Source organism: Panicum virgatum, chromosome 1K (assembly GCF_016808335.1).
Source record: "Panicum virgatum strain AP13 chromosome 1K, P.virgatum_v5, whole genome shotgun sequence".
Taxonomy (NCBI): domain Eukaryota; kingdom Viridiplantae; phylum Streptophyta; class Magnoliopsida; order Poales; family Poaceae; genus Panicum; species Panicum virgatum.
The window spans coordinates 212,635-356,813 of NC_053136.1; the positions used below are offsets into that span (position 1 = coordinate 212,635).

The following is a 144,179-nucleotide window of genomic DNA, read 5'->3' on the forward strand; positions in this document are numbered from 1 at the left end:
CAATTCCAGCACACGCCGCGGCTTATGAAGACGCAGGGCGTGCCACCTGACCTACACCCGACCAGGAAGGTATGGACGTGCTTGCGATGGTCTGCCTGCATACACAAACACATGCAAATATAAGTCCGAGCCGTGGTCGGCTCCCCGGGACGACTCTTGCATCGGCTTTAAAGAGCCGATCGAGTCCCGGTGTCAGATTGGATCTGTTTGCATCCGGATATTGATGAATAAACCAAATAACTATAAAGCTGCTTCAATTAAATCTAGCTAATCTAATCTACGACGATAAAAGCTTCACTGCTAGATCGGAACATCCTACACGTGATTGGGCCTAATGAACGTAACAGATAACTAAACCTTAAACAGAACAGAGGCCTAAGAACAAGCTAAAGCCGATTCCCGGATCAATTCCCTATCAAGACTAAGGCAAAGCATCTAATACGTCACCGGATCATCCAACCCGTTTGCAAGGCCTAACCTAGCAGGTATTATGCCAACTCTTAGATACAAGAGCAAACCGTAACAGATTAGATCTACTAAATGGAAAAGAAGCAGGGTGTTGTTTCTATACAACTAACTCTACACAACAAGAATTAGCATAAGATTGAAACGTGACTACATAGAAACAACATGATATTCGTAGATGATAAGCAATAAAGCACGATGAATCTACTAAAAGCCATGCTATGAACATCAGGATAACTAGTACTACTCGCCATCAAAAACACTTCAGTACGAGTAATACCAAGGTAAAAGCAAGAACAACGATGCCCTGATCGCAAGAAGCGATCAGGGCAGCATGGCGCTTACTTGGATGAAACCCTAAGATTAGGGGTGGCGATGCGCTGAGAGTTGTTGTTTGCGAGACGTGATGACGTTCTTTTCTATGAATAACATAGGGTACATATTTATAGTCCGGAGGCTTGGGAAACAATCTAATATTATCTTGTCCCGATCAGACTCTATCTCTAATCTTGAACTAAATCTAAAGATACATGGCCCATGTGACCCAAATGCTCATGCTGGAGCCGATTTACAAGCCTTCTTAATCTTCTGCTTTAAGCCCAACTTGCTTTCGGCCCATAAATTAATAACACATGCCCCCCTGGTTTTGGCAATGATAATTCCAAAACCACTCCGTCGCTTCATCTTCCCGTTAATGCTCATTAAAACACACTGCAACCACCAAGGAAGACGCAACATCTCTGCAACTGGCTCCTCGTAGAATGTGAAACTGCCGATCCGTCTTCCATCCTTTTACTATTTAATCTCACCCCGAATCGGCTCTTCTTCACAGCAAACTCTTCTTCCTCCAAAGCCAAGTAGCACAGAAAACCCCAATCCTCCAGTAACTAGTAGCCATGGCGATCTCTTCTTCCTCTAGCTCCAACTCCTTCGGAGACTCTTCCTCCTCCTCTTCTCCTTCTTCTTCTTCCATCTCCGCTTCTTCCATCGACTCCATTCCGGAGAGCCGAGAGCCAACTCCCGAGTCGGACCCGACAACAGTGTACGAGGCGCTGGCTCCTCTACATTGGGATGTAGAGGAGTTCGACTTCGGGACCGTCTCCGAGGAGGACGAGCCCGAGACCGAGGGGGAAGACCTCCGGCTCCTGTTCCAGGAGGAGTCAGAGAGTACCAGTGATGACAAGTTCTCCTGGGATGGAGTCGACTCCTCCTCGGAAGAGGAGATCGACTCCTCCTCCGGCGACGACGAGCCGATGGGCGGGAAGCCCTTCCGGTTCCTCGGGTCCTCCGAGGAGGACAGCGAGGAAGAGAGCGGCGGCGGCGGCGGCTGGAGCGACAACGGCGACGGCGGTAGCAACGCCTTCGACGGCGCCAGCGACGACGACGATGATGACGACGACAGCGACGGGGGGGATGCGCTGGCCCGAAGCCCCAAGCATCGTAGGTACTAGATACCTACGAGCAGTAGGTGTAGGTGGTAGAGTAGAAGTAAGACTGTAAAGCCGAAGGATTAATTCCTTTGTAAAAATCAGCCTTTTCCTTTTAACGAAGTTAATTTCCTTCAATCGCTGCATGTCTGATTTATTTTCCAAAAAGCCGATGGCAATGCATCAGGCTTCTATAAATATCTAAGAGCCGACGAAATTCAAACTAGAAGCAACCCGCACAAGAGTAGAGTATCACTTCCACCTTGAACCGAACTCGAAAGAAACACTCAAATCCGAGCGTAATTCGAAAACCCAGCTCTACAAATTCGAGCAAGAGCTTCTCCAAGCATCCGGAATTCGAATCAGAGCCCACAGGAACCAAACCCTAAGTCAACAAATTTGAACCATGGCGGACTCTGTAGCTCAAACAACAAATTATGTAATTGATGATGCGGCAATCTGCGGCCTGAAGGTAACATCCAGCCCAATCCTTTTAACTTTCTTCAGCTTATTAAGCCTCTGAACAAATTAAACTCTGAAACCTGACACCATATGCATACTTCTGAATTTCTGAACTTCAGATGTCAGACATTCTTCTGCCGCATCCTTCCAATCCAAAATCTTTCTGTCTTGGCCCACAAGCTTACGAAAACCCCATAGATTTGATCTCTTGTGAAGCAAATAGGATCCCTTTCGTAAGCCAAAGCATTGATTTGAACCTTTGGGCCGACTGCTTAAGAGCCTGGCCTAATCTCCCTGAGAGGTGGATTACATGGTACAGCAGAGTAGCAAAAGCTTACATGCCCTTGTGGCAGGAATTGAACATGGCCGATGCACTTAGCCTATCATTATCACCTCTTCACAAAGATGAAAATCTTCTGAAAACCATCGGCTATTTTTGGTCTGATGCCCTGAACTGTTTCCTCTTCGGCCACGATCCCATGACCCCTACTCTGCTAGATGTCACCATGATCACTGGCCTAGACATTGGATCTCCCAATCCTGCTACCCACAAAATGGCAGAAGTCCCCTTTAAACTTTCTTCCAAGGCAAACTGCACAAACTGGGGCACTTACATGAACCAGCATATGAAAATAAAAGGTCCAGTGACTGAAAAGGAACACACAGCCTTCTTAAATCTTTGGTTAGAACACTTCATCTTCTGTGGTCCTTCTTTAGCTCCAACTAAGAATTACCTCCCTTTGGCCTATCACCTGGCCCATGGCAATCGCACCGGCCTAGGTAAACTTTTCCTTGGAGAAACCTATAGATATCTCCATTTGATGACATCTAACTTGCTTAACCAAAAGAAACTGAGAACTGGAGGCCCTTGGTGGTTCATTCAGTTGTGGGCACAACTGTACTTTCAGCACCAGATCCCAAACTTCCAAGGCCTGACCAAGAATTCTTTTCCTGATGAGAGTGGCAAACCAATTAGATGTACTAGTTATGGCCAAGCTTTATTTAGTCTTCCTGGCAGTAAACTGAACCTGACAGATGCAGCAAAATGGTTCAGAGTCTTCTACAAAGGTCCAGACAACCCACTCTATTTTCCATTCACTAAATCTGAATCCTTTGAGAATCCAACTGCCTTTAGACTGGACAGTTTTGCCGATGACGACAGCACTCGGCATCTATATTCCCTGATGATTCGACCTAGTTTCCTCTCTGTTGGCATGAGCACTTCCAATAGAATTATCAAACCAGGCTATGAAACCTATCAACCAGTCATAGCAGCTCGGCAATTTGGCTTAGGACAAGTTTCTCCCCACTTCCATATTCACCACTTGGTGGAGAGTAGAGCCGATCTGCCTGATGGTCTCACCAACTCAAGATGCTACAGCATGTTTGACAACTTCCTCATTCCCATACCAGCCGATCTGTCCTTCACTTCCTCATCAATCGGCTTTAACATTTGGTGGGACATGTGGAAAACTCACATTTTCAGAAGAGCTTTAGGCCCTCTACTGCAGAAAATTGATTCTGAATATGTAATCCCCGAGGAAGAGGTACTGAATCTGTGCACTTTATCCTTTCTGAGTCATCTATCCCTTTCTCTTGGCTAATCCTTATTCACTTTGCTTACAACAACAAGATGGTCTAGAACCAGTAGCCAATAACGGGGAACCATTCCACTTTCTTCCAACTGCTCCTGATGTCCTCTTTTGCAAGGGATCTCCATCAATAAAGAAAGTAATAATGGCTGCTTTGCCAGACTTACTCCAGTTGGCTTCTAAGCGAAGACAAACCTCTGCAAGTGCTGCCCCCCGAATCCCAACTAAGAAAAGGAAGATAATCACGAGGCGAGTCATTAAGAAATCAGCACAAGCTTCCCCGAGTCCATCAGAGTCTAACACCAACCAGGTAACTTATTTTTCCGAAACCTCTTCTTTATTGCGTACATATGCACTCTGGTTGACTGTAATTTTATTTCCAGGACGCAACTGAAGACATCCTTGATACTAGTAGCCCAGTACAACACGAAATCATCGTTCATGAAGCTGACGCTGGAGCAACTGAAACTTCCAATACTCTGACGGATGTGCATGACGAACAGACTGACATAGTTGAAGCCCCTGTTGTCATCTCCAATCCAACTGGATCGGCTACACTTGAACCGATCATCACTCCTTGTTCAGAACAGGTAACTTTATGAGCCAATTCTGAACCAGCCGATAGCTTTGTTGACGTTCACTAACGCCCCCGATTTGTATACCGCAAGCGCACGGTTCGTGGTAGCTTTTCCCTTAGAGTATTCCCCCAAGGTTTATCAATCCGTGGATCGACAATGAACTTACTAGGGTTTTCTATATAATCTAACGGATCTATCCTAACATGAAGCATTAATTGCATATAAAAGGTGAACCTTTGATAGATATGAGTGATGTACGAAGGTTGATCTCATCCATGAACATCGGTAAGGATAAAGCATGACCGAAGGCATGACTAAACCTATCACACGCATTCTAGTTGTAGTTCTAGCTAAACGAGTAAGCTCAACATGCATCTCATCCAAAGCCTCTTTAAATCAAAACCTCCAATCCGATCCCTCGATACCCAACCTACTCTGTGGAGACGGCCTGTCACGACGCCCCCCATTTCAACGGGATACCCTGAAGCAAGTCGAACCCCCTTTGGGTAGATCCGGTATGAACTCCTAGCCACCATAGCTACAAGAACACCCCATGCAATCTATCTCGAGAATAGATCTAGGAATAAGCGCACCCAAAGCAAGAACAAAATCGAAAGAGGAGAGACATGATCGCTAAATAGATCGGATGACATGAAGACATTACTCACATAATAGATTCGTTTGGATCGCCACCACCGCGTATACACCATTGACGACTCCAACTAGCTCATGAACTCCACCATGACACAACCATGCAGGGAGGCCATGGCGGCTAGGGATGGCCTAAGCCATCTCCTAGACAACTTCGAAGACTTGCGGCGGCCGTCGTCTCCCTCCGGTCTTGGCCCTAGGTTTTCGTCGAGTTCTGGGTGGATGGATGCTTCGAGTTGAATAAGGTGCGAGCTATTTATAAGCCGAGGAAGTCACCGGTCGAAAGGGAAGGCAAACCGCCTCAGAAAAGGGCTGGGCCGGCCGGCCCCATGGGCCTAGGCCGGCCGGCCTACCCCTTTTCGGGATCGCCTCGGTCTCATCTTTGGCGTGTAGACTCCTCGCATCTTCTAGAGTTTCTGTCCTTCACGATTGCACCCCTTTAGACGTCGTTATCTTCGAGATTTCTTCGAGGAGAAGGATAGGATGGAAAATCCTTCCTTAAATATCTCTTTGCTTTGCTTGGCCCTGAAGTATCTCGATCTTATCTTGTGGGCTTTGTCTTTTGGGCTTCATTGGAGGGTGGATGTGCATGAATGTGCTTCGAATCAACATGGGCTTTGGTCCTTCCTTTGGCTTTGGCCTTCGTCTTTCTCCGTGTTAGCGCTCGATCACGGGGCTCATCATTTCATGCTCCAAAATAGGCCAAAAACCTGCAAAAACGAAGTTCCTCCAAAATATATGTGCATATGTGAAAATGACCAATAATTAGGCCGGGGTTAGGATGGTTAGTGATTTTGATATTGAATTCATGCCATTATCAAGGATAAACAAGGGATAAAACGAATACTTAAGGAGCGCCAACATTCCCCCCATGCTTAAACCTTGCTCATCCTCGAGTAAGTCCAGGAGCTTTGCTTATAAAGAAATTAGCGTTGCCCCTCAATGTCCTCTCTGCACTTAGTCATACATAACAAGACATATTGCTCTCTCAAGTATTTAGCATTTAAGTTCATGTTGTGACCGGCTACTTTTTCATTATGGAAGATAGACTAGCAATTAAAGAACAAGCCACAATAATAAATAAATGCAATGCTCTCAAACTTAAGCGAACTTCAAACCTTTACCTTGTTTCATCGTGAAGAGTTTTCAAAAGAATGCATATCAAACATAAGTGAGGTTCTCTTGCAAAAGATCATGGAAATACTCATCTCATCAAGTCGCTCAAGCCTACATTAGATTGTTTTCAACCTATTCTACTCATATATAAAAGTGGAAGGCTTATGTGGAGCTTGGTAGGTAAAAACAATCCTAGCAAAACATTATATCTGAAATATTGTCAAACTAAGAGAGAGATCTATTGGATTTACTGAGACTAGTCAAAAAGGCCATTGGAAAATAATGTTGGAGAGGAAGAAAGATGAAACACACATTTAGATAGGTGGACATGTGCAAGTGGCAAATGGATGATCCCGAGACACAAATGAAGTTCTCGTTATCGGATTGCACATGGTTGGAAGATTTGAGTATGGAATAATTCTTCAAAGTAACTTGGAAAATTAATGAAACCAAAAAGAACTAAGGAGCATTTTATTCTTCTCTTTTTTTTTCTTTTCTCCCCTTTTTTCCATTTTTCTTTTTTTTTCTTTCTTTTTGCTCCTTAGAACTTTTGATAACATAGAATACTTACCCAGCCATCCCCCCATGCTTGAACGAATGCTCGTCCTCGAGTATGAATAGTGGGAGAACCAACTAGCTAGGGTAAGTATATCAAATTCACCTTCTTCTTCGTAAAACCGCTTGAAGGTGTGTTCCAGGATCAAAACCTTTCCCTCCCGCATACTGTCACTACACGAGGATAATCGGTAACGAACAACAAGAACACGATAGTTGATGTACTCTAGGTAAACCATGCAAGAGCAAAGCAAACCCAAAGCCAAGTCGCGATTCTATTAGGCATCAAAGTATCTCCGGGGAGCCTTGTCTCCCAAAACTTTTCTTTATATGGTGCCCTTGATTCTTTTGATTCCGTCGAAATGATAATCCATACTCAAATTGGGTTGTGGTCAAGGAGGTAATCACAAAAAGATATTTTTGGTTTAGGGTGGATATCCAGCGAGGTTTGCAAAATTCCCGAAGTGGAAACTCACAATGCATGGATAGATAGGCTAGCAGAAAGAAGGTTACACAAAAAAAACGGAATGACCAGCTTCTTAGTCTCATACCAAAGAAATCAATCTTAATCCAACTCATCAAAATATAAGTTTGCAATCTAAAGGTTTTATCATGAAATAATATGTATGTATAGGCTTTGGTAGGTAGAACTTTGCAAGAGATTCACAAATGTAGATAGCATAGGAATTAAGTTTTCAAATTAAACAATCACAAGGTGTAAGGTCATCGGTAGACTTAAATCAAAGAGCAACATAGAATATGTGGATTTAGAATTTAGTCATTTAACCTCCACAAATAAAAGAGCCGGTATTTAATCATTTTAATTCCATTTAATTGAGAGCAAATGGTCAAGTCATATACAACATAGCGTAGGTAAAACAAAGCAGCAACTTCCATCATTTTTCCATAAGCATAAGGCATTGCCAAAATGTATCAATGTGGTGAGCACAAAGTGATGGTGATCCTACACTTATTGAAAACAAAAACAAAACTAGGTTGTACTCCTAGTAGCCATGTTATTGTAGGGAGAGATATACAAAGGTTGCATCTATGGTTGAAGGCATATATGTACAAGCATTTAGAAAAAGAGAGAGTTGAGGAAGAATTACCGTCCTTCTCGATGCTCGTAATGAAGTGTAGCGTGGCCTCCCCCATACTTAAGCATTGTGCTAAGCATGGAAGAAGAATCATGAGCATCTTGTGGCAACTGTGATTCTCTTACTCCATGAGATCTTTCTTCCTTGTCCACGAAATCCTCCCCCATGCTTAGCATGATGCTAGGCGTGGAAGGAGAAGATGGACCATCTTGAAATTCTTGAAGTTCTTCCCTCATGTGTATGAATATCAGCTTCAATATGTCTTCACCTTTGTTGCCTCAATTTCCTTCAACTTCTTCTTGTACTAAGTCATTGTCCCAATCATTGCTTCACATCATCGTCGCCACCTTCAATTCCTCGTTGTCTCATTGCTGCCTCATCTTCACGAATTTTTCTTTCATTTTCCATAACAGAACCTGTACTGAAACATTGCTCCATTGTGAAGTGCACGAATTTTCCTTTCCAACAAGTCCTTATTCGCCCAAAATTGATTCCGAACAAGAGAGTTGTGTCCATTTTATCCCAGCGCTGCAATCTGTCCTGACGAATTTCAGAACGCGCAACGTCCAATGTTCTTGCTACATCTCCTTGTACGGGTCTTCAAATTCATTGATCTTGAATGCGTTGGAATGAAAATTTGATGGAGCTTCTGAATATCAACTTTTTGCTTCTTGTACAGCTCTGAACATGTTCTCAAATTGATGAAAACAGCTGCATCCTTCTCGGGTTTCGACGATGTTAACGATCTTGATTGAAATTCTTTTGTTCTTGAACTCATGGGAGCGCTTCTTCATGCCTGCAAAACATTTTAAACACACACTACCCCCGGGGTGATGGTCGGGAGTAGAAACAAATGCCAACAAACCTACAATTCCTAAGATCTCAAATTGTGTCATAGCTAGCTTAGCGAGAAAAATAAAAACCTAGTGAGTGTACGTGTGTGCTAGTGTAAATGCAAATGAGAGGAAGGTATATAAACAAAGACAATGTTTACACCTAGTTCTAAACACCATGTTTACAACTAGGTTGCCTAACTTCTCCATAGCCACAAAGACTTATTTAACAAAGGTCAAAACACCATGTCTATCCCAAGATCAATAGGCCTTCATAGCACAAGAAAAAAAAATAAAGCGCATTGCAAAGCTTATAAACCAACCAAATGCAACCTCATAGCTTGGTAACTAAATGATGATGGTCTTCAATCATGTCTAAACACCATGTTTACACAAGATTGCAAAAAGGAAAATGCTCACGTGAAGCATTAACATGGATATGAAAGCTTTCATCAATAAAATTGAGACCAAGCTAGCAAAATGAGTGCATGAACAATGGAATGGACGCAAAGTGCAAATGCAAAGTTAGTAAAAACAAGTGTTAGCAAGGTTGAAAGGACCTTTCGATGTTGTTCCGCAGATAGTTTATTCAAAAACAATTGCAATGAGTGACAAAAAGCCTTCGCGACACTTCATAAGAAGTGAGGCTTTTATCAATGAAAAAGGTTATTTATCGAAAAAGGATCAAGCAACCAAGCTAACAAGGTTTTAGAAGTAGGTTTATGGGTTTCCTATATTTTTGGCTTAAAACAAAAATTTTGAAGAGAGAGAGTGTTGGGTATAGAAATTCTATCTAAGGTGGTTTAAAAAAAACTAGAGAGAAACAAAAGTTAGATTTTTTTTTGAATGAAAAACATAACCTATGGTTTTAGGATTGCTCTATGAGTGGTTTTCCTAAGGGTTTTAGGATCTCAAAAGCGAGGCTAGTCAATGTTTTTAGAAAAGGTTTTTTTTAAATGCAACATGCAATGCAATGCAAGGGTGAGACGAGCAACATGGTATGCAATGCAACACGGGGTGGGTGAACAAAATGATATGACATGATGAGGTGGTCTAAAACAAAACAAAAAGTTAGCCTAAGTTAACTAGCCACAAGTTTAGAATCAAAGGGTGGTGCAATGCTTCATAAATCTCTCTAAAAGGGACACAAAGAAAAAGACTCTAAACACTAATAGGCACACAAAAAGGTCTACAAGTTTCCCAAGATCAAATAACAAAGTGCTCCCTCAATAACATTTAGAATGAACAACATGAAGTTGTGGTTTTTATTAGAGCAATGGTACAATGTTACTTGATATTCCGATTAAAGAGTGCAATGTAGACGGTCATATTAATATATATATAATAAATGATCGGGTTGCCTCCCGCAAAGCGCTTCATTTAGAGTCATAGAGCTCGACTTTCTTACATACCTTCTCATTGATGCGAAGCCATGGTCCTTCATGCAAGAGGTGAAGGTGTTCCATGCAGCTCTTATTCCACTTCCCATGTTGGACATGATCAATCACGCTTAATGGAAAACTTGCCCAATCGTCTCTCACATCATGGTCACCTCCTTCTTTGTTATCCTTTGTCGCTATGTTTCTTTTCACGGATTTTCCTCTCTGTCCAGATTGGGAATTGCGCCAAACAATTGATCCAATGCAAGGTGCATGAAATCTTCTTTCCAACAAGTCTTCATTTGCCCAAAACACATTCCAATTGAGGGAGTTATGCCCCTTTTTCCCCGTCACTGCAATCTGCCCCGTGCTGATTTCAGCACGTGCATCTCCGATGTTTGAGACATAGCTCCTCCCGTGGGTCTTCAATTGTATCGATCATGGATGCGTTGAACCGAGGACTTGATGGAGATCTTGAATATTCAACTTTCTTGGATTGTAAACTTCTGGACTTGTGCACAAAATTGATGAGGCTTAGCGACGTCCGTTCTTGAAACTTGAAGATGTTGATGATGGTGTTTAAAATTTTGGGCACGGTTTCCCTCCTCATCGTTTAAGTTTCATGTCCTGCATGGTTAGTGAAATTCCGGGTTTCTCCCGACATGTGCTCTTTTAGGGTCATGAGCTTGACCAAGCGCAAAGCAAGATCGAGATTTGCAATTATTTGTAAACATATGCAACATAATCACATCCTCAATTAAATTTCATCAACAAGGCATGGTGTAATTAAATGGGGCATGTGTTTCTTGCATAGTGCGGAGCTCATTATTAGGCAAAGGTTCTTTAAGCATGAAATCAACCTTCTCAAGAAACTCTAGCCTATCATCATGAAAAGAACAAGGCATAGAATTTAAACTTTCATTCCGACTATTGGTTCGAGCATGAGATTATCAACAAAACCAATAGAAGCTTGAGAATTCACTGTATACCTTAGCCTCGGAGCTTTTTCATACTCATTAGAGTCGTGGTGCTTTGTGCGAGATGTCATCTTGATGCACTCTTCGTGGTCCGTCGTGGTTTGCTTCTCACGTCTCCATGTGTTGAATGTTGCGCTCTTGTAATCCGTCGTGGTTTGTTTGCAACATCTTCGTTTGCCGAAGGTCGACCGCTTGTGCCTTCATTTGCCAATGTCATTGGGGTTCTTCCTCTGCTCCAAGCCTCTGAATTTTATCATGTATGCTAGATGAAAACATCGCCCAAGCTCCTCTTCATTGTTGTCATCGTCATCATCTCTATCTTGTTCTCATCGCATTGCTCCTGCCTCTTCTTCGTGGAATCTCTCCTGTATACTCAACAGAACATATACCAAAATATAGCTCTATTGAAAAGTTTATGAAATTACCTTTCCAACAAGTGGTCATTCGCTTTAAACGGAGTCCAAACGAGGGAGTTATACCCGTTTCACTTTTGGCGCTGCGTGCTGTCTAGAAATTTCCAGAGTGCACAACCTTCAATGTTTTGGCCATACCCGATTGTAGGAATCTCCGATTGACTTGGTTCTTAATTCATTGGAATCGGAACTTCGTGGAGCTTTTGAATATCCAAAAATATACTGCAATTTTCTTCTGAGGTCAAGCAGAATATTGATGAGAACAGTATCTTCTTGTGAATTCATCCGAAGATGTCAATGATCTCAATCATGTGGTCTTTGGAGCGTCTTGTCGTGCGTCCTTGGCTTCAAGGTCATCACCATTGATTTACCAGCACATAGCATGGCTTCAATGATGTGTCTTCTCCATTGTTCTTGCTTTAACCAAGGTGTCGGGATTAGTGGAGGCTCCCGTGCTTTGTGTTGATGATCTGAGCGGTTTTCTTCCTTGATAGCATCACTCGACTAGAAGTATATCGAGCATCCCACTGGAGAAGATAGGTGGTGTCATGATTCTTCTAATCTTGTTGCCTCCAGCTTTGGTCAACTTCAAATCATCATCTTTTGTGCACTCGGCCTTCCAATCATCCTTTGACATCGTCATCACTTTCTCCGTTGTTTGCTGCTGCACCTTTCTTCGTTGAACTGATCCTTTGTCCAGTGCAGAACATGTACCAAACTCCAAGCTCATTGTGAAGTGTATCAAATCATGTTTCCAACAAGTGGTCATTTACCCAAATTAGACCTCAGATGAAAAAGTTATGCTTGTTTTACTCCGGCGCTACGCTTCGTCCCGAGAGATTTCAGAACGCGCAGCGTTGAAAAATCTTTCCATAACTCTTCACACCGATCTCCAAAATTAACGATTTTTGATGCGTTGGAAAGAAGACTTGACGGAACTTCATAATAATCTATTATTTCCTCATGGCACATATCTGATCTTGGACGAAAAACTCATCACAACAGCGACACTTCATAGATGATGATGATCCAATCGCACGATTTTCTTTTCGGACATGCTTCATACCTATTGCTTGAGCAAACAAATCTTCCCAAAAACATTAGTCTTTAAAATCAATTGACACGGCGGCATACCTTATTTATCATCTTTTGCTTTAGGGAGTGGGGACTCGATAGCGGATGCTGGGCCACTAACAAAAGTTAGCACCTACCACTAAAGAGCGAAACTTGATGTTATTCACATCTTGTCGAAGTGGATCTAGGGTTTTTGATGTTGATGTCGAGAACTCCTCGATCGTCTTGTTGTCGATTGTCGAAGTTTGTTGGAGCGGGTTGTGGACTTCTCGAAGCCCAAGTTTGGTGTCTAGCTTTTTCCACCTGCTTTCAAGGACACAAACAAGAAAACAAGGGTATATGCAATAATAAAATATAGGGTTAGCCCAAAAAATTAGATAGATCGCCCTAGGGTTCGAGTTGCCGATCCCTGGCAACGGCGCCAGAAAAGCTTGTTGACGTTCACTAACGCCCCCGATTTGTATACCGCAAGCGCACGGTTCGTGGTAGCTTTTCCCTTAGAGTATTCCCCCAAGGTTTATCAATCCGTGGATCGACAATGAACTTACTAGGGTTTTCTATCTAATCTAACGGATCTATCCTAACATGAAGCATTAATTGCATATAAAAGGTGAACCTTTGATAGATATGAGTGCGGTACGAAGGTTGATCTCATCCATGAACATCAGTAAGGATAAAGCATGACCGAAGGCATGACTAAACCTATCACATGCATTCTAGTTGTAGTTCTAGCTAAACGAGTAAGCTCAACATGCATCTCATCCAAAGCCTCTTTAAATCAAAACCTCCAATCCGATCCCTCGATACCCAACCTACTCTGTGGAGACGGCCTGTCACGACGCCCCCCTTTTCAACGGGATACCCTGAAGCAAGTCGAACCCCCTTTGGGTAGATCCGGTATGAACTCCTAGCCACCATAGCTACAAGAACACCCCATGCAATCTATCTCGAGAATAGATCTAGGAATAAGCGCACCCAAAGCAAGAACGAAATCGAAAGAGGAGAGACATGATCACTAAATAGATCGGATGACATGAAGACATTACTCACATAATAGATTCGTTTGGATCGCCACCACCGCGTATACACCATTGACGACTCCAACTAGCTCATGAACTCCACCATGACACAACCACGCAGGGAGGCCATGGCGGCTAGGGATGGCCTAAGCCATCTCCTAGACAACTTCGAAGACTTGCGGCGGCCGTCGTCTCCCTCCGGTCTTGGCCCTAGGTTTTTGTCGAGTTCGGGGTGGATGGATGCTTCGAGTTGAATAAGGTGCGAGCTATTTATAAGCCGAGGAAGCCACCGGTCGAAGGGGAAGGCAAACCGCCTCAGAAAAGGGCTGGGCCGGCCCGCCCCATGGGCCTAGGCCGGCCGGCCTACCCCTTTTTGGGATCGCCTCGGTCTCATCTTTGGCGTGTAGACTCCTCACATCTTCTAGAGTTTCTGTCCTTCACGATTGCACCCCTTTAGACGTCGTTATCTTCGAGATTTCTTCGAGGAGAAGGATAGGATGGAAAATCCTTCCTTAAATATCTCTTTGCTTTGCTTGGCCCTGAAGTATCTCGATCTCATCTTGTGGGCTTTGTCTTTTGGGCTTCATTGGAGGGTGGATGTGCATGAATGTGCTTCGAATCAACATGGGCTTTGGTCCTTCCTTTGGGCTTTGGCCTTCGTCTTTCTCCGTGTTAGCGCTCGATCACGGGCCTCGTCATTTCATGCTCCAAAATAGGCCAAAAACCTGCAAAAATGAAGTTCCTCCAAAATATATGTGCATATGTGAAAATGACCAATAATTAGGCCGGGGTTAGGACGGTTAGTGATTTTGATATTGAATTCATGCCATTATCAAGGATAAACAAGGGATAAAACGGATACTTAAGGAGCGCCAACAAGCTTCATAAATGCACCTTGCTCTAACTTCAGATATGTCCACAGGGCTTTGACATTTCAGGTTTGCTTTACTTTGACCCGGCATCAATGGGTCTGACTGCCCCTGGAGCAAAAACACCATCTTTGCAGCAATCGGCTAACTTGGCAAATCAGCTTCATCTCACCAAGGATCTACTATCTGCTCCGATCACTGCTTTGGTTGATGATTCCAGCAAGATAAAAGAAATTCTCGAGCAGATAGAATCCCAGCTTCCAGAATCACTTCGAATCAAACTTTGGCCAGCCGGCCATCTTCCTTTCTTTCGGGCGGAGGTGATGGCAGCACAATAGAGGATAGAACTACGTCATTCTCAAATCCCTCTGAAAGCCGACATCACTCAGAAGTGCAAGCTACTCAACCAAAAGAAAGCAACTCTGGATGCTAAATTTGATATCTCCGAGAGCACAAGACGACTCAACCTCTTGGAAAAGGAACTGATGGAACTTGAAGAAAAGGTCCGCAATACCCAAAGACTAATCCAAGAGGAGAAAGCTTCGATCGCAAACTCCAAGCAGGAAGCCCAAGAAATGACTGAACAAATACAGGCAGAGTTTGCAGAGATAAGCACCTTGAGTCGACAGGTAATATCAGGCGATGACAAGGACGACGAAGAAATCAGTGCAAGAGCTGATGTTGTACGTGCAGAAGCCATCCATGCCATAGAAGGATTCCTGAACTAGTAGAACTATTCAGAAAACATTTGATGTTGCCTGTTAAACCTGAAACTTGTACTCATTTAAAACACCTTAAGTCGATGGTTATACATCGGCTATCTTGCTTCTCATATGTATTTTACTAGCCAACTCAACGTGTTGGCCACTCATTCAATTTTTTTTACCGGCCAACTCAACGTGTTGGCCTATCTCTTTCTTTTTTTTTACCGGCCAACTCAACGTGTTGGTCTATCTCTTTTTTTCTATTTCTTTTTTACCGGCCAACTCAACGTGTTGGCCTTTCATGATTTTTTTTTACTGGCCAACTCAACGTGTTGGCCTATTACACTGCAGCCAGATGGATCTCATCGGCTCTTGTTACTCACTTTCCCACATGCTCGGGAAATACTTCTTGAGGTGTTGGCCATTGACAGCAACAGGAAACTTGACGCCGTCCAATTCCTCGAGCATGTATGCATTCCCAGGCAAAACCTGATCAATCTTGTACGGCCCGTGCCAAGTTGGAGACCATTTGCCATATTTTCTATCTTTGGTTCCCAATGGTAACACAGCCTCCCAAACCAAGTCTCCAACCTGGAAATTCTTTGGCTTGACCTTCTTGTTGTACGCACGAGCAACTTTAGCCTTGTTTTCCTTAATCTTCTCCAATGACCAAAGTCTTAGCTCTGTCAGGTCCTCCACATTGTCATTCATCAAGGCTGCATACTGTTCAGTTGTCAGATCGTTCTGGAACTCGACACGCCTTGATCCAGCCGTGATTTCCCATGGCAACATAGCATCTTGGCTGTAGACTAAATGGTACAGCGATGTCTTGGTGGACCCGTGACATGAAATACGATACGCCCACAAAGCTTCTGACAAAACCTCATGCCAGCGCCTAGGATATTCATCGATCTTCCTCTTGATCAGCTTAATCAGGCTCTGGTTGGTTGCTTCAGCTTGTCCATTAGCTTGGGCATAGTATGGAGATGATCTGATCAGCTTAATCCCCATGTCATCGGCGAATTTCCTGAATTTCTCTGATATAAAGACCGATCCTCCATCAGTTGTAATAGTTTGAGGAATCCCAAATCTGTGAATGACGTGCTCTTTAACAAAGCTGATCACATCTCTTGACGCTACTGGCCTCATGGGCACTGCCTCTACCCACTTTGTGAAATAATCTGTAGCAGCTAAGACCCACTAGTGACCCTTGCTAGATGACGGGTTGATCTGACCAATCATGTCCATGGCCCAACCTCTGAATGGCCACGGTTTGATGATAGGATTCATTACCGATGCTGGCACTATCTGAATTTTGCCAAACCTCTGACATGCCTGACATCCCTTGTAATATTTGAAGCAATCTTCAAGCATAGTGGGCCAGTAATAACCCGATTGCCTAATCAGCCACTTCATCTTATGACCCGATTGATGAGTACCGCAGGTTCCCTCGTGAACCTCATGCAAGAGCCGATTTGACTCTAAAGGTCCCAGACATTTAAGCAGTAGTCCTTCCAAGGTTCTGTAAAACATATCAGCCCCTATCAGAACATACTTCATAGCCTTGAGTCTTATCCTCCTTGGTGCCCCCCGAGCCGAATCCTTCAAGTAATTGAAGATATCGGCTCTCCAGTCTCAAGGTTCTAGAAACTGAACCTCTACGTCGACCCCATAGGCCGTTTCCTTTTACCCGGACGCCATCTGTGCCAAATCATTGGCTTCATTGTTCAGAGTCCTGCGTATCCAGTGGAAATTGATGTACCTGAATTGTGACATCAACTCACGGCACTGCATCCATATCGGAAAAAGAGCCTCGCTCTCACATCTATATTCTTCCGTGAACTGAGAAATCACCAGCTTCGAGTCTCCAAATATTTCCACCGCTTCTGCACCAGCTTCGAGGAGCAGTTCCATCCCTTTGCGAACGGCTTCATATTTCACCAAATTATTGGTACATGGGGCAGTCATCCTGATGGAAAAAGAGTAAGTCACCCCTCGAGGCGACACCAACAGAATTCCAACACCGCACCCATCATCACAAGCCGATCCATCAAAAAACATAGCCCAAGCACGAATAAATAGTGCAGCAATATCAGTGCTGATCCTGTCTGCAACAAGATCCGCCAGTGCCTGTCCTTTGACTACTTTTGCAGGCTGATATCGAATATCGAACTCTGACAATGCAAACATCCATTTTCCAAGCCGGCCTTTCAGAACAGGAGCCGACAGCATGTGCTTTATGACATCCGATTTGCATATGACAATTGTTTCCGCCGAGAGCAAAATATGACGAAGCTTTGTACACGTAAAGAATAAGCAAAGGCAAAGCTTCTCGATTTCAGGATACCTGGTCTCGGCGTCCAACATGCATCTGCTGAGGTAGAAAACCACCCTCTCCTAGCCGTCGTGCTTCTGGATTAACACCGAAGCAATGGAAGTGTCACCCACGGATAGGTACACATAGAACGGCCTATATTGCTGAGGAGGAACCAACACTGGAGGCTTTGACAAATATTCTTTGATTTCATCGAAAGCTTGCCGCTGTTCTGCCCCCCAGCGAAACTCATCATCGGATTTGATCTTCACTAAACCCATGAACGGTTCGAAGAACCCAGACAGATTAGAAATAAATCGTCTGACAAAGTTAATTTTACCGATGAGCTTCTGCAACTCTTTCTTCGTAGTAGGTGGCTTCATCGTTTTTACCGCCTCTTGACTCTTCAGGCCGATCTCGATTCCCCGTTCATGCACCAGGAATCCCTAAAATTGACTGGCCGATGCGCCAAAGGCACATTTCTTTGGGTTCATTTTGAGCCCAAACTTCCGAGTCCGCTCCAGGACCTGACGCAAATCTTCCAAGTGCCCCCCAGCCGATGCGGACTTGACCACGACATCATCAATGTAAATCTCTACCAACTTGCCGATGAGATCATGGAAAATGTAATTCATGGCACATTGATATGTTGCACCGGCATTTTTCAATCCAAAGGTCATGACCAAGTATTCGAACAACCCGACTGCACCTGGTACTCTGAACGCGGTCTTGTGTACATCCTCTGGGGCCATAAAAATCTGATTGTAGCCGGCATTATCGTCCATAAAGCTCATCTTCTTATGGCCAGCTACCGCGTTGATCAATGTTTCTGCAACAGGCATCGGATACTCATCTTTTGGCATTGCCCTGTTGAGGTCTCTGAAATCCACGCAGACTCGCCATCGGCCATCTTTCTTTTGTACAGGGACCACACTGGAGATCCACTCCGTATACCGACATGGCCTGATGAACCCTGCATCCTGCATCTTTTGAACCTCCTTAACCTCCTCTAGGACTTCGGCCTTCATCTGCCGTGCTGGTTGCTGAAACGGCCGAAATCCCCTCTTGTGCGGGAGCCGATGCTCGACGATATTTCTATCTAGACCAGGCATCTCAGTATAATCCCATGCAAAACAGTCCCGGTACTCCTTCAACAGTGCTATCATTTGTTCACGCAAGATCGGGTCTAACTTTTTGCTGATAAATGTCGGTCGCGGCTTATCCCCGGGACCGATATCGACTTTCTCTAAATCGTCAGCAGACGTAAACCCGTAACCTAACTTGCCACCGTCTGAAAGATCGACATCGACAGCAAACACAGGGAGATGACAAGAAAAAATTTCTGGCCAACCGCACGGGCTGGCCGTTCCCACATTTCCGTTATTATCCAGAACTGAGTGCTCAGCAAAGGCCATTGTTTGTACATAATGTAACAATTGAGACCCCAAGTACATATTACTCATTTTTTGGGGCCGGTCGCTGGGACCGGCCTCTTTAACCTTGCTGGATTCCGTAGCTTGCCAGGATGTGTCTACTCTGTGAGGCCAGTGGATAACACCAGCCTCAGTCCGTTTTTTGTCACTTCGATCCGATCACAATCTTCCAGCGCGATCCCTGAGATCGGCTCTTGCCCTTTCGCATCCCAGGCATTCATGTTTGCAAGCGAAACCTCACTGGAATCATCTGCACGGACCACTTCCACTTCATCGCCGTCCCACTGGACCAAACACTGGTGCATCGTGGAAGGAACGCAACAATTTGCGTGAATCCAATCCCTCCCAAGCAGCACTGTGTATGTACTCTTACTGTTGACGATGAAGAATGATGTTGGAACGGTCTTGTGGCCGACTGTCAACTCCACATTGAGGACACCCTGTGCCTCCGACGGCTGACCGTTGAAATCATTGAGCATGACATTGGTCTTGATGAGATCAGCAGTAGAACGACCCAATCGGCGCAGCACTGAGTATGGCATCAGGTTGACTGCGGCGCCAGTATCGACCATCATCCTATTTACAGGCTTGCCATCAATGAAGCCCTTGAGATACAATCCATTCAGGTGCTTGTAGCTTTTCTCCTTGGGCTTCTCGAAGATGATCGGCTGTGGGCCGAGATCCAGCTGCGCGATGGCCAATTCCTCCGGCTGAGGTGCCCGAAACTCTGACGGGAGCACGAACACCATGTTCACATCAGCCGATGGCTTGTCATCGGCTCTTGGCTGCTTGGGGCACCACTCCCTCCATGGAGGACACCTCTCCACCCTTTGCGGGCGCCTGACTTGCTCCACGAGATCCGGACGCGCTTTCCTCAGCACGTCCAGATACTTTGCTTCCGCCTCTTCGAGATTGCGTAGGCGCTACACTCTGCGCTTCTGTGATCAGCTGAGCCAGTCAGGACACCATCGTGGGCGATGGTACTTGTCTTCCTCTTCTGGCTCGAGATCATCCCTGGGTGGCCGCCTCACACGGTCATTGTGACGTGTTCTAGGCCCCAAGCGCTGGAACACCGATGTCTCGCCTTGCTGGCATTCCCGAGGCCTGCACTCCAAGCAATCATCTATAGTAGACAATCGGCTCATGCTGGAGTTCCAACAGTACCTGAAGAACGGGCAATGCCAGTGATCTCGTATAGCCTGGCGTCTCCCCAGCGTCCTCCGTGTGCGGTGCTCCTACTCCTCTTCTTCTGATTCGTATCGACGGCGCAACTTGTACTAGTACTGGTACTTTTCCAGAAGACGATTAGAAGCTGGGAGCTGATTGCGGATGTGACACACTTGCTCTTCAGTCACATGTTGCTGCTCCAGCTCGTGTTCATCATGCGGCCGTTTGCCAGAAACGGCCTCCTTCCTCTGCTCGACACGGCGGCGCATGGGCCCCGCCATGTTGATCTGGAATGCCAAGTTCTGGCCCTCGGATCCGAAATCTGACAGCTCCACCACGTTAGCTTGTGGGAAGGGTTGACTGTCCACTTTCATCGTGTGTTGAGCCAGAATTAATCGGCCTTGCTCGATAGCCGATTGGATCTGCCGACGTAGCTCTTTGCAGTCATTTGTGGCATGGGTGAACGAGTGGTGCCACTAGCAGTACAGCCTCCCCTGCAATTCTTGTGTCGTTGGTAGCTTGTGACTCTCCGGGAGCTTCAACTGCTTTTCCTTGAGCAGTAAATCGAATATCTACTCTGCCTTGGCCACATCAAAGTCAAAGCCCTTCACAAGCCCCTTCTGTTTGACCCATTTGCACGGGACGGGGTTTGCCCCCCGAGTCCACTCTGCCACGGCCACTTCTTGTTCCCCGCCAGAATCATCGGAATCATCTGCCTGGGCCATGTTTACATGGCGCTTGAATTTTTCCTGGTACAGGTCCAGATGATAGTGCTCATATGCTGTAAGCTTCTGCACCATGTGTGCCAGCGAGGAAAATTCCAACTGAAAAGCCAGATCCTTAATCGGCTTAGCGAGTCCCAGAACAGCCAAATCAACTGCCTCCTTCTCTGTGATGCATGACAAGTAGCAACGGTTCTTGACTTCTCTGAAGCGCTGTACATACTCTGAGACAGTTTCCCCTCGCTTCTGCCTGACTTGAGTGAGGTCGGCAATCCCAACTTCAGTAGCCTCTAAATGATACTGGGTGTGAAACTGATCTTCCAGCTACCTCCAAGTCCGGATCGAATCTGGAGGCAGTGATGTGTACCATCCAAAAGCTGAACCTGTGAGAGACTGGGAGAAGAAACGGACCCTCAGAGGATCCGATACTGAGATCATCCCAAGCTGCATTAAGTATCGGCTCACGTGCTCAATAGAGCTGGCTCCTTCTGATCCACTAAATTTGGTGAACTCTGGAAGCCAATACTTGGGTGGCAACGGGATCAAATCATAGTCACTTGGATACGGCTTGGAATAGCCGATCGCCTTTCTCTTGGGCAGGATACCAAATTGGTCCCTTAGTATAGCACTGACCTGCTCCACACTAAGAACTCCTGGGGCCGATGGCTCAGCACTCGGCCCGGTAGTGTACTTTGCCAGCCATGCTTGCTTCTCTGTGTCTGCTCCTGAAGCTGTTGTACCCACTAGCTGCCCCGTGCGTGTTGCGCTGATGTTGTCAGGTATGTACACGCACGTGTAGCCGTGTGGGATCTCCTTGGGCGGCTCGTTCAAGAACTGTCCTTCCCCAGGGTCACCGCCAATCTTGTAGACAACGTAGATCGGCGAGCTTTGCTGTCCTGCTGCGAGTGAGTAGGACATTGGCGGCCTAGATTGCAATGCAGCCTCCCCCCTGTGACTCCCCAAGATTGGTCCTGACGGGGAGTACTGGTTCTTGATCACCTCCTGGACAACGCGATGTGCCATGCGCTCGAGCTCGTTCACCAGGCTCTCTGAATGCCGATGAAGTGCGTGAGCCATCATGTAGTTCATCTCTTGGCGTAGGGCCCTGGTGCGCTCCTCTGAAGGCACAGACAGATCAACGTTGTCAAGAGTGCCCTCTGGTGAGAATGCCTTCCACCTGATGCCATGGTTGCGGGTCCTCTCAAAAGAGCCGATGAGATCGACTTCAAACTGAGCTTTGACCTCATCATATTTTTGCTTGTGCTCTGGAGTCAGCTCTTCATATGTGACAGGTTTGGCGACCGGCGGAACCGGTGCTTGGTCCTGAACTCCTGTCATCTCTGCGGCGGGCATTGTTGTTGATGAAGGTCCCACCGGGTGTGCCAGAATGTGTTGTCGGTCAAAACCCACCGGCGAGTAGCGACAGGCAACACGAAGAGCCGGGAGGTCGCCGGGGCGATGGCAGGCACTGCTCCCTCGTCAACGGCCCGCAATTCCAGCACACGCCGCGGCTTATGAAGACGCAGGGCGTGCTACCTGACCTATACCCGATCAGGAAGGTACGGACGTGCTTGCGATGGTCTGCCTGCATACACAAACACATGCAAATATAAGTCCGAGCCGTGGTTGGCTCCCCGGGATGACTCTTGCATCGGCTTTAAAGAGCCGATCGAGTCCCGGTGTCGGATTGGATCTGTTTGCATCCGGATATTGATGAATAAACCAAATAACTATAAAGCTGCTTCAATTAAATCTAGCTAATCTAATCTACGACGATAAAAGCTTCACTGCTAGATCGGAACATCCTACACGTGATTGGGCCTAATGAACGTAACAGATAACCAAACCTTAAACAGAACAGAGGCCTAAGAACAAGCTAAAGCCGATTCCCGGATAAATTCCCTATCAAGACTAAGGCAAAGCATCTAATATGTCACCGGATCATCCAACCCGTTTGCAAGGCCTAACCTAGTAGATATTATGACAACTCTTAGATACAAGAGCAAACTATAACAGATTAGATCTACTAAACGGAAAAGAAGCAGGGTGTTGTTTCTATACAACTAACTCTACACAACAAGAATTAGCATAAGATTGAAACGTGACTGCATAGAAACAACATGATATTCGTAGATGATAAGCAATAAAGCACGATGAATCTACTAAAAGCCATGCTACGAACATCAGGATAACTAGTACTACTCGCCATAAAAAATGCTTCAGTACGAGTAATACCAAGGTAAAAGCAAGAACAACGCTGCCCTGATCGCAAGAAGCGATCAGGGCAGCATGGCGCTTACTTGGATGAAACCCTAAGATTAGGGGTGGTGATACGCCGAGAGTTGTTGTTTGCGAGACGTGATGACATTCTTTTCTATGAATAACATAGGGTACATATTTATAGTCCGGAGACTTGGGAAACAATCTAATCCTATCTTGTCCCGATCGGACTCTATCTCTAATCTTGAACTAAATCTAAAGATACATGGCCCATGTGGCCCAAATGCTCACGCAGGAGTCGATTTACAAGCCTTCTTAATCTTCTGCTTTAAGCCCAACTTGCTTTCGGCCCATAAATTAACCCTGTGTTAATTTATGGCGATAACAGACGGGGTCCCTTCCAGGCGAGCGTTCGTTGGATCTTCGTCGGGCTCCCCGGCGAAACCGGTCTGACCGGCCTACGAAACCGGTCTGACCGGCCTACGAAACCGGTCTGACTGGATCTCGCAGAGGCGCTGCAAAGATCCCTCTCCGAGGTGCACGTGACGTGCTCGTGTGACAGCACGTTTTAGCGTCAACACCAAGGCTGAATATATAGTCACTAGGCCACAGTCCAAGACTTAGATTTTGCAGCTTAAATGTAGAATTAAGCATATTCGGCTTTGCTAGCCAGCTGAGCTTAATGTAGAATTCAGCATAACTGCCCTGATGACTGGCTATTTTAAACCCTATCCCATCCACAGCTAGAACTTGACTATCTCCGAAAATTTAAGTAAATGTGTCGCAACCGGAAATGGGCGACTACCAAACTACTCGATTGCTCGTGTCTCGCGTGTTGGATCGGAATGGTCTAGCACACAATGACTCGAGGGATTTAGACTGGTTCAGGCCCGAAATGCCCTACGTAGACTTTGTATAGTATGTGAGAAATATCGATGTTCCAACTATCTACTGATTCCCTCATCCCTCAGAACATGAGGAACCGTGTACTTGTTATTTATCAGAGAACATTTATTGATTGTCACAGAGAAGCACATTCCAGAGCTGTGTGTGTTATATTAATATTTCTCTATGTTTATGTGTCAAATGCAGTTTATGTATTATGCTAATATTTCTCTGCCTCGAAATGTCGAATGCAATCAATATATGGCTGTGAAAGTCATCTGCGTACAATTAGATTAACACAATTCCCAAAAAAAACAAATAATATAAGTTTATTCAAAACTATTAGAATTATTTTATTTAAAAATTTAAAACAAATGACCTACAGTATCTAAACCATCGGAGATTGGAATGCCTATCCATATTTCCTATTGGCGTGGACATCAATTGACTGAGAGTGGACCGTCGGGCTTCCACAGTTGGGAATTTAGTTGCCGACAACCGCTCGGCTATTGGTGAAATGCCCGACCATGAATGGCCGAGGGGAGATGGCCGACAGTATACCCTAGGCTAATTGTTTTTCCGACTGTTTAGATAAATGGCCAATGGTTGGAAAACCCTCGGCTATTGTTGCAATTCTAGTATAACTCAGTCGGGGGGTCGCCACGTGTCCCCCTCCCGCCTTGGGAGGTCGGGGGTGAGATGGGCCGTGCGCTGTTTATCGCTGGCTTGGGCTCTCCGTGGGCCGGTCGGTCGGCCCGGGATCAAATGGAGCGTGCCCGTTGGGGACCCCCGGTCCCTGCCCCCGTCAAAATGATTCAAAGCTCATATTTTATGTTCAATTTTGTGAAGTATATATACTGAATGTAATCTAAAAAGCCCCACTTAATGTAACTAACAATCACAATTCCAGAACTTGCATTTTTCACTCAAATCAAAACTCAGCATAATTAGGCATTTAAACCCTTTGATTTTTAATATTTCTAACCCATATTTTGACCTCACCTTCCTCTCAAGTTCAGTACATAAGCTCTACTACAGCTTCTATAATGGGTCTTCACCAAATTAACAATACACAAGTTTAATTATACAAGGCCTTAAACATGGTCACGTGGTCACATTGTTAGACTTAAAAGGAATTCAACCTAAATATTGATTTCACAAATATTTTACTCAGTTAAACTTGTATATATAGTCCAAATTGAAGTACTTGAACTATATACTTTGGGTTTTGAAAGTGTTCATAAATAAATAATTTAATTCTAGACGACCCTAAACATGGTCACACAACGTTACTCCTAGGCCTTCAATTTTTTGGCACAATAAAACAACATATTCATCCAACTTCAACTACAAATTCGAAAAAAAATAGCTACTTGGCTGCCATATGTTTTTTAACTCCACCAACATCATCATAACCCACTTTTCAGCTTTAAATTTTACACCAAACCTCTTGATTTGACTTGGTCATGGACTCCAACATGTTCTACATGACATGCATTGCATTTATTATGTTGTGTGTGTGTGTGTTGGGGGGGGGGTTCTCCATTTCATGTGAACAATTTATTCTAAAAGTCACTCCAAAATTATTAAATAATCATATACCAACATTATGTGGCCTAAATGCATAATGATTCTTTTCTTGTGCATTAAGATGCCATCAAAACTACAACAGCTTAGGTGCATGTTTCTACCCACATCATACTACTAGTTGAATACTCCGCGCGTTGCTGCGGGATTTCAAGGCAAAAATATTGAAGTTGAGTGTGTTGAAAAGATAGAGTTATGAAGTTGCAGCCAATTTTAGCATTGTAGATATATTGCATGTTTGTATATAAGAAATGCTTAAATACAGAAGTCGATATACATATAAGAAGTTCTAGTTGCATAAACTTATAAAAAGAGGAACCATAATAGTTATGATAAGGATGCGTAAATTTTATTTCGGGAGGAAATGGAAATATCTGCATCATTTTGTGAAGCAAGAGATTGGACTTTGTATTGACTCTCTTGGATAAGTGAAGTTTCTGCAAATTCTTTTTAAAAAATTAAGTGTGAGCAACGCAATTGTGTGAAATGTGATAATCGGAAAGAATATAGGTTGTTTAGAAGTTTTATTAGTACCTATGTTTCATTGGACCAATGTAGATATTTTGAATTGGTTATGGATTCTCCACCATCGTGATCTGTATTACTGTAGTATAATAGGATGTTAGGAATGGATGTGACAAAAATGAATGAGGGATGTTAGCACTTACATTATTTTTTTAACATTTTGTTGCTAATTCTGTCATAAAAATTGTTCATATGGCAATATAAAACCAAGTAAAAAGGTAAGAAATCTTAGTGGGTTGTGGAAGGCCAAGATATGAGCTTTCACTTAGATCCAATGGTTGAAATAAAATGATAATGTGGCTTCACCACAAGTGAGAGAAATGGCTATTAATGACTTTTAGTGGGTTGCACTTATATAAGATATATAGATACAAAAACACAACGAAGACAAATATGAATGACAGGAAGTCAAGAACAAATACAAGTTGGAATTTATGGGCTTGGCCCATTTATTTATAATTTAAGAATTAAAAGACCACTAATAAATGCTAGGGAATCAAGTGCTTAATCCCGTATGGGTATTTGAGGAGGATCTCAACCGACTTAAATGGTGGACCTTGGGTACACCTCTTGAGAAGCCGGTAAGAGGAGATCGGTAAACCACACGCGCGCGCTCGCTTGCCTCGCCGAGCCGAGGGCGTGGCGCGGACGGTGCGGTGCGATGTGTTTTTGTTCACTAGTAAAAATAGTAGCATCCAAGATGTTTTACCGTATGACGTTTTCAACTTCGTCATTGAACAGATCGCATCCATGATGAAAATCAAAGATTCATTGTAGCTCCTCGTCAGCCTCCCTCGTCCACTGCACAACCATGATGAAAGTAAAGCCTCGTCACAGGAAAACATTGCCTTCGTCATAGGTTATCGCTGAAATCCTCAGCCCCTGCGGAACTATGACGAAAGTAAAGAACACCATTTCATATCGTCACAAAAAAATGGTAAGCCATTAACTCCTCGGTCCTATGATCGGCGCAATATGTCATAGAACCAGACCAGCTGCCACGTGTAGCCAACTGGACCTGCCTGTCCACATTGCTGGCTTTGTTGGTCAACTCTCACAACGCGATTCCGTTGCGAGAGGTTTAACTCGGGCATCCACTTGTACAAGTGAGGGCCCAGCAAGCTGACGTGGTTAACACGTGCAAATGTAGGCCCTGATTGACTGGTCCATTATGTCTAGCTGGCAGCCACGTGTGCTGAATGGGACCCCGAAGGTCGACGTGTCGACATGCTAGTGTACAAGTGCGGGGCCAACAAGCTGACATGGGGGGCCATGGGAGAAGTTGGACCTGGTTGACTGGTCCAGTATGTCTAGCTGGCAGCCACGTGTGCTGAATGGGACCCCGAAGGTCGACGTGTCGACATGCTGGTGTACAAGTGCAGTGCGGTCCCAGCAGGCCGACATGAGGGGCCACAGGAGAAGTTGGACCGGACGTCTATCCGGCCCAGGAAGAGAAACAGGCCCGCATTGAAGATACGCATGCCGAACGAGCCATAAAAGGTAGGGAAAAACTGCTGTCGCGCGGGTTCGAACACGGGCCACGGGGAGTTGCGAGGTCGCTAAAAACCACTGCGCTAGACATTTGCTTACGTTGAAGTTTACATTTGTATTTTATTAGATGAAATAATATAAGTATCGCCGTCTCGGTACTTCCCGCGCACCTTTTTGCGCGTCGCCTGAACTTGCCAGCAACGAATTCGAACGGCGCCCTTTGTCCATCAATTTCATCGTGCCTATAAATACAAATTCAGAGCAGAGCAATGAAATATCTTCTCATCTTCTCCACTCTCTCTCAGGCTCTAGTCTCTCCATCTCCATCATGATAATGGGTAGTAACAACAAGCGCCCTGCAGATGGAGCTCCAGAAGGCAATCTGCCGCTCCGTGGCCGCCTTCGCCGCCAAGGGTAAGAAGATCTTAATCCTGCGTGGCCTGATGCATGTTCATACCACTAATTCTATTCTGTTCATACAGGACCATCTCCATGGCCGGCTTGGCGGTCTACAGGGGTGTTCGCGGCACTGAATCCGCACCCGCAGCAAGTTCCCGCGGCTCCGCCGACTCGTACAACGGAGACAACGCTCGACGCTACCTCCGTTTGTGGAAGGGGACACGCGACCTCTACTCCGAGGCAACTCGTGAGATTGTGCGTCTTGATGAGCCCATGGCTCCTCAAGATGTTGCCGACAGACATAACCAAAGATAAATTTTCTCGTTCACCCACTTTCAATGCATCAGCAGCAGAGGCAATTTGCATAGGAGGATCATGTATCTCAGTATTAACTAATTGAGCTTTGTCGGTGACATCATTTGAAATATCATCAAAAGTTCTCGCAGATGCAACCATGGAGTTCAGACCCTTGCTTGAGCTCTCGCATGCAATAATTTCAGAACTTAATGCCACATTACATCTCCAGCTCTGCTTGGAGGCCACCTAGGCCGCCCTGACCGCCGCCGAGGGTGAGACCACCGCCGCCGAGGGCGATGCTGTCTGTTGCCAATGACATAGTTGCAGGTATGATTCTTCTTTGTGAGCATAATTTATTCTCCATGAAGATTATTTTTTCTCGATAATAAAATCTTCTTTTTCTACATGGAAATTAAATCCCTAGAAGCACAAATTCAAGCCCTCCACCAAGCGGCGAACAGTGCCGCCACCAAGGTGAACGCCAGAGGTGACCTGCTGGTGGACCGCCTGCAGGACATCCCCAACCGCGCCAGGGAGATCGCCACCCACGGGGTTCGGTAGGGGGCTGCAACTGCTCTGGCTATGGCGCAAACCTATACGGGGCACAAGCTTCTCCTTTTGGGGCCTGTATTCTGTGAAAGAGAAGGCGGAGCATGCTTTAACGAGCTCATTGTGCAATTTGATATAGCCGCTATTGCAATCGGCAATGAAGTAAGCGCCGATAGTGTTGTAAGCAAGTGTTGACGCAAAAATCAACACACTGGAATCCGAGGGCAAGTGTTCGCCAAGCTCCAGAAAGTAGACCAAGCGTGCCAGTCAATCTTACCTGTTGATTGACAAGGAGACAGGATAAATATTAAATTCGAGGGAGTATCAGCTGGAGTTCCGAAGATCCCTCACAGACCGTATCGGCAGGCGATGCCGATACAGAAAGCGACAAAATCGGCTTGGTCGGCCGATTTTGAACTAGATGATCGGCTAGATCAGCCGATGTGCGTACGGAGCAGTGTAAAGGCTACGAATGTGTAACCTAAACAGTGCTATCAGATAATCACCTAGAATAGATATAATCGGCTATACGATATTTTGAATAAAATAGCACGATAAGTTGCCGATTAAAAGTATTCCAAGATGAATAGATATTGATAAAAGCTAAAATAATAGGTAAAACCTATAGAACTAGCAGATATCGATAAATTGTGAATTAATCTAGACGAGACGATAGCGATACGCCCGAAAGTCAAAGCCTAAATATAATTCGATAACTTTTGAATAGATCTGAACAAAGCAACAGCGATGCGCCCGAAAGCTAAAGCTCAGATTTACTCGGTAAACGAAAAACTTACCAGCAGATCAAGTCGCTCGAATGTGAGGCGTCCTTGATCAACTCGAAAGAACTCGTCGAAAAAGAGAAAAAAAAAGGCGAAGTCGCCGAAAAAGTGCAAAGGGAATTGTAAAGTATTGTTGTATTGATCATGTGATAAACCTTTCACAATGGACGAGAGCACATATTTATAGCCTAGGCTAACTTGACTGACAAGCAAAATCTAACCTAAAAAGAAATATTAAGATACATGGACTCTATTTTCTCTTTCTGTAGAATCCTTGCTAACGAAACCTCCTGCCGATCCGTCCGTCCCGTCCATCCCGGGCCCTCGCATATGCTGCATACACGCTAGCTTCCATGTTCCTTTATTTTGCTTCCACGTGCACTTGGCAGGCAATTATCTCCCCCATATATTTAATTTAATTATGAAAACCAGCCATATCTTTGCCCCTTGTTTGTACGTACATGTCTCTTGCCAATACATGTTCACGTAATCTCCTTCCTTTAATCCTCTAGCCTCTCCCGTATTGACTTAGACCTGTCGGCGGAGTAACAAGTGTTGGTCCATCAGGTAACCCATCGGCCTGTCCCTGCTGGCCAAAACAAGCAACCAGCTATAACACCTCATGCACATACTCGCTTTTGCATTGGACTTGTAGTCGTGACAACAGATCATCTTTGTCAATCAGCATAATAAGTGTCAGCCTTCTTTTGCAATGTCCTGCCATCATCGCAAGCGTCGTCTTGTCGGCCGCGCATATAATCATCTCCAGCCATCCACGTGAAGGGAACGCACATGCCACTTCACCATCATCCTCCCGTCATATTCTTCGCTCTTCATCTTCGGCCTAACACTCCGATGCAATCGGCGACACGATATGCGAATACCTTCTCGAGCAGATTGTGTGCATGCACGTACTCGCCGAACTGGCGAAAATGAGACTTGAAGTCTTTGGGTTGAAAAGTAGCGAGCAGACCTTCGGTACCTTGATCTTAGAGGCAATAAGTTTGGACATTAATTGGCTTCCTTTTTTGCTATCGGCTATCAGTCTTTCCTGCATGTAACATAGCCGATGCAGACAGACACCCTGGTATCGCATAATATTGATGCCCTGTTTGCTTTTTTTGACCGTCCAGTAAGACTTTGGCATCAGCTGGTCTACGTCATAAATAAATCAATGACTCTTGCAGCCGATGTACACAGGTACTCCCGGTTTTAGTCATCGGCTCCATCAACTATACTGGTAGTGCAGGCTCCAACCACTGACCGGCTTTCCTCTAGTGACTATCGTTGCATAAACAACCTGATTCGTCAAATAAATTAGCTTCAATAAACCATCCTTTGTCCGATCAATGCATAGCTACGGGAGATGATTGGCCATTTAAATAACTTGCTGATGTTAGCACTTCATTGGTTGTGTGGGCTGATACTTTTCAAACGCCGCCACCGGCCAACGACTTTATCGGCCATTAAAATATCATGTATCACGATATGAATAATCAAGCCGATAATACCCAAGCCATGTATATATAACCCAACCGTGATATTCAATTGTCATTAAAGAAATCAATCTGTCTCTATTCTCACCAACAATTATGCCATCTGATGTCAGAAGTACAACCACTTGCTCTTTCACGTTTACCAAGACCATCTCCCCCATCAGTGATCTTGTTGGCTTTTGATGATAACATCAGTTTCAATCAGCCGATATTCTAAGACTCCTATGGATTAATTCTCAGCCGACAGAAACACCTTGTCAGCTTCCAGCACTACCAGCTCTTAATGCAAAAACTGATCATCAACTGCATATCATCGACCAGGAAAAAATACTACATGCCTTTCGTTGCCGATCAATCTCTTTTTTGTCTTCTGATCACACCTAGGCAGCCCACGCGCACATTCACACTGCTTGATCATTTCATAGATGTGAGACCTCGGCTTCTCTGATATTGCTCTTTCATAGCCGAAGTCATACTCAAAACCTCTTACCAGAATTCAGCTGGTGCCTCCAGTATGATAACCTTGAAACTTCAATAACTGACAAATGAATCTAGGCAAAACGACAGCGATGCGCCCGGAAGTCAAAGTCTAGACCACCTAACAGATGAAGGCCGAAGCGAACTGAAGGCCGCAATAACCTTTTCTTATTCAGTTAGCCGATATGTGAATTCCCATTGCCGATTCAGATCCAATCGGCAGTCAATTGTGCCTTACGCATGCGCATGCACGGGCACGGCTGTCTAACTGGCTCTAATCGCTCCATTAAATAATCCAGTGTAAGTGTTGTATGGCCCACCCTATAATCATTCGCCTTCAATGCATTTATCGGCTGCGTCATATAAAAGAAATTGACAGCCGATAGTCCTATACATTCTTCAGGTTGACTATACTGTCTTGCCGATAACTGGAGAAGACTCGACCGGTGCCTTTGTGCTAGAAGAACTTCACATATGTACGTGCCTTCTTGATCCATATCAAAACCACATATTGGCTCTTAGCCGATTAATTTCCTGCTACCGGCCATTTTCTGAACTAAGAATCTGACATGCCCTGTCTGGAGCAATGTTTTAAATAGCGGGCTAAGCCATTTAGCTATCGATGTCCAAAAACGGGCTATAGCGGGCTATAGCGGTAGCTAAGAGCTAAATTGTACGTGAAAAAACTTAGCTAAATTTCTCTCAAACAGCTATAGCCGGAGATAGCGGAAGCTATAGCTGGAGATTTAAAACCTTGGTCTGGAGTGAGTCTGTCCTCGTCTCACATGCCAATATGTATGCACGATATGTGTTCTCGTGATTCATGTGCATATCATAGGAGTATATCGGCTATTAACTAACTAATTAGTTCCCTATCGGCTGCTTGTATTGCAAAGTGAACATTTGCACCAACGAAGTAATATCCTGACAGCCGATGAAATCAATCAGTTCTCCAGGGCCGATTAGTGCTACTCCCATTGATGAGAGAAACGTGGTGGAGCATTACACATCTTCCTCCTCGATATTAAATGCCCCTTGTGTATAGTGTGCAACTCCTCTAAGCTAGCGACCTGGACATCGAGGAGTTGATAAAATCCCAGCAAAGATCAAAAACCTAAAACCGATAGAGATGTATCGATTATCTCATTATTAGCACATCGTTCCTAATATCTGACATTAGGAAGCATGGGGCATTTTTCTTTTAAAATGCAAGCACATATCGGCTTTGCAACTGCTGGGGCAGATTGCCGATGTATTATACTTTTGTTTCTGTTGTCTGCTGCCTAGCCGATTTCTGTCGCCTTCCCGACATGACACCTGGGTATCATGCCGTTATCTTCCATCGGCCGATTAGCTCCTGAGCTGGATGTATTGGCCACAGAGTAATTAGAGGTACATGCGCTGGCCTCCAACACTAGCGACACGCCGATGCATGGCCTTGCCGATGCGCGATCTCACCAATGCTGACCTACGCCACGCATTTATGCACAATGCTGATTCTGGCGCGATGGTATCAACGAACTGACGCATGGTGTTTTGTCCGGTAGCTAAATTTCCAATCAATCAATTACTTCTGACTTCCGATACCTTCCAAGATGCATATCCAGAATTGGCTGTCCGGAGACCGTAAGCACGGACATCGGCTTCTTCCTCTATTCTTTCCATCGGCTATCCATGTGCTTAGATCAAGAGTGTATAGCCGATGAAAGACTGAATAAGCAATACCGGCATCCAACTGAACCCTTTTGTTGCCAATCAATTCTCTATAGCTGAAAATACTGTAGCCGACAAACTTGTCCAACAATTCCATCGGCTGTTCCGTCCTTTTTCTATGGTCAGAGCTTCCATGAATTAATGATGTACTAAGATCTTATGGACTCCCCGACGCATACTGCTTTGCGATCTGGCCCTTTTCAACCCTGCTACGACTTATAATGCGACTTCGGTGATGCGTCAGCATATGTGAAGCGTCCTGGTCAAGATCATATTATCGGCCATCCCCACAATTGATTCTCCTATCGGCTGTTTGCATTGTAAACGAAAAATCAATAAAGTAACATTTTGTCAGCCGATAAAAACAATCAGCTTTCCAGGAGCCGATTAGTAGTAGTAACGCATACAAAAATTGTCTTCATGCTCCGATTCAGCAGCCCACTAGCCGATATGCTTTATCTGGCTCTTTGCGAAGTAAGCCGATAAAATTCATCAACAGCTTCTAGTGTCCACGCCGTTGACTCACAATCCATCGCTCCAATTATCCATCGCTCCTATTATTTCTTCCATTGTGATTTGATTTATCCTTTGAAGACAACAGCCTACACTTCTGCAACATTGCATCGGCTATTCTTTATAGAATATTATATTGATTTTGAATTAATGCCAACAAACCGATGCTCACTCCCTTGGCTAACGAATCTTGAGATGGTTGTCGTAGACGTATGTTCATCTCAAAAAATATGAGCCTTCTATCTCGTGTCCCACCATGGAGCCGATAGATGTACCAACTATCCTGTAGCTATCGGCACACCTTTCCTGAATGCCTGTCTGCCGATGCAACAATATTTTACTCTTTTCTTGCCATTGGATCAATATTCATTCAATATTATATCTAATCTCCAGATCGGTGTTGGCGCTCCTTAAGTACCCACTTTATCCCTTGTTTATCATTGATAATGTCATGAATTTAATATCAAAATCACTAACCGTCCTAACTCCAGCCTAATTATTGGTCATTTTCACACTTGCACATATATTTTGGAGGAACTTCGTTTCTGCAGGTTTTTGGCCTATTTTGGAGCATGAAATGACGAGGCCCGTGATCGAGTGCTAACACGGAGAAAGACGAAGGCCAAAGCCCAAAGGAATGACCAAAGCCCATGTTGATTCGAAGCCCATTCATGCACATCCATCCTCTAAGAGAGCCCAAAGGACCAAGCCCACAAAGATGAGATCAAGATACTTCGGGATTAAACAAAGCAAATGAAGATTTAAGGAAGGATTCCCTATCCTATCCTTTCCTCGAAGATATCTCCAAGATAACGACGACCAAAGGGGTGCAATCGTGAAGGACATAAACTCTAGAAGATGCGAGGAGTCTGCACGCGAAAGATGAGACCGAGGCGAGCCCGAAAGGGCGTAGGCCGGCCGGCCTAGGCCCATGGGGCCGGCCGGCCGAGCCCGTTTCCGAGGCGGTTTGGCCTCCCCTTCGACCGGTGGCTTCCTCGGCTTATAAATAGCTCGCACCTTATTCAACTCGGAGCATCCATCCACCCAGAACTCGATGAAAACCTAGGACCAAGACCGGAGGGAGACGACGGCCGCCGCAAGTCTTCGAAGTTGTCTAGGAGATGGCTTAGGCCACCCCTAGCTGCCATGGCCTCCCTACGTGGTTGTGTCATGGTGGAGTTCATGAGCTAGTTGGAGTCGTCAATGGTATGTACTCGGTGGTGACGATCCAAACGAATCTATTATGTGAGTAATGATAATCATGTCTTCCGAATCTATTAGCGATCATGTTCTCTCTTTCGATTTCGTTCTTTTCTTTGGGTTTGCTTCATCTTAGATCTATTATCGATATAGATCGCTTAGCATGATCTTATAGTCATGGTGGCTAGAGGTTCATGGCGGAACTACCAAAGGGGGTTCAACTTACTTCAGGGTACTTTCGACAAAAAAAGGGGGGTGTCGTGACAGGGCGCTTCCACTGAGTAGGTGGGGTATCGAAGGATCGGATTGGAGATTTTGATTTAAAGATGCGTTTGATTGAGATGCATGATTTATTTGCTCGTTAGCTTGAACTACAACTAGATGACGATAGGCCTAGTCATGTCTTTGGTTTTGCTATGATTAAGCCTATGTTCATGGATGAGATCAACCTTTACACATCACTCATATTTTTCAAAGGTTTACCCTTTATATGCAATTAATGCTTCATGTTAGAATAGATCCGTTAGATTAGATGGAAAATCTTAGGTAGTTCTTTGTTGATCCACGGATTGATAAACCCTGGGGGAATACTCTAAGGGAAAAGCTACACGAACCGTGCGCTTGCGGTATACAAATCGGGGCGCTAAAGAGCATCAACAATCGGCAATCCCATATGCACTTCCTAGCCGATCAATCTTCATCGGCTACAGTATTTAATGCAGTTGCAACTCTGTCCACCTGGATTCCAGGGAAAATAATCTCCAAGTAGCCGATAATTCTAAGCAATGAATATCCTAGAAAATGACATAATGTGCTTCATGAAGCTTTATGGGCATATAGAATGGCTTGTCATGGTGCTACAAAGATGTCTCCATATCATCTGGTATATGGACATGAAGCTGTCCTGCCATGGGAGTTAAAGCTTGATTCACGACGTGTCACATTTCAGGATCAGTTGACGGCCGATGAGTATTCTGCTCTGATGAAAGATGAATTGGAAGATTTGGCTAGCCATCGGCTAAAAGCACTCGTGAATGTTAAGATGAACAAAGCTCGCATTGGCCGATGGTATGATAAAAAAGTGAAAGCTAAAGCCTTTGAGCAAGGAGAATTAGTTTGGAAATTGATTCTGTCGATAGGGACGAAAAGTTCAAAATTCGGCAAATGGTCAACGACATGGGAAGGGCCATTCAGAGTAAGCAGATGTGTCCCTGGTAATGCTTACATTCTGGAAACGCTCGAAGGGGAAGAGTATTCTAGAGCTCTTAATGGAAAATATTTGAAGAAATATTACCCTAGCATTTGGGTGGATGCATAGCCGATTAATTAGGTTATCGGTTCAATTGTTATGGCCGATATGATATCTATCGCCCTTAGTGCAAAAAATCTACACAATCCAGACTGTTCAAATTCAGGTCAGAGTTGATTTTTTGGGCTGTTGATTGAAAAGTCAAGAATTAGCAAGAAAGGGAAATACTTCATTAATAATGTCATTTACAAAAAGGCAGATCAGACGATCTAGCCGATACAGCAAAATCTATCTCTAGGAAGATGCAACTCCTAGAAATCTAATCATCAACAAAGACATTGCCGATGATCACCTCTATACTAACATCTTCGAAGATGGCGGCGGCTGCCAACCCCATGTCGTCGGCGAGCTCCTCAAAGATCCACCAGTCTTCGCTCCCCAGTGGGAGGCGGACCAGTTCGACCCGCAGGAGGTCGTGGCCAGTCTGGAACTGGGCTGTGGCGAGGGCTACGGCGGCGCCGCGATGGACCCCATGTCCAGCAACCTCTCGGACGCGGTTGGGGATGTCCTGCAGGCAGGCGGCGACGGTGTTGCCACGAGCGTTCACCGACCCGGTGGCGGTAGCTGCTGCGGCATGGATGACTTGGATCTGCGACTCTAGGACTGAAGCAAAGAAATTAGAGATAAAGATTCGAGAAAGGAAGGGACAATGCTTCGGAAGGGACGACTTACAGGCGACCCTGGAGTCGGCGGCGGTAAGTTGGGCTCGGACAATGGCCTGGTCAGCTTGTGCCGCCTCCAATTTGGAGGCGAGGCACTGGGACCTGATGGTCTCCTGGGAGTAGTTCTCCCGAGCCTCATCCTTCTCTCGGAGGAGTTGACGGATGTACTCCACGGTGCCTTCGTCGGCACCGAGGAAGGGACCCTCTGAGTTGGAGGAGTCCGAAGAAGAGGGGGCGTCGTCGCTGTGCAAAGATTGGAGATTAGAACCAAGTCAGAATATGGTGATTGGGGGTAAAGAGGAGAAGCATACCCCAAGCGGCGGCGGATCGCCGGAGGGGCGTTGGAAGGACCCTTGTCGGAGCGCTTGGCGCTTGCCATTGCTACAGGAAGACCTAGGGTTTTTTACTGAAGGAAGAAGGAAGGAAGTGCTGTAGCTAATGGAGGTTTATTGCCGATGCAAAGCCAAGGGGTAATATTTATGGCCCAATCTGGGTAGGCGAAAAGGCGAAAGGTGAATTGGCGCGTTGGGTTTGCGCGGACGGAAGACAAAAGGCCAAGGGCAAAGAAGAGTTTTACCCAGTTGTACGGAGTAAGCCGTGTGCACGGGGTACGAGAAATGGCTTTGAATGCTGATTGGAGTTGTTTCGGAAAAAATAAATTATTCTGAAACTGGGGGGCATGTGTTGACACCGTTTTTTGACACGTGTCAAGGAAGGTGATTCTTGTGAAGGGAAGGTGACCGATTTGGAAGAAACCAAAAGATGCACACGGTCAGAATCGGCCGATGGAGTCCGTCCGATGGACCAGGGGAATATTCTACGAAGATGTTAGTTTGTCCGTTCTGGTGCTCGGCCGATGGAGAGTTGCCGATGAAGTCAAGGAAGGAGAAGAGGATTCGGACTCTATGAAAATCTTGATGATTCGGTTGTAGTATTTAAAGTAGTTTATCTTTAGTTAGTCTTTTCTTTAGAATCAAGTAATGTTTGCCGTGATCGGCTAGGACTTAAGAGTGCTAGGCTATAAATATCAGTTGTAAAGGACCGGAGAAACTTGATACACATCCAATACAACAATACTTTACAATTCCTTTGTATTTTTTTCGGCGACTTCGCCTTTTCTTTTCTTTTTCGACGAGTTCTTTCAAGTTGATCAAGGACGCCTCACATTCGAGCGACTTGGTTTGCTGGTATCAAGTATATTTGAGCTTTAGCTACCGGGCATATCGCTGTGGCTTCGTTCAAATCTATTCAACAGTTATCGAGTTCATCTAGGCTTTGACTTATGGGCGCATCGCTGTCGTCTCGTCTAGATTTATTCACAAATTATTGAAATCGGCTAGATTTGTAGGTTTTCCTATGTTTTTTGGCCATTATCAGATCTATCTTTTAAAAACATACTAGATCGGCTTTAGGTTTTGCAGTAACACTTTTGTTATCTCAAGAGCCGGTTTAAATCTATTTTTAGTTTGCATCATCTGAGTTACACATTCGTAGCTTAGATCTTGTTATACATATACGATTGGCTATTTAAAGCTGGTTTTGTCGTTTAGTGCATCGGCTGATCCTGCCGATGCATTCGTTTATCACACACTCGTATTCAATATCTTTTTGTCGTCAATAGTATCGACAGAGCTTGTCGATACGCCTATCTGAGAGATATTCGGAATCCCAGCCGATACGCTCTTGAATTTGATTTTGTTTTCTCCCTTGTAAATTTCAGGTCAAATTGACTGGCACGCTTGGTCTACTTTCCGTGCTTGGCGAATACTTGCCCTCGGATTTCTGTCTGTTGATTTTTGCATCAACAACGTCATTCGACTACATCAAGCAAGGCCAGTCGAATAGTATATCTATTCCAACTGGTGACGGCGCAACATGCTGAACCCTAACCCCCCTCCCCCGGTCAGTGCAGCATGCTAAACCCAAGACCCCCCTCCCCCACCATTGGTCCTAGATTTGATGAGCCGGACACAATTGAAAGGCTCAATAATATTCCAACCTCCTGCAGCATTATAACTGGAAGTTACTCAACTTTGTTGATTGAGCTAGCACTGGGGATTGTGCAACCCGGGGACAAGGAATGCCACACGGTGCCAGTGCAGGATGGATATGTCGTGGTCAAGATTGATTTTGTCCTCGAAAACGCCAAGGATGTCGCTCTGCCCATCCCGCTGCTAGAAGCCGACATTTATACTTTGGGAGATGCCCGTACCATGCGGATCCAATGGAAGAAAAGTGGTATTCTCATTCCCCCCATTGGTCGGTCGTCAACTAGTGGTGCCCCAAAGCGGCCACGCACCCCAACACCTGATCCAGAAAATGTGAAGAAGGATGCCGCGGCATGCGACGACCCTCCCCCCGCACCAAAGAAAAAGAGACCAGCCACCCCAAAGAAAAAGAGAAGGGGTAAGGCAGAACCCAAGCCACCAGCACAGAAAGCAAATGAATCAAAGGGTAAGGCGGCACCAAGGAACCAGCTGCAAAGAATGTATGGACTTCTGCTCACTCCAAGTTTGTGATGGGCAATCCAATGTTGTCGGAGCTGGATCTGGCCACTGCAGGGGTGAATACCAAGGGACTCCACAAGCACTACATGACCCATGCCAACGGTGATGATACGTCAATCGTGGGTCATTACCAGGCTGAGGACTTACACAGTGGGCCTGGTTATTTCTCTGTTTCTTGGTCTGATCTGTACGACGTCTTCAACCTCGATGCCTTGGACATTTCCCTCATCCGTTGCTCGACACTTTGAGTATATATAGCACAAAATATTGTTCACTGTCATTTTTAATTACTTCGTAATGCTAAACCCTATGTTAGCTTTCTGAAAACTAATGTATGTGTATGTAGGCAATTGGCCAGAGAATCAAAGAACCGTGAGCTTGGTGTTGAATTCATTGACCCCCCAGGATTTCTCTGCCGGAGTGATCAATAAGGATCCGCAGCACGTAGAGTCTGCCATCACAAAGGTCTTGGGCTCTTCACCATGTTGTGTGCTTGCCGCGCACCACACAGGCTCCCACTATTTCCTAGTCGTCATCTGTCCAAAGTGGGAAATAGTGTGGTACATAGACTCCTTAAGACCACTCGACGACGATGGCATCACTCTGGGACAACGAGATTTCACCAGCATCAAGGCGGTTATTGATAAGTATATCTCTGAGTTACCACATTTGTAATCTTCTTATTTGGAGCCTGTCACCTATTTAATTTGCAGCTAACGACATCCATAACGCCTAATGCAGTGCTTTCTCCACCTTTCGAGCCGAGCACTGTCTTCCAAAAACCAAGTTGACGCATGTGACCGATTTTCCGATATATCTCTGACCTCCTGCATACTAAGTTTTCATGATTTCACTAAATAATATATTTGTGCTAACAATATATATCATCTTGAGCAGTGCATGCAGCAAGGACCTGGAAATGTATGCGGGTTCTATGTTGCATACCACATGATCCGCCTTGCTACAAGTTTCAAAACCCTTAAAGGAGCAAAAGTAAGCCTTTGTCAAATATATCTCTGACCGCTTGCTGTGTGTCTATATATATATATATATATATATATATGTCGTACAAGCACTCATCATTTGACTGTCACTTTTTGCTAGGACGTGCGGGGTCATCCGGACAAGCAATTGGACGACAAGCAGCTCTTGGGTATTAGAGAAAAGCTTGCCTCCTTCTTGCTTCTAGATGTCATAAGCGACAAAGGTGACTTCCACTGTCACAGCTGATGAACTGATAATTGTATATGTGTACTGTTAATTCTTTCATGGACCTACTCTCGATTCATGTGATTATTGTATATGTGTACTGTTAATTTATAGTGCAGAGATACAATATATAGTTTGTCATGTACAGTTGGTGGTTGTTTTTTTATGTAAGCTTTGTGAGATATCAATTGAGTTCTATTCTGTGTGTTTGCTGGATCAACAAGAAGGCTGCCAAATCCTAGATGTGCTCTAGGATGCAGCCAGGAAACAAATTTCAGCTTGCAGGGGTCAGGTTCTAAGGTGACGGGCAACAACCAAACCCGTCCCTGCTGTATACTCACTAGGTGACGGCGCAGTAAAGCAGAACCCGTCACTTATCTAGAATCGTAGGTGACGAGCGTCGTGAGCAAACTGTCACATGTGTTGGACAAAGGTGACAGTCGTAGACCCCATACGGGGGGCTGGTCACCGAGAAAAGGTGATGGTGCTAAACTGAAGCCCGTCACCTTCTAAACACTGATAAGTGGCGGGTTTTGTTACAGGCCCGTCACCTAAAGTAGACAAAGGTGACGGTCGAAGACCTCACAAGGGGGGCCTGGTCACCAAGAAAAGTGACGGCTTCATCTGATATCCGTCACTTGTCTGTCACATACCCGTCACCCTTCTGTTCTAATCAGTGACGATGTAGGAGTGACGGGCGCGATGCCCGTCACCATAGGGAGATGACGCCCGTCACTATAGGCCTTTTCCTACATAGCGTGGTCCCGCCTTGGGGTACAGTCAGAAACTTAAATGTTTCATTCTGTTTACTTTTGTGTTAATCTTGAATACTTGCTTTGATTCACTTACTATAATCATAAAAATGTTATTTAATTACATATTTAATTTTAGAATTAAAATATATCCAAAAGTGCCTATCTTTCTAACAATACATACCCTGAAAGAAGAAGATAACATTCACTCTTAAGAAGCCATCATCATAGCTCTCAACCCCCCTCCCCCCCCAGGCCACCCACTCCCAGACCGGGCGTCCAAGAGCTGTGCGTGCCCGTGCGCCTAGGTGTGCTGTTAATGACACTTAAGAATATTAAAATAGTATAAAAATGTGTCATAATAAGCACCAATTTGGAGCAATAAGGCCAGTCTCAGTGGGAGTTTTATGGACATAATTACCTAGACTGAGAACTAAATAACTGTGCCAGATAAGTTTTATGGTGATGAAACTCTCCTCACATCTCGTGAAACTCTATCTTTCTCTCTCTTTGCCATGTCAGCAAAATTGATGGTATTTAATGTCATGAAACCTCCATGAAACCCCATTGAGATTGGCCTAAGGGTTTGAATTGAATCAGGAAAGGCTGATTTTGGGGAATCTGCGGTTGCTGGGGCAAATGATAAGGTTGGTTTATGGGGCCATGTTGTCATTGGAAAGAAGAGGTATTGCATACTTCCTCCATCCTAATGAAGAGTGCAATTCTGTTTTTTCCAGACACATTAGTGGTGGTGTGAAAAGACTCTCATGCTCTTATTTGTTTGCCACATGCGGTTAATTTTTGCATGCAAATCAAATCTGGTCACTTCATTAGGCACGTAGTTGAGATCCAACCTCTAAATTTGCACTCTTTGTGAGTTTTTTTCAAATGCAGAATTACATTTTTCATAGAACAAAGAGAGTACACATGATAGATATGTTGATAGAGGTGAGTGTGCGTGCCCTGTGAGTGCCTGAGTTGTACTGCGTGTAATCTCAAAAAATTAAGAAGCACTTAACAACGAGTAACAAGAATTTTTTTTGAAAGACCTAGACATTATTGTCCAGCATTCATTAATAAGAAGAGATACAGTTAGATGTGAGAAATACAACTTCCAACCCAGACAAAGTGCTGGATAGGCTCAGAAACAAAAAAAAAAGGACTACTCGCAAAAAAATGTGTCCAACTAGAGCATCGGGATGTGGAGCCCCCACGAAAATCCACATACTGATCTCGTCCCTCAGCATGGCCACGTATCTTGGTAGTAGCTATTCCTCCTTCCTAAAAATTCTGTTTTTGCGCTCTTTTTAAATTGACCAGCTGATAAGTGATAAGAAGTACGAGAGTCCCCACTCTTTGCTGTTGAACTTTCAAGAGCTGGCAAAACCAATGTTTCATGTCTGAAATATTGAGGACAATTGAGGACGAGTAGATTGACCAGCTGATAAGAATAACAGGAATGTCAATTGAGGACAAGAAGATTAGCAGTAATAAAGAAAATTGTATAAATTTGGATGATGATAATAAGGAAGCCCATTAAGAAACTCACTCCTCTCTTCTCCCAAGCTCAAATCTCAAGCATTGACCGACTGATTTAAGTGATCCGGATTGGGTGGGCTGGAATAGGAATACCAACGAGAGGCAGCCCACCATCGACAACAGAATGCTAGCCCAGCCCGTCTGTGGCAGAGAGTCCACGCGCCGCCGCTGTATTGGCCGGGCCACGTGTTCCGTCCCAACGCTGTGTCTGTCAAGAGCTAGGACGGAACGGAAACCAGGGAGGAAGACGAGTAGGAAGCGCCTGCGGAGGGAGCGCGAGAGCTGGAGACGGAGATCATGGTGCGGGCATGGGGGCGGACGGCGTTGCCTCCGCTCCTCATCCTCTGCCTCCTCCACCTGCAGTACTCCCCGCGGGTCTTCGCTCAAGGTGCGCTTCCCTTCCGACTTCCCACCATCACAAGTTAACCGTAGCCGCTCTACTCGATTGGATTGCGTAGAGTTGGATTGGATCTCCGAACATCCAGCCTTCCCCTCTTCACATTGATTTGATTGGTTGGATCTCGGAGCGAGCGAGACCCAGAGCTCTCACTAAATCTTCATTGTTCTGTCACCGGATCAATATGACCTGTGCTACACATTTGCGGATTTCATCTTAGCTCTTTCTTGGATACTGTTAGGCCAGCCATTTCCAGTCTCTATATACAGCCACAGCACGACTGGGTCCACCGCTTTCGATACTAGTACCTAATCAAATATCGTCTTCTTTTTTCTGTAATTCCAGAAGGTCAAGAAAAAGACCCTGCTACTCTGTTCGCACGAGCATCGGAGATGATGAACCTGAGGAAGTATGATGGGGCACTTGGCCTGCTAAATGCTGTGTTGGAAGTTGACCCAAGTTATTCTGAAGCTTACAGGCAGCGTGCATCAGTGCTCCGCCATAAGTGCAGGTGAATTTTGCTCGTGGACTGATTTGCAACCCATTGTTTTTCTTCTCAAGAATGTCAGGGGCGCGAGGAGCCCCGCATAATGCATTAACCGAAAAGATTGACCTGTCGGTCAATTACAGAGTACCCCGGGGGTGGGGTGTTGTTAAGCTAAAGTGCATGGTAAGACGTGGCATGCAAGCTAATCAGGGTTGAGGTGAGGTTACAAGCCTCAAAAACAGATTTGCAACCCAACTATACTTTCAGCTTCTTTTGTCTTCAAACTTGCAAGTAGATGATTTTTTTCATTTTGGTTTGGCATTACAAGCAAGAAAAATGGACTTCACACCTATTAAATATAATGGGGATTCTAATCCTGGTTTCGCATCATTGCCTCAACATCTGAAAGAGGAGTCCCATATAATGAAATGGCAAGAGAACATGGCTACTAAAATACTTGTCATCTTGCACATGATAACTTGTTTTGCTATTCCTTATTCCTTGCTTTTCTTATGTGCATTATGTTTTCTAAAGTCCAGATACAAGGAAGCTGAGAGCGACTATAACAAATACCTGGAGTTAAATCCTGGGACTGCTACAGTGGAAAAAGAATTGTCTCAGCTTCTGCAGGCTCAAAATTCATTACAGTCTGCTTATGGCCAGTTTGATTCCGGAGACTTTTCAAAAGTCCTGGAATATATCAACAAAATTGTGCTTGTCTTTTCTCCAGGTTGCTTGAAGGTGTGACCACGGACAAGCAAATGCCTTGTAATCCTGTCTTCTTGAGCTGTTGTACTAAGGATTAAATTTGGAGGCAAAGCTTCTCAAGGCTAAAGCGTTGCTAGCACTGAAAGACTACTCAAGTGTTATATCAGAGACCGGATTTGTTCTAAAGGAAGATGAAGACAACTTGGATGCACTGCTACTACGTGGCCGGGCCTATTATTACCTCGCTGACCATGATGTGGCCTCCAGGTAATTTGGAAAAGAGTGTGCATATGCTTATACGCACCCAAATGCTCTATAGACAATATTCAATAATACTTTTTGTTTAGGCACTACCAGAAAGGGCTTCATCTTGACCCAGAGCATTCAGATTTGAAGAAAGCATATTTTGGGTTGAAAAATCTTTTGAAGAAGATCTTGTTGATGCGCTTATACAGGTAACACTGCCTGCCTGGAATCGCACAGAACATCAATGTAAATGCAGAATGCAAATCTAGCATTTTTAAGACCTTACCTTACAACTTTGACACTGGTTTAGGTACCCCACCATTAAGATTGGAATCAATGTTATGAACCAGCTGGCACTTATAATAATATTGCAATGGTTCCGCATGTAAGATCTTCAATTTAATATGCACTGTTAGAGTGTTAGTGCGATCGATTGCATGACTAGGTTACATGGATATTGGAAGATTTATCCATTAATTTCATAATAATTGAGTTGTGTGTTTGCACAAACTTTTGCTAGCATAATAGCATGCCTTAAAGGGGTTCAGTTATCAAATGAATGGATCAGGAAATCAAATGTGATCGAATCTGATTGTCATAATGTGGTAAAGTCCATGCTTTTCCGATGCTGAAAATAGAGCTAGCTTCTCCAACATTATGAAAGAAATAAAGTCTATTATGTCTACAATCCCAGAGGTAAAAGTGTGCGAAATTGGAAGAGAGTGCAATAAGATAGCCCATGAGTTAGCACAGTTAGCAAAACGATGTATGCATTCGGTGGTTTGGTGAGATCAATCTCCTCCTTGTGTTCATGAGCTTGTAAGCCTTGATTGTAAACCTTTATCAAATTAATGAAATGCACCCCTTCTCAAAAAAAAGAAGAAGAAAGTTTGAGGATAAAATTGGCCAATTTCATAGTTGAAGGACGAATTTGAGCCTAAGATGGAAGTTGAAGGGTGAAATTGGTTATTTTACTTTTTAGTATTGAAGTGTATCTACATCATTTTCTCATCTCTTTTTAGATTTAAAGTCATATAGTTATTCTCATTTTGGTCATATCTTTATCAAATGTATATTTATTTTTATATTTTTATTGTTGCATCATAATATGGTGCGCAAAGCTCATCAAATGTTCTAGTTTTTCCTAAAGCCTATAGCTAGATGCGTGCCAACTGTAGCAGCAAGCGCCAACAGCAGCAGCTGCAGCAATGTGGCAATACTAGAGTTCATTTACCACACCACACAGACCTGGAACCATGCAGCCAACTCATGATACGGCAATAGGCAGCTCAGCGCCAAGTCATGGTACAGCAATAGGCAGCTCAACGCATTATGACAGGTCCAATGAGGATGGGCTACACCCCACTACAATCTATCTCGGAGATGCCGTCCATTACCGACGATCACTAACCATAACCAACCTCGGATGCATACGATAACATCAACCATGACTCGTTTATTTTCTTTGGTGGTGCCAAATAGGTTCAACAACACATAACGCACCACCCTCCTACAAAAGGTGGTCTTCACTCCACCACGGTCACCAGCTCAAACTCAATCAAGGACAGGTTGTTGTCCTTCTTGACTGCAAACTGAGCTGGGCTTTCAGCAGCTTTCACAATTCCCCACTTGTCCACCGCGAGCCGCATCGAACCCTTGAACATGTCAATCTTTGCATTCCTCAGTTCAACAGTTGTTCCAGGCTTCATTACATCCACTGCCAAATAAAAAGCAAAGAAATATTTATTGCTCTTATAGGTTTACTTGGATGGAGGTAAATTAGGTCAATCTTTGCCATGAATATGATGTTGCAAAAAGATTACAGCCCTCATGACAGAAGCATGTGTGCCACAAGCATCAAATTTTAGTTATTTCATTTTAGGGAAAAGGGTGGCCTGTAATTCGCCAAGCCAAACAATTTTCAGCCATCATTTCTACATTTACCTTTCAATATGCAACACAATGCACAGAGGCCTACTCGAACATTGGAAAACTGAGCTTAGGTAAAGAAGCAAATAATGAGGGTGTTGGAAAATGACCCAATCAGTTATTTGGATTTGGCAACCATGAATATATCTCAACATGACGATCGCCAAAGGTATAAACTCAATAATAGTTACCAAGGAGATTCCAAATAGTGATATTGATGATTGGCGGAGTACCAAAGAATCGATTAAAATAAGTTGTATGCATTGAATGGTTAGCGATAAATAACATGCCATCTATCTAGCATTTTCAAACAGAGAAATGCAGGAGTTCAATAACAAGATACATAATGTGTATATATTCAGGCCAAAGATCCAGCAAGTTTGAGCAGATTAGAAGCAAGCAGGTCACACATTGGCAAGATGTCGAATATGGTTGCTGCTATCAGCAAAGGGAAACAGTAGATAACATGCAACGAGATAGTAAGGCAGGAGTACCTTGGTCGTTTCTTGCGGTGAAGACGATGATGCCGGTTTCATGCCGACCAAGCACTCGGCGATCCTCATCTGCCTGCCCTGCAGCCCTCCCTCGCGGCCCCTCTGGAGGACCATCTTGGAGTTAACTACCTTGACGATGAGGTTGTGGCCAAGGGTCCCTGGGCGCAGCTGGTCAACCTTGGTGAAGGTTGGCTGCCTACGAGCTCCAGAGTCTGCCGCCATTGTCTCGGTTGCTTATCCTGGTGTGGTGATTGAACCCTGAAACATGAGTGAGAAAACCAACCAACAGTGATTAGGTGTCAAGATGCATATGGGTGATGGATTTCATCCACATCAATCTCCCTGCTTGCCTTGCCTGTCAAGTACAGGAATTTCAGCAGGGAGGAGGCAGAGGCAACCACCAACAAATCCAATCCAACCAATTAGGAGTAATCATAGGCTCTGTTTGTTTCTGCTTTTCTGGACCTCGCTTTTCTGAGAATCAGGATTCTGGGATAAGCCAGAGTCTGGAGAATCGGCTGTCTGGATAAGCTGGGTGTTTGGCAATCCTGATTATTTTGAGTCGATTCTCTGAGCTGAGTGGTAAAATGTCTGAAATACCCTTGAGGCTGATGATATCTCAGTTTTTGCTGAATACGAGCAGAATTCAATAATTCTTATATTTTTTGACAACCTTGATTACATAATTATATTATATTAGATCAAATAGATTAATATCACAATTATAACAAGAGATGTACCGGCACTAATTTCTAAACATTGAGTACATAAATAATAGATACAACTAATTTCTAAACTAAATCATGAAATCATAGCGGTAGCGATCGCATCACGAAATGCATTCATGTCGACATCATTTCTAGTACCACCATCATCTGTGTTATCATAAGTTGGATGAGGACTATCATCTTCAACGTCTTCTTTAAAATGCGGATCTTCTAAGTCACATTCCCTAATGAAATTGTGAAGTGCCATACAAGCAACTATAATCCCTCATGCTCAAATGGTACAAATCTGAAATTAGAAGTACATCCTGGCATGGCCAACAAATCTGAAATTAGAAGAATACGCATCAATCCAGCAACAAGAGGCGGCAGCTTACCTTGGGGGCGGCGGGAGCACACAACACGGATGGTGGCCGCGCACTGCAGGGGTAGGCGGCGTAGATCCGGCGTCAAGCAGGGGCGGCGCACCATGGGGGCGGCGGCAGCACACGGCGCACTATAGGGCTGTGGCAGGCGTCAGTTCGGCCAGTGGCGCTACTCCAATCGGCGAAACAAAGGGGCGGCGGCGGCGCACCTGAATGGGGTCAGCGGCGGCGTACAGCACAAATCCGGGCCAAGGAGGGGCGGCCGGTGACGAGGCGCAGGAGAGGCGGCGGGGAACGGGGCGCAGGGGAGGTGGTGGGTCGCGGGAGGAGGGGCGTCGGGGGAGGGGCGCCGGGGAGATGGGTCGGAGGGTACCAGGGAGAGGGGCAGGCGGGTGAAAATCCTTTCGCTTATCCGATACGCGAGTCTGGCGACGCTTACAGGGGAATCGACCCGCATGTTATTTCGGAGCTTCTGTGGTGAGCGGCGGCCGAGACAATCGAAAATTAATCAGACCGTTTGGGTGGGATTATGGATTATTTTCATCTAAAATCGGATTATAAGCGGAAACAAACACCCCTAGTAGGGACATCCGAGGAGGGATCGATCTGAGGAAGTAGAGACCGTACCTGGATCTGGATCTGGACGGAGACAGACCAGAGGACGGGGAAAGAGAAGAGGAAGGGGAAGGAGAAGAAAAGTAGGGGAAGGGGGCGGAGGACTCCCGACTCCACACGGTGGAGATGCTGTGTACTGCCTGCCTTCTCTCTCCCTTCCCCTTACTTTTTGCATTTTAGCTCCTTTTCAAAAAAAAATCACATTTAGAGCCCTAAAAAATAAATTGTGTTTTTGGACTAGCAGGTGGGCTAACACGTCTCGGACCCGTACCCGTGGCGCTGAGGTATGAGGCTGCTGTCCGAGATGGCGCCGATGTGACGCCAACGTGGCCACCATTAAACTTTGCCGCAATTTCTGTAGGTGGAGACTGGAAACTCATAGTTTGATAGTTTTCACCTTTCCTGTGGGAAGATGACAGTGATGCTGGAGAACACCTAGAAGTTTTTAGCCTCAGTATTAGAGGTCGTCCAGTGACAGAGGGCTCGAGTGGAGGACTTCCTCGGAAGAGAGCTTCCTACAGCGGGACCAGCAACCGGACCTCAGGTGTGCCTATCAGTTGGCTTCGGCAGCAGTTTACGAAGTGTTCGAATGGTGCAGACGTACACATAGTTACACACTACTGCCGGGCTTGGATCCTTCACTTGTTTGGTGTGTTCTCTTCCTAGACAGCACAGGTAACAGCTCATTTTCAATTTCAATGTTTTACACTACCATTACCGCCTGAATTACATTTTGGCAGTGTTTCATTTTCATTTTACATCAATATCATTACATTCAACATTGTGCAGGTGACAACGCGTCTTAGATGTACCTCCCTTGCGATCGAATGGGATGCGGCCGGGGGTACAACTGGGGTCCGGGGTGCTTGGTTTCTTGTACCGCCAGCTCTGCAAGGCGTGTCAACGCACTTCACAGCATGGGTCCATAGGCGGCTGTGTGTACCTTCTGCAGCTATGTCGTCTCGTATACTAGTTGGACGGCCCATAGTTCTTGCTCCACGTACCTGGTTCGACATGGTCGACCCGCGACTTCGACCTAACATTGCATACCTCTGGGACCAGGTCAGAGTTAACTCTGCCAAGGCTACGTGGGCTTACTTCGAGTAGGCCAACGAGCTCAGCACACTAATGGCCTCGATGGTTAGTTACTTGTATTCAACTTCATCATTTCATTTCTTCTATTGTACCACTACCGCTTTTATATAATTGTGATAGTATTTCAATTTGTTTCCCTACCATTACCTCATTCTTTTATTTCTCCAGCATTTTGATAAGCAATTCTGATGCAAAAATCATCATTGCAGGTTACTTGGGAGCCGTATGTTGACGGTCCTTAATGTAGGGATACGGGCACTGAAAAACAAAATTTTTCGACCCATACCCAGGAATTACTGCTGTTATAGATCACGGGATTACCACTAGACGAGCGGGTGCGGAACTTCTGTAACGCATCGGTGTAGTGCAGATGTAAGCCGGCAGTGCAGTTGCGTGAACCACCTCACGAACGGCTCGTACTTGTGCAGCAAGCGCAGCACCTCCACGAAGTCCACACGTACGGGAAGAAACGTCGCGATCCGGACGGCTAGCTGTTCACACGGCACTGTAGCTGTGGTACTGTTCACGCGCAGGTGCTGTAGCGGCGGCTACTGTTCACGCATGGGTACTATAGCGCAGATTAGGGTTAGCCTTTGGACGCCACCCTTTGCTTTTATAGCCCCTGGGGTGCGCCTTAAGTGGGCTCCTCTTGGGCTCCACCTTGGACGCCCTTTTTTGGGCCTGAGAGGCCCATTAATGCACCTAAGCCCAGTCTAATTTGAAGCTCATCCTTATCAGGCTTTTTTCCCTTATGTGTGTGACTCTATGGACTCACATGCGAATAGACATGGCCCGAGTACTCTTACTCGGCCCAATAGCAGACAGTGGCCTCTAGTAAGACATGTCAACTCCTATATGCACGCAAAGAACATATCCTACGAGCCGTCACAATGTCATATACAAGCTGTTTCTTTTGCCTCACGCTATTTGGTCTAGCTCCCAGCTGACCTCTCTTTCTCGATATCGTGATTCAGATCCTTGGTTAACTCTTAACCTTTGCATGGCCATGCACTTCTTGATCTGAGTCACTCGAGGGGCCCAGAGATATCTCTCTCATGTAGAGAGGGGCAAATCCCATCTTGACTGATAATGTCTCACAGCATGCTTCTTGACAAACCTGAAAGCCACCTTTATAACTACCCAGTTATGGAATAGCGTTTAATGGCTCCTAAATAAGTTGGTTCACATCTTGAGTACATACGATAATCTCAGGTTTAAGGACACAGCGTACATATTGTGTAATGAGAAATCACCATCTCGCGTTGGGTCAGTTCAGTCTCATGTCTTACATGAGCCCACATTATTAGTTTGACATCCCTATGTCCATGACTTGTGAAACGTAGTCAATCAACTAATACATGTGCTAGTCTAATATTCATGTGTGTCCTCTCATGAACTCCGACTAGGAACATTTTAGAATATCCATACAAGTAAACAGTTTCACAAATACTTCACATAAGCATTAATCAATATAAGTTGTCATCCATGGATATTCAAGGAATACTTTATTAATCATGAATACAAGGAAATATGATTGCCTCTAGGGCATATTTCCAACAGTCTCCCATTGGCACTAGAGTCGATCTAGAATATATCTAATGCACATTGCTCTTGTATGCCTCTCATGCTTGGGCTGTGGAAGGGGTTTTGTCAACGGATCTGAAATGTTCAGATTCGTGTGTATTTTGCATATCTTGATCTCACCCCGATCGATGAACTCTCGAATGAGATAAAATCGCCGCATAACGTGTTTGCTCTTCTGGTGATTCCTTGGCTCCTTGGCTTGCGCAATGGCTCCACTGTTGTCACAGTAGAGATCCAGCGGGCTAGAGGCATTAGGGAACACACCAAGCTCAATAAGAAACTTCCTTATCCAAACACCTTCCTTCGCAGCTTCTGAAGCTGCGATGTACTCGGCTTCTATCGTAGAATCGGCCACCGTCTCCTGCTTGGAACTGTTTCAGCTAACAGCACCACCATTTATTGTGAACACGTAACCTGATTGGAACTTTGAATCATCTTTGTCAGTTTGGAAGCTAGCGTCGGTGTAACCCGTTACAACGAGCTCTTCCTCACCTCCATAGATCAAAAACACATTCTTAGTTCTTCTTAAGTACATAAGAATGTTCTTCACAGCTGTCCAGTGACTCTCACCCAGATCAGACTGGTATCTACTTGTAACGCTTAGAGCATAAGAAACATCTGGACAGGTACTTATCATTGCATACATAATAGATCCAATTGCCGAAGCATATGGAACTTTGCTCATGCGATCCCGCTCATCAGTTGTCGTAGTACACTGAGTCTTGCTGAGATGTATGCCATGTGACATAGGCAAGAACCCTTTCTTTACCTCTTCCATGTTGAACCGTTTCAACACTTTGTCAATATAAGTATCCTGACTTAATCCTATAAGCCTTTTTGATCTACCTCTATAGATCTTGATGCCCAGAATGTATGCTGCTTCGCCTAAATCCTTCATCGAAAAACTATTTTTCAGTGAAGTCTTTACAGACTCAAGCATAGGAATGTCATTTCCAATTAGCAATATGTCATCCACATAAAAGATTAGAAATGCAACAGAGCTCCCACTTTTCTTCTTATAAACACAAGCTTCTTCTTCATTTTTAATGAAGCCAAACCCTTTGACTACTTCATCAAAACGAATATTCCAACTCCGAGATGCTTGCTTTAATCCATAAATAGATTTTCGAAGCTTGCATATCTTTCCAGCATTGTTCGGATCGACAAAACCCTCGGACTGCATCATATACATGTCCTCGGTTAGGTTTCCATTAAGGAAAGCTATTTTGACATCCATCTGCCATATTTCATAATCGAAATATGCAGCAATAGCTAAAATAATCCGAACAGATTTAAGCATCGCTACAGGCGAGAAAGTCTCATCGTAGTCAACTCCTTGAACTTGTCGAAAACCTTTTGCGACAAGTCGAGCTTTATAGATGTGAACATTTCCATCCATATCTTTCTTCTTCTTATAGATCCATTTGCACTCTATGGTTCTCACACCAACAGGCGGGCCTATCATGTTCCAAACTTGATTTTTCTTCATGGATTCTATTTCGGATTTCATAGCATCTTGCCATTTCTCAGAATTAGGGTCTGCCATCGCCTCTGCATATGTTGCAGGCTCATCATTGTCTAACAATAATAATTCCCGCGCTGCGCGGAGCCTTGCCGACCTTCGTGGTTGCGGAGGTGCTTCTGTTGCCATAGGCATCTCAACTTATTCAGCTACATTAGCATCACTTGTAGAGTCTTGTCCTATTAGCTCATCTCGAACTTCTTCGAGTTGCACCATTCTTCCACTTTTCTCTCCTTTGAGAAACTCTTTCTCTAGGAAAACTCCATTCCGAGCGACAAACACTTTGCCCTCAGATCGATTGCAGAAGTACTACCCTAAAATTTTCTTTGGGTATCCCAGGAAAATGCACTTATCCGATTTGGGTGCAAGCTTGTCAGACTGCAGACGTTTGACAAATGCTTCACAGCCCCAAATTTTCAGAAAAGACAAAATGGGACTCTTTCCAGTCCACATCTCATATGGTGTCTTAACTACGGATTTAGACGGTACCCTGTTTAATGTGAAAGCTGTTGTTTCTAGAGCGTAACCCCAAAACGATAACGGTAGGTCCGACTGGCTCATCATTGATCGAACCATGTTCAACAGAGTTTGATTACGTCACTCAGACACACCGTTTCTCTGAGGTGTTCCAGGCGGTGTAAGTTGTGGAACAATTCCGCAACTCTTTAGATGACTGCTAAACTCATGGCTCAGATATTAGCCTCCATGATCAGATCGTAAAGCTTTAATTTTCTTGACACACTGATTTTCAACTTCACACTAAAATTCTTTGAACTTTTCAAAAGTTTCAGACTTATGCTTCATCAAGTAGACATAGCCATATCTACTCAAGTCATCAATGAAAGTTATCAAGTATTGGAATCCACCTCTAGCAGTCGAGCTCATTGGTCCACATACATCAGTATGTATGAGTTCTAGTAAGTCTGTTGCTCTCTCTGGAAAACCTGTGAATGGCGTCTTGGTCATCTTGCCTAGCAAACAAGCTTCGCATGTCTCATATGACTCAAAATCAAACAAAGTTAGAAGTCCATCCGAATGGAGCTTCTTCATGTGTTTCTCGCTTATATGACCGAGACGACAATGCCACATGTAGGTAGGATTCAAATCAGCAAGCCGAGGCCTTTTAGCATGAATATTACAGATAGGTGAATCATCAAGATTTAAAACAAATAGCCCATTCACAATGGACGCAAAAGCCACAAACATATTATTCTTAGAGATAGCACAACCATTGTTTTCACTCGCAAAACAATAACCATCCTTCATCAAACATGAAGGAGACAGAATGTTTCGACTTAAACTAGGAACAAAATAACAATTACTAAGCTCCAAGACAAATCCTGATGGTAGGTGAAGTTGCATCGTCCCAACGGCCACAGCAGCAACTCTTGCATTATTGCCAACGCGGAAGTCAACTTATCCTCTTCCAACGCTTCTACTCTTTGTTAGTCCCTACATCGAATTGCATATGTGAGCAACCGATCCGGTATCAAATACCCAAGAATTAACACAAGAATCAGCAAGAAATATTTCTGTAATATGAATAACAAGCGTACCTGAGGTGGAAGAATGGTTCTTCAACGAGGCGAGCTACAGCTTGCAATTCCTCTTCCAGTGTCCCTTCTCGTGACAATGAAAGCACTCATTATCTGCAGCTGGTCCAGGTTTAGCCTTGGGTGCAGGGTTTGGCTTAGGGTTCGCAACTGTAGCCTTACCCTTCTTCTTCCAAGAAGAACCTTTCTTCTTGAAAGCAGGCTTGTTCTGGACAGCCATCACATGGCCGCCGCTTGTGCTCTTTTTGATGTCACTCTCTGCTGTCTTGAGCATGCCACACAGTTCAGTCAGGCCCTTTTCAGCCCCATGCATATGGTAGTTCGAGATGAAGTTCTCATAGCTTGGCGGTAAAGAGGCGAGATTAAAATCAGTGGCCAACTCTTGGCCAAGTGGGAAGCCCAGCTTCTCCAACCTCTGTGTGTAACCAACTATTTTGATTACATGCGGACCCACTGCAGCGCCTTCTGCCAGCTTACTCTCGACAAAAGCCTTGGACACATTGAACCTTTCAGTCCTGGCCTGAGTTTGAAATATGTCCTGAAGCGCCACGATCATATCATGTGCCTCATAGTTTGTCTCGAAATGCATCTGTATGTCAGGTTCCATGCAAGCAAGCATAAGACAACTTACTTCAAGGTTGTTGTCACAAGCCTTTCTATAAGCAGTTTTTTCCTCAGCAGGTGCATCATCAGCAGGCTCTTCTAGTAATGGGGTATTCAGAACATCTTCCTTTTTCTCTGCCCTGAGAACAATTCTCAGGTTGCGGATCCAATCCGCATAATTAGTCCCATTCAGTTTGTCCTTCTCAAGGACCGAACGCAATGAAAAAGATTGGGTGTTGTTGCGGACTATGATCTACAACAAAATAATAATGCAAAATACTAAGACAAACATATTCATGATGGAGTAAATGACATTAAGCAATTAATAGAATTTACTCCCACTAAAACCAATATCCCTCTATTGATTCTTAGCGATTCAAGACCCACAACTATCAAGTCAACTAGTGAGCTTTAGCATCACCGCTAGAAGACAAGATAGATCGGTAAGCAACTCTTTGCTGATCATATCACATATGACTCTTGTTGTTGGGTGACATCTCTATGTCTCGGCACCCAACCTTTATGCCCCAAGGTCCTTAACCGTTAAGATAACCTTGTCAAGCTGACCAACCCTTATGCATGTAAGTATCCGATATGAACCTGCCTAGTCAAGGAAAACTGGTGGTGCCCTAATTTCATAGACCCACCACCAATCGTACATGACATGGGACATGTCAAGGATAACTTAAAATTTTTGTGAGGGATCGATCGTTCTACTTCTACCGTATGCATAAAACTCTTTATCACATATTGAAGTAAAACGATAAGAACGGCAAGCACATGGTTGTCAATTAGTATAGCCCATGTTCTTTTGGTGATCTCCATCTCCATAGAATCTATTCACCATGTTGATCTCCATCTCCATGACTTATGTGCACCATCCTCCATGTGATGAAACCTCCAAGAACTATAACTACCTTAATCTAGTTACATTGTTGGTACGGATCATCACAAGTTGGCACGCAGGCCATTACATCAAATGTAACAATTCACATGGCTCCTGCCGAATTATCATACTCACGACACGCAGGTCATGAAACAATTACACACATGCGTCTCATACACTTAGGGGCCATACCGATACAAAATCCTGCTAAACAGAGTTAATCGCTTCCGACGTCCAAACTTAAATTGCTGAAAACTCGATATTCTTGGCCGAACTTCGCAAATCTAAATTCATTGAAACTTCCAACGGCAGTCTGCATCGCGTGCAAAATTTTCTGTAGATGAATTTTCATATAAAAATCGCCTCAATCCAAGTTCGTATGCAAAAGTTATGGCAGTTTTACCGAAAAGCATGTTTTTGCCTCTCTATCACAACTCGGTGAGCAGATCCAATCTGCCTTGTGCATCTCATGCATATGGCGGGCCATCCAAAGTTACGATATGATCAATCTCATTGATCTCCTCATACTGTGACTGGGTTTTTGTGTGTCACTTAACTCAGATGACGGATACCCGATCGGTATGAGTAATTCGTCACACGACCATCGTAGCGCGGACATGAAACAAGGATTAGGGTTTCATCTACGCCATGCATATCTCCATATGCATGCACCACGAACCTATAACCAGTAGCATTGGCTCTGATACCACTGTAGGGAAAAGAGCACCCAAAAACAAAATTTTTCTTCCCATACCCAGGAATTACTGCTGTTATAGATCACGGGATTACCACTAGACGCGCGGGTGCGGAACTTCTGTAGCGCGTCGGTGTAGTGCAGATGGAAGCCGACAGTGCAGTTGTGTGAACCACCTCATGAACGGCTCGTCTTTGTGCAACAAGCGCAGCACCTCCACGAAGTCCACACGTACGGGAAGAAGCATCGCGATCCGGACTGCTAGGTCCGCGAGGACGATCTAGGACTTGGCGCACAGGAGGGGGTGGCTACTGTTCACGTGGCCACTTTAGCGGCGGCTATTGTTCACGAGCAGGTACTGTAGCGCCGGCTACTGTTCACCCGTGGGTATTGTAGCGCATATTAGGGTTAGCCTTTGGGCGCCACCCTTTGCTTTTATAGCCCCTGGGGTGCTCCTTAGTGGGCTCCTCTTGGGCCCCACCTTGGACGCCCTTTTTTGGGCCTGAGAGGCCCATTAGTGCACCTAAGTCCAGTCTAATTCGAATCTCATCCTTATCAGGCTTCTTTCCGTTAAGTGTGTGACCCTATGGGCTCACATGCGAATAGACATGGCCCGAGTACTCTTACTCGGCCCAATAGCAGACAGTGGCCTCTAGTAAGATATGTCAACTCCTACACGCACGCAAAGAACATATCCTACGAGCCGTCACAATGTCATATATATGTTGTTCCTTTTGCCTCACAATATTTGGTCTAGCTCCAAGCTGACCTCTCTTTCTCGATACCATGATTCAGATCCTTGGTTAACTCTTAACCTTCGCATGGCCATGCACTTCTTGATCTGAGTCACTCGAGGGGCCCAGAGATATCTCTCTCATGTAGAGAGGGACAAATCCCACCTTGACTGACAATGTCTCATAGCATGCTTCTTAACAAACCCGCAAGCCACCTTTGTAACTACCAAGTTATGGAATAGCGTTTGATGGCTCCTAAGTAAGTCGGTTCACATCTTGAGTACATACGACAATCTCAGGTTTAAGGACACAGCGTACATATTGTGTAATGAGAAATCATCATCTCGTGTTGGGTCAGTTCAGTCTCATGTCTTACATGAGCCCACATTATTAGTTTGACATCCCCATGTCCATGACTTATTAAACGTAGTCAATAAACTAATACATGTGCTAGTCTAATATTCATGTGTGTCCTCTCATGAACTTCGACTATGAATATTTTAGAATATCCATACAAGTAAAGAGTTTCACAAATACTTCACATAAGCATTAATCAATACAAGTTGTCATCCATGGATATTCAAGGAACACTTTATTAATCATGAATACAAGAAAATATGATTACCTCTAGGGCATATTTCCAACACTTAAGTGTAAAAATATAACCATCAACTATACTCAATAATAAAGGAAAATTATACACCTTACTCGGACATTTGTATTAGTAACCTAGCTCCATAGTTGTTTTACCTATCTAATCATTCCAGGGATGCAAGAGCGAAATAAGATAAAAACACGTAGAAGACGTCACAATAATATACGGAAGATCGTATCCGATGTCACACTTACAAAAAGGATCCACCTGGCAGACCAAACGGATGCGCCAAGAAACGTACCTACAAGAATCAACCCTAAACCCTAAGAGCCCACAAGTCAGCCAGCCAGGGAAGGTAGAGCCAAGGGACTGCCACTAGGGGGCTGGCGATCGACCCAGGTGCATGAACATCAATGAAACTATTTGCCACTTTTAATAAACTGGATGGCCTACTATCAAGACCCAAGCGACTCTATGTGTTCCGAATCATCGGCTAGTAAGTTTATTTACGCGTTACAGGCCCGAATGGTTGTGCAAGGATAAGACACAAGATTATAGACTGGTTCGGACAGAATATCCCTACGTCAAGTTCGTAGTAGGGGTTATAAACAGGCGAGAGAGGGAGCGGGGCTCCCAAATATCTGGGTTGCATGCGTGGGTGGGGGTGTGTGTGTTTGATTTATTTTTTTTGTTCCCCACCCCCCCTAGCCTGCCATCCCTTTTATATGTTTAGGGCAGCATGTTACCCGCGTTAAAAAGGGAAGAGGTAAAAAAGAGTTACAGGAGAGAGAGTACATACGTGAGAGAGAATGAAAGAGGTCAGCTCCTCTTGTCTGTGTGTGCGAGAGGGCAAAGTCTAGCTTGCTTTTTCCTCCTTGACGCGGGTGGAGATTCGACGACTTTGCAGATGGTGTTAGACTTTCTCGAGCGGTGAGCTGGACACAGCCCGGTATCCCATTGCGCACTGGAAAGGATCCGGCAAATACGAGGGGAGGAGAGAGAAAGGCCATTTGTGGGGGTGTACAATCGGTCTATATCTTGCGCGCTGTCGGGCCATCAACGCTAATGGAGGCCAACGGCCATCCTTCGCTGCCGACGTGTTGATGAAAAATAAATATAATATTGGATGGTAGGGTACATATGGTGTGGTATGTAGTGTATTGTTGAAGAAGATTTTGATATGGAGTGCGGAATCTGTTTAGAGGGAGGAGAATATTCTTTTTAAGAGATAGATTTGAAAGAGTACCCTGGAGACAGTCTCAGCGAGCTGCATGACCACCATGCCTATTGCCGATTTGCCGTAGCACTGTGGGGGTCATTGTGCCTGTTGCTGTAGGACCGGGGGTTGGTGCCATAATGTTGCTATCCTTCCGTGAGGTAGGGATGTCCTGACAGTTGATTTTCGATTTGCAGGCTGACTGGGGCGTGCGTGGCCAGCATGGAGCGTGTGTTGCTTCCAGCAAGGAGTGGTTGAGCACCTTTTCCGACCCCTGCGCAGGGGTCGGGTGGGATGAGCGCGCTTGCCCTCCGCGGGAGGTGTCGGCCCGGAGCAAATCCGTCCGTCCCTTCTACGCCAGGGTCGGGCGAGGCGGACGCGCCCGACCCCTGCACGGATAGGGGTCGTTCGAGGCGGAGGTCTCCGACCTCGGCTAGATGCTGGTGACGCGAGACGGTAGTTGCCATGTGATCCGTTGTCTTTGGTCATATAAATATTTATGTCAAATATATACCCTCATCATTAGCCCCCGAACCCCCTCGAGGTTGTGGAGGAATCGCGCGAGGGTCCTATTTTCGCAACGGGCGTCAAGTCAGGGGAGGTGTGCCATTTTGTCTTTTGTGGCATTCCAGTGGGTGCACCCACTGGGTGTAGCCCCCGAGTTTCTGAGCGAATCAGAGATTCGTCCAGAGCGTTCAGCGGCCGGCCTCATGATCGCGGACTTCTATTTCCTGACGTGACATGACGTGACACTGCCTTCTCGAGCTCTAATGGGTGCGCGCAAGCACTCCCAGTGGGTGTAGCCCCCCGAGCCTTTGACGGAGCAGTTTGGCTCGCTCAGAGGGCTCAGCGTGCGCACCCCTTTTCGTACGGTGGTCATTTGAGCGCGCACGTCTCTTAGACCGGACTTGACGGGGTGGTCGGTGGCTGGGTCGAGTACTGTCTTGAGCTGTGCCCAATTGTCAGGGCCTGCCCTGTGTCGTCGTCACGTTGCTCCAATCTGGGGTTTCTTATGTTTTCCTCGTGACGCGTCATGCCCCTTGGCGATGAGGCTGCGTAGGCTTTGTTTAAGTTTGTTCCTTCTGCAGGGTCCGACCATTCGGTTTAGGCATGGGGCCATGTAATCACCATTTTTGCGATGCCGACCCCTGTGCCTCCGCACATCGCGGTGGTCCGATCAGTAGGCCGTTTCGACTTCTAATCGCACCCCTCGCGCGCTTCTCTGCAAAAAGGAGGGGCTGAGCCATGCCACAATTTACCTCGCTGGCCGAATATGCGGGGCTCGGTAAGCTGCTAGTGGGCGAGCCAATCCTCGGTTCAAGTGGAGCCCGGTTCCCATCCGCAGGGTTCCAATGGACCAGCTGGTGGCCGACTCCAGATTCCCGACTGCCAGTTCATATTGTTCCCGGGTCCGTTTGACCGGACTCGAGGGCTCGCTGCCTACCCTCCGTGATAAACCACGAACCGGGTCATCGCCGAGGGGCTCGGTAAGCTGCTAGTGGGCGAGCCAATCCTCGGTTCAAGTGGAGCCCGGTTCCCATCCGCAGGGTTCCAATGGACCAGCTGGTGGCCGACTCCAGATTCCCGACTGCCAGTTCATATTGTTCCCGGGTCCGTTTGACCGGACTCGAGGGCTCGCTGCCTACCCTCCGTGATAAACCACGAACCGGGTCATCGCCGAGATTCGAACGTGGGTCGGGATGTCCTCGGCGCTCGGGCGCCTTGGTAAAGCCGCAGGTGGGCTCATCCTTATGTAACAGAACCGCCCAAATTAAACCGGTTTAAGTGCGCTAACTATTATCTTAATGGTTAATTAAATTATTACGCACTTAAAACGGTGTAATCCGGTCGTCTGTCGGGTTAAGGATCGAAAAACACTGGAAGTCTCGCACGAAGACGAGCACAGATGATTACAAGCAGACAAAATTACTCAAAGTTAATTTACAATGCGGAGTTTTACAAACAAGTTTACGTAAAATATCAAAGTTCAAAATGTAGCGGGAAATTAAATAAAAGCTTAGTTTAGAAAAACAACGATAACTACGATGACGTGAGTACGTCACATCGAGCCCACCGATGTGAATCCTGGTTAGCTCCAACCAGCAGCAGTTACCTGAAAACAGGGTGACAACAAACCCTGAATATACTAATACTCAGAAAGACTTACCCGACTAAGGGTATACTTAGCTCATTATCTTGACATGCAAGGCTTTTGGGCTGGTGGGTTGGTTTTGCAGAAAAGTATCTAAGGGTGGATCCTTACTTTCAATAATTTAGCTCAAGATTCTATATAGATAAATTATCAACTAAGATTTGCATAGCTAAAGCAAACATGGTAAATATTGAAAATTAATTCAGAAAATCAATACCAAATATCCTTCATGTTCCATTTCCTTACTACGATGCGGTGCTGCGATCAAGGTGCTCATATCCGAGAGCGACTGACAGCGAATCGATTGGATTTAACCTTGCAAGATGGACCTAACACACATGTCATATATAGGCCCCGTCGGACCATACGTGGCAACCCTTCACATATGCACACCAAATAGTCGAATTGCCCTGCGACCCGGGACTGCTAGCCCCACCGATACCAACGACGGGTCAGCCATGAGTTTCTATACTAGCTCCATTGGTGAAGACAATATCAAGTCCACCTACCGGTGCGCATATGGTACTGAGCTTACCAGTTTCGACTACCTCCTACTCCCAGCATGTGGTTAGTACTGTTCAAACTCGATCAGCAGGGCCAGACAACGGTACGGGTCTTAATCGACACAGGCGGAGGCTTACTCTTCATCCATTTCATATCCATAATCATATTCATCTCCACCCGGTCTCCATTTCTCTTTCCTCATCAATTCTTTCTCCAACAACTTTGCCATAAGTAACAAGATCCTATAACTCACGAGTGACAGGAATCACTCGACTTCTACCGAAATCTATTTAAGCATTACAGTACTAACGACCTGCACACTAGTAGAGTAACTGAGGAAACCTAGGGATTATGCATCTAAGGTTCCAATCAACTCCTAGAAACGTAAATGCACAATAATTATATAGTAAACATTGAATACTAAAATTAAGGGTTATGCTCCGGGGCTTGCCTGGGATAACACTAAGTCAGTGTTAGTACTAACAAGGCCTTGGGCCCTTCTAACTTTGAGCCGGGTCTTTGGTTGCTCTAGCGGGTCCTTCTATCTTCAGGATGCTTCCACCCAACACCGTCTTGTGATTCGGTTCCGTCAGCATGTGCTCCACGTCCACACGTTGTACGTCTAGCGTACCTAAATGATATGAAACGAGGCGAGTGCATGAACATAAAGAAAACAACACATGATGCATTAGTGCTCAGGATGCAATGCAATTACAAGAAAGGCCTGACTGGGCAATCATTTATCATGTAAGCACCGCAAACAAGCTCAAAATGCAAAATGGGTTGGTGCTACACCATGAGAGTTCATTCAATTTGTTATAGCCTGAAGTGTTTCCTACAAGAAGTATTACTAACTTATTTAGAACGACCAAGCAAAGACATAAAACAAGAAAGAGCAACTAGGATAACTCATTTAACTAACAAGATACATGGAACCAGACGATATAAAAGTAACCTACATTCTAGTATTTAAAAGAGTTAACAAAACTTATACCAGATCAACATGAGTTATTGAAATTAAACCTACGGAAAAGAATTGCCTAGCAACCATTATAACAGAAAAGTTATGGCTAGCAACTAAACAAAAGCAGAAACATGACTTGCAGCCTTAAACTTGTAACCAAAATTTACCAGCATGATAAGCTACTGAGAAGTAGTGTAAAAACAATTAACCACCATTTATTGATAACATAAAGCATTTATTTTAGCCTCAACAAGACAAACTGAACAAAAGTAGATTTACAAATATGCTCATAGCTTCTGGTTCTGAAATTTTCAAAGTGAACTAAACATGTAAAGAGTAATCTACTGCATAAATTTCATAATTTTTCGACTTTCCGAATTGCAGATATTAAATAAACAAGCTAAAACAAGCATTACTCATGATTAAATCAATACATCATAAAAACATTAAATAAACAGCAGGTTAAATATTTTTTATAAGTTCTACTTGCCAAAACAAAACTAACCCAAAAGGTTTTACCTTTTTACCATTTTTCTACTATTTACTAAGCATTTTCAAATCTTGCAACCACTTCAAATAACATATAAAATAGATCAAAAACTATTTATCAACCTGTAAGGAAAGTTGTAGACCTTAGGACAAGGAATCCAACAAATTTTAGTTTGCAGTTTTCTGATTTTTCTATGATTTACTATGTTTTTTCAAAATTTGCAGCTAAAATTTCAAAAAGGTCCAGCGCGACACTATTCATCTGAGTCACAGACTTCGCAGAAAACCCCCTGGAAAAGTATCAATTTTTGCATGAGGTCCCTGGTCGCGAAAACAGAGCAGGGGCGGTGGTTTCTGGCCCGATTCCGGTGGCAGGGCTCGCCGGCGGCGTGGGGGATGTTGGGGGAAAGCTAGAGGGACTCGAGGGCTACCTTCCGGTGGTCGCGGTTGAGGTCGGGATGGCCGGAGGAGGCGGGGCCACGGGCTCCGGTGGCCAGCGGTAGTGGCTAGCGGCGGCGGCGGCGCACCGGAGGCCCTGGGCGGCGGTGGCCAGGCTTAGGACGATCAGTGGAGGTCGGTGAAGCTCACTGGGGGGTTGGATCGGGCGGAGGGAGACAAGAGCTAGGGGCTCCACGGCGAGCTGTCCATGGCGGGCGGCGATTTCGCAGGCAAGCTCAGCTCGCGACCGCGACGGCCTTGGCGGCGATGGCGTAGGATGCGCGGGCGGCGCAAGGCGGCGTGTGGCGGCGAGGGCAGGCCCGGCCCCGCGACCATGGCGGCGCACGTGTGGGCGGCGTCGTGGCGAATTTGGGCACGGCTCTGCTCAGCTTGTCTGTGTGTGCGTGGATGGTTCGGGAGAAGATGAGGCATACACAGAGAAAATATCAGGACCCATGAATAGTGCACAATTAGTACTAATGATCATGTTAATCTCCCGATTAATCCTAATTTAAGGTAACTAGTGCATGGGGGTTACAATCCTACCCCCTTAAAAGAATCTCGTCCTGAGATTCAGAACGAAAATCTTTCAAGGAGAGAGGAGCAGATTACCATAAAAAATGGCAGGAACGGTCACATCAGAGAAGATCGATGTTGATGTTAGGAGCCATTGCAGATAAGGATGGAGAACTTAGAGAGAATTTAAGAAGCAAGATATAAGAAACACGATATCTCCCATGATTTTGTCCAACGGTTAGCTTGTCCAACTTTACATGTTTTATGCCCTCTCGTGCCAACAATAATGGCATAGGTTGAATGATCATCGTGGTAAGGTTCTTTGTCTACCACCTCTTGCATTCTTCTAACATTTTCGTCCATTAGCAGTTCTTTCAAAGATCATCCCCTTGGTAACTTCGGAAGAAAGACTCACTAGATTTAGGTCTGATATATAGATCTTCAGAAAGAACAACGAATGCTAGAGGCGGGGAAGGCCCACGAGGGGATAGCATACCGACAAAGTTGCACAAAGGACCCTAATTAATACTTTCTATACCAGGGCGTGCTGAGCATCACAACCACGTGTCGATCGCCCACCGGAGACCCTCGGTTTCATTGCGGTGCCGTCAGGCATCACATGTAGCACAGATAGATCGTGCATGGATAAACTTTACGAGACGGAGGGATAGCAAGGAGGTGATCCAAATACAAAGGCATGACATGAGAGCAACAAAGATTAACCGCCAAGACTACAGAGAATAAGATTCTTGCTTTAGCTTCACATCCAACTTGTGTCCACCAAAGGGATTACGAATTAACGATCAACATGCAATTTGGTCTGGTTGGCTAGCAACACGAGGTCAAGGCCAATAAGCATTCAGGAAACTTAGGGAACTAAAAACAAAACAAGCAGGACACTTGGACAAAACCGATATACCATGCAGCGACTTAGATGATAGAGAAATGCCATGATTTACAAGGGAAAGATTCTGAGGCCAAGGTAGAAAAGGAGATAAACATTGCACTTGATTATATTTAAGATAAGCGACAGAGAGATTCAACAACGATTATTTGGTAGGATTTGTCCAGCAGGCACATGAGCCTACAACAGATATAGACAAGTACTTGGTGAAACTTGGCTAGGGTAAGCGGGTCAACAAAAATGTCTACATGATGCATAGATCCTGGATTTTTGTAGCACAACAACCGTAACTAGCACTGCACATAAGATTTTCTAGCTCCAAACCTTGATCAGAGTCATTTATTGAACTCAAAATATTACGAACGCATTCCAGAACTAGGATTTTCCCACTAAGGCGAAAGGAACTTTCTCTTTGCATGCAGCCAGGGATGGCTTTTACCGACGAAGATGCTTTTAAGAAAACACCAAACTCGATTCGTACACGGCCCTTCAACTAGAATGGTTAATGAAGTCTCGTAAAGCTTCTTGATCCAGCAAGGAAAAGGTTAACAAATCAAGGATATGGTGATGAGATGAAGTGATCATGTTCTCATCGAGTTGAGATCACAACACGAAGAAAACGGATATCGGTGAGATTCAGCACAAGGCTTGGGAGAACAAGTGAGGATAACACGAAAGATTGGTTGAAAAGGATCTTCTGGAACATCCTTGCTCAGGATTTATTATCTGATTGATTTGCACGATGCTAGTTGCAAAACATACCCATTTATGCCGATGCAATCAAGGGATAATGACAAAATGCTCCAACTTAGAGTGCAAATGCTCGATATATAATCATGACAATGATGCACTGTTGAGATGTATGATTGAAATGATGGTGCAACACGAGGATGGAGTGTTCCATGCGCAAATGAAATGGTGCATATGACACGATGCATTTGCCATGATGCTGGTCCAATGATGCATACACCATGATGCAAGGATGATGATGCTCTTGATGTATGCATGTATGCGATGCATAAGCATGATGCGCACCCACATGAGTTGAGGATGCACATGACTCGCACCCCGTAACCGTTCTCTCGTGACTAACACCTTGTTAGCTCTATACCCTCGAGGAAGGATCAACAAATAGGACACTAGTAAGATTGCATAAAAGGGGATCGCAGTGAGTTACGTCACACATACCTAGACACCAGCGCGCTCCTAGTGGCTCAATCATGTGGCTGCAGCACACATGAGGCCCTAGGTTCCGTCGCGGCATCAGGGTCATGCAACTAAACACCACCACAAGAGAAATCAAGAGTAGCAACCCAACAGGCCAGAAGAGGCAAGATAGGTTAGAGGGAACCCAAGACAACCCACGATGTTAAACTCGAACGCATTCCCGTTATTCAATCTATGGATTCTCGATGATGATGCAACACCATGCACTGACCAATGACGTGATGCATGATTGTTGCAATGACTATATTCAAAAATTTATTTTGTCATGAACCTTTTTAATTTATCCAAAACTACTGAGCCAGAATGGAATGTACAAGGTTCCGGTGTTAGAGTCAAAATAGCCAACAATATAGATTACTGACATCAATGATAGGCCGGTCATTGAACGATGGATTGAAGGACTTTGTTGGCAAAATCAAGGCTTAGCCACGAAAAGTAATAGTGGTTTTGTTGGAATAGGTCCAAGACATGGATCAAGAGGTTGGCTTGAATGACAAGCTAAGATTTACTGGAAAGGTTCTCACTGGGGAAGATATTCTCAACCAAGGTCAGGCTAGCAGATTGTATAGGTCTCACTACTAACAACACAAAATCTGGGTGGAGAATTAGGTACAAGCAACACATTTTGGTAAACCGACGCAACAAGCATGACACTCACACAAACTCAAGATATGTTATGATGCATGCACGTTCTATCGTTCCTCACGAAATAATTGCCAATAACTAGGCATACGGGGACAACCGGTGGCACAATACGTACTCTCCCTATATATACTAGTCGTTCTTACGTTCAAAGCTTACGTAACATGGTTAGCGTACCTGCAGACAAACACAAGATATAAAGAGATATACAATTCCATTTTTGGACCCTTCGTGCCAGCACACACGAATGGTCCCCATGTGTCCTACGCCACACGGGTAACGCATATGCAGTTTCCCACATATTCAGACATACAGCTACTAAATAAATTTCATAATTTTTCGACTTTCCGAATTTCAAATATTAAATAAACAAGCTAAAACAAGCATTACTCATGATTAAATCAATACATCATAAAAACATTAGTTAAACAACTAGTTAAATATTTTTCATAAGTTCTACATGCCAAAACAAAACTAACGCAATAGGTTTTACCTTTTTACCATTTTTCTACTATTTACTAAGCATTTTCAAAGCTTGCAACCACTTAAAATAACATTTAAAATAGAGCAAAAACTATTTAAAAACTGAAGATCAACCTGTAAGGAAAGTTGTAGACCTTAGGACAAGGAATCTAACAAATTTTAGTTTGCATTTTTCAGATTTTTCTATGATTTACTATGATTTTTCAAAGTTTGCAGCTAAAATTTCAAAAAGGTCCAGCGCGACACTATTCATCTGAGTCACAGACTTCGTTGAAAACCCCCTGGAATAGTTTCAATTTTTGCATGAGGTCCCTGGTCGCGAAAACAGAGCAGGGGCGGCGGTTTCTAGCCCGATTCCGGCGGCAGGACTCGCCGGCGGCGTGGGGGAAGTTGGGGGAAAGCTAGAGGGACTCGAGGTCTACCTTCCGGTGGTCGTGGTTGGGGTCGGGATGGCCGGAGGAGGCGGGGCCACGGGCTCCTTTTTCACAAGATTCAAGTATTTTATTTGGACTCCTCGAGTCCCAAACTATCTCCAAATTTTTTTTGGAATTTTGGGATTTTTAGGATACTAGTAGAGACGCACGTGCCGCAGGCACGTGTTTCAAAAAATTTGTAAACAAAAATTATATATTTATAAAAAATTAGTAATTAAAAATATAAAATTCATAAAAATATGACATGCGGTAAGGATGTGTGGGTAGAAGTGAAGTCATGCATTGCAAAAAGATATAATTATTGAGCTAACAAAAAATATATAGCTTGTGAGTAGAAATGTTCATCCTCTACATTCGTATTTAATACCTATAAAAGATCCAAACAAAATAAAATATAATTAATGAGCTAACAAAATATTATATGTGGGGAGTTGAATATTTGGCAGCCAATAGCTCAAACTATTGGAAGCTAAACTCTCCATCTACATGGTTCTCATTTGTATATACCACATCTTATTCAAGCAAACATTCAGTGTTGCAAGTGTCTTTTTGCTTCTAGTCAAAAAACGTGAGATGGCTAATTACTCAGTACCAATACTCAGTATGTTTACTTGACAAGATTTAATACAATAATAAACCTTCTTAGCAGGTCATAAGCTAAAAAGTATTGTCATTGCTCTAAATGACAATAGCAGAGTAGTGCAACGACTTAGTGTTATCACAAATGCATATATACACAGAAGTGTACCTGTCTAGGGCAATGATGTCCATCATGGCATCGAGGAGTGCCACTGCCACCTTTCACAACGAGCACCATAGCTATCATCACCGAGCAAACACTTTTCTCCTACAACTTCGGAGATAAAGCTCGCAATAGCACTGACACTCATATATATTCTTAAGGACACTGCAATATTCACATGATAAAATCAAGGCAACAAAATGGCTCAAATCAGATAAAAAGCAAAGTGATGTTACTACCAAACTTTTCCAAGACTATAGAAATATTTTGGTAGAGAACAAAAAATACAGTAGATAAAGTCTTTCTATATATTATGTTCAGTTAAAATTATAAAATAATTCAAAAGGCATTTGCATAGAAAAAAATCAGTGTAACAAAATTTGATCAATACATAGTTCAACTCAAAAGCCACAGTACAGGGATTAAATAAGGTCAATTAAGAAGCATAGAATGTACACTAAATAAGGCGCTTACATAAATATTTTGGTGCTTCAAGGTACCAAAGGCATATCACCAAGGCCAAGAATACCCTAAATGTTCATTAAAGACATTACCAGTATTTATAAGCATATTTTTATTTTATAAAAAGATTTACTTATTTTTATTATTGAAAAAATCTAGCTGGGAAGTAATAAAAAAATGTTTGTTCTATGATAGTGTTGCAATACCGGACACAACGATTACTTACATGCTCACCAAACTCTGTAGTAATCCACCGAGGTCTTGCCCTGACACCATAGTTTTTTTATCAATCTTCAGCATAGGAAGCATAGTCAAATTTATATTTTGGTACATGCTCCTACCATCACTGCAATGCATTGGCTTTACCATCTCACTACAAGCATATGTTTCAACCAAGGATGAACCCTAAGCCACATAATCAGTAGCTCAGCATCCATCAGAAACCCAATGCATAGATACAGACTACAACTGTGGTTTCAGGACCTACCAATCAGGCAATTACATCCACCCATTCCATGGGGATCATAATTTAGATCAAGCAATCAAACAGTGCAGCGTACCTGTACCCTCAGATTGACTATCGATATCCATACCTAAAACACAGATAGAAATATCTGATGGTAATTCTGAGCAGTACAAACACATGATGTTAACGACGAGAAAAGTAAGCACAACACATTATGCTAATTCATGCGCAAAATAGGATACGAACACTGAAATTACCTTGGAAGCGAAGCATTTCTATCTACTAATTCACCAAGTCCAATCCTAAACTTGCAAAAACCAAATATAAATTTTGTTTAATGTACTATAGTAAATTGTTCAATGTCATCTATTTAAAAAATCAAGACAAATCAGAAGGGGAAGAAACTAATCACGAGAGAAATAGGACGGGAAGGCACAAAATATGTAGATCATATTAGAAGGGGAAGCAACAAATCAATCATTGATCGAGAAGAAAACGGATCGAGTGGAAGAAACTTATGGGCTACTCGAACTTGCCGGCAAGCAGCAACTCTTCGCAGACTTCATTCAGCAGGTGGCACCTCGTCGCACACTCATGGACGAGCATGTGGCTCATCCATGGACTCACAGACAGGCGCTGCTCTCCGGCGTCGTGCAGCTCGTCAGCAGCATTTGTGAGATAAGCGAAGATTACCTGTACATGGCCTATCTGCGGCGACAAGCAAAAAGATTGGCAGAACTATCATCACCGAAGGTCACTCTTCGCCGTGGCGGAGCCGAAGATCGGATGTTGCCGTCCCTCGATTACTTATTCCAAGACAACAATGTGGTCGCCCCTCTGCACATATCACCAAGGGTGCTCGCCACTATCGGTGTGTGGCGGTGATGGGATGTGGCCTGCCGCCATTACAAGCGTGTGCTGTTCTAGGTGTTCGGCAAAATTAAAAAAAAAGGCAGGTTTCTCCACAATGCAATATGAGGAGGAGAATCAAATCATACATTTATGGTAGATTAAGTAATTGTGCAAATGATGGCTTGATTTTGGGGATGAAAAAACAAGAAAGTAAACGGGACACGTACCACAACAATTTTGGTAGGTACATAAATGACAGATCATTTACTTAATTTCAGCAACTTCGTTTGTTTTGGTGGAAGGATGAACGGTGCTGCAATTGAAAGAAAGTAAATGGCGGGCCCATCAAGTGGGTATACGTGAGGGAGGTGAGAAAAAAAATTAGCATTTCGGTAGAAACATTTTCCATCTATCAAAAAATGGGTCACCACTCCTTTTCATCAAACCTTTTGACCCGACAAGTGGGACCTCTGTGAGAGATAAGATGGGCCTAATCTTGGTGAGAAAGAGTTTCAATTGTTTCAACTTTTATAGTATAGATTTTTTATTATAAAAGATTTATTTAGACTTTTCTAGATTTCTTTTAAATCTAAAAATATATTTTGAGCGATTGAAATCTTTTTCCTTTTCTTTATGGACCCGATTCCACTTGTTTTGCACCCATTGTGTTCCTAATTTTCTTATCTCTCACCTCAATCAAATCATGCTCGAAATGGAGTCTTATCTCGATTTTGGTGTTTCCCTATGATACCGCGTCGTCATCACCGTCAGCTCCGACGGCCAACACTATCATTCCAAAACCCTAATCCTAATCGGATCAACCGTACTCGGCCATTGTCCTTTTTCCCGTCCAAACCAACGTTCATCTTCCTCGGTTTATTTCCGCTAAGTCGGCGTGTTGTCGTTTTCTTAGATCCATCTGACCATGTCTCGGTCTCTCTCCCTCTCCCTCTTTTCTTTCTCTCGTCTTCCTTTATTTTTTTTTCTCTCTCTGCTAGTTCAATATTTTCCTCTCTCTTTCTGCCCAACACACCCTTTCTGGTCTAGCCTCATGCTGCTGTTCCCAATACTCGGCTAACCCTTGTGCCGTCGCGTGCGCCGCCAAGATCGCTGCGAGCAGACTGCCGCACGCCCTGGCTCCCGTGCGCCCTCTGCACCGCTGCCAGGAAGTCGCTGGCCGGGACACAAACGACGCCGGTGCCCATCTACTCCCCATGCCGCGTGTAACAGAGGGCGGCCGAGCACTTGTGTGCCTGCCCTACCGTGCCTCCTCTTCTGCTCGGCCCAGCCCGGTGCCCCTGCACGCACGCGACAACCAATGACGCCGAGGAGGACTAGCTACAAACAGAATTGGCTGCCGCCTCGAACAGACCCCGCTACATCCTCAGCCGTTACGATACACCTCCGAAGTAAGAGGTAAAACAGAACCCTCTCATCATGCTCTTTCTTTTTCTCCAAATTCCAAACCCTTTCAACCTTAAATCATCGGCAATTTAACTTGCAAGAAGTTTCTGTCCGTCAGCCTTGGAAGAACCCGAGTCCTTACAATCTACTCTAAAAAATCTGTTGTTTTATCACAAATAGGTCCCTGCAGCCTTTTTCGTCCATAGTTTCTATGTTTTAGCTTCATTTTTATTCGTTCTTGTTGCGTTAGCTTTGTTTTAGTATGAGTAGTTTGGTAGTACCATTGTATCGTAGTTCCTATTTTAAAATAAATTTAGAATTAATTTGATAAATAAATATTTAAACTTGTGTTTGCTAATTAGAGTTATAACTCAATTTTCATAATTAATGTTAATGTGATTAACTACCAACTTAAATGTGTCTTTTAATATAACTTGTTTAGTGCAACACAAATCATAAGGTTTACACTAGTTGCTCTCACATGTATTTTATTTGCTAGTTAAAATAGTTAATTGATATAATTTATACATGAACTTAATAAATAAAATGTGATTAAGTTATACTTAGTCTTTGTGATATAAATCAATGTGATTTAGTATAATCTGGATATTTATTTCAAATATCCTTTACATGTATTTTTCTTAATTAAAATAAATACAGCTTATAGTTTTCTTTTCTGTTATAATATAAATCTTTTGATTGTGTATCTTTTCAACTGTAGCTCCGTTTTTAGTGTTTCTTGTGCTCTTGCAATCGTAGCTTCAAGCCCTATCCTTTAGTGTGCTCTTTTAATGCTTTTTGTTCTGTTTAGTGCTCCATTCTTAGTTGTGATTCTTTTGTATGTTTTCTGGTATGTTTGTGCCGATGCTTGTCAAAGGAACACAGTTCGAGAGCTGTGAAGCTGAAGAGTTTCAAGAGCAAGTGTTGAAGACTCTGAGCAGCTTTTATTTGGAATTGATGCAAGTATATTTCTTGATCATATTTGTTCCTAATAACATTTACTTCACTCTTGTATGCATTAATTTTGATGGGTACATATTATCATTATTGATTATCCATGTCCTTGAATAGCTGGGTTACTTTTATAAAATCTTTTGGGTAGTTTGCTTAGTTGCTGAACAATGGTCATGGGTGGTTTAGAACAATGATACTTGAGACATAATGCTATACTTGTTACATTTTGGAACAATATGGTGACATTGGAAAGTGAATTAAAATCAACCATGGAGAACCACTAGAAAAATAGCGCAACCACAAGGACTATATGGCTCTAGTCTTGGCTAATTAATTGGATTTCTCTAGCTTGTTAATAGCTTACTAAAGGCGCAAGAGGGCGGAGTAGGTCTAAGAGGGGTACTCGGCCTGCCAAAGGGGTTTGGTACGTCTACGGGATACACTCACTTTGGGGAGGGTGCACTCGCCTAGTAGCTGAAACCTTAGCAGGCTACTACTTGTTAGAGAGTCTTTGTAAAGGCCTCGTAGTTTACCCATGCAGCCATACCTAAGAAAGTGTGGTGAGTGTGCATGATCAGCACCGCGTGATGGGTAACACGACTTGTGGTGAAAGTGTGCAACCTCTGTAGATTGAAAATTGATATATCAACCGTGCTCACGGTCAAGAGTAGCTCGAACCCTCACATGTCTACTGTATTGAAATCATTACTTTAATTCAGTTATTTAATATTTCGTTAATTATTTATTCAGTTATCAACTTCTTTTTTCATAAATGTCGGATGGTTTCAAACATGAATAGTAAATAGGTTGTTAATGTTCAACTGTTATTTAAAATACTTACCGCTTTATTCAGCCATCCCTTATCCTTGCTTAAGCCTCGTATGTCATTTATTTCCTAATGTACTTGCTGTGTACGCTATGTACTAACACTTGCTATAGTAATACTGCTCAGAAGAGGAAGTTGCTATGAAGTTCGCCGAAGATGTTGTTGAGTTTTAGGCGTACGCAACCCCCGGTCGATTGCCTGTGAAGTGTGGACCTTTCATTTCTAGGATAAGTTGTGCATCTCTGATAGACTTTTTAGTTGTTGTAAGTCTCTTTTTCGTGACATTGTTGCTTATTATTCCATTATGGCATCACTATTTGTATGGAAATTGATCCTAACATACATATAGTTATGCATTCGGTTTTCTTTTAAAAACTGGGTGTGACAGATTTTGGGGTTGTTGCTGTTTGGTGGCGAATCGGCTGATGAACTCTAGCTTGGTTCGCGCCTTCGGTGTGTGTAGGGTTTGAGGAAACTGCTAGAGGACAATGCGCCCATATCGATGAAGGAGCACAGGCTGGGCAATTACTTCTGCCGTGAAATTGCAGTGGATGCTAGCATAAGCATCTACCAATTTCTGGTGTGCTGCGCCCCAACACAACCCTCATTCATCTGTGTCTCTTGTGCTAATGTTAGGGGAGCTACTTGGGAATTTTGCTATTAATTTGGTTTAGGGTTTATCGTTAAACCTTGTGATAGTTTCTTTATTGCTACTTGGGGAGGTGATTGGAGGATTTATGAATGCCCTTTTTTCGATTGTCCTAATAAACTGACAAAGTTACCCAAGTGGGGAAATGCAAAAGACATAGTTACATACTTACATTGTTCTTGACCTGCCCCTAGTGTTGACAGCCAAATTTGGCACCTGCTGAGGTCGACCAGTCTGACCGGTCGGGCCGACCGGTCAGACCGGTCTGGTTTGTACAGTCCGAGTAGAATTAGGATTTTTGTAAAGAGTCCTCATGTAATCCTACTCGTGAAGGGGTACGTCTTCCTCTGCCTATAAATATAAAGACTAAGGCAGATTGAGGTTATTCTCAATCGAATCAATACAAAAAAATCGCATTACTTTTATCTCTCAAACCCTATCCTTTTCCAACCCTAGATTGCTTTCTTCCTTCATCCCGGCGGCGTTTGAAGACGTTCTGAGTGGCCTGCCGACCTCACAGCAACCCTACGATCACGAGCTCCGACGGGGTCCCTCCCGAGCTCGCTGTTCTAGGTCTTCGCGAGTTCCCTGCCTGCACCGGTCAGACCGATCGGCGAAACCGGTCAGACCGGTCCGCCCAGGGTTTTTCGCTGTGTTGATTGTTTTGACGATTGTCGCGCGTTCTAGCGCATTCGAGTGCGTTGGCGCAATTATGTGTCAACACACTTTTTGGCGACTCCGCTGGGGAATCAGATTATCTGGTTTTAAAACCGATCTAATCTAGATTTTTCGAGAAGATGGGTACTCATGGTGAAATCCACAACGACAATGTCATCAAGGCAACCATGGAGGAGCTCACTGAAGAGGAGCGCAAGGCCTACCTCATTGCTGAAGAGCACCTGAAGGAGCAGTTTCTTCAGGGATTCAAGAAGGAGCGAGGAGGCCTATTCAAGAGGGTCGGGGAGTTCATGATGCCATCGTTCAAGTTAAACCAAGACAAGGTCAAGGTACTTCCTAATGATCCCTCTGAATTAGTTAAACAATTCTCTCTCATGGTAGATTCGAAAAAATCTGCTGCGCAAGTAGCTGCGGGAGAGACTCTTGCTTGGCTTAATGATGAAATTGCAGCGCTTAAAAAGGGTAAAACTGTCGAGAGTGGCGCTCAATTCACAGAAGCAGATTCGGCTGGCACGTCTTTTACCCAAGATCAATTCTATGGGATGCCGCCGAACTCGTTCCCAGGGCAAACTCCGTCGCCATCTACTGTCCACGCGCCACCGGTCCCACTGGTCTCCTCGACCGGTCAGACCGGTGCTGGCGGTCAGACCGGTTACGCGACCGGTCAGACCGGTCTGACGGGTCTGACGGGACAGCAGCCAGTGCCCTCTGTGCCGCACACGTCCAATCCTAGTTCGGTCGTCCCTAGCCGAACTAATGAGATGGTGATGTATACAGGGCCACATGTTACGTCACAGCAGGGATCTGGACCTCATCGAGGACCGATTCCTAACACTAACGTGGCTTACTCTGGTCCTACCATTCAACGTGTTTCATCCTCTTCGTATACTTCGGCCAATGGTGCTTCTCAAGCCGATTTTAATAGATTTAAAGAAGATTTGACCGGTGTACTTAAATCTAAACTCAGGATTGATATGGGTGGGTCGCGTTTATATCAAAAGCCATAACCTCCTGAGTTTGATTTTATTTCATATCCTGCTAGTTGGCGCGTTCCCGAGTTTGTCAAATTCAATGGTGAAGATTCTCGCACGACTTGGGAGCATGTTAGCCAATATGCCTTGCAATTGGGAGAAGCAGGTCTTAATGATGCTTTGCGGGTTCGCTTGTTTTCTTTGTCTTTGACTGGAACCGCTTTCTCTTAGTTTTCCTCGCTTGCGCCGGGATCTATTTTAAATTAGAATCAATTAGAGCGCAAATTTCATGATCACTTCTATAGTGGGGAAGCCGAAATTCGATTGTTAGATTTGACGTCGATTAAACGAAACCGAGATGAATCGGTTTTGGATTACTTCCAAAGATTTAAAGCTTTAAAAAATTGGTGTTTTAATTTATCTCTTTCGGAGAAGGATTTGGCGGATTTAGCGTTTAATGGCTTGCGTTCTTATTTGAAGGAGAAACTTGAAGGTTTTGATTACATTACGATTAATCATTTGCAAATGCTAGCTATTGGCACCGAATTTAAGTACAAAAAATCTAAAGATACTTTCAAGCCTCATCGGTCCAACACACATGTTCTTGATCATGATTCGGATAGTTCGGACGATGATAGTAAGGAAGTATATGCCGCTGAATTTGTTTTGCCATCAAAGGCCAAACCCGGTTCGGTTCCGTCTCTCAAGCCGATTCAAAAGAATCGGCAAGAGGAGCTGAAATTTACTTTTGATGTTTCTAAGTGTGATCGGATTTTTGACGAATTGCTTAAGAATGGTAACATCCGATTGCACATGCTATTCCATCTCCCGACGAACTTAAGCGACATGCATATTGTAAGTGGCATAACTCTACATCTCATGCTACTACTGATTGTAATGTTTTTCGTCGACAGGTACAATCGGCCATTAATGAAGGACGATTAGTACTTTCTGAGATGCAAATTGACAAAGCTCCTTTCCCTGTTCATACGCTGGAATTGAACAATCCAAAGGTGCTCATTCGGCCAGAGCAAGCCGAAGGAGCTAAGGGGAAGCATGTTGTCATCGGTGATCCAAGACCGATGAATACAAGTAACAAGATCCTTGCCCGGGAAGTTATCAAAGAGAAGACTGATGATGGCAAGGATACTTTGAAGATCATTGTCAGAAATCCCAGACTCGGGGGGCAAGGAAGCTCTCCACCAAAAAATCGGTTTGCTGATCAGGCGCAACCGGTCAGACCGGTGTCTCCGACCGGTCAAACTGGTCCGGCCAGTCAGACTGGTTCTTCCAGCCGGTCTGACCGCCCTGGTGACCGTCCCCGGACTTTCAAGCCAAAACATCCGGAAGTGGGTACTTGGAAGACCAATGAGGTGAAGGTGCAGGGAAGAGCAACTAATCAGAAGCCCACCTTCAACCAGTTGCTGAACAAGTACACAAAGGCCGTTCAAAACGACCGGCCGCTAAAAAAGAGACCGCGATCACCACCGCGCCAAGATCATCCAGCGTCCCCGAGGAGGGAGTTCAACAGGCACAGAGGTGATGTTGTCACATTGTATCCTCCTCAGAAGATGTATGCTACCATGCCATGGATGCCACCGGCGTCAAATGCAACAAATCCGGTGTGGGAGCATGAAGGGATTTGGATGCAGTGTTTTCCGATGCCTTATCCTCCACATTATCAGAGGGAAAGCTCCAGAGTACCAGTACATGACCGATTGGGACCACGCCAATCTGGTCCAGTGCAGCAGGCTGCACCGGTCAGACCGGTCACCTCCGACCGGTCAGACCAGTCTCATCAGAGGCCGGGCCAAGCTCCTGTTCCAAGGTTCGAGTATCGCGTCAAGGAGAAGAAAGGGGAGCAGAAGCCTATGGCCGACCCAGAGAAGTTTAAAGCCGATGTTGTGGTTCAAATCGGTGAAATCAAGGTGCCCATAAAGGATACGGGCAAGAAATCGATGGATATAGATACATCGGTTGACGTTCCTTCGCAAAAGCCGGTCATGGCCAATGATCATGAGGCTAGTAGTAGCAATAACGCGGCGGACAAGTACCATCAGCCTAGGTGGTGCCCTTCGGGTTTAACTCATACACAAAAGAGGAAATTGCAGCGCCTTCGCAACAAAGAAAAGAAGGAGCAGGAGAAAGAGAAGAAGAGGGATGAGGACTTCAACAGATACAGGCCCATGTTCCCTCAGAGCAAGGTTTGGAAGGCCAAGACAGCTGATCAGCCAGCCAGACCGGTCGGATCGCTGCAGCCGATCGGTCAGACCGGTCAGACAGACCGGTCAGACCGCTTTGAGCAACCGGTCAGACCGGTCGGGCCTTCTGCAGAGTCAGCAGCCGAATTAGCGCCGCCCGTTTCGGTTTCTTCTGTTGATGAAGCCCCAGCAGTTCCTCCGATAGCCGAAGACGAGGAATTGGTGGATTATGAAGCGTCTCCGGAGCGCACCAATTTGGAGATTAACGTGGTGCACTTGTCTTCGGATTATTTTGTGGTTCCGGAGGAAGACATGGCTCATCTTCAGTTTGGTCCCCGTGAAGCTGTGTTCCAGAAGCCAAGCGAGAAAGACAATCATCTCAAGGCTCTTTACATGAGGGGACACATTAACGGAAAATCGGTGACTCGCATGCTAGTGGATGGTGGGGCTATTGTAAATCTTATGCCCTACTCATTGTACAAGAAGCTCGGCGGCCAAGACGAAGACTTGATTAAGACGAACATGACAATCAGCGGTGTTGGAGGGAGCGAGCCCCTTAGCGCCAAAGGAGTTGCTTCCATGGAGCTCAACATTGGGAGTAAGACGCTTGCTACAGCTTTCTTCGTCTCAGAAGTGCAAGGTAACTACAATTTGATTCTTGGGAGGGATTGGATTCATGCAAATCAGTGCGTTCCTTCTACCTTGCATCAATTTCTTGTTCAGTGGATCGGCGATGAGGTTGAGATTGTCCATGGGGACACTTCATCCTTTGTTGCTTTAGCCGATTCGGATTCTATTAGTGCACACGACAACGTCAAGTGTTTATCGGGCGTGGACCTGTCCGATTATGATTTGATCAGTTGCACTAAGGATGGTTTTGTCTCTGCTGTACTAAAGCCGATGGATAATCAGCTAAATCATTTAATGTAAATCAGATGAGTACAACAGAAGCTCCAGAAGCGACCGGTCAGACCGCTCGTGCCGACCGGTCAGACCGGTGCTGTCCCGTTCGGCGCACAGGGCCGACCGGTCAGACCGGACATCCCGACCGGTCAGACCGGTCCAACGCAGAATGGCTGCAGCAGAGGCTAGATCAATATCGGGCGCGTACGAACGATATGTGTGAAGCCATTGAAGATTCTGGTGATCTAGATAAGTTGGGCGAAGGGTTTACAACGGCTGATCCTTTTGAAAAGGTAGATATTGGTGACGGAACTATTCCTAGGCCGACTTTTGTAAACAAAAATTTATCGGCTGAATATAAAGCCGATTTGGTTAATTTATTGAAGGAATATGTTGATTGTTTTGCTTGGGAGTATCATGAAATGCCTGGTTTGAGTCGTGATCTTGTTTAGCATCGTTTACCAATTAAAGCCGGTTTTAGACCTTATAAACAACCGGTTAGGCATTTCAATCCCATTATTTATGACCAAATTAAAACTGAAATTAATCGTTTACTTGATGCTGGATTTATTCGGTCTTGTCGTTATGCTGATTGGATCTCTAATATTGTACCCGTTGAGAAGAAAGATTCAGGGAAAATTAGAGTGTGCATTGATTTTAGAGATCTTAATAAAGCTACTCCCAAGGATGAATATCCTATGCCTATGGCCGATATGTTGATTAATGAGCCTTCTGGACATCGTGTCATTAGTTTTCTTGATGGTAATGCTGGTTACAATTAAATATTTATGGCCAAAGAAGATATATCTAAAACGGCCTTTAGATGTCCAGGATTTGTCGGGTTGTTTGAGTGGTTTGTTATGACTTTTGGTTTAAAAAATGCGGGTGCTACTTATCAAAGAGCTATGAATTTAATCTTCCATGATTTGATTGGTGTCATCTTGGAAGTTTATATTGATGATATTGTCATTAAATCGGCCGGTTTAGATCATCATTTAGCCGATTTAAGAATTGCTCTTGAAAGGATGCGCCGGTATGGTTTAAAGATGAATCCACTCAAATGTGCTTTTGGTGTATCGGCTGGAAAGTTTCTTGGCTTCATTATTCATGAGAAGGGAATAGAGATTGATCCTAAGAGAGTTGAAGCCATGAAGAAGGTTGAAGCCCCTACATGCAAGAAGGATTTACAGAAGTTCTTGGGCAAGGTAAATTTCTTGAGAAGATTTATATCTAACTTGTCCGGGAAGATTAATGCTTTTACTCCTATTCTTCGATTAAAAGATGAAACCGAATTTACTTGTGGGGCAAAATAGCAAGAAGTATTTGAGAAGATCAAGATTTATTTGTCTTCACCACCCGTACTCAAAGCACCTAGGAGAGGAGTACCTTTCAGACTTTATGTGGCTGCTGAAGACAAGGTTATTGGGGCTGTTTTGACTCAAGAGACCGAAGGGAAGAAATATATTATTACATATTTAAGCCGACGACTTATTGATGCGGAGACGAGGTATACATTTATTGAGAAGTTATGTTTGTCTCTTTATTATGCTTGTACCAAATTGAGACATTATCTATTATCTAGTACTTGCATAGTAGTATGTCAAACCGATGTGATCAAACATATGTTACAGAAACCGATTTTGAGTGGTAGAATCGGTAAGTGGGCTTATGCTTTGGTTGAGTATGATTTGGCTTGTGAACCTTTAAAATCTATGAGAGGCCAAATTGTAGTGGATTTTATTGTTGAGCATCGGATTAATTACAAGCATGATTTAGAAGTCGGCTATATTACTTGCACACCATGGAAGTTGTACTTTGATGGATCGGTTTGTGATGATGGTCAAGGGATTGGTGCTGTTCTTATTTCTCCGAATGGTGCTGTTTTTGAATTTTCAAACCGATTGGAAGAAGAATGCACAAATAACCAAGTTGAATATGAGGCTCTTCTATTTGGCTTGGAATTCTTGCAATCCATGGGCGTGAAGCATGTTGAAGCCTTTGGAGATTCTCTTCTGGTGGTGCAGCAAGTATCTAAGGTATGCCAGTGTTATAATGGTTCTCTAAATGCATATCTTGATAAATGCCTCGATATTATTTCCTCTTTCGATGAATTTATTATCAAACATATTCCGAGGGAGGAGAATGGAAAGGCAAATATTCTAGCGCAACAAGCATCTGGCTATAATGTTACGAAAAAATATTTCAACATTCGCAAGCCGATGCAAACGAAAGCCGAGTGTCTGGTTCTGGACGCACCAGTCCGACCGGTCAGCGAAACCGGTCTGACCGCCCAGACCGGTCAAACCGGTCCAGAGACCGGTCTGACCGGTGATGCAGCTGTTGGTTCTGATTCGGCCAAAAAAAATGATTCAATCGTCTCGGCCGAAGCCCAGGATTGGAGGGTTCCTCTTATGTCGTATTTGAGAGATCCTGGTCGTGGCGCAGAGAGAAATATTCGGCGTTTGGCTTTCAAGTATGTTTTAATTAACGATGAACTTTATCGTCGAACTGCCGAAGATTTGCTCCTCAAATGTTTAGACTCGGATCATGCTCGGGTTGCTATGGGTGAGGTTCATGAAGGTATTTGTGGTACTCATCAATCGGCTCCCAAGATGAAGTGGTTACTCAGAAGAGCTGGTTTCTATTGGCCCACCATGCTGTCCGATTGTTTTAGATACTATAAAGGGTGTGAAGAATGTCAGCGATTTGGTGATTTGCAATTGGTGCCTGCTGCGTTGATGCATCCTATTATTAAACCATGGCCGTTCCGAGGTTGGGAGTTGGATTTTATTAGATAAATTAATCCTCCATCTTCAAAGGGGCATCGCTTCGTGTTAGTTGCTACAGATTATTTTACTAAGTGGACCGAAGCAGTTCCTTTGAAGAATATGACACATAGGGAGGTAATTGAGTTTATTACTGAGCATATTATTCATAGATTCGGCATTCCACAAACTTTGACAACGGATCAAGATCCTTCATTTATATCAAAAGAGGTGCGTGCATTTGCCGAATCTTATAAGATTAAGTTGCTCGATTCATCTCCATACTATGCTCAGGCCAATGGGCAGGCCGAGTCTAGTAATAAGATTTTGATCAAACTTGTCAAGAAAAAGATAGAAGAAAATCCTAAGAGGTGGCATGAGGTGTTATCCGAAGCATTGTGGGCTCATCATATATCTAGACATGGTTCTACTAAGGTTACTCCTTTTGAGCTTGTGTATGGTCAAGAGGCCGTTTTACCCGTTGAGGTAAATCTGGACACATATAGGTTGGCAAAGCAAAATGACCTCTCCACTGTTGATTACCATGATTTGATGATGGATAATATTGATGAGGTGACCGACAAGCGTTTGAAGGCTTTGAAGGAGATTGAGAAAGACAAGCTTCGGGTGGCCAGAGCTTACAACAAAAATGTAAAACTTAAATCTTTTCAGGTTGGGGATTTGGTTTGGAAGACAATTTTGCCTCTTGGGTTGAAAAGCAACAAGTTTGGCAAATGGTCGCCAAGTTGGGAGGGTCCATACAAGATTATCAAAGTTATCTCCAGAAATTCGTATATGGTGGAGACGGTGCAAGGTGAACGTCTACCCAGGGCTATCAATGGGAGATACTTGAAGAAATTCTATCCTAGCATTTGGCAAAGTGCGTGAAGACGAAGACGGCCGGTATTGGATATCGCCCTTAGTTTTATTTTTAGAATTGTGTGCTCTGTGTAAAACATGTACATCAGGATAGTTCTTGCTTTTTAGCTTGTGAAACTCACCAAAAAGCAGGGGGGGCATATGTTGACAGCCAAATTTGGCACCTGCTGAGGTTGACCGGTCTGACCGGTCGGGCCGACCGGTCAGACCGGTCTGGTTTGTACAGTCCGAGTAGAATTAGGGTTTTTGTAAAGAGTCCTCATGTAATCCTACTCGTGAAGGGGTACGTCTTCCCCGGCCTATAAATATAAAGGCTAAGGCCGATTGAGGTTATTCTCAATCAAATCAATACAAAAAATCACATTACTTTTATCTCTCAAACCCTAGCCTTTTCCAACCCTAGATTGCTTTCTTCTTTCGTCCCGGCGGCGTTTGAAGACATTCTGAGTGGTCTGCCGACCTCAGAGCAACCCTCTTAAATGGATCACTACTTTGTTTGCAGTTATGTTTTTGATGGCACGTCTCCTGATATAAAGAAATAATAGTTTGCTAAAAGGTATGATGTCCTTCACCTTTGGATTGTTCCTACACTATTTGGACTTGTGTATAAATCATCCATGCTCAAATCAGAACACTATTCTTTTCAAAAACACAAGGAGAGAAGATGTAAAGAAAGAACTAGATCTGACTGGGGCAATTGAAGTGAGCTGATAATTTCTTTATCAAAGTTTGTTCACTATTCTTTTTAAGTTCTTCTATTTCTTATTCCTAAAGGAAAATAGTTACTGATGTTTTAGGATGGAGATAAAAGACAAAGGTAAAGATGCTGAGGAATTGAGAAAGAGGACTGTAAAGATAGGTAATTTCTTCAGTTTGCAAACATTAGGATATTGTTTCCTTAAAAAAAATCAAGATGGAAGAATACTAGGTTATTTAGTATGTTTTTGGAAGCCCATCATATTTTTTCACAGCAGAAATGTGAAATATAATATTTAAGATGCAAGATTTATTGTTTTGAGAGTAAGCTTTGGCTTCCATCTTCTCTTGCCTCGATGAACAGGTCACAAGAAAGCACTATAATGACTGTAAACGGCTACTGCAGCTCATGGGGGTTCCAGTTATGTACGTAAATTAAGTTTTCCATGTTATATTTATTGTAAGTTTAGTATTTGTCGAGAAATCGGTGCCTCTAACTTGACACCGACTTCCGAGAAGTGGTACCAAAATAGTGTGATACCACTTCTTCGACTCTATACCCACACTATACAAGAAGATCTTCACCTACGCACCAGTATGGGAGACCAACTCTATGTGGGGACTTAAATCTTTATTCACCATAACTTAATACAACATAAGACTCTTACAGTCTTTAACCCTACCATAACACTATTACTCTACAGGACGACCTTGCCATTTTCTACTTGAGGCTTCTTATGTCATAGTATGGCAAGAGGGGAGGGGAGCACCCCCTATTTATAGGACTCATGGCTTATATGGTTTTGCCATGTGTCAATTTTCTATACACTTCCTACAAAATATCTAACTCTAGAATTTCTCTCATGCTTATTTAACCATATTTGTATTTGTAGATAAATATGGTTAGATCTATATCCTTAATGCTATTGTTGACCACATCCCTTCATGTATGGAATCTAGCTAAAAGAGTAGTTGATCAACACCAAAAAAGATAAGGTAGAGTTGATCAACGTAGTAGTCTCTTTAAGGTCCGTAAATAGTAGGTTGAGCCTTCCTAACCTTTTTATAGCTGGCTCAACCATTCCATTCCGTTTTCTTTTGCTTCTTTTCTTTTAGATTAGATCCATTTTCTTTTGGCTCTTAGCCTTCATTTCACCCGCCTTTCCCTTCTCAAACCAAAGGTTTGTCCTCCTTGACGTAAATTCATACCTGTATTTCTGTCTGGTATGGATCCGGCATCGCGTAGGTATAGCACACCCCCTTGCCCAGTCGCTAACTGTAAGGGTCCTTTCGAACCCCGGCTAGGCACCTGTGACGGAACCGCCGAATTAAAACTCTAAATTAAGCGTAATGGCCGTCATTTGAACACATCAGGCACATTAGCTTAATGGTTTAATTTGACGGTCCTTTCTCAACCCATGTCCCGATCGAAAAAACACCGGTAGTCCCACACGAAGGCCGGCGCCTTTCTCTTCTTCTCTGCCTTGTGAGCTAGGTGGGCACCCTCCTGAATTATAGCCCCATTGACCAGCTCACTGAAGGTGTCAAACCTGATCATTGCCAAGCGATCTTGGAGCTTGCCGCTAAGCCCCTGCCTGAAACACGCTTGCTTCTTTTCATCAGTGTCCACGTGATACCCGGCATACTGAGAGAGTGTGTATTAAAGGCCTGGGCATACTGCAGCACACTGTTATTGCCCTACTTCAGAGCTAAGAACTCAGTGAGCTTCCTGTGAATGACACCTGCAGGGATATGATGTGCCCTGAATGCTACGTTAAACTGTGCCCAGGTGAACTGAGTACCAGCAGGGAAAATGGCCACATGATTGTCCCACCATATGCGTGTAGGACCCCTAAGTTGCTGAGCTGCAAATCCTGCCTTGTCCCCATCATTGTACGGGTGCAGGGTGAACTTGAACTCAATGGTCCGGAGCTAGCTGTCCGCTTCCAATGGCTCATCCACTTTATAAAAAAGCGGTGGCTGAGTACTCAGAAATTGCTCATATCCAGGGATAGGTGGCTGGTGGTGATGTTCAGGTCGCGGCGCTCTACCCTGCTGCACAATCTCACGGAGGAGTGCCATCTGCTCGTCGCGCCCTATAAGAATGGCCGCAATGGCCTGAGCCAAATCAGGAGGGTTCGATGGGTCTGCCATTCTGCATTCAACCATGATTGGATTAGTTACATTATCCTGATTACATGAAAATAATTATGACAGCAACTAATATTCGAATCATGGAAGAAACGACAGAAATCAAAACATTTGAACTCATCGCTAAGGGTTCTGTCTGCACCAATCGGTCAGACCGGTGCAACCGACCGGTCAGACCGGTCTGCATGATCTACATGGCACTATGCATGTGGACCAACCGGTTAGACCGGTGGCCAAAGCCGGTCAGACCGGTATGCACTCAGAAATAAATTTCAAAGCTAAAGCCGTGTACCAAACCCTTAAACTAAATCCTCAAATGCAATTTGAAATTAATAGATGCCATGATGCATGATATGATGCATGAGTCCCTAAACCAACTCACATACGCAACTGGAAGAGAATATAAATAGCATGATGCATGGACGTCCTGCGTTAACCTCTTAACCAAAACTGACATCTAACTACGACTCTAAGACAAACTATATAGGGCTTACTACGAATAATCCCACCCATACTATTAAACTACTTTCATCCTAAGTCGGAAATTCATTTTTAATTTGTAATATCTAAAAATTAGTCATGCTCGTACCACCTCCGATGCGTTTCGGCTCTAATACCAGCTGCGACGGAACCGCCGAATTAAAACTCTAAATTAAGTGTAATGGTCATTATTTGAACACATCGAGCGCATTAGCTTAATGGTTTAATTTGACGGTCCTTTCTCATCCCACGACCCGATCGAAACAACACCGGTAGTCCCACACGAAGGCGGGCGCAGATGGTACAAGCACGACACATAAGCGAAAATACATCCACGTGATATAAATAATACATAACTTTTACAAACCAACTCAAATATTTAAGTTTTACAAACCTGGTGTAAATACACACATAAATTACAAGTTTTACAACCATAAAACCAGAGTTTAACAACAGAAAAAGGACTAAACTACACTACTACCACTGCACTGTCTTTACACCAACGGTCAGACCGGTTAGCCTAACCGGTCAAACCGGCCTGCCTGGATTTCCCCAAGACCACCGGTCAGACCGTCCCACTGATCGGTCAGACTGGTCTGAATAAAACTGAGGGCTATACACTCTGCCCTCAAGTGTGCAACCCGCCACCGCCCTATCCTAAGGGTCTCGCTCCACGACCTGTCACCCCTCTGCATCCCGGCGGATGAATTTGACACAGCAGGGACAGAAGTCGACGTCGGGGTGTCCTGAAATAAAGTTTTGGGTGGCAACAAACCCTGAGCAACTAATACTTCGCAAGACTTACCCGACCAGTGGGTATACTTAGCCCACATACCTAGACATGCAAAGCATTTGGCTGGTGGTTATTTTGCAGAAAAAGCCTCTAAAGTAAATCCTTATTTTTCAACTTTTAGCTCCAAATTCCATACACTTAAATCAACTAATATTTGCATCTTCTAAGCAACCATAGCAAACATTGAATATTAATTCAAGATAATTAATTCCAACCATCACTTAATTTACATAAAGCATTACTACGATGCGGTGCTGCTATCAAGGTGCTTATATCCGAGAGCGACTGACGGCGAATCGATCCGATTTAACCTTGCAAGGTGAACCTAACCAACACGTCACGAGTATGCCCCGTCAGACCACACGCACCAACCATTCCCCTCCCCACCTCGAACTACAGGAACCAGCCCAGCGACATATAGTCAGCCGAGCCCTACGTGAGACCTCCAAAAGTAAACATATGCAACCTCTTTCTCCGCAGCCACTCGACTACCTTAGGAGTTGGGTGCGGGTTCTTGTACTTTCGAAGCAAGGCAGTACTCGACTTACCGATTTCGTCTACCTCCTACTCCCGGCATGCGGTTAGTACAATTCAAACTCGATCACAGGGTCAGACAACGGACGGTCCTTAACCGACACAGACGGGGCTAACCTTTCCCCGCCCGGTCTCCAAATTCTTTTCCTTTCCTGCATAATCCAATATCCCATATATCCAAAATATAGGGCATCCTATATCTCGCGAGTGACCAGAAATCACACGACTTCTACTGAGATCTATTAAGCATAGCATTTCTATCGTCCTATACATACTAGTATAACTCAAGGGAACCTAGGGATCATGCAACTAGAGTTCCAAACAACTCCTAAAACTTAATGCACAAGTAATAGATACATATATAGGTGTCATAATTTAAATTAATAGGTTGTGCACCGGGGCTTGCCTTGAGTCTGCTGCTCGGCACTAGGGTCAGCTGGGCCTTGGGCCAATTCCCCATGAACCTCCTGCTGCGGGGCTTGCCCCTGCGACTCCTGTGGCTCCGCAATCACCTCGTATACCACCTCCTCCGCTGCGGCTGCTACATGTATGCATATGCATATGACATGAGAAATATATACATGATTTATAAAAATTACAAGTAACCAATAACCAAATTAATTTCTAACTATTTACACCAACTACCCCTTATGATCCCCTCTCAGCCACTGCTACACCGGTCAGACCGGTTCCCAATACCAGTCAGACCGGTTCTACTGAACCCAGCCTCGCTACCGGTCAGACCGGTCCATCCGACTGGTCAGACCGGTCCTACTCAAACCTAGCTAGCCAAGAACTGAAATCTTCGCCGCGCCAAAACCGACCCACCAAAGTTGAAACCCTTCTAGGCCCTAATCGAGTGACGCATATGGAGATGATTGACCAAAGAAAATCAACTGAAACATCCTATAAAGAGAGATCGAGCCACCCCAAGCTAGAGTACCTTGAATAAGTCCTTCCCCCGTGAAGAACTCGAATCCACTGCCCCCTTGGGTAGGGAATCGTGGAGAAGAAGCTTTCCCACGCCGATTTGACCCGTCCTAGGCCTTAGAATCAAATGGAAATGAAGGATTGGGGATTTAGGGCTTGAGGAGAGGGAGATCTCGGGAGAGGGCGAGCTGAGCACGGTGAGGGCGAAGGAGTTGGTGAGGAAGAGAGAGAGAGAGAGAGAGCAGTTTAAATGATGTGGGGACCAAAAACGGTTGGATCAGGTTCAACCAGTCAGACCGGTCCGGCCCAAACTGACAGGAAAAGGTTTGGTTTAGTGATTTGTCGTGTGAGTTTGAAACTAATAGCCGTGATTAATTTAATTATAGTGGATTAACACCTGAGTGTTACAGCACCCTCCTGGTAGTGCCAGGGGCAACCACTTCTAATGGGTCTCATCCGAGTGGGTAATCCCATTAGTTGCAGCTAGTGATCGCCTTCTTGTCGCATATCTCTTTATCTCCTGTAGTAAGCCTCAGGCAATGGCTTTAGATTTCCCGCCCTAAGTAGAGTCCAAATGTCCGCTATTTCTTAGGAGGTCAACCTTGCCCTCAGCTTGATCCCAGAGCTGATATCTGTATTTCATCCGTTTGCATGCCCTGATATTTTCCACGGTCACCTAAGTACATGTATGGTTAACTATACCGTGTTCTCATTCTATCCTCCCGCTCATGTCAGCTATAGCTAACGCCTAAATGATCACATTTTGTATCGCCATAATATTTTATGGTAACGTGTGGGCGTGTTCTGTTAACCCAATGTGTAGACGTGCACCCCGAACCCTATCTCTAGGGCTGGCTTGAAGTACTGTAACACCCGGTTTATAAAAGGACATAAACCGAGCAATCATATACGTGCCAGGATCAAGTCACACGTATATACAACAGAATGAACAATATATCACAGCACATATCACGTAAAAAGATATAATAAGGCGAATACGAATGTTATTATTACATTAATGACAAAATGTCTGTTACAGCGGAAGCGTAAAACATATACGATAACTCTCGTTGGAAGCTGAGCAGGGCACCACAGGGACGTCGACTGGGAGACGAACGCCTAGAAGTCCTCGTACTCCTGATAGCTCTGGGTGAACTCCCTCGCATCGGCAGGAACTTAGCAGCAGTAGAGTGTCCCCAAAAGAACAAGAGGAAAAAGTGTAGAGGAGGCAAGGGTGAGTACACAACTCGTACTCAACAAGTATAACACAAACTATGAGGCTCTAAATTTGGCTGACTCAACTGCATTAGCTTTTAAGTCCTGGCAAAGTTTTATTACAGCTATTTACTACAAGTTGATGAATTACCATAAACTCAGTTACATAGTAGTTAATCAAATTAATTATGAACTACTGAGAACCAAACCAAACCAAGCCAAGCCACCCGGGGAAACCCCCCTAATCAAAGGAAGATAACCCCACTAATCAAAAGGAGGATCTGGGCCGCTCATGACCGTGAGCACGGCTAGTATACCAGTTTTACACTCTGTAGAGGTTGCACATCTTTACCCACAAGTCGTGGGCTACGCTAGTTGTTCATCACACTTCCTTAGGTGAGATGGCTAGCAAGCACACTATGAGGCCGTTACAAAGAATCTCGTTGGTAAGGCGTAACCGTGAAGAGTTGGATCAGTGACGATAGGGCCCACCTCATGGGGGTACAAGACACGTAGCACAGACCAAGCCGGAGGAGCAGGGACCATTGAAGCTTACCACCCTAGCCCCGCAGGTAAGTTACTCCAAACCAAAAAGACCTAATTAGTAAGCCAAGACCGTCCCATTCCAGTCTTGTGGTAGCGCTGTTGTCCCAGGTTGTCGCTCTATGAACCGGTCCTTATGGAGAGTGGACAACCCAGCACTAAGCACCGTGCTGGCCCCCTAAGCCATGTTTCTAACAAAACATATTTTAGGACGCACAAACCACAGAGGGTCAGCTCCAGAATTAAGTTACATAATAATATTAACGAATTAATTAAAAAGGACCATTAAGTGTGAGAGCTCAGCAACCTAGCACAACTAATCAAAATGCAACCCAAGGGATATATATAAAGGATATAAAGTGGCTAGGAAAGTCCTTATAGGCATACAGTATTAAAATGCAGTATGAAATTGTATTTAAAGGTTATAGGTGGTATTCATGTTATACTTGCCTTCCTCAAACTGCTCCTGCTGCTCAAACTGCTCAGAAGGTGGTGGCTGCTCCGGGTACTGGTACTGGGGCTCCTCCGGTAGCTCAACGTCTACTCACGAACACATGGCCAAAGCAAGGCAACAACATAAACATACATGCAAACAAAGGCTAACACTAAGAAACAATACAACAATACATAAAAACAGCGAACAAAACTAAGCTAGAACTATTCTACGCGTTACAACGATCGTGTGGACATAAAGAACACCTAAAACGGAGCTAGAACGCGAAAACTAGAGCTAAAACAAGGTCTATGGGCTAAACTGTAAGAAAAACAGACTTTCCAAAGGTTTTCTGCAAAAGCCAGGGGCCTATACATAATTACCGGGTAGATCCAGGGGCTAACACGCAAAACTACACTGGCTGGACCGCGGGTTCTAATTTTGAAAAGGTTAGGGGCTAAAACGCTAAAAATAGGACTAAACTGCAATTTCTTTTGAACAGACTTGGACCGCGGGTTGAATTCAAAGAAGTTCAGGGGCTCTTTAGCAAGTCTGCCCCGCGAAATGGTATGCTGATCTAATCGCGCGCGTCCAACGCGGATCGGAAGGCTGGGGTATATCCCGCGCGCGGGATGGCGACGCTCGCCCGCCGGCGGCTCTGTCCGCGGTGGTGCGGCGCGGGGCTCACCGGAGTTCGTCGAATTCGACGCTCCGGGGGTTAGTTCCACTGGGGTTTGGGTTAGGGGCGATCAGCGTGGAACGCGTGATCCACCCGTGGCATCGGCGGGGCTCGGGAAGGCTCAGGGGCGCGGATGCTGCGGCGGCGGCGGCTCTGGGCGCCGGGAACCCGCCGGCGTGGTGTGTTTGGGCCGTTCCCGGCCTGGGTTCCGGGTGCAAAAGGCTCAGCAAGCAAGCGCAAGGTACGAGCAAGCTAAGGCGAGGATTGTGCGGGGCTGGGCTGCGTTGCAGAGGGTCCACCACGGCGAACCGGGGATCTGCGCGGCGGCGGAGCACCGGCGAGCGGTGTTCCGGCCGATGCCGTAGGGTACGGCCTACGGGAACTCGCGCAAACGGAACAGGAGGTAGGGCAGGGGCTTACTGAGGCTCGAATTTGAGCTGGGGTGCCGTGCAGGGGCGCTGACGTCGAGGTCTGGCAGCGAGGTTGACGCTGCGCACGCGGAGGAGGTCGCTGCGGGGCTTCTCCGGCGTCTGGGCGGCACGACTCGACTTGTGGTGGACCAGGGACGGTGCAGCGAGGGTCAGGGAGGTCCGGGGATCACCGGGGGTGAGCAATTTCTCGAGAAACCGTTTACCTGCGGCGACGGTTCCAGAGGCAATTCCCGGCGTGGTCGTGGCGGAGACCGAGGGCAGAGGGCTCGAGGAGCTTCCTGGCTCGAAGCGGTGTTCCTGGGGTGGGTTGTGGTGGCTGGGAGGCACTGGCGCGGCGAGTGCACGGCGGCGCAGAGACCCTGCACCGGCGTTGGCGTGGCGGAGGTGGATCTCGAGTGCATAGGCGGCAGCGGAGTGGCGAGATGAGGGCGTAGAGAGGGCTGCGGTGCTTGACTCCGCGTGGCGAAAGCGGATCGCGAGTAACTACTCTGCATGATCCTAGCTCGGTGGTGAAGCTTCTAGAAGGAGGGAGGGCGTGGTGTGGCTGTCCAGTGGGCCTCGGGCGCGCGCACGGGGCGGAGCGGGGCCTCGGGACATCGAGGGAGCGCGGCGAGAGCAGAGCAGAGGGAGCCGGTGCGGGGAAGAAGGAAAGGAGGAGGGAGACGCTGACGAGTGGGACCGAGCAGTCAGCGAGCGGCACGGGCGAGGTAAGGCTGACATGCGGGACCCGCAAGCCAGGGTGCCGTAGCGCGCGACGCGGGCCGAAGCGGAGCGCGTCAGGGGTCGGGGCGAGCTGGGCCGACTGGCTGGGCCTTGTGCGCGCGGTGTCTGGGCCTGGCGGTGTTGGTTGGGCCAGCGGGACTGGACTGCTGGGCCGAGAGAGGGATTCGGCCCGGTTTGGTTTCTTTTATTTCCGTTCTATTTTCTATTTCTATTTCTAATTCAAACCAAACTAAACCTATTTGAATTCAAATTTGAATTTGAATTCAAACCACACTCAACCAAATAAAATTATGCACCAGCATGAATGCACAAACAAGTTTAAACCTATAAAATTTTTAATTACTTGTGAAACAAAAATTAAATTAAAAGCAAGGCTAAGCATAATAAACCTTAGAAAATTAAATAAAGACAATTAAATTTATTATTAAATACTGAAATTTAAATTAGGGTGTTACAGACCCTACCCCCTTATAGGAATCTCGTCCCCGAGATTCAGCTGGACTGGCTAGCAAAGAGATCTGGATATGTCTTCCTCAGCTCATCTTCTCGCTCCCATGTAGCCTCAGCTTCACTGTGATGACTCCACTGAACTCTGCACATCTTGATGCGCTTGTTCCGTGTAATCCTCTCCGATGTCTCCAGAATCTTCACCGGATGCTCAGTATAGGTCAGATGTTCCTGCACATCTAGCCCATCCAGTGGTGCCTGCTCCTCAGGTACTCGCAGACACTTCTTCAGCTGAGAAATATAGAAGACATCATGAACTCCGGAGAGGTTGGTAGGCAACTCCAGGCGATAAGCGACTTCGCTTTTCCTCTCTAGCACCTTGAATGGACCAATGTACCTTGGTGCTAATTTCCCTTTTATATTAAACCTGCGGATTCCCCGCATTGGTGACACCTTTAAGTACACATAATCATTCACCTTAAAGGTTTGGTCCTTCCATTTGCCATCTGCATAGCTCTTCTGCCTAGTCTGTGCAATCCTCAGATTTTCCCGCACAGTCTGTACCATCTGCTCTGCATCTTCTATAATGTCAGGGCCAAAGAGCTGCTTCTCACCAATCTGATCCCAATAAAGAGGAGTCCTGCACTTCCTGCCATACAATGCCTCGAAGGGGGACTTCTTCAGACTGGTCTGGTAGCTGTTGTTATAGGAGAACTGAGTGTACGATAGGCACTTATCCCAACTAGTACCATACTGAATAGCACAAGCTCTCAGCATATCCTCCAACACTTGGTTGGTTCTCTCCGTCTGCCCATCTGTCTGAGGATGATAGGCGGTACTGAAGCGCAGCTTTGTATCCAGCGAATCATGGAGCTACTCCCAGAACCGTGAAGTGAACTGTGATCCTCTATCAGATATGATCTTCTTGGGCACACCATGCAAACAGAGAATCCAGGAGATATACAACTCTGCAAGTCTGGCACCGGAGTAAGTAGTGTTCACCGGAATGAAGTGAGCAACCTTCGTCAAACGATCCACTACTACCCATATGGAGTTGTACCCTTTCTGAGTACGAGGCAACCCAACAATGAAGTCCATAGTGATTTCCTCCCATTTCCACTCTGGAATCTTCAATGGCTGTAACAGACCTGCTGGCCTCTGCTGCTCAGCCTTGACACGCTGGCAGGTGTCACAAATAGCCACGTACTCTGCCACTGAACGCTTCATCCCATACCACCAGAAGCGTTCCTTGAGATCATAGTACATCTTGGTACTGTCCGGATGAATAGAGTAAGTTGTATCATGAGCCTCACTCAAAATCAACTTTCTGAGATCCTTCACATCTGGCACACAGATCCGGTTCTTGTACCACAAGGTACCCTGTTCATCCTCTCTGAAATGAAGAGCCTTGCCTTTCTTGAGCAACTCACGGATCTCCTGCAGTTTCTCATCTTCCTTCTGATGCTGCCGGATCTCTGCTTCTAGAGTGGGCTCTGCCTCGAATGTCGCACTCGAAGTATGATGCAAGAAACCCAGACTCAACTGCTCAAACTCCTCGCATAACTCTGGAGGCATCTGGAAAGCAACGGCCATGTTGACATAGCTTCTTCTGCTCAGAGCATCTGCCACAACATTGGCCTTACCCGGATGATAGTGAATCTCCAGGTCATAATCCTTGACCAGCTCTAACCATCTCCTCTGCCGCATGTTCAGCTCACTCTGCGTGAAAATATACTTGAGGCTCTTGTGATCAGTGTAGATATCACACTGCTGCCCATACAAGTAATGCCTCCAAATCTTCAGAGCATGCACAACTGCGGCTAACTCAAGATCATGAGTGGGATAGTTCATCTCATGCCGACGTAACTGCCGTGAAGCATAAGCAATCACTCTGCCCTCCTGCATTAGAACACAACCAAGACCATCCTTCGAAGCATCACAGTACACCGTGAACCTCTTGCTCTGGTCTGGCAGAGTAAGAAATGGCGCCGTAGTCAACCTCTTCTTCAGCTCATCAAATGTCATCTGACGCTCATCAGTCCATATGAATGCCGCATTCTTCTCTAGCAAAGAAGTCAAGGGCTTCGCGATCTTGGAGAAATTCTCAATGAACCTCCGATAATATCCTACTAAGCCCAAGAATGACCGGACTTCCTTCACCGTCTGTGGTGTCTCCCACTCGAGCACATCCTTCACCTTGCTCGGATCAACTGCAATGCCTCCCTTGGAGATGATATGACCGAGGAATGGAACCTCGTCAATCCAGAACTCGCACTTGCTAAACTTAGCATACAGCTGATGCTCCCTCAATCTCTGCAATACGAGCCTTAGATGAACTTCATGCTCTACCTCGGACTTGGAAAAGATCAGAATATCATCAATGAAGATCACCACGAAGACATCCAGATAATCCATGAAAACCATGTTCATCAAGTGCATGAAGAAAGCCGGGGCATTAGTCAAGCCAAAAGACATGACTGTGTACTCATATAGCCCGTATTTGCAGGTGAATGCCGTCTTCGGAATATCCTCAGGACGGATCCTCAGCTGAAAATAGCCCGAACGCAGATCAATCTTCGAGAATACACGAGCACCTCGAAGCAGATCAAAGAGATCCTCAATACGGGGCAGTGGATGCTTGTTCTTGATGGTAACTGCGTTCAAATCCCGATAATCAACGCACATTCTCTTCGAGCCATCCTTCTTATCTACTAGCAACAACAGAAAAGCCCAAGGAGAAAAGCTGCGACGGATATAGCCCTTGGCTAACAACACATCAATGGTCTTCTTAACTTCCTCATGCTCTATAGGTGCCATGCGGTAGGGCCGCTTTGCAATAGGAGCAGTGCCAGGCAAGAGATCAATAGAAAACTCGATGTCGCGTTCAAGCGGCATACCTGGTAAATCATCCGGAAAGACATCTGGGAATTCAGACACCACGCGAATACCATCCGTGGGTCTAGCCTCCATCTGATGAAGAAATCCAGAAGGTTCCACTGCACTGATACTAACCTCCTGACCACTGGAAGCCGATAACAAGACTGTCCTCTGAGCACAATCTATCCGGACTCCCCACTTAGCAAGAGTCTCCATCCCCAGAATGACATCGATGCCCTTGGTGTCTAGCACCATCAGATCTGTACTGAATTCTACCCCCCTTAAGGATACACTGACTCTGGGCAGAAGGTATGAGACCTCAATTGTCCTCCCGGTGAAGATACTAACAGGCACCTCTTTAATGTGCTAGTACGAATACCATGTTGCTCAACAAAAGACTGTGTAATGAAGGAATGCGTAGCACCAGTATCGAAAAGCACTGTAGCTGGATATGAATTGACCATGAACGTACCACTAACCACATTGGGAGCCTCGGCCGCTGATTCGGCCGTAACGTGGTTCACTCTCCCCTGAAGTGGCACCCTAGGCTGAGCTGAGCGCCCCTGCTGTCCCGCCTGCGCCTTCTGGGGGCAAGAGTTGGGGTAGTGCCCCTGCTGGCCGCAGTGATAGCAGGTGCAAAGGAGTCCTGGAGCCTGCTGTCCGGTAGGAGGAGCTGCCTACCGTGGATCCTGAGGTGCTGGCGGAGCTGGTGGAGTTGCACAAGCCGGAGGTGCCGGTAACCTCGGGCCCTGACCTGCCTGCTGCTGCTGTCGAGGCGGGTACTGCTACGGCCGCTGCTGGTACTGCTGAGGCGGCCGGTACTGTTGTTGCTGCTGGTACTGCTGGGGTGGCTGGAGGCGAGGACGGGTGTTGCTGCCGGAAGCAACGGGAGCGATCTTCCTCTTCTTGTCCTCCATCTCCCGGTGCTTGCGCTCCGTGTTGAGCGCGATGTCAACCAGATGGTTGAAGTCATCGAAGCGGAGGTTGAGCAGCGCATACTGGATGTAGTCCTCAAGACCCTCCATGAAGTGCTCCTGCTTGTCACGATCATCCGCGACCTCGGCAGGGGCGTAGCGAGCGAGCTGAAGGAAACGATCACGATACTCCGTGACAGTCATAGTTCTCTGAAGTAAAAAGGACAGATGTATGACGAATGATTAGCTCATGCTTCAGAAAGATAGAACAAGGGGGATACTAGCTCAAAAGGAAATGCTGAAGGATTATATCTGAGTTTACCTGCTTAAGTGCAAGGAACTCCTTCTTCTTCGTCTTCATAACGGCCGCGGGGACGTTGTGGCTGCGGAACCGCTCCCGGAACTGGATCCAGGTGAAAGTCTCGCTGTCCTGAACTCGGTGGGACTCCCACCAGTCCAAAGCTGCCCCTCGCAGCTGTCCTACTGCGTACAAGACACGCTCCCGATCATCGCACTGGGCGATGTCCAGCTGTCGCTCCACTACACAGAGTCAGTCGTCTGCCTGAAGTGGGTCAGACGTGTGGGAGAACGTCGGCGGGTGATCCCTCAGAAACTCCGCACGCCTGTCGCGGGGCTGCTATGGTGGAGGCGGAGGCGGCGGCTGAGCGTGGACCTGCTGCAGTGCCTGAACAGTGTTGTTCAGGGTGGCCATCATCTGCATCTGGAGCTGGAAGAACTGCTCCGGAGTCAAGGGTGGAGGCATCGGCATTCCGGTACCCTGGTTGTTCTGCCCCTGCTACTGGCCAGAACCGGAACCGGTGCTCCTAGTGTTCACCGTCTGATTTGAACAAAAGATGTATGAGCAAGGATATTGCAGAAATAATTTTAGACGGATATGATATCTTTCTGCAAGGAAGACGTAGATATTATAAAGTAGACAGGATAGAGTGCATGGTTTTAATCCCCAACGGTCTAACTCATTTTATTAATTAATTAACTTTAACTTAAGACTAATTTTCATTAAACAAGTTTAACTACTAAACTATGCAATTAACCAAAAATCCAAATCAAACATTTGCATAATCACAAGCATACAAATTTATACTTTAGTCGAGTTTATCACGCGACTCGACTAACACAACGCGGCGTAGAACGTTCTATTGTATTATTATAAAGGGGGTCATTTAGCTTATACTTATGATGGTCAGTGGACTTACTTCATGCCAGAATCTACGGAAACTATTCTATGGAGAAAAATTCAAGGCAAGACGAGTAAAAATCTTGGAATTTCAAGGTATATAATAGCAAAATAGTTTCAGCAGACAAGGCTTAGAGAGAAGAAGACCTAAAACTCGACCAGTTCTATTTAGGATTTTGTCCTACAATCGATATAGCTCCGATACCATTCTGTAACGTCCAGCCTCCCCGAGGCCGGGCCCGCTTACATCTGGCTGCTTTCTAGGATATAGACTGTACTCACAGACCAACACCAGTCTTTTCTACACACTTTGTCCTCACTTGTGCGCACCCGGGAAGAACTTCCCAGACGGTCACCCATCCCCAAATTTCTCCAGGCCAAGCACGCTTAACCTCGGAGTTTTTTAGAGACCGGCTTCCGGAAAAGAAATTGCAACTTGTTGGTATGAGTATCTTATTAATCCTATTAAGTCCTGGGCCGGGGTGTCACAAGTACCTCCTTCGTTGGGCGACTCTCCTTCCATGAGGGTTTACTTCGCTCAGAAAAAACCATACTTCTGGCTAGTAAGTTTACTTTCTATGATCACACCTTTTCGGAAAAGCATCCTTTAGATTACTAAGATCGACAACCTATTAAGCCAAGTGGTAAAGCACCCTGCTACTTTAATCCACTCTGGACTTGGAAGCATATTTTATTCCTCGTTGCCTTGCCATTCTAATACCCGGGACTGTCTTGCTATTTTACTGTATTTACTTTGTGGTTGAATAGTGCCATCATCCCCTGGGATGCCTTTGCAGGTGGCAGGCAAGTATTATATAAACAGCAACGCAGAACAATAATGGCTACATAGAGCTGAGCTTACTAATCATGGTGTTCGGTTCTCAGCCACAGGTTCACATTATTCCAAGCCCCCGATCTTTTGGCTCCATTCTGCTTTTTCCCATTTCTTGTGATCCTAGATTGTAACCCTGGTAGACATAACGTTCTCCAATGTACTATTGCCTTCAGATAGAATTTTGAATACCTTTTGACAAGGTTCCCATTGCCATGAGACTAGTACTTTAGCCTAGTTTCCGCAAACTGCTGAAATACATCAACCCAATAGGTACCATTTTACGATATTTCTGATTGCTATTTTTGGAATACAATTCTTAGTACTCTTGTTTAGTCTTTACGCCCTACCCTCGCCCTAAGTAAAGGGAAAGATCCCTAATCTAGTACTTATGAGAGTCTGGGAAGTCCCTCATAAATAAATGATTTAAGTATACAACCATCCGGAGGAATTCCTTTTAGTAGCAACCATCCCTCTGGGATGCCTCTCTCATCCCTCATCAGAGGGATGCCTCTCTCCGAAATGATAGTGTAGGCCTCTCTCTCCATCCCTCCGGCAGAGGGATGCCACCCTCAAGACCATAAATAGAATCTATAGTAGAATACTAGAGTTCTATTTTTCGTGTTACTTTAGTTCTCTTAATTCTTATAGTAAAAAAAAGATGCAGAGAACTATACCTCCCTCCCTCGAACTGAGCTATTCTAGCCTATGGTATAGACGAGGGCTGCCCAGCCTCTGCTTCCCCTACCGGACAAGTATGAATTTTCCAAGGAAACAATGGAGTGAGTGAAGGGAAATACTCGGTAACTACTCTGGCCGAGTGTATCCCGGAGCGAGCGAATGGCTGGGCTTGCTGGTTTTTGGTATTAGGAATCTTGTCCTTTCCGTTAAGGGAGTAGGGTTTCGGGTTTCGGGTTTCGAGATTTTCAAGTTTCGGGTTTCGGGTTTTGGGTTTCGGGGTTTCGGGTTTTGGGTTTTGGGGTTTCGGGGTCTCAGATTTCGGGTTTCGGGTTTAGGGTACCTCATGGTGGTGTAGATCGCCTCCCCCCTCCTAGCTCTGACACCATGAAGGAATCGATGTGTGGGGAATTTTCTAGTGAGTCACTCTCTCTGTCTTGCTAGTACACATATACAACACACACCGACATTGATAAATGGGCTGCAAGTCCATGGGCCTAACTACAAAACTATAGAACCCAACAGGATGCACTAGCTCAATCCTTGGAACATTGACTTCGTTGACCTCTCCCCTTACGGACCCTGGGGGACTTATTATTTCTTTATAAGTAATGAACAACTGATTGTTCTCACAAATTCAGACGCTGACCTGCAGTTGTTATTTTACTGCCTTCAGTTGGATCCCTAGCAATAATTGCTTGCTGCTGCTACTAGAAGTTCAAGTGCTCACTAGCAATATGAACCAATTAAACAGTGCATGCCAGATATAGTTTGTGTGGATTACCTGGGAGCTATCTCATCAACCACTCCTGGAAGGCAGACAGATAGAGCGGCCATTGGAAGCATCGAACTGGAAAGCCACCATTCCCTCCAAAAAAAGAACTCCATGCCCGTAACTTCACTACACTTGCATTTTATTCACAATAGTGAACATGTGTTCATCCTCAGTCAAGTCAATCTTGGTAAGGAAATTGCAAACCACTGAAGTCGGATTTCATCATGTGCTATATTGTCGCCCAATAGAAAAGCATTTCCTATCCTGTTCTTAAATTGTATATCTGTAAAGTTTATTTCGTAATTGTCGTCATGTTCAAAAAAGCAATCTTTGAATGTAAAAGAGCCTCTCTCTTTTTTTAACCGCAGAGCTAGGAGGTTATACTGCACCTTTCTACGGCTGCACAATGGGAGAAGCAACGACAGAAAAACCAAACAAAGATTGACGCAAGCTGTCAAAAGATCCAGGAAGCCCTCAGATCCCTAAACGACTACAAAAGAACATGCGAACTCCGTGGCGTAAGCTACTACGATTCCTTCAAGCTCCAACGGGAGGTGCACGACTTCAATGCCAACATGCGGAGGCTGGAGTTGGCCGGCCTCCGGGACGGGATCATCGAGATGCTGCGAAGGCGCGAACTGCCGGACGGTGTAACACCCCAAATATTTTACCTGGGTGTAGGGCCTAGCTGTCATCTCCTCTTCCTTCTCCTGTGCTTATCCTCGCTCCCGAAGCCTCCCGAACCGGCCAGCTCACTTCCGTGCTCAAGTCGCCCACGCCTCTCCCTCTCCCTCTCGTGCGTGTGCTGAGCCATGGCTGCCACGGCCACGAGCCGAGCTCGCCCCTGCCGGAGCCCCATGTCCCCCAAACCCTAGCCCCCTTCCTCCATTGCTGCCGCCACCCCAAGCTCCGCTTGCCGCCGGCCGCCGTCGATTGCCTCCTCCGGTGAGTCTCGCTCCGATTCGTCGCGCCAACGGCTTCCTCTCACCCTCCTCCATCGATTTGGGCCTTCACCCATCCTCCTCCCCCTCCCTGCAGGTGCCCCGCTGGAGCTCTCCTATCGGCGCTGCCTGTTCTTGTTGCGCCGTCCCCTCCGCCGCCGTTCCTGCAGTCTGTGTCGCCGGTGAGGTTCGCCGGCTACTACCCTCCCTTGTGCGTGTGCCTGTGATCCTAAAGCTCCTCTACTTGTGCTGCTACGCTGAAGCACGGCCGCTTGCTGGTCACCTGCGTGCGTGTTCTGTGGAGAAGAGAAGATGAACAGTAGAAGCTAATAACAATCCTTATTGTACTTGTGTGTGTTTGAGTTTGCAAAAATCATAGGAAAATAAATATAGATCCAAAAATAGTGAAACTTGTTTTGTTAGTTTCCTCTTGCTTAGATCTACTTGAGAAAAATGTTGTTTTGCATGTTACTTTGCTGTAGATTTACTTATGCTTTAATGTTGAAAAAGTGAGATAAATGCTTAGTTAGTTGTGTACTGTTCTAAAAATGTCAAACCAAATTTTGCTAGACTCCTTGTGAAGTGTAGTTTCCAGTGGTACAACTTGCTCATATGTTTGCCTGCTATTTGTTAAGGTTTTAGTGTGTTTTCATGCTTGCTGTCTGAAATGTTGTTTTTTGCATAACTTTTTGCAGAAGAACGATAAAATGGTGAAACCAATTTTGTTAGTTTTGTTTTCTTGTCTAGCTTCTGTGGTAATTTTCTTAGATTTTTTTTCAGTTAAGTTTGCATGCCTTTTCTGAATTTACTTGTATAGGATAGCCGAAACTTGTAACATTAATAGTTAATTCTAGGAAAATGCTTTTGATGTAAATCCAAATTTTCATGAGTTCCTTGTAATGTTCTTTGCTTTCTCAATTTAATTTGTGATTTATGTTTGTTTTATAAGTTTATTTCCTAATTCTTGCTCTAGTTTCCTCGTTCGTGTTTGCATAGTGATTGGTTGTTGTCGCGTGTGTTACGTTTGTGCATCATCGCATATGTGCCATTCATTATTCACGTCTTGTCACCCTTGCATAATCTAGGATATCACACTAATGCATGCATCTCATTTCATGCATAGCATTTGTTGCACAATCAGGGCATCATGCTAATTCTGGCATCTCATTCATGCATTATAGTGACTGAACCGTCGGAGAACGAACCCGTTGAGCCTGCCGAGTCCGTCGAGCCTGAACCCGGAATCCCGTTCATGGTCGAGCCCGAAGTTAACCCAGGCAAGCAGCTAAGCATGATTCTTTACTCCTATTTAATCTGAGTTAGTTAGTTACATCACCGGGTAATATGGGGTTATATAGTATGTATGTATTGCATTTTGATACCTATTCTCTTGCATTACCCTTCTTTGAATTGTTATCCATGTCCTTGTCACTTGTTAGTTAGTTAACAACTTAATCTGATTAGATGCTTAGTCCTGCTTAGAATACTCATTTTGCTTGCTCGAAAGTAATGGTTTGGAGTATCACACTTACCTGTTTATCCTTGATCGCACTTGAGCCGGGGCTAGTATAAGTTGGTAGTATCGAGATTCGAGCGGAATGTTAGGGCCTAGAGAATGAAGTCACATGGGCATAGTCCGCTTGGATCGATTAAGGACCGAGTGGACGACGTCGGTTTTGAGCACCTTTCCGTGCTACCACATATCCAATATAATGGAACGGATAAGCCAATTACCTTCTTTGACTTGCTCATTGATGTGCAGTCCTAGCTACGTGGCTACAGGCTATGCAGAGAGGCTTAGTGTGTCCCCAGGTGGACTTATGTGTAGGAAAGTTTAGAGATGTCCCTGGTGGAACTAAGTCTCTACTCGTAAGCTAGGTGTGAGGTTCAATGATCGAGCCATGTTGGGAACGGTTGTCGCGAGTGCCCCCTTATCCAACTTTGGCCGGTTGGGTGAGTCGCATGGTCCTCGCGTCGTGTGGGTAAAGTAGTACACCCTTGCAAGGTTATAACCAATTCGAATTGCCGCGCTCTCGGTTATGAGCAAGCTCATTATCCCATGAACTCCTCATAGATTATCGTTTATGATGGGAACGGTTCTTGTTACATCTATGATCAGTTATAGATGATGTTACTCTCTTAATCAACTAAAAGTGTTTGGGGGTTTGGGCAACTTTAATTAATTTTGTTAGAAGAGCTCATGCTTATGCAATAATTACTTAACCTTAAAGCTTTTACTTGAGCCATTGCATTATCCTTGTTTATTTATTTGCGTAAGTCTTGCGGAGTACCTTTGTACTCAGGGTGCTTCTAACCCTAGTTGCAGGTGAACCCGAAGTGGTGTTCGGCCACTTCTACCCCGCCGATTTAGGCGCGGGGGAGGAGTAGGTCGTTGAGGCTGGGATGGTGTCCTTGAGCAAGACATCATCATTGTAGTAAGTTTCTTCGTAATCGAACTCCGTGAGAGCATGTAAATATAATAATCCTTAAGTTTTTGATTAATATGGTTTCCGTGAGCCCAAGGTTTGTAATGAAGTTAGGGTGAACCCACCTATATCAAATTTGTAATAATAAGTGAATAAAATTGCTCTTTGTGGATCATCAGCAATGTATGCGTTGGTATAACGGTACGTGTGCTTAATCCTGGGCATGTGGCAAACACGTACCGGGACTACCGGATTTGCTCTCGTTCTGGGTGAAGTGTGTTGATTAAGTGCCTCTAAGGCGTGGATTAGCATGTGGCATGTCGAGAGACGGACGCGTGCTAGCCCTCGTCTTAAAGGATTAATCAATAATTTCACCTAAACCGAGGGTAAATTGGGCGGTTCTCACAACGGGTATCAGAGCTAAGGTTTCATGAAGTGAACCTAAAATTGGCTTAGTGGGTTGAGAGTCAAATAAAATTTGACTACTTGCACTAAGATTTTCTTTGGTTAAAAATTTGAACTTAAGGTAAAATGCTAACTTTCTTCCTTTGTCTTAGAGCTAATTCTTTCTTACTGCTTCACTTGTTTAATTAAGATGTGCTTAACCCCTCTTGTCTTCATGAGTAGCGGGAGCGTAGGAAAACCTTCTTACCCTTTGGAAACCTGTTGAGCCATCTACCGGGGTTGAGAGGGAGGGAATCACCCATTGTCCTGAGTGCTAGTAGGAGGGTTGTAGCGCTGCTGGGCAATACAGTTGCTTCGGGTCGTAAGGGAGTGCTAGGACGTTAAGGTGTGCTCACGATGTGAGGAGACGTCATGTTGCATTCATACTTTGCATGCATGCATCATATCATACATATTGTGTTGCTTTGGGTGTTTGCTAATATTTTCGTATAAGTCTCTTCACACCTTTGCACATCTCACTTTTGATAGACTTAGTATGGTTAGAAACGTAGGAAAACATATGCGTGTTTTTGAACAAAACCTAATTACTTGTTCAAACAATTGATATGCAGAGTTTTGAATCTAAGTTTCACTTTCTAAGGTTCTATAACCTTTCCTGACATTTCTTGCCATCATAAATGTTAGCTTCAAAGACAATTTGGAGAAATATATAGGTCATCTTTGTCTCTCGGGTCATACATTTGAATGCTCGACGATAATCCATCCCGATGATTCTTGATAACTAGAAGCATCATGTTGTTCTTCTAGTGTTCATGTTCGTTCATTTCTAATCGCTTTGATTCATACACCTAACTCCGATCTGTTTACATTCTTGCTCAAATAAACATGAATAAGGTCGCATATTTATTGCATTACATAATCACATGTTGTTTGGGTGTGGGTTTGACATAGTGAAATCCGCATGATAGACTAACTGACGTTATGTGTCCCGTATGTCTGCGTAAAGCTTTTGATGTTTTTGAAATCTGAAAAACCTCTCTCTCAATTTGTGCTACTTGGGTTGCTCCCTATGATTTTCTTTTGTAATGGTGATCATTTCACGAACTATAGTGCCGCGACGGAACCTAGGGCCTCGTATGGACTGCAGTCATACGACTGTGCCACTGGGTGCGCGCTGGTGCTTAAGTATGTGTGGATATGAACTACAACTGTCTTTTCATGCAACTCTTAAAATGTTTTTCTCTACCTCGTCTTCTTTAAGGGGGTAGGCTCTAGACGAATAACGATGCGAATGGGTTGTCTTAGTGTTGAGTTTCTAGGGGTATTTGTACACTAACTGGCATGTCAACATGTGCATCTTGCATCATGCAACTCAATTAATAAGCAATATCGAGCAAGAATGTTCTTGAGAAAAACTTGCCTTGATACCCTTCCTTTTCAGTTTCCACGAGCTCCTTAAGAACTCACCTTGACATCTTCTCTGTATAGGATCACCGCCAAATTGAGAATTTGATTCTTCCAGAACTTCGAACCTCTCTTCTCTGCCAAATCTTACTATGTGCCAGCATTAGAATAGTTAACCGGCCCTTTTCAGCCGACTTTGATGGTGATTATGTTCACATATATTATCCACAGTCACTCGCTGCAGACAATCTGGTTGTTATGAAACTTATTTCTTCCGGACCCATGTCGAGCAAGGAATTAGCAAATCAGCTAGCAATGTTTATACCATTAAACCCAGCTATGTTGATTAATCTAGAGACTAGCACCCACTTCGACCGATTCTTGTCCCTGAGTTTATCGATTATTATCATTTATCTCATCTCCACTTAAATCTCGGGACGAGATTTCTTTAAGGGGGTAGGATTGTAACACCCCAAATATTTTACCTGGGTGTAGGGCCTAGCTGTCATCTCCTCTTCCTTCTCCCGTGCTTATCCTCGCTCCCGAAGCCTCCCGAACCGGCCAGCTCACTTCCGTGCTCAAGTCGCCCACGCCTCTCCCTCTCCCTCTCGTGCGTGTGCTGAGCCATGGCTGCCACGGCCACGAGCCGAGCTCGCCCCTGCCGGAGCCCCATGTCCCCCAAACCCTAGCCCCCTTCCTCCATTGCTGCCGCCACCCCAAGCTCCGCTTGCCGCCGGCCGCCGTCGATTGCCTCCTCCGGTGAGTCTCGCTCCGATTCGTCGCGCCAACGGCTTCCTCTCACCCTCCTCCATCGATTTGGGCCTTCACCCATCCTCCTCCCCCTCCCTGCAGGTGCCCCGCTGGAGCTCTCCTATCGGCGCTGCCTGTTCTTGTTGCGCCGTCCCCTCCGCCGCCGTTCCTGCAGTCTGTGTCGCCGGTGAGGTTCGCCGGCTACTACCCTCCCTTGTGCGTGTGCCTGTGATCCTAAAGCTCCTCTACTTGTGCTGCTACGCTGAAGCACGGCCGCTTGCTGGTCACCTGCGTGCGTGTTCTGTGGAGAAGAGAAGATGAACAGTAGAAGCTAATAACAATCCTTATTGTACTTGTGTGTGTTTGAGTTTGCAAAAATCATAGGAAAATAAATATAGATCCAAAAATAGTGAAACTTGTTTTGTTAGTTTCCTCTTGCTTAGATCTACTTGAGAAAAATGTTGTTTTGCATGTTACTTTGCTGTAGATTTACTTATGCTTTAATGTTGAAAAAGTGAGATAAATGCTTAGTTAGTTGTGTACTGTTCTAAAAATGTCAAACCAAATTTTGCTAGACTCCTTGTGAAGTGTAGTTTCCAGTGGTACAACTTGCTCATATGTTTGCCTGCTATTTGTTAAGGTTTTAGTGTGTTTTCATGCTTGCTGTCTGAAATGTTGTTTTTTGCATAACTTTTTGCAGAAGAACGATAAAATGGTGAAACCAATTTTGTTAGTTTTGTTTTCTTGTCTAGCTTCTGTGGTAATTTTCTTAGATTTTTTTTCAGTTAAGTTTGCATGCCTTTTCTGAATTTACTTGTATAGGATAGCCGAAACTTGTAACATTAATAGTTAATTCTAGGAAAATGCTTTTGATGTAAATCCAAATTTTCATGAGTTCCTTGTAATGTTCTTTGCTTTCTCAATTTAATTTGTGATTTATGTTTGTTTTATAAGTTTATTTCCTAATTCTTGCTCTAGTTTCCTCGTTCGTGTTTGCATAGTGATTGGTTGTTGTCGCGTGTGTTACGTTTGTGCATCATCGCATATGTGCCATTCATTATTCACGTCTTGTCACCCTTGCATAATCTAGGATATCACACTAATGCATGCATCTCATTTCATGCATAGCATTTGTTGCACAATCAGGGCATCATGCTAATTCTGGCATCTCATTCATGCATTATAGTGACTGAACCGTCGGAGAACGAACCCGTTGAGCCTGCCGAGTCCGTCGAGCCTGAACCCGGAATCCCGTTCATGGTCGAGCCCGAAGTTAACCCAGGCAAGCAGCTAAGCATGATTCTTTACTCCTATTTAATCTGAGTTAGTTAGTTACATCACCGGGTAATATGGGGTTATATAGTATGTATGTATTGCATTTTGATACCTATTCTCTTGCATTACCCTTCTTTGAATTGTTATCCATGTCCTTGTCACTTGTTAGTTAGTTAACAACTTAATCTGATTAGATGCTTAGTCCTGCTTAGAATACTCATTTTGCTTGCTCGAAAGTAATGGTTTGGAGTATCACACTTACCTGTTTATCCTTGATCGCACTTGAGCCGGGGCTAGTATAAGTTGGTAGTATCGAGATTCGAGCGGAATGTTAGGGCCTAGAGAATGAAGTCACATGGGCATAGTCCGCTTGGATCGATTAAGGACCGAGTGGACGACGTCGGTTTTGAGCACCTTTCCGTGCTACCACATATCCAATATAATGGAACGGATAAGCCAATTACCTTCTTTGACTTGCTCATTGATGTGCAGTCCTAGCTACGTGGCTACAGGCTATGCAGAGAGGCTTAGTGTGTCCCCAGGTGGACTTATGTGTAGGAAAGTTTAGAGATGTCCCTGGTGGAACTAAGTCTCTACTCGTAAGCTAGGTGTGAGGTTCAATGATCGAGCCATGTTGGGAACGGTTGTCGCGAGTGCCCCCTTATCCAACTTTGGCCGGTTGGGTGAGTCGCATGGTCCTCGCGTCGTGTGGGTAAAGTAGTACACCCTTGCAAGGTTATAACCAATTCGAATTGCCGCGCTCTCGGTTATGAGCAAGCTCATTATCCCATGAACTCCTCATAGATTATCGTTTATGATGGGAACGGTTCTTGTTACATCTATGATCAGTTATAGATGATGTTACTCTCTTAATCAACTAAAAGTGTTTGGGGGTTTGGGCAACTTTAATTAATTTTGTTAGAAGAGCTCATGCTTATGCAATAATTACTTAACCTTAAAGCTTTTACTTGAGCCATTGCATTATCCTTGTTTATTTATTTGCGTAAGTCTTGCGGAGTACCTTTGTACTCAGGGTGCTTCTAACCCTAGTTGCAGGTGAACCCGAAGTGGTGTTCGGCCACTTCTACCCCGCCGATTTAGGCGCGGGGGAGGAGTAGGTCGTTGAGGCTGGGATGGTGTCCTTGAGCAAGACATCATCATTGTAGTAAGTTTCTTCGTAATCGAACTCCGTGAGAGCATGTAAATATAATAATCCTTAAGTTTTTGATTAATATGGTTTCCGTGAGCCCAAGGTTTGTAATGAAGTTAGGGTGAACCCACCTATATCAAATTTGTAATAATAAGTGAATAAAATTGCTCTTTGTGGATCATCAGCAATGTATGCGTTGGTATAACGGTACGTGTGCTTAATCCTGGGCATGTGGCAAACACGTACCGGGACTACCGGATTTGCTCTCGTTCTGGGTGAAGTGTGTTGATTAAGTGCCTCTAAGGCGTGGATTAGCATGTGGCATGTCGAGAGACGGACGCGTGCTAGCCCTCGTCTTAAAGGATTAATCAATAATTTCACCTAAACCGAGGGTAAATTGGGCGGTTCTCACAGACGGCTTCGAGGTGCGTGAGGAGTGAGTGCGCCTGGGCATGCTGTTCCGCCGTCTGGTGGAGCCGCTGAACATTACCGGCACTCTAAGAACGAGGACAAGTACACCCAGAAGTAGCACGAGCAGCTGTAGCGCGCCCCCTTCGGGTCCAGCCTGGACTCCTGCTTCTGGGCGGTGGCCGAGGACTCGAGGGACAGGGTGGCCAAGCTCGAAAGTGATGCACAGGAATGGTATAGTTCTGGAAGTTTTGGCAAGGACGTTCCGTCTTTTGTGGCGTGGTGGAGGATGCTCCCCGAGCAGCACAAGTTGGCGTCCTGCATCGACGAACTTGTGTCTTTGTAAAGGGATTTTCACTGATGAGGTAGGTTCAAATGTTATTGTAGAAGACCTCATATCCATGGAAATTAAGTATGCTGGTCTGCATGCAGGTATATTTTATAATAAGCAGGCCACCACGGTGGTGGTAATTTTCAACCTGTTTAGTTAACTCATAAATAAAAGAGATCATGTTCGGAAACAGGTGCTTGAGACATGCTATTGCTGAATTGTTTGACATTCGAAAAATGCACAATGTACCTGCAGGCGGGCATCACACAAATGTACCAGCATTCAGCAAGGAGTACTGGACAGCTAACTGATACTTTGCTAAGATCATTATTTTTTATTGATGGTATGAACAAATACAATGCAAGATAACTTCGGAACAAACTTTTGCAGACCGTGTCTTATTTATATGTTGAAAATAAAGCAGTTTCTGAGTCTCCAAAATGTAATGAAAGATGCTAGAATTTGAAGGTTTCATATCATCCATTCATCAGTGTAGTTTGGGTTAAGAAACATTCATCGTTGATTATATAACACACACACACACAGAGGCGTGGGTAGTGGACAGCAGTCAAGGAACCGAACAAATACGCCATCTTTATTTACGGTCAGATGAATTGGAGGTGGTTAAGGGTTATCTAGAAAGGCTGATCCTAAATGACGGTTCCTGAAACTGTTGTACTCGGATGAATTCGTCTTAGCGGTTAATCGTCCAAAATATGGAAATTCAATTTGCCTACTTAACGTATGCTACTGCCATAGTGCCATCTAGCTTTACTAACACACTTGCTCCTTTAATTTCTTTCACTGCAAAATATATTTTAATTACCGAACTCATAGTACTGTTTAAACAATCATAAAATTGTTCATTCCTCTATCGTGTAAATGGTGCGCCCAGACACTAGTATATATAATACAAGCATGAAGAGGACCGACCTTTAGATATCTGATGAATAACTAATTTAACTACGTATCTACTGTTTTTATTTACATATTTAACTTCTCTCTCTCTAAAGACATGCATACTGGCCTCATATGGTTTATTATTATCATTATTGGGCCACCCCACCCACCCAAAAAAAAAAACTTGATGTTCAAGTATCTAAGACCGCCAGCGTTTGCATAAATGCTCGTCAAATTTGACTAAGATTACTTCATCAAATTGCTTTACTACTACTCTTTTGTTGGTTACCTCCTTTGTCTGCAAATATAAATGCAGGTGCGCTACTGACACCAAGCAAGGACTGCCCTGCCCAACGTGACGTGAAGAATAAATAAATAAATAAATAAATAAATAAATAAGAAGAAAGAGAGACAACTCAGAGGAAGACCCGACGATATGGTTTGGAAAAAAAAAATTCTGTCAGAAAGATATGCATGTCTAGACAACTAATTCCGTATATACTTACTTAGTGCACTCGATGGATGCTGTGAGATGCATGTCAGAAAAAATTCTATGCTTCCTATTTATTTCTGCCTTTGTTTGGTATATTCAAATCTCTGTTCTCTCTGCCTAGCCTAGCTTTCATCTCTGCCGTCCGGTGAAAATCCAATGCATGCCTCAGATAGCAAAAATTGCACCCAGCTGCTGCACTAGACTCGCTCCCAAATCAAAATGCCACATTCACGCTTGCAAAAACTTGTGCTGAGAATGTTTCTTTTCTAAAAGACGAGACATTAGGCTGCTGTTTTAGCTTCTGCCATCACTTGGTAGAAACTAATAATCGCCGATCGCGACCTGAACCACAAGTCACCAAACAGTCAGATTTAGGAACTCAAAATGAAATTATCGATCAGTTACTTCGTATGGAAACTCAGTTAGTTGTAGTGTTGCTTCCCAAAAATTTGCTGCAACGCTGAACATTCTGCACTGCTTAACTCCCTCAAAAAAAAATAACTCCCTCAAAAAAAATTCTGCACTGCTTAACACAACTGGCTCTAGCATTGTTGGTTATTATCTATATGAGTGTCCCTAACATTGTTTGCATAACAGTACAAACCATACTGAGTTCAGAAGCCATACAAGTCAACTTCAAAACAATTCGTACATCCTAAATAATTCACAAACACCTGATGAGATTTACCCAGTGACTACCCAAACCTAACACCTGATGGGAGTTGCTGCATGTCAACCCTTCAAATCACAGACTGCAAGACTGTCTCAGTAGATGGATAGAGAGCAACACTAAGCCACTAACCTGTTTAGTTTCATCTTTTCTCTTCGGAAGAAGAAATCCCATCGTAGGGACAAAATGAAAAATGGTAGTACATGTAACCTTTAAGGGTGTTTCTGCTCTCGACAACATGACACACCTCTTCTGAAAAAAAAAACCTGACCTGTGACTGCGAGCACACAAACTGAACGAATTCCTTCCCTCACTGTCCCCGAGCAAGTTCCTAAGTCAGGAAGCAGCAACAAAGCGAATATATAGTTAGAGGGAGGATATTAATACTCAGAAGGAAAACCACTTCCATCCAAAAAAATGCACTTTTGGCAAATTCAGGAACTGATAGAGCAGGAAGCACCAAGTCCAATAAGCACACACAAAGCAAAAGCTCTTCATCAGAGCAAAACCCCCAATTAAATGCCAGAATCCAAGATGGAGCTCACCTCTTCGATGTTTGGGAACACCCTAGGCCTTCAGCCTAAGGATAGAGGATCTAAGTGTTCTTCACCTCGCAAAAAATGAAGGAAGAGCATGCCAAGAGTTTGGAACAAGTAATGGCTAGTGAAGGATATCAGTGGTCGCAAATATGCCAAACCGTAACTAGAAAATTGCAGATGTGCAACAGGGAGTATTAGCAGAACACAGCTTACAAGAAGTGGGTATTCTTATTCAGGCCATGCGTAGGTTGAACATTTAACATCACTGTATCATCATTAACAAAGAAATAACAGCTAGCCTGGATTTCTTTTGGGAATGTCGCACTAAACAACATCTTAAGTTGCAACACACATCTTAAGTTATGTACGAGTCAGGGGAACTACTCTGATTCATGTATTGCAACTACAAGTTATATTAAATACCTAAGCTTAGCAATAGTTTGAAGGCTTGTCTTGTGTGGAACTCTTAACATATAAAAAGATTGTGCTAGAATGATATAACATATATTCTGGATTAACCTTGCAGTCTGGTATAACTACAGTTTTTTTTTTAATGAGAGCTCAATTGATGAACCTAGCATTCTATTCTAGAAGCACAATTTCAATGTAAACCTCGCAATTCTGTACACAGGGTTAGTTTAGACAAATTCATGCCAGGCAAACAACCTAAACAGAGGCAATCAAGCTATTAACTAAATAGTGCTGATGGTCTATTAATGAATCAACCATGTCAAATCCTTTGCAGAATCATTCTCCAAAAGAAGAAAGAATCAGACCTGCTGAGTAATCGGCGCTCCTCCATAAGCAACAACCACTCTAACACCTGCCAAGGTCGTGGCGACGGGGGCCGGGACCTCGCGGCCGGACGTCTCGACGGGGATGTCCTCGTATGCGTCGAAGTTAAAAACTTGATCGGGGGAGAGACGTCCCCTTGACTTTGTCTTAAAGAAGTTGGTGCCGCGACTCGAACCGGGCTGGGAGGGGTCCGGCTTCCGATTCCACGACCACGGGCTGCCGGTTCCGAAGGTGCTGGACCCGCCGGTGGCAGGGCGGGAGAAGAGGCCGGCGACGGAGCGGGGAGGCGGGGCGCGGTGGAAGACGAGGCAGAGGAAGGGGAACGGAATGCAACGGAACAGAACGGAACGGAGGAAAAAAAAGTCCAACCACCTGCACTGCACACGAGGATCATCGGACGGCGCACAGAAGTTGCACCAATCTCAAAAGTAGGATTCCCGTGTCCGGTCATTGGTGTGCACCTCCTCCTCCACAAGCATCACGCTGACCCGGTCGCCGCCAACGGTTTCACGTTGAGCCAGGATGGAATGGAGGCCCAATTTGGACAACCACGTGGACGCCGGCGACCCGACCTCCCGCGCCGTCCGCTTCAGCGACGGCGCCGAGTACGTGGACCCGGACCCTGGCCACTCGATGCAGGCCATCTACGAGCCGGTGTACGGCACACCGTTCGTGGACGCCGCCACGACGCCCATCACCCCGGCGGGCGTCCCGGCGCCGCCCATGTCCGGCTTCGCGCAGCAGGCCGAGAAGGAGAGCGCCGGCATGTCGACGCAGCCCAAACGGCTGTTCGTGCACTCCGCCACCTCCCACGGCCTCGTCAGCAGCGACAGCAAGGAGCTGGTGGCGGGGCTCCCGCAGCGGACCATCTTCGACGCCCTCCACGACGGGGGGTTCTCCTTCGGGTCTACTACCAGTACCCGCCGTCGACGCTCTTCTACCGGAGCCCCCGCCAGCTCAAGTACGCCGGCTGCTTCCACGCCTTCGACCTCCACTTCGCGCGCCACTGCCGGGAAGGGCGGCTGCCGAGCTACGTCGTCCCGGAGCAGCGCTACTTCGACCTCGACATCCTCCCGGGGAACGACGACCACCATGCGACGCAATCGCCAAATTAAAACGCCAAATTAAACGTAATAGCTGTCATTTGAACACATCGAGCACATTAGTTTAATGATTTAATTTGATGGTCCTCTCTCAACCCACAGACTGATCAAAATAACACCAGTAGTCCCACGAGAAGGTGGGCGCAGGTGGTACAAGCACGACAATTACTTGAAAATACCTGATCGAAATAACACCAGTAGTCCCATGAGAAGGTGGGCGCAGGTGATACAAGCACGACAATTACTTGAAAATATAAAGCAAAACGCATGAAACGAACATGGCACCATTTATGCCATTTCGAGTGATTTTGGTAATCAAATGACAACGCAATCAATGGGACTAATATGATTGTTAAGATGACCATTCTCAGTCTTTTAGATTCAAGTGATGACAAAAAGAAAGAGAAGATAGGCGTAGCTAGACCCAAAGGCCCGCCCCTACGGTGGTTCCGCTAACCGATTAGCGGACGGGGGTCGAGGGGGAGCCGCCCCTCGCGGATCTCAGGACAGCGCCCTGAAAACTCTTCGGTCCAAAGGAAAGAATTGAAGAGACCGTGAAAAAATCCAAGTCAATGAAATCAAGACAGAGATACATCAGTAGCACCGGAAGAACCGATGCTATAGGCATCGGTGCATCCGATGGTTGTCGGATGATCCGATGGCCTGGCTTTTGATGCAAGCCTGTGAGGCACCGGTTGAACCGACGGATCCACGAAAGGCATCGGTGCATTGGGCATACTATGTTCCAGAGACGATGTAAAGTGCCCAGGCGAAGATTCTTCAGCACCGGATGAATCGATGATGCATCGGAGCAAAGCACCGGTGTAATGACGTCAGCAGAAGAGGAGAATGCTGTGAGTGACCGGTTTAACCGACGGGAAAGCATCGGTTCAACTGGTGGTCACTGTGTCAGCTGTCAGGAGTTCAACGGCTACTTCGGGTATTAGAGTGACCGGATGAACCGACGCTACCCCTGTCAGAAGCATCGGTTCATCCGATGATACGTAGTTTTTCTGCTGACCGTTGGAGCAACGGCTACAAGACTTGGTGGCCTATATATACGCCTCACCCCGGCCATTTGAAGCTTGCTGGAGTCCAAGAAAGTCACATACACACCCAAGAACCACTCCAAGCCTTCCAAGAGCTTAGTATTCATATCCTTAGCCCTTAGCACACTTTAAGAGTGTTGTGTAAAGGATTAGCTCTTAGTGAGTGAGATTGCAAGGCCTTGAGCCTTTGTGCTGTGGTTCATTAGCGAACCAAAACAAGAGTTTGGTGCGCCGGCACCTTGGAGCGTGAAGCTCGCCGGTAACGTCATCGACCCTCCGACTTGGTGTGGAGCGGCGACGACATCTTTGTGCGGGGGATGTGGAGACCCCCATCCTTTGTGGAGAAGCTCCTTAGTGGAACCCGGGGCCAAGGTGACCGTGATTGTGTTCACGGAAGAGACTTTGTGGCCGAGTAGCAATACTCTTAGTGAGTGCTACAACAACGTGGATGTAGGTGTGCCTTTGTGGCAAACCGAACCACGGGTTAAACACCCGCGTCAAGAGTTTGCTATCTCATATCCCTCTCGTTAAGTTTCCGTATTTCATACTAGCAATTTGTGTGCCTTTACTTTTATAGAATAGTTTTTGATAGGAAAAGGCTATAGGTTGCTAAACTCTTTTGGGATAGGGGTTTCACACTAGAACAACCTAGTTGCACATCTAGATAACATGTTTTAGTTTAAGTTTTGTGCAAACTAGTTGGAGCCATAGGTCTAAATTTTTATTAGTGACTAATTCACCCCCTCCCCCTCTTAGGCTAGAGCACCCGATCACTTTTAACGCAACAAGAAACAACAAGTTTTACAAACCGAGTTCAAAAATGCATACATAATTTACAAAAATTTACAATGGTTGCAGCCGAAGTGCGAACGGAAAGAACCTACAACTACCCTAGCTTTTCTGGTTCTGAAATTTCACAACCGGTCGGACCGGTCAACCCTGCACTGACCAACCCTACCGGTCAGACCGGTCCACTGACCAGTTAGACCGGTCCAAACAAAACAGACAGGTTGCACATCCTGCCCATGAGGGTGCAACCCGACTAATCCCCTAACCTAAGGGTCTCGCTCCACCACCTCTCACCCCTCTGCATCCCGGCGGATGAACTTGACACAGCAGGGGCAGAAGTCAACGTCCGGATGTCCTGAAATATTTGGTGGCAACAAACCCTGAGCAACTAATACTCAGCAAGACTTACCCGACTATTGGGTATACTTAGCCCACATATCTAAACATGCAAAGCTTTCTATTTAGTAGTTTATTTTGCGGAAAAGCAACTAAAGTGGATCCTAAATTTCAATAGTTTTAGCTCAATATTCTATGTAAACAATTATCAACTATCATTTGCATATCTAAAACAACCATGATGAACATTGAATATTAGATCTGAACAGTCATCATCATATGTATCATTCTTATTCCACCTCATTACTACGATGCGACTCGGTGAACCCGGTTTGTAAAACTTGTTGTTTCTTGTTGTGTTTTGCTTTATATTTTCAAGTAATTGTCGTGCTTGTACCACATGCGCACAACTTCGCGTGGGACTATTCGATCGGGCCGTGGATTGAGAGAGGACCGTCAAATTAAACCATTAATCTAATGTGTTCGATGTATTCAAATGACGACCATTATGTTTAATTTAGTGTTTTAATTTGACGGTTCGTCACACACCCGAGGTGTACGAGGTGCTGCGGTCGGGCCCGCAGTGGGAGGAGACTCTGCTCGTCGTCACCTACGACGAGCACGGCGGGTTCTACGACCACATGCCCAAGCCCGCCGGCGCCGCCGTCGTGCCAAGCCCCGACGGCCGCGCCCTTCTTCTTCGGCTTCGACCGCCTCGGCTTCCGCGTCCCGGCGCTGCTCGTCTCGCCGTGGATCGACCCCGGGACCGTGCTGCACAGGCCGCCGCACGGGCCATACCCGACGTCGGAGTTCGAGCACTCCTCCATCCCGGCCACCGTCAAGAAGTTCTTCAACCTCAGCAGCTTCCTCACCAAGCGCGACGCCTGGGCCGGCACCTTCGACTGCGTCCTCACGCCGCGCACGGACTGCCCACGCACCCTGCCTCAGCAGGTGAAGCTGCGGCGCACGGTGGCGGCGGAGCACGCTCCACTGTCGGAGTGCCAGGAGGAGCTGGTGCGGCTCGCCGCCGTGCTCAACGGCGACCACACAGTTCCTTGAAGCCCCGGCAGCAGGCGAGGCAGCACGAAAGTGAAAGTCGACAGACAGACAGACAGACAGACACACACACACAATGCCTATCAGCCTACAAGCCCTAGAGCTCTAGAGTCCTCAGCCCTGCAGCCAGCCAGCCACCTCCTAGCTCTAGCTCAACACACACACAGCACGACACAACCGGTACACATGACAACATCATCAGACAATGCATGATGCGCTACGCACTACTCCAGTACACACAGTACACGGACTCCTGCTACGCTGCCTCTACGTTACAGAGATGAGATCCGATCAGAGACCACTACGCTCTGCGCTACCGTCCAAAGTCCCCCAGCCCCTCCTCGTGACCTCGTCGGCCGGCGACAAGCGTACGTCTTCTTGCACGGAAAGAGGAAGGGGAAGGCACACCTGACTTCGGATTGACCGCGCCGCACACTACGGGAACGGCAAATTTACTGTATGTCTAGACCTTTGCCGTGTGCAGTGTGCAGGATATCGAGCACATGGTAAAGAGTGTATTTGCCGTGTGCCACACGAAAAACACACTGCAAACACAACACGCACGGCAATCACCTCTTTTGTCGTGTGCAGGTCAGAAAGACACACGGCAGTGAATTTTTGCCGTGGGCCGGATCACGCCACAAGGCAAAAAAACACCACCATTTATTTCAAACTCAACCCCCTCCCTTATCCACTCTTGTCTTATCCTCTCCACCGGCCGCTCCTCTCCTTCTCCCCATCGGCGGCCTCTCCTTCTCCCCATCGGCGCGGCGCATGGCCTACACCTCCTGCTTGCTGCCCCTCTCCTCCCCCCTTCGCTCGCCCCTCACTTGCTATAGTGGGGAGCGGCGGCGGGGCGAGGGGTGGCGGCAGCGGCGGCACAGGGGGAGGGGAGCGGCGGCACAGGGGGAGGGGAGCGGCGGCGCAGGGGGAGGGGAGGCGGCGGCCGGGCGAGGGGAGCGGCGGCCGAGCGAGGAGCAGTGGCGACGGCATCAGCCAAGGCGAGGAGCAGTGGCGGTGGCCGGCGACCGGCTCGAGGAGCAGCGACAGCGACCGGGCGAGGGGAGCGGCGGCCAAGCGAGGAGCAACGGCAGCGATGCAGGCCGGTGAGTGGCTCTTTCGCTTCAGATCTGATGAAGCAGGGTGGTGGAGCGGCGGCGGTGTCAGCCGAGGTGAGGAACAGCAGCAGCGGTCGGCGCAAGGAGAAACGGCGGCGGCCGGGCGAGGAGCAACAGCGGCTGCCGGGCGAGGAGCAGAGCCGGCGGCCGGTGGGGGCGCCTGTGGGCGGTGGCTTCACGGCCACGGGCGGTTGCCAGGATGTGGCCGGCGGCCGGCAGGACCACCTGCGAGCGCCGTCCCCTCCCCTCCTCTCCTGGCGAAGACGGCCACCTGGAGGAGCTCCTCCTGCATGTCGTGGACGGTGGCGGCGACGCGGGCGGATCCGTCCTGGCGAGGGCGAATCCGTCCTCGGCAGGCAGCGGAGCAGGCGGATTCGGCGGCGGCCTCCACCCCTCCCTCCATGGCCATGGTGAGCGGCGGATCTCGGCAGCGCGGGCGGATCCGGTGGCGGCGTCCTCCCCTCCCTCCATGGCCACGACGTGCGGCGGATCCCGGCGAAGCTGGCGGCACCGTCTCTCCCCGAGAGCAGCGGCGACGGGGCGGCTCTGGCCTTCCCTCGACGGCCTTCCCTCGGTGGCGGCGGCGGCGGACGTGGTGGCTTTTTTTATTTATTCTAAAATTTTTTGCCGAGTGCCACTTAAACACATGGCGAACTGTTTGTCGTGTGCCTGAAAAAAGGCACACGGCAAAAGAGCTCTTTGCCAATGTTTGTATACCGTGAGCCTTTTGCCGTGTGTTACGGCAAAGGGTTTGTCGTGTGTTTACTGGGCTTTGCCGTGTGCAACAGGCACACGGCAAACCCCCCGTCTCCGGTAGTGACACTACCACCACCACACAAACACATGCTTCGGACAACGAGCTGGGCTTAGCTTTGCCTGTCTTTGACGACGACTCCGCACTGTTGGCTAGCAGCTAGCCTTGGGTGGCGTCGCCGTCGTCTTCTTCGTCGTCGGGTGCCGGGCGATCCTGCCGAGGTACTGGGCGGTGGAGTCGGCGGTGACCCCGTCGCGCGCCGGCGAAAAGACGGCGGCGTCGCACTCCAGCTTCAGCAGCCGGAAGTGACGCGCCAGCGCCAGCGCCACCGTGCCCTGCGCGCGCATCGATCGTCGTCATCACATCATCAAGGACATCACATCAAATCTGGATTAACCCAACCAAACAATGCGAGCTACTCGTAGCTGCAGCTTCCATCACGCGTCCTTGTGGTCATGCGGTTCATCGTGGCGTCTCACTCTCACCTGGATCTTGGCCTGGACGATGTGGATGACCATCTTGGAGCCGTGCACATTCCAGCCGCAACCCTCCACAGGTCGTAGTAGAGCCGGCGAGCCGCCTCCGGCGTGGTGAAGTTGATGAAGGCGTAGCCGAAGTTGCACCTACGTCTGCCCATCATCAACCACAGTTACATCACAGTCTCACATAGAATCTCGTTTAATGGCAATCGAATTGGTTTGAAATAATGGAGAAGCAAACAAACATGATACTACGTACTAGCACCGTAGCTCGTATAAATCAGTTGATCAGGTGGTTTGCCTATGCAAGTGCTAGACAACAAGAAACATAAAAGCAAACACACATGAGTTCGTCAGCTGGTTTACTTATACCAGACAAGAAGTAACATAAAGAAACCCAATTTTGTTCCCCTAAAAAATTATTGACATCAATGCAAGTTCCATCTTGTGCTGTTTCTTCTCTTAGTTGTTTGGATTATCCCAAAGAGAACAGCGGAAGTAGCCTGCATTTTTGTGTGTACGTACAGAAGTAGAAGGAAAGGGGAAAAAGATCGACTGCGAAAGTTCACTTTCATCAACCCTACTCCTTTCAGCTTCCTTTTTTTTTGACGGTCACCAGGGGGGAGCATCCCCATCTGAATTTCATTAATAGGGCTTTTGGCAGCCAAAATACACATTACATTTTGCGCAAGTTGGGAAAAACCAAGGGGAGAGGAGAGAACACCGCGATACAACAAAGAACTAAGAGAACTCACTTCAAAGATAAAGCCATAACACTAGATTTTTTTTAGATAATGGATGAAAAGCATCCGGCCTCTACGCCCAAGGGCTTACACAGCCAATTATTACAGGATTCGCATAAATAGAAAAATAGAGGAGAGTGAAGCCGTTCTCAAAGATAAAATTACAGCAAACGATAAAAAGTGTTCCATCCTCCCTTGATGAACTCCAAAGCGATAGTCTCTATGTTTCTGCTCATCAAGGAAAGTGCTGTCTTGGCTTGCTCCTCACGCTGCAGCTGCGCCCAGAAACGTAACCAGTACGTCCCCCCGAAAATAACCTGCAAAATCGAATGGTATTTGACTTTGTGAAAAATTATATCATTCCGGCATCTCCAGATTGCCCAGCAAACAGCAGCCACTCCCACCCAAATCAAATTTCTAATCTTTTTAGATTGATTAGAAAGCCATGAGCCAAACATATGCCTAATCGAATTAGGTGGAGTCAAACCTGTAGCGTAAGAAATTATCCTCCAAACCATTCTCGCGTACGGGCAGTCTAAGAAAAGATGATCTATAGACTCATTAATATTACAACCACAACATTTTTGCCTACCCGTCCAGTTTTTTTTAGTGAGATTATCTTTTGTTAAAATCACTCCCTTTTGCATATACCAAAGGAAGATTTTAATTTTGAGAGGAATCTTTAGTTTCCAAATACTCTTAGGTCGAAAAGGTGGGTTTCTATCTATCAGATGTAGATAGAGAGAGCGAACTGTATATGACCTGGATGTGGTCATATTCCATTTGAAATTATCAGGCTCGTCCACTAAGTTGACATGGGCGCATTGCGCTACAAGGTTTTGCCATTCAAGCAGTTTATTATCCACCAACGCTCTCCTGAAGGATACCTGGAGAGGCGATGTGGCCATAACTTTAGCCACTGTTGCGTGTGAATCCCTCACTATATTATAGATTGATGGATATTTAACTTTGAAAGGTCTGTCTCCTATCCATGTATCTTCCCAGAATCTAGTCTTGGACCCATCATTTACCTCAAAAGAGCCAAGGCTGAACACCTCATCTTTAATCTTCATGAGGCCTCTCCAAAAATGAGAGTCATAGGGTCTTGCCTTTACCTGGGTTAGTGACTTGGAATGTAGATATTTATTAGTTAGCAGCTTTTGCCACATGCCATCGGTATGCAGCAAGTTTACAAGCCACTTAGCCAATAAACACTTATTCTGCAATTGCAGATTTACGATTCCAAGTCCTCCTTGGTCCTTAGGACGACACAAGATGGCCCACTTGACAAGTCGGTATTTATGTTTATCCGATGATCCTTGCCAGAAAAACCTTGATCTAAATTTGTCAAGGTTTTTGAGAACCCCTTTGGGTATTTCAAAGAAGGACATCATGAACATGGGTAGGCTACTAAGTACTGAGTTTAAGAGGACTAGCCTCCCTCCATAGGACAGATATTTTGCTTTCCAACAAGAGAGCTTTTTCTCGAAGCGTTCCTCTATTTTTCTCCATTCAGAATTTAGGAGTTGCCTGTGGTGCATAGGGATCCCTAGATATCTGAAGGGATATTCACCAGCATTACAGCCAAAGAGATTAGTGTAGGTATCTTTCATCTCTTTGGTGGCACCAAAACAGAATATTTCGCTTTTGTGGAAGTTGATCTTGAGACCCGATAATTGCTCGAAAGCACATAGCAAAAGTTTGAGATTTTTGCTTGTTCTAGGTCATGGTCAATAAAGATGATAGTGTCATCTGCATATTGCAGTATTGATAAACCATCCTCTACAAGATGAGGAATGACACCTCTTATTTGATCATCGGCTTTTGCTCTCTTGATCAGGAGAGTCAGCATATCAGCCACGATGTTAAATAAGATGGGTGACATAGGGTCCCCTTGACGGAGTCCCCTCTTAGTTTGGAAGTATGGGCCGACATCATCGTTAACCTTGATTCCCACACTTCCTCCTGTCACCATACATTCAATCCACCTACACCACTTGGAGGAGAACCCCTTCATGCGTAGGGTTTGCTGCAGGAATGGCCATTTGACCTTATCATACGCCTTTTCGAAATCGATCTTAAGAATGATCCCATCTCGATTTTTGGTATGTAGTTCATGGATAGTTTCGTGTAGGATGACTACTCCTTCCATTATATTCCTGCCAGGCATAAAAGCTGTTTGTGTGGGGCTAACCACCGTCTTAGCTACATGGTTCAATCTGTTTGTGGCAACTTTAGTGAAGATTTTAAAGCTGACATTAAGGACACAAATGGGTCTATATTGTTGAATCCTAGTAGCGTCAGCCACTTTCGGGATAAGGGTAACGATCCCAAAATTTAGGCTGAAGAGGTTTAGGTCCTCCCGGTGGAAGTCTGAAAAGAGAGCCATTAGGTCATCCTTGATCACATTCCAGAATACCTGATAAAATTCTGCGGGGAAACCGTCAGGTCCCGGAGCCTTATTATGCTCCATCTGAAACACCGCATTTCGCACTTCGGCCTCATCAAATTGATTAGTAAGTGCCTGATTTTCCTCTAGGGAGACTTGGGGAATATCCCCGATTTGATCCTCCCGTAGTGAAATTTCCGATTCAACCGGAGGTCCAAAGAGATTCTTATAATAATATGTGATATGGCTCTTAAGTTGGTCAACTCCGATAACCCTTCCTTGATCATTCTCAAGTTTGAAGATATGTTGTTTTCTATGTTTACCATTAGCTACTAGATGGAAGAACCTAGTATTATTGTCTCCTTCTAGTAGCATTTTGACCTTTGCCCTTTCGTACCATTTTATCTCTTCTTCTCTTAAGAGAGACACTAGACTCTCTTTTAGGTAGTGTTTCAGATCCAACTCCTGAGCGGAGAGAGGAATCGCCTCCGCTTTCTTATCCAGTTTCTCAAGAATAGCGAGAAGTCTTTTCTTCTCTTTTCTATAAGTTCCAGCGGTGTGTTTGGCCCATCCTCTAAGATGTTGTCTGAGTCTTCGTAATTTATTCTGCCACCGCTCGAGAGGCGAACACCCTGAGTTCTCAGATTGCCATATATTGGCAACCATATCGTAGAACCCGTCCCTAATCAACCATCCCCTCTCAAATTTAAAGGGACGTTGATCGGTGTGGTGGGTAGATGCCCTCGTATTTAGGATAAGAGGAGTATGGTCCGAAATATTTCTATCTCTTGGTTCTACCGTTGAGAGGGGATATCTGATTTCCCACTCAGTACTAACGAGAACTCTATCAAGCTTCTTAAAGGTCGGGTCGTCACCCGGACCCGCCCATGTGAATTGGCGACCAGACATGACAATCTCTTTTAGATCAAGAGATTCAATAATAGCGTTAAACAAGTTAGGCCACTTGAAATCAAACTCTCCGGAGCTTTTATCCTCCGGCCCTCTCATAATATTGAAATCCCCCCCCCAATTAGATAAGGGAGCGATTCTTTTGAGCACGTGTTAACCATTTCAGCCAAAAAAGCTTGTTTGTTTTGCTGTTGTGCTGGGCCGTACACCGTATATAGCACAAATTTGAAGTCATCGTGTTTGGATCGTAGGGTAAATTTCACATAGAAATCTCCCTCTGCGATGGCTCCAATATCAAAAACCTCCAAATCCACCCCAAGGAGGATGCCTCCTGATCTACCGTGAGGTGCCATACTGTGCTAGATGAATTCCCGGCCAGCGCACAACTTTTTTAATGTATGATCAGGAAACTCATCCCTCCCGGTTTCCGAGAGAGCAATAAAATTTATTTGCTCCTCTTTTACTAAGTCCGCCAAAAATCTGTGTTTAGCCAAGTCTCCAAGACCTCTGCTATTCCAGAATACTCCTTTCATTTGAGTTTAATTTTCGAAGGAGTTTTTGGCTTTTTCGGGAGTCTGCCGTTTTTGAGATTTTTGGTAGCTGTAGACTTTTTCTTTCTACGGATGGGAGATAGATCGATAATGTGATCCACCTCCGAATCCTGCATGTTCTCATTTAGATTACCATTCACATGGCTGAGAACTGCTTCTAGTCTATCTTCCTTCTCCTCATCACTCTCGGCATGACTAAATTTAGATTTTGATTTATCTAATTTTTTGCTAGCCTGAAGCGCTAATCTATCAATTTCTAGATTTTTGATAGCAATAGTAGAGGATATAATAGCCGAGGCAGTAGAACCTAGATTGATGCCTATATTATTATGGTTCGAAGTAATGCGATTATCTGAAAAGCTAGTAAAAGACGAACCTGTAGATTCGAGGTTCTTTTTCTCTGCCATTCTCGCAGTCTTCTTCAAGGTATGTTCATCTGCCATGGCCTTGTTTCTGGCGCTCCTGCACACTGTGGGCTCCTCCACCAAGTTCCGGCCCTTAGCTTGCTGATTTGCCCCAGGGACTATAGCGGTCAGTGCCTCTTCGGTTCCCAAAGGTGCCTCGGTCGGCTCCCAGGTAGGCGGCAGCCCGGCCAGTTCATGTTCGTGCTGCACAGTTCCATGCACGGGTTGTACAGGACCATGCAGCAGCAGCCCGTGGTGTGCCACAAGGGCTGCCCCCTCCTACTCGCCCGCGCTGATATCCACCGGCGAGGCGAGTTGCCCGGCCAACGCGTCAGTCTCCGGCTCCGATGTCGGCCGGTTCCCGTCGCTGGGTGGCGGCATCTCCACCCCAACGGGGCACAGCGCTGCTCCGCCCGAGCCAGCACATGCCCCAGGTGACGGCCACGGAGTGCCGGCCGCCGCATCGGCCGACAGGGAGTCCCCCGCCAGTGGAGATACCGTCGGTGAGTCACACGCCGCACCACCCGAGTGGGCAAATATCCCTGCCGGCGGTGACGTTGTTGGCGGTGTTGAGTCACCCGTTGAGTGGGCACCCAGCAGTGATGCCGGTGAAGCATTGCTGTCCCCCGAGGCCACACCCCGGGGCGCCTCCTGGGTGCTTGTCAAAGTCATCATCGGCGTGCTCTCCGTGCCCACCTCAGTTGCTGCCACCACGGGATCCTGCACTGTGACATCTAGAAAAAAATGTGATGTGTTGTCCTGCATACCTGACCCATGAATTAGGGCCTCAAAGCTCGCTACTTCTTCCGCCAATGGCGTCGAATAGCGGGCGTCAACCGCTCCATCATCATTTTCCATAATGACTTTGCAACATGTTTCATCCAGTAGTGAGTTGCAGGCCAATGTCAGCACCTCCTCAACCAACGCGGCATGATGTTGGGATGGTGGTGCTGCACCACCAAGTTGTTTCCCCGATGACTGGTTGCTGGCGTCAGATGACTGCTTGTTGACGTTCACTAACGCCCCCGATTTGTATACCGCAAGCGCACGGTTCGTGGTAGCTTTTCCCTTAGAGTATTCCCCCAAGGTTTATCAATCCGTGGATCGACAATGAACTTACTAGGGTTTTCCATCTAATCTAACGGATCTATCCTAACATGAAGCATTAATTGCATATAAAAGGTGAACCTTTGATAGATATGAGTGATGTACGAAGGTTGATCTCATCCATGAACATCGGTAAGGATAAAGCATGACCGAAGGCATGACTAAACCTATCACACGCATTCTAGTTGTAGTTCTAGCTAAACGAGTAAGCTCAACATGCATCTCATCTAAAGCCTCTTTAAATCAAAACCTCCAATCCGATCCCTCGATACCCAACCTACTCTGTGGAGACGGCCTGTCACGACGCCCCCCTTTTCAACGGGATACCCTGAAGCAAGTCGAACCCCCTTTGGGTAGATCCGGTATGAACTCCTAGCCACCATAGCTACAAGAACACCCCATGCAATCTATCTCGAGAATAGATCTAGGAATAAGCGCACCCAAAGCAAGAACGAAATCGAAAGAGGAGAGATATGATCGCTAAATAGATCAGATGACATGAAGACATTACTCACATAATAGATTCGTTTGGATCGCCACCACCGCGTATACACCATTGACGACTCCAACTAGCTCATGAACTCCACCATGACACAACCACGCAGGGAGGCCATGGCGGCTAGGGATGGCCTAAGCCATCTCCTAAACAACTTCGAAGACTTGCGGCGGCCGTCGTCTCCCTCCGGTCTTGGCCCTAGGTTTTTGTCGAGTTCTGGGTGGATGGATGCCTCGAGTTGAATAAGGTGGGAGCTATTTATAAGTCGAGGAAGCCACCGGTCGAAGGGGAGGCCAAACCGACTCGAAAACGCGCTGGGCCGGCCGGCCCCATAGGCCTAGGCCGGCCGGCCTACCCCTTTTCGGGCTCGCCTCGGTCTCATTTTTCACGTGTAGACTCCTCGCATCTTCTAGAGTTTCTGTCCTTCACAATTGCACCCCTTTGGACGTCGTTATCTTGGAGATATCTTCGAGGAAAGGATAGGATAGGGAATCCTTCCTTAAATCTTCATTTGCTTTGCTTAATCCCGAAGTATCTTGATCTCATCTTCGTGGGCTTGGTCCTTTGGGCTCTCTTGGAGGATGGATGTGCGTGAATGGGCTTCGAATCAACATGGGCTTTGGTCCTTCCTTTGGGCTTTGGCCTTCGTCTTTCTCCGTGTTAGTACTCGATCACGGGCCTCGTCATTTCATGCTTCAAAATAGGCCAAAAACCTGCAAAAACGAAGTTCCTCCAAAATATATGTGCAAGTGTGAAAATGACCAATAATTAGGCCGGGGTTAGGACGGTTAGTGATTTTGATATTAAATTCATGCCATTATCAAAGATAAACAAGGGATAAAAGGTGTACTTAAGGAGCGCCAACACTGCTGGTTCTTGTTATTGTCATGTGTGGCATCATTCATATGATGATCACCATTGCCATCCAGACCCTTGTTGGAATCATCTTCTAACAAGTCATCCTCATCCTGGTTGAAAGAGTCATCAGTCACCTCTACATCTGCCGTGAAGTATACTCAGTAAATGCTCCTGTTCACACAGATATCCACTTGCTTTGCGATCGCCTTGACATCGAAAGCTGCCACTAAAATGCGGACTTCACCCGTCTTCCGAAGATGAACCATATCCACCTTTTGGGTCACTCCTATGCATGAGCCTACTGCCCAAAGCGGCAAATAAGACTTGAGAATCCGAGGAACGTTGGTCACCGTCACCCAGACCTGATCAAGCACCCTGATGGGTTGGACATCTGCCTCTAGCCATAACACTAGATGAAAGACTACCATCGATGATTGATTAGTGCCACCACCGAAACAGCATAGTTGCCGGTTACACCGCAGCCATTGCACACTGCACCACCCCCTCGTAGCTACATCGACCCGCTGTGGCCCTCCATCTGAGAGACTACCCAACGGAAAGGGGACTAAAGATGGTGAAGGTTGCGCAAGCCAAGGTTCCCCGAACACGACGACCTCCCTTGAAGCTGAAGATGACATCCGACAGCACATCCGGGCTCCACATACTACCATCCAACGCCATCCAGGGGGAGGAATCCTTGAAGGGGAATGGCGGAAGCGGTGGAAACACCACCTGGCATTTGATTTAATGGCACCACCAATAAGGAGAGCATCAACGAAGCAGAGGCGCCAGAGGAGGACACTCCCCGAATCAGGATAGCACCCAACAGCCAATGCCGGTCTCACCCATGAAGAACCCGAACCAGGAGCTTTGCTTATAAAGAAATCAGCGTTGCCCCTCAATGTCCTCTCTGCACTTAGTCATACATAACAAGACATATTGCTCTCTCAAGTATTTAGCATTTAAGTTCATATTTTGACCGGCTACTTTTTCATTATGGAAGATAGACTAGCAATCAAAGAACAAGCCACAATAATAGATAAATGCAATGCTCTCAAACTTAAGCGAACTTCAAACCTTTACCTTGTTTCATCGTGAAGATTTTTCAAAAGAATGCATATCAAACATAAGTGAGGTTCTTTTGCAAAAGATCATGGAACTACTCATCTCATCAAGTCGCTCAAGCCTACATTAGATTGCCTTCAACCTATTCTACTCATATGTAAAAGTGGAAGGCTTATGTGGAGCTTGGTAGGTAAAAACAATCCTAGCAAAACATTATATCTGAAATATTGTCAAACTAGAGAGATCTAATGGGATTACCGAGACTAGTCAAAAAGGCCATTGGAAAATAATGTTGGAGAGGGGGAAAGATGAAACACACACATTTAGATAGGTGGACATGTGCAAGTGGCAAATGGATGATCCCGAGACACAAATGAAGTTCTCGTTATCGGATTGCACATGGTTGGAAGATTTGAGTATGGAATAATTCTTCAAAGTAACTTGGAAAATTAATGAAACCAAAAAGAACTAAGGAGCATTTTATTCTTCTCTTTTTTTTCTTTTTTTCCCTTTTTTCCCTTTTTCTTTTTTTTCTTTCTTTTTGTTCCTTAAAACTTTTGATAACATAGAATACTTACCCAGCCATCCCCCATGCTTGAACGAATGCTCGTCCTCGAGTATGAATAGTGGGAGAACCAACTAGCTAGGGTAAGTATCTCAAATTCACCTTCTTCTTCGTAAAACCGCTTGAAGGTGTGTTCCAAGATCAAAACATTTCCCTCCCGCATACTGTCACTACACGAGGATAATCGGTAACGAACAACAAGAACACAATAGTTGATGTACTCTAGGTAAACCATGCAAGAGCAAAGCAAACCCAAAGCCAAGTCGCGATTCTATTAGGCATCAAAGTATCTCCGGGGAGCCTTGTCTCCCAAAACTTTTCTTTATATGGTGTCCTTGATTCTTTTGATTCCGTCGAAATGATAATCCATACTCAAATTGGGTTGTGGTCAAGGAGGTAATCACAAAAAGATATTTTTGGTTTAGGGTGGATATCCAGCGAGGTTTGCAAAATTCCCGAAGTGGAAACTCACAATGCATGGATAGATAGGCTAGCAGAAAGAAGGTTACACAAAAAAAACGGAATGACCAGCTTCTTAGTCTCATACCAAAGAAATCAATCTTAATCCAACTCATCAAAATATAAGTTTGCAATCTAAAGGTTTCATCATGAAAGAATATGCTTCTATAGGCTTTGGTAGGTAGAACTTTGCAAGAGATTCACAAATGTAGATAGTATAGGAATTAAGTTTTCAAATTAAACAACACAAGGTGTAAGGTCATCAGTAGACTTAAATCAAAGAGCAACATAGAATATGTGGGTTTAGAATTTAGTCATTTAACCTCCACAAATAAAAGAGCCGGTATTTAATCATTTTAATTCCATTTAATTGAGAGCAAATGGTCAAGTCATATACAACATAGCGTAGGTAAAACAAAGAAGCAACTTTCATCATTTTTCCATAAGCATAAGGCATTGCCAAAATGTATCAATGTGGTGAGCTCAAAGTGATGGTGATCCTACACTTATTGAAAACAAAAACAAAACTAGGTTGTCCTCCTAGAAGCCATGTGATAGGTTGAGAGATATATACAAAGGTTGCATCTATGGTTGAAGGCATATATGTACAAGCATTTAGAAAAAGAGAGAGTTGAGGAAGAATCACCGTCCTTCTCGATGCTCGTAATGAAGTGTAGCGCGGCCTCCCCCATACTTAAGCATTGTGCTAAGCATGGAAGAAGAATCATGAGCATCTTGTGGCAACCGTGATTATCTTTCTCCATGAGATCTTTCTTCCTTGTCCACGAAATCCTCCCCCATGCTTAGCATGATGCTAGGCGTGGAAGGAGAAGATGGACCATCTTGAAATTCTTGAAGTCCTTCCCTCATGTGTATAAATATCATCTTCAATGTGTCTTCACCTTTGTTGCCTCAATTTCCTTCAACTTCTTCTTGTACTAAGTCATGGTCCCAATCATTGCTTCACGTCGTCGTCGCCACCTTCAATTCCTCGTTGTCTCATTGCTGCCTCATCTTCACAAATTTTTCTTTCAATTTCTAGAACAGAACCTGTACTGAAACATTGCTCCATTGCGAAGTGCATGAATTTTTCTTTCCAACGAGTCCTTATTTGCCCAAAATTGATTCCGAACAAGAGAGTTGTGTCCATTTTATCCCAGCGCTGCAATCTATCCCGACGAATTTCAGAACGCGCAACGTCCAATGTTCTTGCTACATCTCCTTGTACGGGTCTTCAAATTCATTGATCTTGAATGCGTTGGAATGGAAATTTGATGGAGCTTCTGAATATCAACTTTTTGCTTCTTTTACAGCTCTGAACATGTTCTCAAATTGATGAAAACAACTGCGTCCTTCTCGGGTTTCGACGATGTTGACGATCTTGATTGAAATTCTTTTGGTCTTGAACTCATGGGAGCGCTTCTTCATGCCTGCAAAACATTTTAAACACACACTACCCCCAGGGTGACGGTCGGGAGTAGAAACAAATGCCAACAAACCTACCATTCCTAAAATCTCAAATTGTGGCAAAGCTAGCTTAGCGAAACTAGTGAGTGTACGTGTGTGCTAGTGTAAATGCAAATGAGAGGAAGGTATATAAACAAAGACAATGTTTACACCTAGTTCTAAACACCATGTTTACAACTAGGTTGCCGAACTTCTCCATAGCCACAAAGACTTATTTAACAAAGGTCAAAACACCATGTCTATCCCAAGATCAATAGGCCTTCATAGCACAAGAAAAAATAAAGCGCATTGCAAAGCTTATAAACCAACCAAATGCAACCTTATAGCTTGGTAACTAAATGATGATGGTCTTCAATCATGTCTAAACACCATGTTTACACAAGATTGCAAAAAGGAAAATGCTCACGTGAAGCATTAACATGGATATGAAAGCTTTCATCAAAAAAGCTGAGACCAAGCTAGTAAAATGAGTGCATGAACAATGGAATGGATGCAAAGTGCAAATGCAAAGTTAGCAAAAACAAGTGTTAGCAAGGTTGAAAGGACCTTTCGATGTTGTTCCGCAACTAGCTTATTCAAAAACAATTGCTAAGAGTGACAAAAAGCCTTCGCGGCACTTCATAAGAAGTGAGGCTTTTGTCAATGAAAAGGTTATTTATCGAAAAAGGATCAAGCAACCGAGCTAACAAAGTTTTAGAAGTAAGTTTATGGGTTTCCTATATTTTTGGCTTAAAACAAAAATTTTGAAGAGAGAGAGTGTTGGGTATAGAAATTCTATCTAAGGTGGTTTCAAAAAAAACTAGAGAGAAATAAAAGTTAGATTTTTTTTGAATGAAAAACATACCCTATGGTTTTGGGATTGCTCTATGAGTGGTTTTCCTAAGGGTTTTAGGATCTCAAAAGCGAGGCAAGTCAATGTTTTTAGAAAAGGTTTTTTTTAAATGCAACATGCAATGCAATGCAAGGGTGAGACAAACAACATGGTATGCAATGCAACACGGGGTGGGTGAACAAAATGATATGACATGATGAGGTGGTCTAAAACAAAACAAAAAGTTAGCCTAAGTTAACTAGCCACAAGTTTAGAATCAAAGAGTGGTGCAACACTTCATATTTCTCTCTAAAAGGGACACAAAGAAAAAGATTCTAAACACTAATAGGCACACAAAAAGGTCTACAAGTTTCCCAAAATCAAATAACAAAGTGCTCCCTCAATAACATTTAGAATGAACAACATGAAGTTGTGGTTTTTGTTAGAGCAATGGTACAATGTTATTTGATATTCCGATTAAAGAGTGCAATGTAGACGGTCATATTAATATATATTAAATAAAAGATCGGGTTGCCTCCCGCAAAGCGCTTCATTTAGAGTCATAGAGCTCGACTTTCTTACATACCTTCTCATTGATGCGAAGCCATGGTCCTTCATGCAAGAGGTGAAGGTGTTCCATGCAGCTCTTATTCCACTTCCCATGTTGGACATGATCAATCACGCTTAATGGAAAACTTGCCCAATCGTCTCTCACATCATGGTCACCTCCTTCTTTGTTGTCCTTCATCGCTACCTTTCTTTTCACGGATTTTCCTCTCTGTCCAGATTGGAAGTTGCACCAACCAATTGATCCAATGCAAGGTGCACGAAATCTTCTTTCCAACAAGTCTTCATTTGCCCAAAACGCATTCCAATTGAGGGAGTTATGCCCCTTTTTCCCCGTCACTGCAATCTGCCCCGTGCTGATTTCAGCACGTGCATCTCCGATGTTTTAGATATAACTCCTCCCGTGGGTCTTCAATTGTATCGATCATGGATGCGTTGAACCGAGGACTTGATGGAGATCCTGAATATTCAACTTTCTTGCATTGTAAACCTCTGGACTTGTGTACAAAATTGATGAGGCTTAGCGACGTCCGTTCTTGAAACTTGAAGATGTTGATGATGGTGTTTAAAATTTTGGGCACGGTTTTCCTCCTCATCATTTGAGTTTCATGTCCTGCATGGTTAGTGAAATTCGGGGCTTCTCCCGACATGTGCTCTTTTAGGGACATGAGCTTGACCAAGCGCAAAGCAAGATCGAGATTTGCAATTATTTGTAAACATATGCAACATAATCACATCCTCAATTAAATTTCATCAACAAGGCATGGTGCAATTAAATGCAGCATGTGTTTCTTGCATAGCGCGGAGCTCATTATTAGGCAAAGGTTCTTTAAGCATGAAATCAACCTTCTCAAGAAACTCTAGCCTATCATCATGAAAAAACAAGGCATAGAATTTAAACTTTCATTCCGACTATTGGTTCAAGCATGAGATTTTTAATGATTATCAACAAAACCAATAGAAGCTTGAGAATTCACTGTATACCTTAGCCTCGGAGCTTTTTCATACTCATTGGAGTCGTGGTGCTTTGTGCGAGATGTCATCTTGATGCACTCCTCGTGGTCCGTCGTGATTTGCTTCTCACGTCTCCATGTGTTGAATGTTGCACTCTTGTAATCCGACGTGGTTTGTTTGCAACATCCTTATTTGTCGAAGGTCGACCGCTTGTGCCTTCATTTGCAAATGTCATTGGGGTTCTTCCTCTGCTCCAAGCCTCTGAATTTTATCATATATGCTTGATGAAAACATCGCCCAAGCTCATCTTCATTGTTGTCATCGTCATCTTCTCTATCTTGTTCTCATCGCGTTGCTCCTGCCTCTTCTTCGTGGAATATCTCCTGTATACTCAACAGAACATATACCAAAATATAGCTCTATTGAAAATTTTATGAAATTACCTTTCCAACGAGTGGTCACTCGCTTTAAACGGAGTCCAAACGAGAGAGTTATGACCGTTTTACTTTAGCGCTGCGTGCTGTCCAGAAAATTTCAGAGTACACGACTTTCGATGTTTTGGCCATAACTTCTTGTGGGAAACTTCGATTGACTTCATTCTTGATTCGTTGGAATCGGAACTTCGTGGAGCTTTTGAATATCCAAAAATATACTGCAATCTTCTTCTGAGGTCGAGCAGAATATTGATGAGAATAGTATCTTCTTGTGAATTCATCCGAAGATGTCAATGATCTCAATCATGTGGTCTTTGGAGCGTCTTGTCGTGCGTCCTTGGCTTCAAGGTCATCACCATTGATTCACCAGCGAGTAGCATGGCTCCAATGGTCTGTCTCCATGGTTCTTGCTTTGCCTAAGGTGTTGGGATCGAAGGAGGCTCCCATGCTTTGTGTCGATGATCAGAGCGGTCTCTTTCTTTTATTGCACTCGACTAGAAGCTTCTTGAGCATCCCATGGAGAAGATGGGTGGCATCATGGTTCCTCTAATCTTGTTGCCTCTAGCGTTGGTCAACTTCAAATCATCAACTTTTGTGCACAAGGTTCTCCAAACATCTTGCGACATCGTCATCACTTTCTCCATTGTTTGTTGCTGCCTCTTCTTCGTTGAATTCCTTGATCATTCTGCACAGAACATGTACCAAAATTCTACTCCATGGAAAGCCTTATGAAATTACCTTTTCAACGAGTGGTCATTGATCCCAAACGGACTCCGGATGAAGAAGTTATGGTCGTTTTACTCCGGCACTACGCTCTGTCCCGAGACATTTCAGAACGCGCAGCGTTGAAAGATTTTACCATGACTCTTCACACCGATCTCCAAAATTCATGATTCTTAATGCGTTGGAAAGTAGACTTGATGGAGCTTCAAAATAATCTATTATTTTCTCATGGTACTTCTCTGATCTTGGACGAAAAACTCATCACATCAGTAACACTTCATAGATGATGATGATCGCACGATTTTCTTTGCGGGCATGCTTCATACCTATTGCTTGAACAAACAATTCTTCCCAAAAACATTAGTCTTTAAAATCAATTAACACGACGGCGTACCTTATTTATCATCTTTTGCTTTGGGAAGTGGGGACTCGATAGCGGATGCTGGGCCACTAACAAAAGTTAGCACCTACCACTAAAGAGCGAAACTTGATGTTATTCACATCTTGTCGAAATGGATCTAGGGTTTTCGATGTTGATGTCGAGAACTCCTCGATCGTCTTGTCGTCGATTGTCGAAGTTTGTTGGAGCGGGTTGTGGACTTCTCAAAGCCCAAGTTTGGTGTCTAGCTTTTTCCACCTGCTTTCAAGGACACGAACAAGAAAACAAGGGTATATGCAATAATAAAATTTAGGGTTAGCCCAAAAAATTAGATAGATTGCCCTAGGGTTCGAGTTGCCGATCCCCGGCAACGGCGCCAGAAAAGCTTGTTGACGTTCACTAACGCCCCCGATTTGTATACCGCAAGCGCACGGTTCGTGGTAGCTTTTCCCTTAGAGTATTCCCCCAAGGTTTATCAATCCGTGGATCGACAATGAACTTACTAGGGTTTTCCATCTAATCTAACGGATCTATCCTAACATGAAGCATTAATTGCATATAAAAGGTGAACCTTTGATAGATATGAGTGATGTACGAAGGTTGATCTCATCCATGAACATCGGTAAGGATAAAGCATGACCGAAGGCATGACTAAACCTATCACACGCATTCTAGTTGTAGTTCTAGCTAAACGAGTAAGCTCAACATGCATCTCATCTAAAGCCTCTTTAAATCAAAACCTCCAATCCGATCCCTCGATACCCAACCTACTCTGTGGAGACGGCCTGTCACGACGCCCCCCTTTTCAACGGGATACCCTGAAGCAAGTCGAACCCCCTTTGGGTAGATCCGGTATGAACTCCTAGCCACCATAGCTACAAGAACACCCCATGCAATCTATCTCGAGAATAGATCTAGGAATAAGCGCACCCAAAGCAAGAACGAAATCGAAAGAGGAGAGATATGATCGCTAAATAGATCGGATGACATGAAGACATTACTCACATAATAGATTCATTTGGATCGCCACCACCGCGTATACACCATTGACGACTCCAACTAGCTCATGAACTCCACCATGATACAACCACGCAGGGAGGCCATGGCGGCTAGGGATGGCCTAAGCCATCTCCTAAACAACTTCGAAGACTTGCGGCGGCCGTCGTCTCCCTCCGGTCTTGGCCCTAGGTTTTCATCGAGTTCTGGGTGGATGGATGCCTCGAGTTGAATAAGGTGGGAGCTATTTATAAGTCGAGGAAGCCACCGGTCGAAGGGGAGGCCAAACCGACTCGAAAACGCGCTGGGCCGGCCGGCCCCATAGGCCTAGGCCGGCCGGCCTACCCCTTTTCAGGCTCGCCTCGGTCTCATTTTTCACGTGTAGACTCCTCGCATCTTCTAGAGTTTCTGTCCTTCACAATTGCACCCCTTTGGACGTCGTTATCTTGGAGATATCTTCGAGGAAAGGATAGGATAGGGAATCCTTCCTTAAATCTTCATTTGCTTTGCTTAATCCCGAAGTATCTTGATCTCATCTTCGTGGGCTTGGTCCTTTGGGCTCTCTTGGAGGATGGATGTGCGTGAATGGGCTTCGAATCAACATGGGCTTTGGTCCTTCCTTTGGGCTTTGGCCTTCGTCTTTCTCCGTGTTAGTACTCGATCACGGGCCTCGTCATTTCATGCTTCAAAAATAGGCCAAAACCTGCAAAAACGAAGTTCCTCCAAAATATATGTGCAAGTGTGAAAATGACCAATAATTAGGCCGGGGTTAGGACGGTTAGTGATTTTGATATTAAATTCATGCCATTATCAAGGATAAACAAGGGATAAAAGGTGTACTTAAGGAGCGCCAACACTGCTGGTTCTTGTTATTGTCATGTGTGGCATCATTCATATGATGATCACCATTGCCATCCAGACCCTTGTTGGAATCATCTTCTAACAAGTCATCCTCATCCTGGTTGAAAGAGTCATCAGTCACCTCTGCATCTGCCGTGAAGTATACTCGGTAAATGCTCCTGTTCACACAGATATCCACTTGCTTTGCGATCGCCTTGACATCGAAAGCTGCCACTAAAATGCGGACTTCACCCGTCTTCCGAAGATGAACCATATCCACCTTTTGGGTCGCTCCTATGCATGAGCCTACTGCCCAAAGCGGCAAATAAGACTTGAGAATCCGAGGAACGTTGGTCACCGTCACCCAGACCTGATCAAGCACCCTGATGGGTTGGACATCTGCCTCTAGCCATAACACTAGATGAAAGACTACCATCGATGATTGATTAGTGCCACCACCGAAACAGCATAGTTGCCGGTTACACCGCAGCCATTGCACACTGCACCACCCCTCGTAGCTACGTCGACCCGCTGTGGCCCTCCATCTGAGAGACTACCCAATGGAAAGGGGACTAAATATGGTGAAGGTTGCGCAAGCCAACGTTCCCCGAACACGACGACCTCCCTTGAAGCTGAAGATGACATCCGACAGCACATCCGGGCTCCACATACTACCATCCAACGCCATCCAGGGGGAGGAATCCTTGAAGGGGAATGGCGGAAGCGGTGGAAACACCACCTGGCATTTGATTTAATGGCACCACCAATAAGGAGAGCGTCAATGAAGCAGAGGCGCCAGAGGAGGACACTCCCCGAATCAGGATAGCACCCAACAGCCAATGCCGGTCTCACCCATGAAGAGCTCGATGAAGAATGAGGCTCACCATGAAGAGTGAGGAGCGAGGCAATGCTCCTGCTTTAGCTTCGAAGTGTAGCGGACAACACCAGTAGTAGGGCGAGTAGCCTCTCGTCAACGCCTCCAAGGAGGAAGGTGACATCCTCGGACGTCGTCGTTGACGGCACTGGCACAATGCCGAGCAAAGATTTCTCCTGACTACTACTCGCCAAAACTAGCGCAACCATGGCAACCAGAATGTGGACGGGAACGCCGCGAACAACACCTCCAAGGAGGAAGAATGGCAACAACAGATCGTGTCATCGTTGTCGGCACCGGTATAATGCCGAGCTAGGATTTCTCCCGGCGATTCCACGGGCCACCGGCAACGCAGCCGGCAAGAAAGACGACCCGCGAGCGCCAGGACGCCCCGAGAGGGTGTAAGGATCGATGGACCAAGAGGGGGGGTGAATTGGGCCTTTTTCAAAATTCTAAAGCAATAAAACAACCTTAACCTATGCAAGGCTAGTAAGGCTCAATTCACCAACCGGCTAAACAAAGCAAACTACACAAGCTAACAAAGATATGAAACTAAGCAAGGTAGAGCTAAGCTATGATCTCTAAGGTCAAGCACATGAAAGAAAGCATGAAAGTAAGTGCTTGAAATGAAAGAGAGTGCAAGAGACAACCGGATTTTTCCCGTGGTGTCGATGTGTTGGCACACACCCCTAATCCACGTTGTGACACTCACTAAGAGTCTTGTCACCTCCCATGTCACCGAGACTTGGGCGCTCACTAAGAGTCTCCGTTCACCATCCCGGCGTGGTGGAGCTCAAGCCACGTACAATCTTCTTCTCCGGGCTCCCACAATCCTTGGCAAGCTCCGCGAGAAACACTTCGATCACCAAGATCGTCTAGGTGCTGCCAAACACCAAGAGTAACAAGTTCCTAAGCCTTCACTTGACCTACACTCAGTTGGCCCTAGCTCAAGCACACTTGCTACACTTGCAATGGATGAGTTCTTCAAGGTTGAAGCACAAACTAAGCACTAGATCTTCTCTCTTTTGCTCAAAGCTCTATCTCTTCTTCTCAAGGGTGGCCTCAGGTTTTCAAGGTGTCAAAGGCAACTGAAATGAACCAGGGGGTACCCTTATATAGAGTGGAGGAGGTCACATAGCCGTTGGAGGTTTTCTGCACAAAAACCGTGACCACCGGAAGAACCGACGGTATAGAAATGTGTGCGTCGGTTCAACCGGTCTCTCTGTGTCAAAGAAGTAGCCGTTGGAGTTCTGACACAGTATCCACGCTTGCGTCATTGCACCGGTGCATGCTCCGTAGGGGCATCGGTTCAACCGGTGCTGAAGAGGTTCGCTGATCAACTCAAACAAGCGTTCTGGAACAAAGTACATCCAATGCACCGGTGCTTTGATTCTTAACCGTCGGTTCAACCGGTGCTGAAGAGATGTTGAAGTCCACCAAAACATGCTCTCTGGAACAAAGGACTTTCATTGCACCGGTGCTTATCTTCTTGACCATCGGTTCAACCGGTGATTTACTTGATATCTGCCTTCATCCAGAGAAGATAGACCGACAGGGCATCGGTCCTTCCGCCATGCATCGGATGCTCCGATGCTGGTGCACCGGTTCAACCGGTGCTACTGATTTTCTTTGTTTTCAGCTATTTTGACTTGGATTCGAATGTGACTTTGATTGTTTCTTCTTCCAAGAGTTGTGTTGACTTCTGTTGACCATCTTTTGCTGTTTTTGAGTGAGTGTGTAATATTTCTAGGGCCAACTCAAGATTGATCAAGCTACTAACTCATGAACCCCTCTTAATAGTGCGATCGCTACAAAACTATAAAACCTATACTAACCTAAGTGTCCTTCTCAACCTTGTGACACTTAGGACTAGAAAGATCCTTAGCCTTGACAAAATATAAGTTAAAAGCCGAGATCGCCTTTTTGAATGACCGAAATTGAGGGGCCTCTTTTGACATATGACCAAATGAGCGATAATGATTTATTAAGCTGCACAAACTCATTAGTCACAATAATGGTTGTCATTAATCACCGAAACATACCTTGAGGGCCTAGATGCTTACAATCTCCCCCTTTTTGGTGATTGATGACAACACAACCATAAATAACGAGAGAGCGAGAATGATAAAGCAAGATAAACACAAGCGAACTCGAAAAGAAGGACCAAAGAGCTCAACGGCTCAAACGAAATTCATAGATATGTCTCAAGGCACGGCATACTCAAGCGACAAATGTACATATCCATGAATTAACACCAAATGTGATACAAAGAATCAAAGTCCTTGATAACTACGAGCTCTCTCTCTAGCTCTACCCTCCCCCTAACTCTCTACCCTCCCCCTAACACCTCTCCCCCTTTGGCAACAAAGCACCAAAAAGGAAGGCGATCTAATCCTGAGCTGGAGAAGGCGGGGTCTTCCGGCTGGGTCCGGTGGAGAACTGAGCGGCGGAGTCGTCGGCGTCGTCGTCTGTCCAGTCGTCGTCGACCGAAGAAGACTTCTGCTCGACCGGAGTCGTCGGAGCAGCAGAAGTAGCTGGAGTAGCGGTAGGAGCTGGCGCGGCGACGATCGTGGAGTCCGTCGGAGGAGCAGACGTGACGGGAGTCAGGTCTGGCTGAGTGGGGCGCACGACGGACGGACGGAGCACCTCGGGCTGAGAAGGAGAGTCGAACGTGAGTGACTGAGCCGAGGGGTGCTGGAGCTGGTGTAGGATCTGCTGCTGTCTATGAAACTCTGCACGCTGCTCGGCTGTCCAGACACTAGGCTGTGGAGCAGGAACCGGGGCAGCAGTAGGAACAGGACTGGCAAACAACCCGGTCGGTAGAAGTGGTGACACCGGGAAAGATGACAAGGGTGTCTGCATGAATCCGCCAGCAGGTGGAGGAGGAGCAGTGGGGTCGAACTGGAGCTGCTGGGGTGTAGGGAGCTGAGGCTCTGGCAGTCCAGTGTGTCGGTACAGCTGACCGAAGCATCCCGAGAAGAAGGTAAACATCTGCTGCTGGATCTGGGACTGCTGCTGAAGCTGTAACCTCATGGCCTCCTGCTGCTGTCGAATCCCCTCAAGCACCAGAGTCTGGGCCTCCTGCTGGCGAGCCTGCTCGGCCTGCATGCTCAGCTGAGCTGCTGCAAATCTGTCCTGCTGATCTGAGAGCCGAGTAAGAATAGTAGCGAGTGCATCTGGCTGAGTGACCTGAGCGGTGGAGACTGGAGGAGCGGGGGCTCGTGCTGCACCAGAAGATCCTGCCTCATCATCATGAGCTCCTCGAGGGACGGTAACAGTGGGAATGAAGTCCTCGTCATCCTCCGAGTCCTCTGAGTCAGTGATCAGGTAGTGTGGGAGCTGGGCCTCTGCAGCTGCTAGTGAAGCGTCCTCGGCTGCTGTCGGATCATCTGCAACTCTGCCCTCAGCCAAGAAACGCTCATCCAGAACCCGCTGTGCTCGGCGCTGGCCTCTCGAGCCACGACGACCGTCTCGAGGAGTAGCTGGTGAGTAAAAACTGAACTGTGTCCTCGAGTGCTCCAGCTCATCCATACGCTCATTCTGACTTAGCTGAGCCAGAATCCAACAGATCCAATGAGCAAACGGATGCCGACGGTGAACTGTCATGCCATCCAGAATCACATCCTCTAGCTCGCAGATAAAGAAGTCGACTAGGTCAAAGTCACGACCTGTCATGATATGAAGTAGAAGCCACTGCTGCAGAGCTGTGATCCCCTCATTGTATCCAATCCGAAACAACAAGCTCTTCCTCAAGGCTAGATGGATAGTGTGTGCCATGGGAGTCAGCCTGTCCGGAGTCCTCGGTGTGCCAGGTAGGAAAGGCTGCTGAAACAGAACACTGATCTCCTCATCAGATGGAACGTGAGACTCGTGAGGACGTCGAGGAGGTACCGTGCTGCCATAAGCCTGATAGTGTATGAAGTGTGGCTCCTCGGCAATCTGAACTCCAAGATAGGTAGCCAGTCGTGCTCGGGTCAGACGATAGTGCCTTTCCTGGAACATGAAGTCTATAAACTATCGGTCCTCCTCAATAAACAGAGTGGCGTAGAAGACTCGAACCCACTCTCGAATATACCTGGACCTCTCACTGAGTAGAGCAGGCAATCCAACATATCTCTCAAAGAGAGGAAGCACTGGAGTCCCACCTGCTGCTACACGCATAGCTACCCAGTGGAGCATCTTGTGCTCACTAATCTTGATGTCCAACTGGCAGTAGGTGTGGTAAAAAGACTCCTGAAGCAGAGTGTAAAAACGACGATCAACTCCGACATCCCTCTGCTCGGGAAACCACTGCTCTGGGGTCACATAACGCAATCTCTTGACCCTAGGTCCTGGAATACCCCTGAGATCGAACAACTCAACCTCGGGCAGCTCCTCACCACTGTCCTGACCACCTGTCTGAGTCTGACTGTCGGTGTGCTGCTGCGGTGCATGACTTGCTCCCCTCTGAGTGCCACCACCTCGAGTCCGTGGACGTGAGCGGGACTCAGGTGTGGCCTGAGCTGTCTGAGTACGTCCTGAGCGACGTAACTGCTGCTGTGGCTCCCCCTGAGCCTGAGGCTCTCTGATCCTGAGTGAGCCCTGTCTGTCAGCTGCATCTGCCACTGCCTCAGCCTGCTCTCGCTCGCGGTCCTCACGGGTGCGCTTCTTCTTTTTCTGCACAACCATCTTACTCTTGCCCTTCTTGTCACCAGCCATCTGACATAGAGAGGCAAAACAAGAATTCGATTTGAGCCTATGACATGAATTCTAGTGGATAACTTCTGAAAGAACACACTAATATAGATCTCATCAAGTTAAAGAGCCTATGTGTGTGAGTGAGAGGCAAAGATCATGTGTGGTCATGTGTGATAGATATGAAAAGTGAAACATGACACATGTGAAGATCATACCCTGGAGGATTAGAGAAGAGAACTCGACAAAGATCGAAGAAAAACCCCTTTGGAGCAAAAGCTCGAACACCTTGAGCGCGCTTGAACCAAAGGTGCAAGGAACTCAAATCAGGGTTCGAAACACGGTGGAAACTCCAAAGGAGTGGAGCAGGAGGGGCTACGCGCGTAAAGGAGTCTGTTGGCGACGGTGATGAGCGGCGGCGCGGCGAGGAACAGTCGGAGCGCAGGTGCACAGGCGCGGCGAGGGCGTGAAGCAGGCGGCGTAGGCGCGGAGCGGGCGAGGCGCGGGCGAGGCGCGGGCGAGGAGGAGCTAGGCGCGTGCGGCGGCGCAGGGGCGGAGCGTGTGGAGCAGCGGCGGCGAGTGGGCGCGTGGCGGCGGAGCGAGGGCACGGGCGGCGGTTCGCGAGGAAGAAAGGAGGTGAGCGTGAGACTGACTCGCGGGGCCCGCGGAACGAGTTAAGAGGAAACAGAACGAGCGGGCCCGCCAACCCTAAGCACCGGAAGGTCCGATGGTATGGAGAAAAGAACGTCGGTGTAATCACCGGTGTAAGTTTGACCAGATTTGAACGAGATTGAAACGTGGTCATAAGGGCACCGGAAGATCCGCCACTGAGGCACCGGAACACCCGATGGGCGTCGGTGTATCTGCAGGAGTAAGGTCCAGAGGCTATGCAAGGCCCATTTACTCCACGCAGTAGCACCGGTTGAACCGATGCTGAAGCGTCGGTTCATCCGCCATACATCGGAAGCACCGGTGATGCATCGGAGTAACGGCCGGAGGATGTTCCAGAGGCGTTGCAGAAACCTAGCCACGAAGACTTAAGCACCGGTTGAACCGATGAGATGAAAAGCAAGGCGTCGGTTTAACCGGTGGTTAAAGAAATTTTCTGCTGAACTACAAACTCTACTTCTGATCCAAAAACTTAAAGCCAAAGCCATAAACACTCAGTTTTGGATCATTTTCGAGAGACAACCTCACCCCTCAAACACTCAAACTAAATGCTCGCAAGCTTTTATATTAACTTAGGCAAATTAAGATCCAAGCGAGGTTTAAACACAAAAACCAAATGTATGAGCCACTTTGCCTATGAACTTAGAGATAGAAACTTTAAGTTCGATAGAACGTGACTCAATAGGCATGAAAGCACAACATTGATCTTATCACCCTTGTAGAGATGATATATCATATTTAGCATGAATATCTTTCTCGAAGTGTGATTTGCTCCCTTGTGATGCTACTAACGAGATGCAATGCCAATGCAAAGCGTGAAATTAAACATGGATGCATTCTATATGACAAGCACATGCATTGCAAAATTTAAATCTATCTTGTCAAGTTTGAACCCTCGTCAAGCTTCTTCATGATGAACCATTCTTCATGCCATGAGCAAAACCAAGACCACCGGCTCATGCAAGACCCATGTTCATCACTATCTTGACAAGGTTAGACAAGCCCCTAGCTCATGTACATATGAAATGCATCTATATGACAAGGCAATTATATGACGTTAGAAGCATCTAGAACGTTAAGCTCACTCCTTAGCCTAACAAAAGTACTTTCGTCTAAAGGTTTTGTGAATATATCCGCCAATTGCTCCTCGGATCTCACACCTTGTAGAGATATATCTCCTTTGGCTTCGTGATCACGCAAGAAGTGATGGCGAATATCAATGTGCTTTGTGCGAGAGTGTTGAACCGGATTTTTGGCAATTTTTACGGCACTTTCATTATCACAAAGGAGCGGGATCCTATCTAGTTTCACACCAAAGTCCAAAAGGGTTTGCTTCATATATAGGATTTGGGCACAACATGCACCGGCCGCTATATATTCCGCTTCCGCGGTGGACAAAGCCACGGAATTTTGCTTCTTACTTGACCAAGAAACTAGAGAACGCCCAAGCAAGTGGCAACCCCCGGAGGTACTCTTGCGATCCACACGGCTTCCGGCAAAATCCGAATCCGAGTATCCCAAGAGATCTAAACTAGCGCCTTTGGGGTACCACAAGCCTATGCTAGGGGTGTGCTTGAGATACCGAAGGATCCTATTCACAGCCGAAAGGTGTGACTCCTTTGGGTTAGCTTGAAAGCGGGCACACAAGCACACACTAAACATTATATCGGGCCTAGATGCGGTAAGGTAAAGCAAAGACCCTATCATTGAACGATAGAGGGATTGATCAACCGGTTTACCGTCCACATCCAAGTCGAGATGCCCATTGGTTGCCATGGGTGTCTTGATTGGCTTGCACTCATCCATCTTGAACTTCTTCAAGATATCTTTAGT

General features: G+C 45.5%; 1 protein-coding gene, 2 long non-coding RNA genes and 3 pseudogenes across 15 annotated transcripts; 5 read left to right on the plus strand and 1 right to left on the minus strand.

The window, feature by feature from the left end:
* The first annotated feature begins 43,175 nt into the window (after window positions 1-43,175).
* LOC120683664 (dnaJ protein P58IPK homolog B-like) lies at window positions 43,176-49,230 on the plus strand. 7 transcript variants are annotated; one of them, XR_005684252.1, is made up of 6 exons: window positions 43,176-43,347; window positions 43,702-43,867; window positions 44,383-44,584; window positions 44,658-44,818; window positions 44,909-45,006; window positions 49,170-49,185. XR_005684252.1 is itself a non-coding variant. In XM_039975092.1 (6 exons), exons 1-6 carry the CDS (start codon window positions 43,257-43,259, stop codon window positions 49,213-49,215), a joined length of 774 nt encoding a protein of 257 aa, XP_039831026.1. In that variant the 5' UTR covers window positions 43,176-43,256; the 3' UTR covers window positions 49,216-49,230. The 7 variants fall into 7 exon arrangements, 5 of the variants coding, with proteins under 5 accessions (XP_039831026.1, XP_039834508.1, XP_039824590.1 ...); XM_039975092.1 differs by having other exon boundaries at window positions 44,899-45,006; window positions 49,170-49,230; XM_039978574.1 differs by lacking the exon at window positions 49,170-49,185 and adding an exon at window positions 47,089-47,334 and having other exon boundaries at window positions 44,899-45,006.
* On the minus strand, window positions 46,297-48,994 carry LOC120697179 (annotated as a pseudogene).
* Window positions 49,231-75,312: 26,082 nt separating the features above from the next.
* On the plus strand, window positions 75,313-109,346 carry LOC120647521 (annotated as a pseudogene).
* LOC120699206 lies at window positions 100,951-102,655 on the plus strand. Of its 4 annotated transcripts, XR_005685807.1 has the most exons (4): window positions 100,951-101,186; window positions 101,280-101,364; window positions 101,446-101,501; window positions 102,364-102,655. It is a non-coding gene; the product is annotated as an uncharacterized LOC120699206 (long non-coding RNA). The 4 variants fall into 4 exon arrangements; XR_005685573.1 differs by lacking the exon at window positions 101,446-101,501 and having other exon boundaries at window positions 100,952-101,186; window positions 101,280-101,369; window positions 102,364-102,646; XR_005685435.1 differs by lacking the exon at window positions 101,446-101,501 and having other exon boundaries at window positions 100,953-101,186; window positions 102,364-102,639.
* LOC120697992 lies at window positions 103,480-107,645 on the plus strand. Of its 4 annotated transcripts, XR_005685148.1 has the most exons (4): window positions 103,480-106,176; window positions 106,270-106,354; window positions 106,436-106,491; window positions 107,354-107,645. It is a non-coding gene; the product is annotated as an uncharacterized LOC120697992 (long non-coding RNA). The 4 variants fall into 4 exon arrangements; XR_005684868.1 differs by lacking the exon at window positions 106,436-106,491 and having other exon boundaries at window positions 106,270-106,359; window positions 107,354-107,637; XR_005684774.1 differs by lacking the exon at window positions 106,436-106,491 and having other exon boundaries at window positions 107,354-107,629.
* A 3,904-nt stretch (window positions 109,347-113,250) lies between the features above and the next one.
* Window positions 113,251-117,064, plus strand: LOC120647532 (annotated as a pseudogene).
* The last annotated feature ends 27,115 nt before the right edge of the window (window positions 117,065-144,179 follow it).

Coding starts and splice junctions, on each gene's coding strand:
- LOC120683664 (XM_039968656.1), top strand. CDS start 43,257: ATGGTGCGGGCATGGGGGCGGACGGCGTTGCCTCCGCTCCTCATCCTC. Junction 44,585..44,657: donor TTTCTCCAGGTTGCTTGAAG/GTGTGACCACGG, acceptor TTAAATTTGGAG/GCAAAGCTTCTCAAGGCTAA. Junction 45,007..45,107: donor TTGTTGATGCGCTTATACAG/GTAACACTGCCT, acceptor ACACTGGTTTAG/GTACCCCACCATTAAGATTG.